This window comes from Corvus moneduloides, chromosome 27, assembly GCF_009650955.1.
Source record: "Corvus moneduloides isolate bCorMon1 chromosome 27, bCorMon1.pri, whole genome shotgun sequence".
Taxonomy (NCBI): Eukaryota; Metazoa; Chordata; class Aves; order Passeriformes; family Corvidae; genus Corvus; species Corvus moneduloides.
Window position 1 is genome coordinate 4,635,609 of NC_045502.1, and position 136,425 is coordinate 4,772,033.

General features: G+C 53.6%; 7 protein-coding genes and 1 long non-coding RNA gene across 23 annotated transcripts; 6 read left to right on the plus strand and 2 right to left on the minus strand.

Annotated features, from left to right (window-relative positions):
* Positions 1-623: 623 nt before the first annotated feature.
* TACC1 (transforming acidic coiled-coil containing protein 1) lies at positions 624-33,115 on the plus strand. Of its 5 annotated transcripts, none has more exons than XM_032092233.1 (16): positions 630-798; positions 11,163-11,275; positions 17,053-18,082; positions 19,139-19,174; positions 20,841-20,901; positions 21,170-21,368; positions 23,080-23,135; positions 24,475-24,597; positions 24,767-24,843; positions 25,288-25,331; positions 25,433-25,593; positions 25,829-25,935; positions 26,512-26,632; positions 27,093-30,849; positions 32,373-32,486; positions 32,782-33,115. In XM_032092233.1, the coding sequence occupies exons 3-14, from the start codon at positions 17,205-17,207 to the stop codon at positions 27,159-27,161; spliced, it is 1,932 nt and encodes a 643-aa protein (XP_031948124.1). In that variant the 5' UTR covers positions 630-798; positions 11,163-11,275; positions 17,053-17,204; the 3' UTR covers positions 27,162-30,849; positions 32,373-32,486; positions 32,782-33,115. The 5 variants fall into 5 exon arrangements, with proteins under 5 accessions (XP_031948125.1, XP_031948124.1, XP_031948121.1 ...); XM_032092230.1 differs by lacking the exon at positions 630-798 and adding an exon at positions 10,344-10,601; XM_032092234.1 differs by lacking the exon at positions 11,163-11,275 and having other exon boundaries at positions 624-798.
* PLEKHA2 (pleckstrin homology domain containing A2) lies at positions 32,399-48,719 on the plus strand. 5 transcript variants are annotated; one of them, XM_032092237.1, is made up of 12 exons: positions 32,399-32,486; positions 38,080-38,243; positions 38,601-38,657; positions 40,129-40,177; positions 40,306-40,403; positions 42,331-42,471; positions 44,346-44,483; positions 44,612-44,680; positions 44,812-44,882; positions 45,441-45,504; positions 45,797-45,874; positions 45,988-48,718. In XM_032092237.1, exons 2-12 carry the CDS (start codon positions 38,103-38,105, stop codon positions 46,312-46,314), a joined length of 1,233 nt encoding a protein of 410 aa, XP_031948128.1. In that variant the 5' UTR covers positions 32,399-32,486; positions 38,080-38,102; the 3' UTR covers positions 46,315-48,718. The 5 variants fall into 5 exon arrangements, with proteins under 5 accessions (XP_031948128.1, XP_031948127.1, XP_031948129.1 ...); XM_032092236.1 differs by lacking the exon at positions 32,399-32,486 and adding an exon at positions 33,222-33,741; XM_032092238.1 differs by lacking the exon at positions 32,399-32,486 and adding an exon at positions 35,049-35,135 and having other exon boundaries at positions 45,988-48,719.
* Positions 48,720-49,493: 774 nt separating this feature from the next.
* Positions 49,494-50,698, minus strand: TM2D2 (TM2 domain containing 2). Of its 2 annotated transcripts, XM_032092241.1 has the most exons (4): positions 50,480-50,698; positions 50,315-50,402; positions 50,119-50,234; positions 49,494-49,997 (listed from the first exon to the last, which is right to left on the minus strand). In XM_032092241.1, the coding sequence occupies exons 1-4, from the start codon at positions 50,665-50,667 to the stop codon at positions 49,784-49,786; spliced, it is 606 nt and encodes a 201-aa protein (XP_031948132.1). In that variant the 5' UTR covers positions 50,668-50,698; the 3' UTR covers positions 49,494-49,783. The 2 variants fall into 2 exon arrangements, with proteins under 2 accessions (XP_031948132.1, XP_031948134.1); XM_032092243.1 differs by lacking the exon at positions 50,119-50,234.
* A 3,035-nt stretch (positions 50,699-53,733) lies between these two features.
* LOC116435502 (disintegrin and metalloproteinase domain-containing protein 9-like) lies at positions 53,734-77,414 on the plus strand. Its single transcript, XM_032091852.1, has 22 exons — positions 53,734-53,839; positions 60,288-60,385; positions 60,704-60,768; positions 61,818-61,896; positions 63,447-63,523; positions 64,257-64,446; positions 65,203-65,268; positions 65,722-65,793; positions 66,336-66,505; positions 67,653-67,734; positions 68,492-68,625; positions 68,837-69,008; positions 69,126-69,218; positions 69,432-69,627; positions 70,136-70,241; positions 70,673-70,856; positions 71,492-71,572; positions 72,053-72,158; positions 73,176-73,314; positions 73,789-73,891; positions 74,477-74,604; positions 75,330-77,414. Exons 1-22 carry the CDS (start codon positions 53,734-53,736, stop codon positions 75,442-75,444), a joined length of 2,562 nt encoding a protein of 853 aa, XP_031947743.1. The 3' UTR covers positions 75,445-77,414.
* A 110-nt stretch (positions 77,415-77,524) lies between these two features.
* Positions 77,525-84,935, plus strand: LOC116435505 (disintegrin and metalloproteinase domain-containing protein 18-like). Its single transcript, XM_032091861.1, has 19 exons — positions 77,525-77,747; positions 77,963-78,024; positions 78,171-78,249; positions 78,387-78,463; positions 78,628-78,820; positions 79,016-79,081; positions 79,348-79,419; positions 80,041-80,207; positions 80,604-80,685; positions 80,856-80,992; positions 81,600-81,777; positions 82,054-82,143; positions 82,451-82,649; positions 83,080-83,188; positions 83,475-83,658; positions 83,985-84,065; positions 84,149-84,266; positions 84,346-84,505; positions 84,712-84,935. Exons 1-19 carry the CDS (start codon positions 77,535-77,537, stop codon positions 84,881-84,883), a joined length of 2,439 nt encoding a protein of 812 aa, XP_031947752.1. The 5' UTR covers positions 77,525-77,534; the 3' UTR covers positions 84,884-84,935.
* An 82-nt stretch (positions 84,936-85,017) lies between these two features.
* IDO2 (indoleamine 2,3-dioxygenase 2) lies at positions 85,018-93,587 on the plus strand. 6 transcript variants are annotated; one of them, XM_032091854.1, is made up of 10 exons: positions 85,912-86,142; positions 86,638-86,733; positions 87,310-87,429; positions 87,636-87,754; positions 88,078-88,092; positions 88,510-88,609; positions 88,799-88,916; positions 89,008-89,059; positions 90,822-90,970; positions 91,622-92,393. In XM_032091854.1, the coding sequence occupies exons 1-10, from the start codon at positions 86,044-86,046 to the stop codon at positions 91,990-91,992; spliced, it is 1,239 nt and encodes a 412-aa protein (XP_031947745.1). In that variant the 5' UTR covers positions 85,912-86,043; the 3' UTR covers positions 91,993-92,393. The 6 variants fall into 6 exon arrangements, with proteins under 6 accessions (XP_031947746.1, XP_031947748.1, XP_031947744.1 ...); XM_032091855.1 differs by lacking the exons at positions 85,912-86,142; positions 90,822-90,970 and adding an exon at positions 85,018-85,196 and having other exon boundaries at positions 91,622-93,587; XM_032091853.1 differs by lacking the exon at positions 90,822-90,970 and having other exon boundaries at positions 85,910-86,142; positions 91,622-93,587.
* A 12,043-nt stretch (positions 93,588-105,630) lies between these two features.
* TCIM (transcriptional and immune response regulator) lies at positions 105,631-107,081 on the plus strand. Its single transcript, XM_032091859.1, has one exon. The coding sequence runs from the start codon at positions 105,715-105,717 to the stop codon at positions 106,033-106,035; it is 321 nt and encodes a 106-aa protein (XP_031947750.1). The 5' UTR covers positions 105,631-105,714; the 3' UTR covers positions 106,036-107,081.
* Positions 107,082-117,431: 10,350 nt separating this feature from the next.
* On the minus strand, positions 117,432-125,829 carry LOC116435506. Of its 2 annotated transcripts, XR_004236792.1 has the most exons (4): positions 125,684-125,829; positions 121,338-122,712; positions 119,874-119,976; positions 117,432-117,955 (listed from the first exon to the last, which is right to left on the minus strand). It is a non-coding gene; the product is annotated as an uncharacterized LOC116435506 (long non-coding RNA). The 2 variants fall into 2 exon arrangements; XR_004236791.1 differs by having other exon boundaries at positions 117,432-119,976; positions 125,684-125,828.
* Between the last annotated feature and the right edge of the window lie 10,596 nt (positions 125,830-136,425).

Genomic DNA, 136,425 nt, shown 5'->3' on the forward strand with positions numbered 1-136,425 from the left:
CGGGGGGACCGGGGGGGCCGGGGTCGCTGCCAGCCCCCGCTCGCAGCCCTCACCAGGCCGGCACTTCTGGCACGAACCCTTCGGGGCGAGGCCGCGGGAATTTAACTGAGTGGCTTGACCCTGATTTCCGTGTGCGTGTCGTGGGCTGAGTCCTGGCCGGAGGGACGTTCGGGGACCAGGCTGAAGTTTGGGCTTAGGCAAACTGGGGGGTGATGGCCTCAGGGCTCCGGGGAAAGCGGAATCCCCGGGCATCAGTCCGCGGCCACATCCACCGCTCCTAGACCTCCTTCCCCAGCCTTGCACAGCTCACGAACAGCTCCCCGTCACCTCTCCCTGCAGCCCCAGGGCCGCAGCTCCCACTGCCTCTGTAAGCGGAGAGGTTCCCTCCCCGTCAGGGACTAGGCTGCCAAATTCCAGCCAAGAGCACATTTTTACGGCATGACACCAGTGGGGCCCCGGCAGGAGCCGGCATGAGATCCAGGCGTTCACCCGAGAGGCGCCGGTACCGGCGCAGCAGCGGCGTGTGGACGGGACGGGTCACCCAGCGCCGCGAGCCCGCTGCTTTCCTCTCTCTGCCCGTGGAAGCGCTCGCCAAATATTACAAAACATCCTCCTTCCTTCCCTCCCGGCTACGGGGTGCAGAGACACCCGCCGCCGCCTGGCCCTCCCCACCCCGTCCGTCCCCTTCCTTCCTCCCTGCTCCTTTCCAGGCAGCTCTTTACGCAAGTGGCTTTCGAAGGAGCCCCGGGACAGGTAGCAGAGAGTGACAGAGCTCGGGACAAGTCTGCGGCTGCAAAGGTAGGAAGGAGAAGGGAGCTGAGGGCTGGGACACTCACCCAGCACTTGGCTACATCAGGCTGGAGGGAGGAGGAGAGCAGAGACCGAGGGCTCCTCGACTGCCCAAGGTGCAGAGCTGTCCCCAGCTCCTCCAGCCCCCTGCGATGGCAGACCCTGGAAGACACCTTTGAACAGCACAACCTCCCGCCGCTTTGCCGTGCCAGAGAGCTCGATCTCATGGCGCTTGCCCAGGCAGGGCAGGGCACCGGCACCTGCCGGGCGGGCAGCCGGGCCGTGTGGTCACTCCGGGCTCTCCTCCAGAGTCTCGTGCTGGCCGGGATAGGATCTGCCGCCAGGCCCCTGTTGTGGCTCTGTTTGGGTTGCTAAGGAGGAGCTGCCAGAGGCAGACGGGATGATGTGTGCTGACACGCTGCTCCACGCCGCCTGCCCTCCCTGGGGACCCTCGGGAAGGGGAGATGCCACCAGAGCTCTGAGCAAGAGCAGGTGGAGAAGGGCTCGGGCACAGCGCTCTCCCTCCGAGGCGCTGCGCTGCTGCTCTGCCAGCACCGGTGGGCAGAGCTGAGGCGTTCCAGGTGCTCCCGGGTACACCGGGCAGCCCCGTGGTGCCGGCTCCGGGCAGCTCCGGAGCTGGTGGCATTTAGATGGGTGGCTCCAAGGACCATGTGATAGACCGGGCTCTTAGTCACAGTCCCTGGAAACAACAGCGAAGCTCTGCCCCGGGCAGCAGAAGGGCTTGGCTGCCTCTTTCCCAGGCACATGGAAATTTCCATGGAATTAGCACAAGGGTAATTATTACCATCTGCCCCCTTGCAGACCACAGTCGTCCCGCCGGCCAGCTCTGGTTCTGCTCGGGGTGCTGGACGAGCCGGGCATGCAGGAGCCCCACCTGAGCTGAGTTCTGCCGGCAAAGAGTAGGATCTCACAGCTGGGGCACATCTGGCTGCTCTGCAGCTTGGCTGCTATGAGACTGGCACCCAGCCCTGTGGGCACTGCCAGCCCTGCCTGCAGGGGACAGCTCCCCGGGCAGGGTTCTGTGGCACTGGCTGCATGTGGCTGTTTCAGGTCTTGTGACACTTGGCACAGCCGGGAAGCAAAGCCTCTCGTGAAGCTCTGCTCACCTCCAGACCCCGAAGTGGGACTGGGGGCTGCTCTGGGACTCCTGGGGGTATGAACAAGACCTGTCACTTCTCTAAGGTCGAGGCTGTGGCTCACAGATGACACTGATTCTTCCAGTTGCTCTGAGGGGCTGGGAAAAGCTTAATCTTTTTTTTTTTGCCGGTTTGTCAGGTCGACGGAGCTCTGGGGAGTGTGGTGAAGGACGTCACCATGGGCCCTCAGAGTTCCTGAGTTTGGAAACTGGTTTTCTCTCCTGGTGTGCTACATAATCGTAGTTTACTTTTGGTGCCCTCCCCCTCCTGACTTTCCCTCAGTATCTGCCCAGAACGCCAGCAGTTTCCCAGCGATCTGTGGGTGTTTACTCCTCACAGGGTGGGGGCCCTGCCAAGGAGGGTGGGGGCTGTGGCCAAAATCGCCGAGTATGGAGCCACAGTGCTGGCACATCACCCGCTGCCTGTCCCTGGCTTGCTTGGCGTCCGACACTGCATCCGCGGGCCCCGCCCAGATCTTTAAATGCTGGTTTCTAATGTGTGTGTGTGCTGGAGCATTGGCTCCTGGTGAGATTCACCCCTCCAGTTTAGATCCCTGCTCCAACCAGATGGACTTCGTAGGAAATGCTGAATTCCTGCCGCTTGGTAGCAGTCCTCAGCTCAGCAAAGCCTCACGGAAGCAGATTTCTGGGATAAGCCGCTGAAGCCTGGATACAGCATCCCAGCCTCGAGTGCAGGCAGGTCCTGGCAGCTCCTGTCCAAGACAGGGAGATGTGTGTATCCCAGCTTTGCCCAGCAATTTCCAATGCACCACTCAGAAATGGCTGGAGGAAATTCCTTTGAAACCAAAGGCACAGGAATGAAAGGGCCAAGCCCTGGGAGCTCTGCCCATGCCAGAGCCTGGCCCCTGGGCATGCTGCTCCACAGAAGGATGCTACACAGGGCCTGCACGGCCGTCCCCACAGCTCACTCCTGCGCCATTCCACAAGCAGGGATGTGCAGAGGCAGAGCTTGTCCTCGGCTACAAGGTGGAGGAGACAGACAGGGACACATGGCACAGCACATAACCTGCAGTGTTTGGCCTTTGTAACACATGCAGGGAGTCAGAGCAGTCCAAAACCCACTCCAAGCTCTGCATCGTGGGCCTGGGAGCCCAAAAGCCATCTCCTCACCTTCTTCACTTGCTGCCACAATCCATCAGAGCCTGGGGCTTCCTGCTCCAGCCTGAGAATCCCCCAGAACTCCCCTCTGGCATGGCCAGATTTTCCAGCAGTGCTCAGCAGGGCAAAGCAGAGGAGCTGGAGCAGGACCCAGCAGGAGCTGCCAGGCTGTGGCATGGATTTGGAGCAGACCTCTCCCTGGGCCATGCCCAGAGCCATTTCCTGATGGGTTTTCCTTCACCCATGTGGCTGTGGTGCAGTGCCAGGAGGCTGCAGCACCCCAGGACAGGTGTCACCAGTGGGGCAGCACCTCCTGTGGGGCCAGCAGTGCCCGGGCTGCACAGTGGGGTGTGGGGTGCTGCCCAGCCCCTGCCTGCCTCGCTGCCAGGGATTATCGGGCCTCATGCAGCAGGCAGGGCCCCACGCCACATCCCACATGGCTGTCACCTGACTCAGCCATGGTGACTGGCCACGGTGACCAGCCGCAGCCTCCGACTTCTCCCCTGGCATGCCGGCAGCAGAGGTAACGCTCCCTCTACCAGGGGCATTTTGGGTTTCTGGGGTGGTCGGGGCCATTGTGGGAGCCCCCGTGCAGGCAGAGGGGGTCCCCATGGCTGTCCGTGGCTGGGGGCATGCCGGGCACGGTCAGCAGTTGAGTCTGGCAGGACATTTCTTCATCCATGGAAAGTTTGGTTGGTTTTTTTGTGTGTGGTTTTTTTTTTTTTTTTTTTTAAGGAAGGTGAGAGCTTTCAAGGGCATTGACACTTTTCTTGCCAAAAAATACTGCAACCCCAGCCAGAACACCCTGACTGACAGAAAAAAAAAAGAGATTGATATTCCGGTTTTCAGTTTCTCAAAAGTAAAAAGCCCCAAATGTTGTCAAAAATGGATACATTCTCAGGCACTTTAATTAAAAGAACTCCAACGAGGATGTTTCCTTAGCAGGGTCACCTCTGAGCTGTTAAAGTGCAGCATTAAATCTTCCTCCCGTGAAGGGGTCTGGCTGCTGCCTGACATCGGGGCTGGCTGTTTGGCTTCCCCTGCAAGGCACGATTTGGGAAGAGGCTGTTCTCAGGGGAGAAATTACACCAGCGCTTTATCAGGGCTTCTTGACAGAGATCAGGTGCCCTAGACAACGGGCTCAGCCCCCAGTTTCTCGTTGCATGTGCAGTGTGAGAGGCTGGTGATTCCTGGTAGATGAGCAAGTTTAGCTCGGGTAACAGGGAAAATTTCTTCATGGAGAGACTTGTCCAGCCCTGGCAGGACGGGCAGCGGCTGCCCGGGGCAGTGGTGAAGTCACTGCGTTTGGAGGGATTTAACAGACGTGTGGCTGTGCAGCCTGGGGACATGGGTCAGTGGTAGCCTCGGCAGTGCTGGGTTGATGTTGGACTCGGTGGTTTCAGAGGGCTTTTCCAACCTAAGCGATCCCGTGGATCTCTTATTCCCACTGTCACCAGAGCAGTCGCCTGTCCCATGCCAGCCCCCGCCCCAGCATCTGCCTGGGCTCTGCCTGGAGCCGCGCTTCTGCCCCGCCAAGAGGGGCCCGGGGGCTCCCCCGACGGGCGCACCCGGCACCCACCGCCCCCCGCCCCCGAGCCCGGCCGAGCCCCCGCCCTCCCTCCCGCCCGCGGAGGAGGGACGCGCCGGGACCGGCGGAGCGGCGGCGGCGAGCCCGGCCATGGGGGCGGCCCAGAGCCGGGAGCCGCGGGACCTCCGGGACCCCCGGGCCCCGCCGCGCCGGTGAGTGCAGGGGGGGGGCGGGTCGCGGTCCCGGGTGGGTCCGGTTCCCCCCGCAGCCCCCGCGTCGGCCCCTTCCCACGCGTGGGACGGGTCTGGGTTCGCTGCTGTGGAGGGGACAAACCAGAGAGTGAAATTTAATTTGCGGGGAGAAAGTTCCTTTCCCCTTTCCCCTTTCCTCTTTCCCCTTCAGCCACACTTAGCTCCCCACCCATGGGTGCCTGAACACCCCATCCCTGGTCTCAGCAGACCAGAGCTTCCAGCTGCAGCTCAGCCCAGGAGGAAAGCTGGGGTGCGTCTGTACCCCCAGTCTTGGGGTGTGGGGTGGGGGCTAGCACTGCCGTTCCCGGACTGGGGTAAGGTGGGAGCTGGTGGGGGTCTGGAGGCTGGGGACAGCTGGGGCTGGGCTGGGGGAGCTGGTCCCCACCAGCTGCTCGGGCACTGGGAACTGAAGGGATCAAAAGGAAAAGTGGAAACATCTTATCTGTAAATCAACCAAAACACTGTAGAGAATAGAAATATTTTCTTTAAGTGGGGACCCTGTAAGTCTGTTTGCAAACGGTGGGCTCAGACAAGGGCGTTCTGCCCTTGTAACTGCTCGGTCCTGCCTTTATTTCCCTGCAGTCATCTCCTACATAGACATTAGAGGTGTTCTCAGGTGGAAAACACATCCTGCGTGTGCCGGAGCTGCTTCTTTCTGCCCCGTTGGACTCAGTTGTTTGTCCTTCCCGCCTGTTTGCTCCACCTTGAGCAAACTTTGTTTTGTTCCTCCCGCCCTTTATCATCTTCCTGGTCCCCATCCCTGTGCTGGCTGTTGTCCACATTCTGCTGCCCCCATTGCTGCTGGGCCCCCAGGTTATGGGTTAAGGTGCTGCCTGCATTTCCCAAAATGATTGAGTCTGGAGTAAACTCAGGGATCTAAGGCCTGACAAACACCTGATAAAAGCATTCCTGCCACATAGCACAGATATTTTTAGCAAACGGAGCAGAGGAATTGAAGGGGGAGTCAATAAGCCGCATGATGAAGGCAGCTGCTTGTGTTCATCGAGCATCAATGTGGAAATGGGGCTGGAGCCTGCTCTTATTGAAATGAGCTCGCACCCACACGAGTGCATCAGCGAGATTAAGCTGTGGTTGGCATTTTTAAAATGCAGGAATAGCAGAGCATTCATTATCCCATCGGTCCTTTTCAGTGCAACCACAAATGTCTGTATTTATCCATTTGCTGGCAGTCTGGTGGGGAAAGGCAGCTGGAGCCCGGGGCTGGCTGCTGGTGTCCAGGCTCGTGTGTGACAGTTGTGTCCTTTATTTCTATTTCTGTAGAGCTGTTTTGATGGAATGTGTAGCGATGGGAACTGTCACATCCCAGGCCGTGAAGGGTCCCGGGGGAGCTGAGCTGCTCGGCAGCACTGTCCCACGCTGGGCATTGCTCTGGAGCCCCCGAGCGCTGCCACAGCGGGTGACACCCTGGTTCCTGCTGTGCTCTAGCGAGCAGATGGCAGAGCCGGAGATGGGAGGAGGTTGGTTTTGTCTGCCTTGAATTCCAGGGCGTTCGGTGTCGTTCTCCTCGGTCCGGGCTGTGCCCAGGAGTGTCCAGGCTGAGGCTCTGCCAAGGTCAGAAGCAAAAGGAACCCTGCGCTCCGGGGCGCGGGGCGCTGCCAGCCCGCGGGCAGCCGCGGAGCCCCTGCCCTGCGCTGCCGAGGCCGGAGAGCTCGGCAGCCCTCGGAAACCCATCCTGGGGAGCCCTCTAGCGAGAGCAGCGTCCGCCCGAGCCCGCCGGGCTCCCGGGGCTGCGCCGGGATGCTGCTGCGCCCGGATGCTGCTGCGCCCGGATGCTGCTGCGCCCGGGAGATGCTCCGTGGGGCTGTCACACCTAGGGATACTCCGGGGTGCTCCCGCACCTGGGGGATGCCCGGGATGGTCCAGATACTGCCGCACGGAGAGGGGATGCTGATCCCTGATCAATAGAATATGTTGGAATAAAACGCAGCAACAGAAAAATGCTCCTGAAACACCTTGGACCTCCTTTCCTGGAGGAGATAAATGCTATGTGGATAAAGTGCTTATTACAAGCTGTGGGGGAAATTTACACAGCAGTGAAATATGGATTAATGTTTTATCTGTGTGCTGATCTCAGGGTTGTCCCCACCATCCCCTGCTGTCCTTGTGCTCCATCCTGGCATTGTGTACAGGGAGCTGGACCCTGGTCCTGGGTGGGGAGCGAAAGGCTCCGCTGCAGAGGAGCAGAGAGGCAGGAGTGGAGAAGAGAAATTAAACCCCACAAAAGATCTGTTTCTAAGCTAGAAATGTCAGCGCTGGCTCCTGTGCTGTGCCCAGAAAAGCTTCACAGCCAGAAATAGATATTCTCCTGCTTAATGAAAGGGCTGAGAAGGGAAATTCCAGGTGCATGCCTTCCTCTGGCCTGGGGCACTGCAGCTCCAAACGCCACAGGTGTGGCTGCGTGATTCCTGTTCCGCAGCATTATTCCCTGCACCCTTCCTGACGACCAAGGTGTGGTGACACTGAGAAGAATCGGGCATGCTGTGTTTTTGGGGCCAGGCAGAAGCACTGCTGCCAGATGGCCAGAAGGAAATTCATCCCCACTGTGAAGGGAAGGTCTCATCTGGATGAGAGCTGTTATCCCTGGATGCAGCTGGCTTCCTGCAAGGATGAACATGAAAACCTAAGCAAGGTTTTGCCTCTTTTTGCAGCTTCTGTGATGCCAGGGCTCTTCTAGCTCCAAAATGTTTGGGTCTTCACCTGTCCTCTGTGCAGCAGGGGCCGCTGCTCTCCCCTCCTGGAAAACCCAGGCAGTGTGTGAACCGTGGGTGGTTTCTAGGCAGTTCAGCGCAGCTGCTGCCAGAGGCATCCATGGGCTGTACATCCCCTGTCCCTGAGCCGCTGCGTGTGTGCAGGGTTTGGCACAGTGAGTCCTGTGACAGCAGCGAGGGAGGTGACAGCAGTGCCAAGGACAGCCCGTCCAGCTGCTGCCTGTGTGGGCTGCATCTCACTGTGTGGATGGAAACTGCTGGCAGGTGTTTTAAACAGGTCAGCATCCTCCCTGCTCTGCAGAGATGTGTTTGCTGACTGTGCCAAGCAGCGTTTGGCAGGCAGAGCCTCCGGTGTGACTGACAAAGTCAGGTTATCTCCTCGGTGGTGATTTGCAGCCGGTGGTGCTGCCAGGCTGGGTCAGGTGCCAAGCTGGAAAATGCCACTCGAGGCATTTTCTTAATTGCTCATCGGGAACAGCAAGTGGAAGCAGGCTCTGCCCCTGCACTGCTCTGGTATCTTCCTGCCCCAGGGCCCTGCCAAGTCAGAAGCTCTGCAGCCAGTATGGTTCAGTCCTGCTGATCCTGTTCCTGTCGGCTCCTTCCCCGGGTGGTGGGTGGGGGGGGGGGGGTCCTCGCTGGGCGCAGTGTGTGTGTGCAGCCTGCACAAGGACAGATCCTGATGATTTCCTGCACTCGAGTGCCCCAGTTCCCCCATCCAACAAGTGGGGTATGTAGGAGTCAGCCTGTCACACACAGCTCCTTCCCCTCTGCAGGGAGGTGGCTCATTCCTGCTGCTGTGCCAGTGCTGCTGCTGCTCCTGCTGCGCTTGGGTCCTGTGAGGTCCCTGGCAGAACTCAGCTGCTCACAACATCATCACTCCTGCTGGTCCTTGGGTTCAGTGGGAGGTGGGAAGGGGAAGTGGGAGCAGGAGGAGGATGAGGTCAGGCTGCAGCGCGTTGCTGCAGCGCGGCTCACACTGAAGATCTTATGTAAAATTCATCTGCAGAAATCAGTTCTGCCGCTTTGGAGCAGGGAAGTGGGCTGTGCTCTGCTCACGGCAGCCATGGGCAACAGGATGTTGAGCTTCTGCTTTTGCTTCAGCCTCATGGGTTTTGGCTAAACTTCAATAAGAGTCATGTAGTCCCCTCTTCATGGCAGCAGGGGAGTGTGCAGGGCCCCTTGTCCCCCAGGCCCTGGGGATGTGGGGGGGCCACACGATGCAGTGGCCGAGGTGTTCCCTAGGGCCCATATGCTTCTCCAGCCACTGACCTATGGTGGGAACCAGCAGCACCTCAGCTTTGGTTCACCCAGAGAAATCTCTGGGGAAGTTTAGAGGTACTGTGGAAGGGGATAGGAGATTTTCTTTTATAGGGGATAGGCAGTAAAAGCATGCAGGAATGACACCTATATCTAATAAGGACACCAAGAGGTGGAAGCTTGGGAGAAAGGATCCCTGCAGGGAGGTTATTCGAGATGCTCAACGGTGAGGAATGAGCCCTTTGAAGCATCCGACAGAGGCTGGTGTCAGAGGCAGCCAGACCAGATGGACGGGTCTGCTCTGCCCCAGAGGCCTCTCTGTCCATGCAGAGGCATTTCCAGCTCACAGAGCTGGCTGATGATTCACAGGAGAGCACCGGCTGTGGGCTCAGCCTGCCATGTGAGGTCTTGGTGTGGTCAGCAAGGGCCAGCAGCTCTTCTCTGCAACAGGCCAGGCTTGCTTCATGGCACGACAGTTGTCTGCCATTTCCAAGGTCATCCCTGGGACCAGTTGCTGGGAGCAGGGTAAACCAGTCAGGGTTCCAGGGAGCTGCCAACTGCCCGGAGCCAGCAATGCTACTGCCCGTGACAGATCTGCTGCCAGAGCCCTGGACATTCCTCACAGTGCTGCGGCCGCTGCACGGTGTCAGTAATTTTATCCTCCTCTCTCTAGCAAGCGTGTGGGAGGTGATGAATTTGGGAGTGGGAGCCCTCGTTAGGGGGAAAGTTCCTGAGGGAAAGTTCCTGAGGGAGGCCAGCAAGGTTGATTTCTGTGGGAACTGCTGGCTGTTATTTTTAAACAACAATAGTTTACTAAATAAATAAATAAACTTGCTGCCACGGAAGGATATAGCATCCGCCAGGGCTGCTGAGGCCGGTGTTTCCTTGGAAAATGGAAAGGACAGGTGTTTCCCTCTCCTCTGCCCCTGCCCCCTGTGTTTGGCTCCTCAGCTCTGGGAAAGCCCTTTCCTTGGGCAAGGCTTCCCGGAGGGCCGAGCCTTCCCGGTGGGACCAAGTCTTCCTGGGCGAAGTGAGGATTCCTGGGAGCTGCTTGCCCCCCAGGGCAGTTCCCCGCCAGCGTGGGGTCTTCTCTGGCACGTCCAGAGTGGAAAGAATCTGTGTCCTGCCGGCTCTGTGACAGCGCAGGTGCAACCAAATAAATGTGGGATAAACTGGCGGGGATCTGGTTTCACAGTCCCCTGCCCTCTCACGTGGGGGTTTCCTGTGGCGAGGGAGGGGAAAGGCAGGGCGTCGCGGAGGGTGACAGCGACGAGCCCCAGCCCCGCCTTTGGGCAGAAATAGGTGAATTTGGGAGTTCGCGTAGGAAAGAAGAGCGGCGGCTGCCACCTCCGGCCGGGAGGGACGGGGAACCTGGGACGCTGCCCCGCATACCCCGCATCCCTCCCCGCGCCGGGGGCTCCGGCGGAGGCAGCGGGGGGCGCCGGGGCCGGCCCCTCCCGGCGGGCGGTGCCGGGGGCGGGCGCTCCCCTCGCCAGTGGCGCGGTGCGGGGGCGGGCGGCCCGAGCGGAGCGGGCGCGATGGGGGCGGCGGCGCGGCCGCAGTGAGCCCGGCGGGGAGCGGAGCGGGGCCGGGCCGATGGCGTTCAGCGCCTGGCAGATCCTCTCGCCGGTGCAGTGGGCCCGCTGGACCTGGTCGGCGGTGCGGGGCGGGGGCAGCCCCGAGGAGGGCGACGGCGGGGCCGGTGCTGCCGAGGAGGAGGATGAGGAGGAGGACCAGGACCCGCCGGCGGGGGGCTCGGCCCTCGGCTTCAGGCAAGTCACCCGCGGCCCCTTCCCCTGCCCGCCCTCCCGCGGCGCCCGCACCCACGCGGGGCTGCGGGCGCGTCCTCCCCGGCCCTCTCCCCATCCGCCCCTCGCTCTCCGCTCGCTGCCTGGCTGCCGGGGATCCCGCACCGCACCGCGCCGGGGGCTGGGGGTGCCGGGGCCGCAGCCGGAGCCGGGCGCTGCTTCCTGGAGGATGCGGGGGAGCACAGGGCCGGAGCAGCCGGGCTCGCTCCCCGCGGCAGCCTCCGGAGCGGCGTGGGAGATGCTGCGGGGCTTCATGTCCTTGGAGGCCCGTGCTGTGTGCTCAGCTCGGAAATGACCTGGCAAAAGCCCTCCCGCAGGGCTGGCGATGCACAGGGGGCTGCTCACGATGATGTTTCACCTGCTGTCCCTTTTCCGTTTGCTAGCATGTCCCGCTGGACAGGAGCGAGTGGCCGCCCCGGATGCCCACGACCAGCCTCTGGCCTGGCTGGACGTGTAGGCGTTGTGGAGGATTTCAGAGGTAGCTTTGAAAGCAGTAATTCCTCACTCTTTTCCCCCCCTCGGCAGCTCGGACTCCACTGATAATTTTGAGACCCCTGAAGCAGAAACACCAACCTGCTCGCCACTCAAGGAGTTCTGCGAGCCACCAGGATCACCGGAGTCTGAGGCCGGGACCCAAGGTAAATTGTGCACCTTCTGCTCTTGGTGCTCTGCTCCATTGTCAGAAAGGCAGGGTGGGGTCAAGGAGTAAAATTCGCTGACTTTGAGTAATGCCTGGCACACTTTTGGTGGTTAATGGCCTGGACAGTTCAAATGCCAGGGCTGGGCTGGGCACTCCACAAAGAGCTGTGATGGGTTGATTGAGAGGAATCTGAGGATGCTGTTGAATTATTTGATCAGTTAAACGTCCCTTTGACACTTCCTCTGCAGCCCGGGGGCTGCCCTGACTGCTGCTGGCTGGTGGGACCTTTCTCATGTGTACCCCATTTGTCACTCACCCCTGGCTCTTGCACAGGAGTGGCAAGATGCCAGGTTTGTGCCCCCCAGGCTGGTCAGTGGTCAGGGGTTTCATTGCACAGGCTGTTTCCCCTGGAGTTAGGTGCCAGGTGTCCTCACTGTGCAGCTGGTGTTAAAGATGCAAAAGATCAGTGCTGCTAAATCCCATTTTTTGGGAAATTGTGGGGGATCTGCTCTAACTGCATGAGGCTTCCTTTGCTGGTGAGTCCTGAGCTGTTTTGTAGGTTTTTCCTTGCGTCCCACACTGCTGCTGCTTCCCTGAGTGTGGCTCCCCATTAGCCCGTGGCCTTCTGAGGACCAGCTCCCTGCTGTCTCCATATCCTCCTCTTCAGGGGTTTGGGCTGGTGTCTATGGCTGACATGGTGGTGTCTATCTCTGTTTTTGTGCTGCTGGGAGGAAGCTTTGAAGCCCTGGCACTGCTGCTACAACCCACTGGAGGTTATCGGGGCAGGGCAGGGAGGAGACCTCCCTTCCATCTGCTCCCAGTGGCTGGGCAGTGTCAGGGTGTTTGTGAGCCCCCGGGGTGGTGTGCAGGAGAGCAGCCTCTCCAAGGCACAGGGCGGTGTGTGCTGGGCCAGGAAGTCCTGGCCAGGCCGCCCTGAGCATTCCCTGCCCTCTCTTGCCCCTCACTGCTGCAGACCCTGGTACGTGATGTGCAGTGTTGTGCTTTCCTTGAGTGCTCACAGCAGCAGCTGGGAACTTTTTGCAGGGCTGGTTTCAGAGCACACGGGCCCGATCCAGACCATGGGTCCTTCTGTGCAGGAGCCCGGGCACTGCTGACTGTGTCAGTAACAGGAAGCCGTGGCCCTGCATCTCCTGTGGTGGTGTTGTGCTGTTGGGGTGGATCTGGGTGCTCATCCATCCCTGTGCAAAACTCATGTTTGTTTGCTGTGATGGGGAGAGCGCTTGGTTCACGCTTTCAATAATCACAGCTCTTGGAATAATCCTTTTAAGAAGGGATGATAGAGACATCTTTACTTCGGGGATAATGTCTGGGGAGGGGGAGAGAGAAATAAAGGCTTTCCTAGCAGGTAGGAGGATCATTTCCAGCAGAGCTTAGGGAAGCGCATTGCTTCAGACTCCAGGGTGTCACTGTTCCCGTGTGTGCCTGTGCCCCTTGTCCTGGGATGAGCAGCTCCTGCTCAGCAGCGAGGGAGTAGCTGCTCTTGCACACAAAGCTCCCAGTGTTCTGGAGACGAGGGCATGATCTCCAGCAAAAGCTGTTTGTCTGTGCTGGCTGGCAGAGAGTGGGATGTTGGGGCCGGCAGAGCCAAACCGCGGTGCCACCACACTTTGCTCCAGCCCTTCTCTGCCCACGTCTCTGGCTGTGTCTTTTCAGTTTGTCTGGAATGGTGGAGGGGAAGGATTGTCCAGGTGCCGATGGGTTTGCAGTGTGCAGAGGCACCCTGGGGTGTTACACCACTGCACCGATGTAATCCATGTGTTCCGGCCTCATCTTGGCGGTGCTGCTCGTGCCCGGGAGCAGCAGTGGGAGCAAATGCCGGCATGGAGACAATCCGGTGTAATGGCTGCTTGTCAGCACCGGGAGAGCTGCTGCCCTGCACGCCCTGGGGAATGGCTGCTGGCTGTGCTGGGGTGTGTGGGGGCAGCGCCAGAGCTGGACCTGAGGGCAGGCACGGCACCCCTGGCCTGGAGGGACAGCAAGGAGCAGGCACTGTCTGCTCTATAGTTGCAGTCTCACCCTGCCTTGGGAATAAATAGGGTGAGGAACGTGTCAGACAGAGGCTGTGACTCCAGGGCTGGCTACTCCATGCACTGCCAAGAGGTGACCTGGGTATGTTAAACCCCGTCCTTGGGGACAAAAATTCAGTCCTGGAGGGGGCTGCAGTGAGGGTTTATGCCCACTCAGGATCACTCCGTTTCCTCTTGTTGTCTCGGATAGTGGGACTAATTCTGTCCCATTCTTGCTCAAGTTATCTCCAGTCATCTGCCAGTAGATATTTTGCACAAGGAAATGAGCAGAAGCAGCAAATCTAGAGCCATCAGTGCTGGGAGCAGGCTCTCGCTGCCGTTACCCTGATGCAGGGCACGTGTTTTCCGGTGCGTTAGCAGCATCGTTTGCCGGTATGCTAATTCTTAACAGAATAGATTTAAAAATAGATCAACGGCTGTTAAACACAAGCGGAAAGCCAAAAGAGGAAAAAAGCCGTTGGCAATGTAGGACTGAGCTGGGTGTACGGGGCAGATATCCTGTGCTGAGATGGGGAAGTGCATGACTCACAGCGAGCCCTGCCCTGAGCTGAGTCCAAGGCCCGGAGAGTGGAGGGGTTGTTCTGGCCCGCGCTTGGCACAGGGGCCACGCAGGGATCGCCGCTGCTTCGCTTGGCGGCTGCCTGTGGGATGGAAAGGGCGCTGAGCCTTTGCCTTCCAGCGCTGCCGCTGCCAAGTGTTCCTGATTCATTTGAGGGATGGCACGCTGGAAAGCTGTTTAAGTCGGTGTTTGTGTTTAATTTCAGCCTGAGGAAGACAAGCGAAGCAATTATAATGCAGAGGCACAAAGTGTCTATTACTGCGGTGCCAGACTGTCCTGTCTGTTTTTCTTTAGAAAGTAAAAAAATCTCTGTTTTCACTTTGTAGCATCCCCTCCAGGTACTCACCTGGATCCGGAGCAGGTTTGCAGCCTGTGCACAGCCGGGACAAGGGGTGTTCATGGGATTCAGCACGTCCTGTGCTGGGTCTGCGTTTGGGACGGATCCTGGAGTCACTTTGTGTGCCATGCTCCTGACAGTGTCCTTTTAGTCATGTTTGGTTTAGTTTAGTCATGCTGGGACTAAACTGTCCCCCCTGCAGGGCACAGTGCCAGAGGTGGAATGGGAGACCTCAGGGTCACCTTTTCAGGATGCTGCTGTGAGGCATCTGCTGGGATGCCTGCGGGAAGGGCTGGTCTGAGGAGCAGAGCTGTGTGTGGTCGGTGGCTGCCAGCCTGCCTCCTCCTGGGGTCCCATAGGGTGTTCAGCACAGCTTTGGCCCAAAAGGAGAATCTGAGCAGTGAGAGGGCTGGGGGAAGCTGCAGGACTGGGGGACAAGCTGGTTTCCCTGGCAGGAGCCATGAGCGAAGGGAGTACGTGCGGAGCCAACACGGCTGCTCACAACGTGACTGCCTGGGGCTGGCGGGAGCTGGGGATGTTGGAGCATTCAGAGGAGGAGCAGGGAGAGCTGCAGGCTGCGAGCCGGGGTTGGGGAGGGCTCTGTGGGGGACAGCCAGTGCTGCACTGAGGTATCGCCGTGCTCATACCCAGCAGTGCTGGGCAGCTGTGGGGGTTGGAGCAGAGAGCTTGGCTCTTTCTGTGCACCCCAGGGCCCTTCAGGCCACTGCTTTCTGCATCCTGTGTAATTGTTCTCCCAGGAACATGCTCTCCCACCATGCTGCATTGAAGGCAGAAGAAATGCAGAGGGGAAGGAACTAGGGGAAACTCCCCCCTGAGCTTGCAGGAGGGACATTTCCACTGCAAAAGATTTCCAAAACCACAGGCGAGCACCTGAGCTGCCCTTTGCCTCTGCCTCTGCCTCTCAATGTATCCCAGTTCCTTAGCTCTCAGACTGGCTGAGCGGGTGGGCTGTGATGTGGGAGGGGCTGAGTAGCTGAGCTCTCTTGGGTGCAGAAAATGAGGGAATCACAAAATTGGAGGACCTGGGTGGGTGGTTCTTCTGATTTTTGTGGGAAAATGATTCTGAGCTATGGCCACATGCGCCACTGCTCCTTTCCTCCCCACCCTGTAGACACCGCAGCATGGGGAGGTGGTTTGTGTGCCGGCTGCTTGTTATTCAAGAAGTAATTACTCACTGCTTGGGTTAGAAACCAGGATGGGCTCATGTCTGTGAGAACGGCGGCTGCCAGACCTTCTGCTGGGAACGCAAAATGCACTTAAATAGTCCTTTTGCCCTGACTTTGAAGTCTGTTCTTCTATTCAGAGCTGTCTCAGGAAGGCTTCAAACAGCTGAGCAACACAGCAAGTGTAATAAAGTTTTCTTTGGGGTCTGTTAAGGAGGTTTTCCTGGTTCCTAATGATGGGAAGGCCTGGCAGGCGCTGCCTCAGACTGTTTCCTGGCTGCACTCCAAGTACTCATCCACTGGATTTGTGTTTACTGATGCATTTTCTGGGGCATCAAGGCAACGTCTACTTGGAGGGAGCTTTTTTTTTGCAGTCAGAGGAAGCGTTTTTGCAGTCTCAGGGAGGACACAGACCCTCATGATTAATTTTCATGGCTTTTAGCATCCTTGGGATCAATTACGCAAACCACAAGCCATCAACTGAGTCAGGATTGTTGGCTCCACATCCTGGATTAGTCCTGGGACCAGATATTTGCCTGATTCACTTTTCCTCTGCCAGCCTGTGACTCGCTCTGTTACCAGCAAACATGAGCCGGTTGCAAATGCCTGGTGATAGGAAAAACCTTTCCTGGATGGGCTCAGGGATAGGGGTCTGTAGGAGCCAGTGGTTGGTGTGGGGGGATGCTCGAGGTGACTCCCCTCTGCAGCTGTCACCTCTGTTCCAGGGCAGGGCTGGGGCAGGGACAGGCGGATTTCCCTGGCACAAGCTCTTCATCACCCAGGCTGCTCTTCCCAGCCAGGTTTCAAACCAGTTTGGTCCTTGGGAGAGCACTGGTTCTGTTCTGCCCTTGGAGGACCTGGCTGGACTGTGTCTCCCCAGAAAGCTGCTGGTGAGGGCTGCAGGTACCACATGCTCCCTGATGGCTGCTGGGCATCCCAGCATCCTGCTTTGCCTTATCCCAGGAGTCTGTGCAGTTGTCCCTGGTTGAGGTGCAGGAGAAAGACCAGATGTTTTCCTCTTGTGCCTTGGCACACCTGCACCACAATCCTGGCTCTGGGTGCTTGGTGGGTGCAGCTTTCAGGATGCCCCAGTAGATGAAGGATCTTCTCCATCCCTTGATAGCAAGGAAAAGATGAAACGGTAAAAGGATTGAGGGGAAAGGACTGGAGTAATGGTGATTAAGTCACGGATCAGGATTTGTCATCAGAAGACACTGACAGCAGTGTGGAATGCCTAGTGCAGGATTTCTGCAGGTGGAGAGTCAGCTTGTGTCAGGCAGCTTCTCCTGCCTGGTGCACATCTGGCTCCACGGCCCCAGCACTGGGACTGACCCCCAGGTCCCTCCTGCAGCCTGTTTCTGCTCCTTCACTGAGCACACCTTCCCATTCCCCTTCTCCCTGGGGCCTGCTTATTCACATTTTGTGGTGTTGTCTCATGTCATGCGTCCCTGAACTTTTGTCACTAATTTTTGACCCTCTGCTCAGGTGAGCAGTGACTCCCTGTCATCTGGCACAGGGAAGCTGAGTTTTGGGTCAGTGGATCCCCCATAAAATCTGACCCTGGAGCAGCTGTGAGGAGGGAACAGGAAGCCCTCTGGAAGGGAGTGTTTAAGGGCAGGGTTTAACCATCTCCTTTTATCTTTTCAGAGCCAGGTGGCCATGGTGACCTGCTGGTAGGGGAAGCCCACTGGGACAGCTCGCCTGGGAAGCACCCCAAAGATGAGGCTCAACCAGAGATTGGAGCCCCTAAAGCCAGTTCGGATGCTAAAGGGGAAACTGACCCTGACCACTCGCCCCTGATGCAAGCCCTGGCTGGGCTGGGCTGTAAGGCTGACCCTGGCCACGCCGCTGTGCCCACTGTGGAGCCAGCCCCCGTGCCCCATGTGGGCACAGCCACCTGCGAGCGGGTCGCGTCAGGAGGGGACTCGGTGGACACGGGGCTGGTGGAGCTGAGGGCTGATGCCCTGGCCCAGGACCAGCTCAGGAAAGGGAAAACACCTTTGCTGGGGAGGAAAACAGATGAAGCCACAGAGGAGACCCAAGCATCCTACCAGCTTGAGCCTGAGCAGCATGACAGGATTGTGAGCCCCTTTGTGGCAGGGGGCTGCCAGCTACAGAGCTCTCCCCTGGCAGTCTCACAACGCCTTCCCCATCCTGGTGAGCTGGGGGGGGACCCAGCTCTGGAGACCACAGGGCAGGTCCTGAAACCTGGGGCTGATTTTACAGAGGTGAGAGAGAGTGTGGAGGCCAAGCCAGCTTCACCCAGGAGGGGCAGCAGGATCCCAGCCAGCAAGCTGACACCGAAGAGACACAGAGAGTCCCCCAAGAAACCAGCTGAGGATGCAGAGAGGGGTCCCACAGAGCCGCCACTGCCTCGAGGCTCCTCCCAACTGGGTCCCACGTGCTGGGACAGCTCCGGTCTCAACTCTCTCAGTGGCAGCTCAGCACTGCAAAATTTGCCTGTTCTCCCCAAGGGCTCTTATCAGTTTGACCCCAATAACTTTGACTCCATGGATCCATTCAAGCCCACCAAGACGCTTGCCAGCACCGACGCTGACTCTTGCTCCACTGCAGATAACAGCCTCAATGAAATCCTCGAATCTCAGACACTGGAGATGCAGGACGATGCCCTGAAAGGCAAAGACTCCCCCAAGAAGCCCAAGTCACGCCTGATAACGTGAGTGCCAGTGTGTGCAGAGCCGGGGCTGCAGCCCCCTCTGTTTTCCCCGCGGGCAGGCAGAGCCGCGCTGGCGGTGGTGATGGAGGTGGTGATGGAGGTGATGGTGGTGGCAGTGGTGCTCCTGCTCTGGTGCCTCCTGTGTGAGCCCAAAATCCCGCCGTGCACCTCAGGTTCTGCTGCTGCCTCAGTTTTACCCGCCTGTTGTCCCAGTGGAGGGGCAGCTCCCCTCTGCCTGTCAGTACCACTGATGGGAGGAGAGGGATGGATGTTCTGGAGCGGTGCCGGTGTCCTGAGTCCCAAGCAGAGCAGGGAAGGCTGGATTGGGACCCGCTTGTAGGATCACCACTTTGGAAACCCCTTGGGGGTGCAGCTGGTGGGTCGAGGTGGAGATTTGTGGTGTCAGAGGAAACCCGTAGTGGAGGCTGGAGCCGATGTGTTTGCTGGACTTGTGCAGGGATGTGCAGGAGCTGGTGGATGCAGGTGTGGTTGGTCAAATGTAGCTGAGACATTTTGCAAGCTGACATTGAATTTCTGTTTTATATCAGAGAAGGAGAACAGGTTGGACAGGTAGACTCTCACTCTGCCATTGGATTCTCCAGTGAGAAAATTAAATAGTGGGTTTTTACAGAGAGAAAGATAAAAACTCACAGGCAAAAATCAGGCTATGCTGGATGTTTTTGTCCAGGAAATACTTTACAGAGAGTAGATACAAATTTTTTAAGAGCTGGTGTTGCCATGTGTGGCTGTGGGTGAGCAGAACCAACGGGGAGGGGAAGCAGCAGGGAATTCTCTGCTCGCTCTCTGTCACCTTGGAGCAGCACAGGCAGGCAGCAGGATGTTGCTCTGGCAGTGAGGTTTGTGTTTGGATCTCACCCCGCTGCTGTGGATAGCAAATGCAGGATCCGAGCATCCCGTGTGTGTGTGCCTTCCCAAAGACCGAGCTAGGCAGCTCACTATGCTTCTCCAGAGCAGAGTTAACATCCAGGTCTTTTCACATGCTCTTCTTCTCTCCATCTGTCTGTCTCTCTCCCTGTCCGTGCTTTGGTGCATCAGGACTACTGAGCAAGTGAAATTTCTCTGTTTTCTGTTGTAAGTACTCTCTCCTGTATTCCTTTTCTTTTCCTTTGCTGTTTTTGTCCTCTCTCTGGGTGTGTGCTGCCCCACTCGTCTCCATGGCATGCCAGCTCCTTCTGCCCTTTGACTTGTGCTCTCTGCTGTCTGGTTTGTGCCCCCGCACCCCTCGGCGGGGTCCCCAGGGTGGCCTGGCCTGGTGAATGCCTGGGAGTGAGGGAGGAGAGGAGAGCTGAGTTGAGCTGAGCTGCACCAGAGGCACACGCCCGTGCTTGTCCTCACAGCATGCCACCTTGCAGCGTCTTCTGATGGTGGACAAGTGCTCAAAACCTTCAGCTAATGGAGGGGAGGAGGTTTTTGTTGCCTTGGTGCTGGGGGGGAGCTCAAACCAGCTGCCAGGTGATGTGATAACCCTGGCACAGGAGAGGGTGCAGAAAAGAGGAGGGAGAGGATGTGGTGAGTTTGACTGCTCGTGGCAGGGCATGAGGGAGAAAACCAGTCCAGAGCGATTCTTCAGTGTGACCGAGGTGTGCATGGCAGCGTGCAAAGAAGCCTCCGTGTGCCGTGCCACGTCGCTCGTTGTGCTCTGCCGCGCATGTGTGCAATGGGGTGGGGAGGCTGGAGAGTGGCAGTAGGTGGGGGCAGTTCCATAAACCTGGGAGCAGCTCACTGCAGTCCTGCTCGAGCCTTTGCTGTGTCCCTGCGGCGGGGAGTGCCGTGTCTGAAGGCTGGCATCCCTCCCGAGGTCCCCGCAGCGGCTGTCACACGAGCTGTTCCAGCTCAGCAGGTGTCTCCTGGGGGTCAGACATGGCCCTGAGCCTGGGAGATCCCTGAGTGTGGAGTGTGAGGGGTTGAGATGCAGGAGAAAAGCTCATGCTCTCCCACCCACATTCCCACTGGGACGGTGCCTCCGCTGCCTTGCACTGTGCTGGTGCCCGGTGTGTCAGGATGCAGCCGTGCCTGCAGCCCTGCGCAGATGGCCTCCGAGATGGGTTGTCTTCAGGAATGTGGGATGAAGTTCCAGGGACAGCTTCCTCACTGGAGGGCAAGGGGACCACCTGCAAGACCTACTTGGGCTAAACTTCCCACCCGAGGGGCCCCTCTCCGTGGGGCAGCATTTGCGTCAGGCGGAGCGTTTGTTCGAGGCACAGCACTCGCCCTGGTGCTCTCCCACTCTGCCCTGGCCGCGCGGGTCTGACTCAACGTGGGAGATGTGGATGCTGTGGAGAAGTCCCAGACAAATCTGCAGCTGCAGGGACAGGGCATGAGACAGCCTGGACATGGTTCTTCCTGCAGAAAGTCGACATGCACTGAAGCCTCGGGTGCCTGGACACGCAGGGCGAGGGCGCAGCGAGGGAGATCCTTCTTTGCCAGCTCCTTGGCGGTTGCCTCTCTCGCCATCAGCCTCTTGGGGTCCTTGCTCCACTCCTTACCTTCCTCAGGAATAAACACCTCACAGACAAACCCAACTGATGTGTAGTCGTGTCTTTTGTTTGCCTGTTCCTTCCGTTCCTTCCAGAACTTGCTCTGCCTCGGTGTTCACTGGTGAGTGGGGTGCTGGCCTGCGGTGGGTGCAACGCTAGAGCTGGGACTGCCTCCCCCTGCTTGGGCTGTCTCGCACGCGCCCCTGCATCCCCCACAGCACCCCTGAACCCCCCTCAGCTGCTGCTTCTCTCTCCTGCAGGAGCGGCTGCAAGGTGAAGCAGCACGAGGCGCAGCCCCTGGTCCTGGACATCAGCACTCAGGTACGTGGGATCTCATCCCCAGAGGTGCGGGCTGGGCACAGGGATGCTGGGATGGTGCTGGGGAGAGCTGGGCTGCCTGAGCTTCACGCTGGCATCTTCCCTGCGGGCAGTTCCTGCTGGGAAGGGAGGGAGGGGGGCTGGTGGGGAGCAGCTTGCCAATGGATTTTAAGCCTTCCATACTTTCCATGAAGTATCCAGCAGCTCACCTGGTGGCCTGATCCCTGCAGATTAACCCGGTCTTGCTTAACTGCATACTTTGGTCCTGCAGGATGAAGGAGTGTTGATCTCAGAAATCCCAGATATTACAAATCGGGATGGACGTGCCACTGATGAGGAGAAGCTGGCCTCCACCACCTCCACGCAGAAAGCAGCCGGGCTGGAGAAGAAGGCTGAGCCAGAAGATGACCTGGAGTACTTTGAGTGCTCGAATGTCCCCGTGTCCACGGTGAAGCACAAACCAGAGGCAGGTAAGGAACATCCTGGTTGCCTTCAGCTCTGGGAATGTGCTGTGACTGCACCCAGGGAGCCTCTGTAGCCTCTAGCAAGGAAATGGTGCTGTTGAGGCAGCGCAGGCTCATCAGAATTTATTTACACTGACAGGGCTAAAGGCTGCTGCAGGTTCTAATGGAACCTCCCATTGCTTTCCTGCACTGTTTCCAGTATGGAAAATGATGGTCCAGGCTGTGTTTATTTAGACTTTGAGTACAGAGCACTCTCCCCACAATGCTGTGGTGGGATGTGGGTCAGGCACGAGGTTCCCTCCCTGTGGTGCTCCCTGCCAGTGCCTCCTGACACCAGTGCTCCCTGCTGAGCTGAGCTGAGCTGAGAGCTGAGCAGGACAATTGTCCATCGCTGGGAGCATCCTGCCCTGGCTCCTGGGCTGCATGGTCCCTGCTTAGAGCCTGTGCCAGGAGCAGAGCTGCCAGGACTTGGTGTCCCAGCACAGGGGCTGTGGTTGATGGAGAGCTCAGTAATGCCACAGAGACCCCCATTATTGCTCCTGGTGGAATTCTGCTGTCAGTCTCCCACGTAATTAGCCTCTCTGACCAAGCCATTACAAAATAATTAAAAGCCAGGCAACGTGACATTTAATCAATAGCCAAGTCCTAGGTGCAAGCAGGAGAGATCACCACGGGGGGGTTGCAGCCCTCCCCTCTGCAGGGACCTATTAATCATTTCTCCCGATGGCTGTGCTGGGCTGCCAGCTCCGGGGAGAGGAGAATGGTCCTTTGTCCTCAGGGGAGGAAAATCTGACAGTCAGGGGAGAGGCTGGGAGGGTTTGTTTATTGCTGCTGGTCTCAGAGGGCCAGGCAGGTGCACGGGCTCGGTGGGAGCTGTGGGTGCAGCTGCTGGCACCGGGATAAATGCAGGGAAACAGTGGGAAGTCTGTGGTCACCAGCGTTACATTGCCTCCTTCCTTTCCAAGCTGAGCTCTCTAAATACACAGTTCTCTGCCTGGTTAACACATGAATCATGTCTGCAGTTGTGTGAGTGTGGTCCATAAATTACCCCTCATGCTGTGTGAGGCAGCGCCGTGCCCACAGGTCAGGGTGTCCCTCCTGCAAGGCAGGGTGTCCTGTGAGGCAGTGTCCCGCAGGTCAGGGTGTCCCACACCTTGCAGATGTGGGGAGATGTTTTTTATCTTCTCTCTGCTGTTAAGAACAGCAGGGGCCATGTGGCAGCTCCTTTGGAGGATGATGGGACTGGCTGGCATGGGCTGGTGCTTGTGCTACTTGGAGTGGTCTGAGCAGCTGGTCTACTCCAGCATCCTGTTGAAGTGCAGAACGTCCTGTGCATCTTCCTCCTCCTCAGCTGCTGTGGTCTCAGGCATGGGTGGCAGCCCTGGGGACATGGACGGGCACAGGCTGAACTGCCACCAGAGGGAAGTGTTGGCTTCCTCTCCAAGGAGTGCAGGAAGGCTGGCAGGGTGCATGTTGTGGCACCTGGGGACAGGGTTTAATGGTGACCTTAGCAGCGCTGGGGACCCGATGGTCTTAGAGGGCTTTTCCAACCAAAATGGTTCCATGCAAGGGCAAGAGCTGGGGGCAAAGATGCCTTTGGGAGGGGAAGCTCAGGGGATGGAGTGGCTCAGAGGTACCCTCCTACGTCTCAGAAAATCTGTGTGTGCTCAGGGTGCTGTTTCCAAGTCAATAAAAGGTTGTGTTTCATTGTCTTTAGGTTTTGAAAAGGAGATCTGCAAGCAGATGGAAAAGGATGGGCCTGGCATCTTCCCTGTGAGTGCCTCTCGCTTTTTCCTTTCTGAAATGAGTTTCTTTGGGAGGTAAAATTCTTGACAAGCCCACACAGGGACTTGATAAAAATAGCAGAGATTTCCCAGCAGGCCTGGAGGAGCCTGGCAGAGACAGATCCCTCCTGGGTGGGCACTGTGGTGTGGGAGGGAGGGAGGAAGGGAGGGATGCTGGAGACAGAGTAGGAGCAGTGCCGAGCCAGGGCTGCACTGGAAAGTGGCTGAAGGACAGGGAGAGGGCAGAGGACACCATGGGGAGGGGACAAGCTGCTGGACACTGGTTGTGTCTCACATGGGGTGACCAGGGCTGGCTCTGATGGCCTGTGGGTGCTGGTGCCTTCTGCAAGGGATCTTCAGCCGCTGCCCTCAGGAAGGGAGCTGACAGCAGAGATGGGGGGAGAGTAAAAAAGCCCTGGCTCTGCAGCCACACTGACCCTGACACCCCAGCAGCAGCACCACTGTGCTGGGACACCCCTGACACGCCCCAGGACCTCTCTGCTGCGGGGGGCACCCTGTGCCAGCTTAGCAGCCCCTGGCCAAAGCTGCTTGAGTTGACAAGCAGATGACAGTGAGATTAGCGACATCAGCAACACCAACTTCTGTGAGACAGATTTAACTGTGCTGAGCCCCACAAGGACGTGAGGCAAAGTGAACCTTTTGTTTGGTGCCCAGGGAGCCTGGGTAGGCTCTGGTCCTGCAAGCAGGCTGGTGTCACCCCAAAGGCACCTGCAGGTGCTCAGGTGTGCACCTGCTTTTCGGAGATACTGTGGGAGGCTGCTGCCAAACCACACTGGGCTGAACCTCCCCAGTGTTGAGGTGTCCGGCCCCAAACCTGCCCCAGGGGCGGCTCCCACCACCGGCCATGGCTGCAGTGGAGCTGAGAGAGCCGTGCAGGGCTCGGGGAGCTTGAACTGAGCAGTAACTGAAGCGCTGGGGAGGAGGGGAGGGGAGAAGTGCTCCAGTGCTCTGGTTTCCAAAACGTGAGGAGCAGGCTGCCTCCTTCCTCCGAGCACTTCTCTATTTATGGCCTGGCAGCCCGTTCCCAAGGAGATGCTGCACGGCTGTCACTCGGCTGGGTGATGAAAGGAGGAACAGGCGGTGGTGTCAGCCTGGCTTGGAGGAATGTTTCTGGAGGCCTATCAGGCTGCAGGACCCCCCAGAGGAAGGGATAGGGTCAAAATCCAGTCAGGAATCAGCACCTGGGCTGTGGGGCTGAGCCTTCCCCACAGTTTGGTCTCTGTGATAAAATAGGGGAGAACACTCTGAACAGGGGAGGTGGGTGAAAAGAAACCCCCCACAAGATCCCAGCTGGGTAATTCCCCCAGGACAATCCTGGGCTGTGCTCCATGGACAAGTGCCCCAGCGTGAGCAGGAGCGAGAGTCCCCTGGCTGGCATCTGCCTCAGCGAGTCCGAGAAGGCGGCCGTGCTCACGCTCATCAGAGAGGAGGTAACGGCCGGTCCCTGTCCCCTGGGGCTGCCCCTCGATGGACCTCACCACGGGGGGAGCAGGGGCCGCTCTGCGCTGCCTGGGAGGGGGGATCTGATCCCCTGCGTGGGTCAGAGAGGGGAAGCCCCTCAGAGCACATCCCAAGGGTCCCCTGTCTGCTGCAACCCAGATAATCACCAAGGAGATCGAGGCCAATGAGTGGAAGAAGAAATACGAGGAGAGCCGGCAGGAGGTGCTGGAGATGAGGTACGAGCTGTCCCTGGCACGGCTCTGCGCCGGCAGCGCCGGGCTCTGCGCGCCCCTGGCAGGAGGAGGCTGAGCGGGGTGGAAGGGGCTGACACAGGTCAGCCTCACCGGGGTGGGGTGTCTTGGGAGAGATGTTCTCTTAGTGCTGGTGCTGTGTCAAGCCTGCTCGTTCCTTTGCTGCAGAAATAAAGCCCCGTTAGCTGTGCCAGCCCCAGCGGCAGAGGGGGGTCTTGGCCTGAAGCAGCACTGATGGGTGCTGCAGCCCCAACATCTGCGTTGCAGCCCCAACATCTGGGCCCTGTGACTGTGCGGCTGCAGGGGTTTGCTGGTGGGGCATGGGCCAGCAGGGCCTCCTGTGGGGCAGATTGTTGTCAGCACAGCTGGAGGTGCATGTCCCCAAAATCAGGGGCCTCTCACCTGTTTTTTTTCCCCTCTTCCTTCTAGGAAAATTGTGGCTGAGTATGAAAAGACCATTGCCCAGATGATAGGTAAGGTGCTGTCACCTGGCCAGGTGTGCGGGGCAGGGAGCTGGCTGCCACAGCCGTCCCCACTTGGTCACTGTGTCCTTGTTGTTTGTTCTCCATCCCAGAGGATGAGCAGAGGACAAACATGACATCTCAGAAGAACCTGCAGCAGCTTACGATGGAAAAGGACCAGGCTCTGGCAGACCTGAACTCGGTGGAGAGGTCCCTGTCAGATCTGTTCAGGAGATATGAAAACCTGAAGGGCGTCCTGGAAGGATTTAAGAAGGTCCTTACCTTGGTTTGCCCTTTCTCCCTGCAGCCCTGGTCCCCGGACACAGGGTTCCTGTGCAGCCACGCTCCATGTTTCTGTGCTGCTGAGCTGGATAAGGGGCTCCAGCATAAAGCAGAAGTTGGTTTTATTTAAAGCATTTGTTTTTACACTCAGAACTGTATCTATCATCCCATCAGAGTAATGACTTTGTGCCCAGTCCCAATGCAGATGGATGTACTTTCTTTTGCAGAATGAAGAAGCTCTGAAGAAATGTGCTCAAGATTATCTAACCCGTGTCAAGCAGGAAGAGCAGCGGTATCAGGCCCTGAAAGTCCACGCAGAAGAAAAATTGGACAAGTAAGGTCATGCATGAGATTGCTGGGTGCTTCAAGACCTTGTAGGGAAGCAGCTCCATTTGCTTTCCAGAGGCTGGAGGGCAGGAGCTGAATGATGTGAAAAGCTGCATTTTACAACCTCGGGCTCAAGTGTCCCTAAGTGAGGCAGAGCAAATCCCTGAACGCATTCTCTGATCTCTACTTATTTATTTTTTAATGGAGAATCTGAGGTTCACGGTCTATTTATGGTCACTTACCAAGTTCCCATCTTTCAGAGGGCTCGTGTTTGTGGCACGTGAAGGGGCTGTGCAGCCCTGGGGCTCAGCTGATGAGCAGGAGCTCACCAGCACATGTAACGCCGAGTGAAGTGGGTGGTGAGGTGGTTTAGCTTGGTTCTGAAAGAGCAGAGTTTCGTACAGGGGCTTGGAGGAGCTGAATTAACCCAGTTTCATCCAGTTCCCATATGGGCAAACCGCCTCTGTTGTATCCAGGCAAGCGGAGCTGGGCTCTGCAGTTGCTGCGTGGCCTCAGGCCGTGCCATGGTGCTCCTGCCTGCACCCAGACCTGGCCACCGGCCCCCTCTGTCCATCCCCCACAGAGCCAACGAGGAGATCGCCCAGGTGCGCACGAAGGCCAAGGCGGAGAGCGCGGCGCTGCACGCTGGGCTGCGCAAGGAGCAGATGAAGGTGGAGTCCCTGGAGAGAACCCTGCAGCAGAAGGTAACACACCTGCCCCACGCCTCTCTGCCAGCCCTGCCAGCAGCTCCTGTTGCTGCCCTGAGCATCCTGCTGATGCCAGAGGTGTCCTCCAGATTTTTGGTCAGAAGGTGGTTTGTGGGTTTGTTTTTTGGGGTATTTTTTTGGTTTGCTTGGGGTTTTTTGTGTTTTATGGGGTTGGTTTGGATTTTTTTGGCAGAATGGGCATTGCAGGCTCTGCCTGCTTGCAGAGATGTGAGCTGGGGCTGGGTTGCTGGAAATCTCTGCAGCTCTGGGGTCTGACTGGGATGAGGAGGGGTGAGCCCAGGGGCCCGCACAGTGCCTGGATGCTCAGAGGAGCTGTTGCAAGGGCAGGTGTAGGAGCGGGCTGCCCCTTCCTACGCAGGCTTGATGGCAGATGGCCCCAGGTTTTATCCCCCACCTGTGCCACCATGGGAGTCCCCAAGGTCTGCTTTTCTTCCAGAACCAGGAGATTGAGGAGCTGACCAAGATCTGCGACGAGCTGATAGCGAAACTGGGAAAGTCAGACTGAGTCTCACCACCCCTCGCCAGCACTCTGCACTTGGCCGCTTTTCTCGTGACGTTGAGCACCTTGCCTTACCCCCGGGCTCCCCGCAGAAAAGCTGCGTGTCCAGCTGCCCCGCTTGGCTGCCGGACCTGTGGCTCCTGAGCAGAGCCACTCTCCTCACTCTCTCTGTCTGCTTCCCACAGCTCCGGGGCTGGGATCCCTGCAGTCAGGCTGGGAATCCTGTGGTCAGCCTGGGCCTGTGTGTCCCTCCCAGGACCTGCCACGCTGTCCGTCTGCACCAATGCCAGCTCTCAGGTGGGAGGTGACAGCCTGGGCTCTGTCCCCCTTGGTTGGGCTGGGTCTGTTTGTGTCCCCACTGTCACTTACTGTCCTCACGTGCTCAGCGGAACAGTTCCAGCCACGTGGTAGGTCCTGCCCTGGGATGTGGGTGATGCCAGGGGTGCTGCTGGCTGGCTCTTGTGCTGGGGAAGGAGACCTGGCACCTGGATGGCTGGTCTCTGGTTCGTGGGTGAAGTCCAGCACAGCATCTCCCTGTCCCTGGCTGTGCCAGCCTCAGAGGAAGGGAGCTGACATCTCTGCATTCGTGCACTTTATGAGCATTTATGGGCACTTGGGGTCTCTGCTCACTCCTTCCAGTCAGGCACGGTGCTGACACAAGGCACGACTTGTTTCCCCCAGGGCACTGAAACAGTCACATAACCTGTAGTAACTTCGGTCCTCTCAAGGGAGAGTCTGGGTGAAGGGAGGCAGGAGGTTGTGGCACCAAGAGGTGCTTGAGAAACAGGGAGATGTTGGTTCTGGAGAGCTGGGACTGCCCTTCCATCCTCCCCTTGGCCACCCTGCCTGCAGCCCTGGCCCCTCCAGTGCCTGGGGGACCTGGTGTTGAACACGTGCAAAGCCAAGGCCATTGCTGGTGACTCCCCGTGCCATGGCCAGATCAAAGCCCCATTTCAGAGGCTGCAGGAGAAAGGAAGTGAACCCTGAGCTGCCTCGTGGCTGCTGCAGTAGCTGCAGTGGTGGAGGATTCTCTGCCTTGAACAGATAGTCCTAAAGTGTGAATTAAGGGAAATATTTGCAGTTTGGACTGTTTCCTGCCCAGCCTGTCAAACACTTTCGCAAACCTTTTTGCTGCTACTTTTTTGTAACAATTGAGCTCTTCTCCTTCTATTTTCTAATTCCCTGTGTTGAGCATGCAGAGCAAACACCTGTTTAAGCCAGAGCCATACACTTGATTATATTTTATTAGTTATATAATGTATAGAGAGAGTTTATTCTACACTTAAGCAAAGGTGTCAGCAGCCTGCCCCAGCACACAGCTTCCCAGCCCAAGCCCCCAGTTATCCCAGTGGTGGACTGGTCAGGGAAGCCAGTGGCTGACACCACTCAAAGCAGTGCACCTGTTGCTTGTGCTGGATATTCACCCTTTGCACAGTTGACAGAAAGGAAAAACCTTTTTTCCCCCTCTCTTTTCAACCCCTTTGATCTCCCCACCTGTCCGCCTCCTGGGCTGGTGAAAAAGCTTCAATCATATGATCAACAAGGACTGTTTCTGTTCCCCTTTGGGAGTCTGTGCAGGTAAAGCAAACCCCTGAGACGCAGAGATTTCTTGGGCAGTTGGCTTTTTCTCTTGAGGAACCAGAGTGCAGCATTGCACAACCTCTCAGAGCTGGTGAAAGGCTGGTTCAGGGCTGGATTTTGGTTTGGTCACTGGTGCACTGCACAAGGTGCCCGTGTGAGGCTGGTGGAGCCCCGGTGTGGGAGGCAGGTCCCAGATGGGACTGTGGCAGCTCTCAGCCTTCTGCCTTGCTCAGGGCCGTGATGCTCGTGTGCTGTCTTGGCTCAAGGTGTCACAGTCTGAGGTCAGTCTCTCCCTGGGGCGTTGCTCTGGCCCTTGGAGCTGATGGGTAATTGCAGAAGTTTAGGTTTCACCACTCAGCACTTCCCCAGACCCCGGACCTGCGCACAGCACAGTCACTGCTGCAACTTTCCCCTCTGGGCTGTCTGCGAAGCATGGCTCCACTGTGATAACGCACGGGGCAGAGTCCTCCATCCCTCCTGTCCCTGCTCCCCAGTGTCACCCGGTCCTGCCGTGCTGCCTCCTCCAGCCGGTGCTGTCGCATTCCCGTGCCTGTCTGCATGCACCCCAGTCTGGGCAAAGAAGATTCCTACGGAATGATTTATTAACTATAATATGGTTATAGTTACATATATATAAATACTTATGTAGTGGGTATAGTTATATAAAGTAGAAGGTGTGTGTTTGCAAACAGGCAGGATGGTTGCACCTCGTGTGCCGCACTCTGACATGCCGAGGTGATGGTGTCCCTGTGACCAGCACAGGGAAAGGCAGGTCCCTGTGCACGGTGTCACAGCCTGGGTGTGTTTGTTGTCTGTTCCTTGCAGTAGACTTTAAATGCCCCTTTCTGGCAGCGTTGGGCGCTGCCCGTGCTGCTGTTGCTGTTTGCAGTGTGTGTTTGCCAGCAGATCTGTCTGTAACCAAGTGCCAACCAGTAACCCCCAACTACTGATCTCTTCCCCCATCCCTCTAGTGTGACCTCCTCCAGGCAGGAACTTCCTCTGCATTGACTCCCATCCCTCTGCTTCCAGCCATGTGTGTAACTGCCATCGCCATCGGTTTTATATGTATGATAATTTCCCTTTTATATGTCAGGTAAATATTTGTAAGAGTTATACTCACACAAATGAGATTATTATAATGATTACTAATATATTTTTTCCATGTTTCATTGCCTGAGTAAAAACTGTGTTTATCACTCTTGAAAGCTTTCTTGGTGTTTGTGAGGTTGGTGAAGAGTTTTTGGAGGAGTTGGCTTTACCTTCGAGAATGGGCTGTGGTCTGCCTTGTCTTTATTAATGTGGTTTACATGGCAGTTGGTTTCAAATAAGCACAGTTATCATCTGTTCCTGAAATCTGCATTCCTGCGCTCTGAAATTCAGACCTGGGATGACTTTTCTGGCCCCCTGACTCCTACCATTCCCACCACACTGTGATGGTGCTGAGCTGTGGTGGTGAGCTCAGACAGCAGGAAGAGCTGAGGCAGCAGCAGGATGTCAGGCAGGAGAATCCTTGGCCTAATCCCTGCGCTGACAACCCTCCGTGGCCTTGGGTAAATCCTTCTGGAAGGATGGAGCCCTGGGGGCTGGGGAGTGCAGGAATTGTTCCACTGGGCTCCCAGCCCTGTAGGGGTTTTCAGTTCTCTTGCACTTCTCTTTTGGTGGGTTGGAAACTCTCGAGGGGTTTTCCCCAACTTGGCTGCTACTCATAACAAGAAAGGGGTTGTTCTCTGGACGGAGCAGGTGGGCTTGATCACGATCTTTGAAAGCCACCACAGGGTTCTGTGTCCAGGGGTGGTTTCCAAAGCAGGCACCAGCAGGATATGGGGCAGAGCCCAGCCCCATCCAGTGGCACCAGTGTGGCTCTGCCCCACTCCCATTCCCCAGGCCGGCCCATGTCCTTGGGGAGCTGTGTCCTGCCCCCCCGGCTAAGATGGCATTATCCAGGGGCTGCAGTGAGGTGTTATCCCAGCCCCCGATACAATCACTCAAGCAGATTAGCTGTAAGACCTTAAGACAAAACAGCAGCTACGCACCCCACACTGCACACTGCTGAGAATGCCTGCCCTGAAGACCCTACTGGCCCTGGCCATCGTCACGTCCCTGGCTGGAGAAAGTAAGTGTCCCTTGGCTCCAGGCAGCACAAGGTCGGGTAAATCGCTGTAGCTGCTCCTGCGCTTGCTCCTGCTCCATCCCTGTCACCTGCCTGTGGGCTGGCACAAGCCCACCGTGCCCCTGTCCCTTGCTGCTCCCACCCCTGCAGGAAAATGATGTTTTTGGGGGGAGGGTGGCTTTCCCCTCTGAATACCACCCAGAGAAGCCTCCTGTCCCTTGCCTCTCTGCCACTGGCACAAAGCCCAGGCATGTGGTGCCCAGCAAGGACCACAGAGCTCTGATGGAGGCTCCTGAGCCAAAACCCTGCAGCCTCTCGTGGCTAGAGCTGTGTTTCCCTGCTAAAACTTGGTTCCTCCAAGGCATAGTCACAAAAAGCCATTGTAAAAGGCAGGAGAGTTGGTGCACTGCTCAGAGCAACGCCATGGAGTAGGGGCAGCTCCAGACAGTTCCAGGATCTTTGGACCAAGGCAAGACAAATGTGACTGTGTTTTTAGCTCGGGGCAGATGAAAGGCTGTGCCACGCTGTGAAGAACAGCAAAGGAGACACAACACAACCCAGCAGCGGAAGCCGGGTCATTGTGGGTTACTGGCAGGAACTTACTGGCATCTGACCCCATGAAATCCCCACTTTCCCCGTTCATGGGTTTTCTCTCCCTGAGATGAAGCTGGGAGCTCTGGGCAGGAGCCGGCCCCGCTGCCACGAGAGGGCTCTGCTCCGTCAGCAAAGCAGAGACGAGTTCCATCTCCAATACCGGCGGTAGTTTATCCATCCCCATCAAAATCAAGGATTCATCATTTCAGGCAGGAGCAGCATCTTCAGGTCTGGGTTTTTCTGGGGTGTGTGTATGCTTTGAGGGGTCACACAGCTCTTGCACCACTGTCGGCTCTGACGCACAGGAGAGAGGGGCTGGCTGCTATCTAACCTGCCTGTGGCCTCCTTTAAGGACGATCTGGAGACGGCTCGTCCCTCCCGACTCACGCATCTGCCTGGCACTTTACTACTGCCTGTCACCGTGCTTGGTCCCAGGCAGCACCCTTGGGCTGAGCTTCCTGAGTACAGTGTAGTTCGTGGGAGGTACTCCCACAGGTTGGACGAATTCTTCCTTCTCCCCCCAAAATTACTTACTAAAGTGAAATCTGGCACAAGAAGACAAAGGTCTAGGATGGTTTTTTAAATATTATGTCTACCGGTTTTTACTGTAAAAGGAATTTCAGGACTCTCAGGAAGTCTTTGCAGGGCAAGGACTCAGCAGAGCTCACCTGCCCAGTTTAGCTCTCATCGTTTTGAGTCACACTTGGAAGAATTTTGCATTAATTTTGTGGACAGGTGAGGCCCCATCCTGCATCCTGCTGCATGCCATGGCAGTGCCTGCTCATGGCTCGGCTGCGAACCCTCGCCTGTGACTCCCCGTCCCTGGGCTGGGGGTCACCAGTGTCCGTGGAGACCCACAGACTCTGGCGGGGCACTGGGGGCTCTGGGATGGTGCTTCGCTGCCACTCTCATTCCTCCTCATCTTCACCCAGGTAAAGCACTGAAATGCCACAAATGCGTCGCATCCAACGAGAACGACTGCAACCAGCAGGGATCCCACAGCTGCCCCCAGTACGCCGATGCCTGCTCCACCATCACCGCACCCAGTAAGTCCCTTGGCTGGAGGGCCGGGGCGCTGGGCGGGACTGGGGGGTTCCAGGGGGAAGGAGGGTGGGACCGTAGGGTCTTAGAGGGGTCCAGAGGGGCTGGGGACCGGAGGGCGAGGAGAAGCAGGGGACCTGCCGAGGCGGAGCAGGAGGCGGCTTCCTCTTGCGGACAGGAGAGGGATCCTTTTATTCCGCATCCGTACCGCCGGGACTCAGGTGTTCTTTCTCCTCTCCCAGTGAAACCCCCGGTTCCCGGGAGTGCCTGACCCCCGTGTCGCATTGCCTTTCCTTGCAGACAGCGTCATTAAGTCCTGCTCCTACAAGTCCTTCTGTGACCAGGCGCGCCGCGGCGGCTCCGGCGGGGCCACCGTGCGATGCTGCTTCAGCGACGACTGCAACGGGCCGGCGCGGGGCTCCCGGAACGGCGTGGGGGTCACCCCGCCGCCCCTGCCCAGCCTGCTGGCCACCGCACTGGCCGGGACGCTGATGCTGGGCTGGTTCTGAGGGGTCCGGCGGGGCGGCCGGCCCCGCGTCGCTGCTCGCTGCTGTAGCCTAGGGACGCGGGCGGGGGGTGCTCGCTGTGGGAGGCGTCCCATCGCCGCCAGTCCAATAAACGCTGCCGTTGGGAACCGTGTTCGCAGCCTCTCATTGACAGGGAAACCACAGCAGCGAGAGGACGTACCGAATCGAACCGGTTTGGCTTCTGGTGCCACGCCGGAGGGCTCTGCCAGGCAGAGCCCGGGATCCCAGCGCAGATTCCCCTCATCCCCGTTGGTCCAACGGAGATGCTTTTGGGCTGCTTTCTGCAACGCGAGTCGCGGCTGTGGAGAGAGGTTTCTGTGGCTGCGAAGACATGGGGGGAGATGTGAGGCTGCTCTGTGGTCTGGGGCTGCAGGTGGTCCCCCAGCTCAAAGCTCTGCTGGAAAGACCCCCAGGAGTGCTCGGTGTGGTTTGGTTTTGTGAGGGAGAATGGTGAAAGTGAGTGAAGAGAGTGAGGAGAACAGAAAGGAGAATGATGAAGGGAGTGAAGGATGGCTGGGACCATGAGAATCTGACCACAAGAACTGTAAATGCAGGGTGAGGAGCAAACAGCAGCCGTCTGCTGGAGTCTGCCCCTGTCAGCACACGAGGAAAAGGGGAACAGGCACTGAAACTGAAAAGAGCAAATTTGAGCAGAAGAAAAGAAGTAATTCAGCCCGTGCGGATCCAGCCGTGGAACTCACAGCTGGAGGATGCTGCTGGAACAGAGACCTCGGTGAGTGCTGGAGGATGAGAGGGTTGGAAGTCCTGCAGAACATGGACACAGTTTTGTGAAGGTTAACATACATATGCCAAGAGGGTCGCTGGGCTGCTTCCACTGGAGGGGAGCATCTGGAAAGCAGATTATTCCCTGTCTGCTGTGGATCCGGCTCCTTCCCCAGGGCACACGGAGGGTGTTCTCCTGCGGGGGGCTCTGTCTGCTGGTGGAACCTCCAAAGGCCCTGGGGCAGAGACGTGCCCTGCCCCGGGACTTCCCTCATAACCCTTCATCTGCTGGTGGGGTGTCTTAGTGACTTCCAGGGGCTGCTTGTCCCCCAGGCAGGTTACATTGGAAAGTCTAGGAGAAATGCCAGGCTCTCCGAACGAAGGGCGAGCAGCAGGGTGACTCGCTGCCGTGTGACGGTGTGCACAACTCGGCGCTGGCCCAGGCTCCGGCGGGTCACAAGGGCTGCAGGAGATGCCTCGGTACAAAAATACTCCGTGGAACAGTTTAGTCTTTGCAAAGGGAGGGAAGGGGGAGAGGGGGAGGCAGCGGTGGCGGGGCAGGGCTCGAGACCTCCAGGATGCCGGGAGCAGGCAGCCAGCAGTGGGAAGGAGCGGACTCGCGTGGGACGGACAGGGGTTGCGGGTTTCCGTGAGCCAGACTCCTGCGCACCCTCGGCGGCGGCAGCGGCAGCACCAGGATCGGTTTCACCCGCGCCGGGAGAAAGTGCTTCGGGGCCAGATGGAGTTTCGGAGAGAAAGTGGGGGCTTCCCCTGGGCGGCACGGGGCGGGCAGCGGGTGTTTCCTGCTCCCCAAATCCACCCCGAGCTCACTCCAGCAGCAGCTTTCCCGAGAGATGCTCCTGCAGGAACCGCGACCCGAACTGGGCGGCTCATCTCCATCAGTGCCAGCCTCAAGCACATCCTGAGCGGTCTTGTGTTGGGTCTGGGGGGATTCACCGGGAAGGCCCCGAGCCTAGGACTGGGCGGCCCTGGGGGACGCAGAGGACCCTCAACAGGCTGGGACCGGCACCGGCACCGGGCTGGCCCCCAGTCCCCCCAGCAGCTTAGCCCTGCGGCGGCCGGCCGGGGCCGCGGCAGGTGCGGAGGGACACGGACGGACGGCGATGGACGGAGGGATGGACACCAACCCCCCGCCCCAGGGAGCCGCCCCGCGCCCCGCACTCACATCCGGGGCCGGGTTTGCTAATGACAGACGTAATTATCCCGGAAAGAAGCGACGGCGGAGTCAGGGGCACACCCCCTCCGCCGCCCGCCCGCCCGCCCGTCCGTCCTCCTCCCACCGCCGCCCGGCGTGCGCAGCGCCCGCAGCCCCGGCTCGGCCCCGCCGCCCCCCGCCCGCTCCGCCGGCCATGCGCGGGGCGCGCAGCCCAGGGACGCCGCGGGGTAAGTGCAGTGCCCGGGGGACACGCGTGTCCTGTAGGCAGCGCTCGCTCTTGGGCGCTTCTCCAGGGACCCGGCGGGGCGGGCTGGGAGCCCTCGCTGTCCCGTCCCCATCCTCCCTCCGGCCCCTTCCCCCGACTCCCCGGGCTTCCCGGGCTGCGGCGTCGGAGCGGCTGGAGGCGTCCGTGCCCCCGCGGCTCCGGGAGCGGTGGGGAGGCGGCCCCAAAGCTGATCCCCCCGTCCCTGGCGGAGACTCGGGTCCCTGCAGCTGGATCGTCGGTGCTCGGGCTGGGGTCGAGCCCTCTCACGGTGCGAGCGGCTTCTGCTCGACGGTTCCTGCAGCGAAGGGTCGGGACAGGGGAGCGGGAGGCAGCGAGGGGGGCTCCGCCGGGAGCGGAGGGGTCCCCGTGGGAGCTCCGGAAGTGCTGCAGGCACCATCCTCGCCCAAAGTCTGTGAGGCTGGGGGCAAGCATGTTTGGGGCATGGGATTTGCAGCTATTCTGTGTGTTCTCCGACTCTTTGCGGCCAGATGAAGAGCTGTATCCAGCCTTCTCCCAACAGGTTGATAGTTTCGTTAAGGCAAGTATCTGGAATTAGAAGGAGCGAGTTGCTGGGCGCTGCCTACCCCGTCTGTCTCGTGGGTCGGGACAGACGTCGCAGCGTGAGCTCTGGGAGCTCCTCTGCAAGAGCAGGTAAGAGGAAGTGGTGCTGCAGCCGCTGCGGCTCAGCCGCGCGGGGCACTGGGCACCGCAGGTCGCAGCGCTTCTGGAACGGGGAGTCGTCCTGCGCCCCAGCCGCCAGCAGGGCAGAGCGGTGTGAAGAGAGGAGGAGGATGCTGTGGCTGCCCACAGGTGCGATGGGTGCTGTGGAGGGAGGTGCCGAGGAGATGCCTCCCGGCCGCACGGCTGCGGTGCTCCAAATGTCGGGTCTCCGGTGCCTCGGGTTTTTCTGCTGCAGTGTTCCTGGGTTGCTCCTGTGGCAGTAGCTCTGCCGGGACAGAGCAGGGCACGGGCCGCTGTGACAAGTGCGGTGGCATCCTGAGGTGCTTCCTGGAAAGTCTGGCTGTGTGGCTGCACACGAGGCCTCTGAGCCACCCGTGGCTGCAGAGGGGACTTGGGTGCTGCATGGACGGTGCCCTGCACCTCCTGCCTCTCCCTGGGAAGCACTTCCCTTTATCTCAGGAGGCAGGCAAGGGGGTGGTTTTGCTGTTAATCTTCTGTAGCCCAATTGCTTGCCATGCCATTCACTGAGTCAGGAAAGGGGTGTCTTTTTTGCTGGGATATTGTGACTGAAAAAGCTGACAAATCAGTTGCTTCAGAGGTAGGAAAGAGTCCTGGAAGTCTCTGATGTGCTTCACTAGAAAATTGAGCATTTTCTGGCCCTCCTGGATTTCCTGAGCAGGGTGGCCCACATGTTGGCACAGATGGAGATGCTACTTTTATCCTTTTCTTATGGAAAAGTGCAGTTCTTGGTGACTCCAAAGAGACAGACCATTTGTGTCCTGTGGGCAGTGGGATGTAAGGGGACAGGAACCCAGCTGACTTTGGTGCAGAGTGTGGGGCAATCCCAATCTCTTCTGCCCAGAGATTTGTGCATATCCAAGTGCAGCCTGAGGTCAGTGTGCACAGAAGGGCTGAGCTGCTTTGTGGTCTCCCAGATGAGCCCATGGTAATGAAGGGTGGTGGTGGTGGGACATAGGGAGTCCCAAGAGGTGTCGCGTGGAGCTGGGGCTCATCTCTGCGCTGCCTGTGGCACACTCTGCTTCTTCCTCATCCATCTCCTAAGCAGAAATCTCTAAACTTTTGTTATCAGCAGAAGGAAGAGTTTATGAGGTTTGGTCTGAACGTGTTGGTATGGTTGAAAGTACCTAGGGATTGGCTTTCCATGTGCTTCCCCACCGCAGAAATAACCCCACAAAAAAGCAGTGAGACTTGAAGTGGCCACAGAAACCCTTGTGCCAGGGCAGCATTGTTGGTCTAAAACAACCTCTCGCCCTGCAGCAGCATGGTTCCCCACGAGCCAAGCCCTGATACCCATCTCTGAAATGTTGGTGATAAGATACTGAGATCCTGACAGCGGGTTGACTTTTTTCTGCCTCTCTACCTTTGCAGCTGCACCCCAGCTCTTGCACAACCCTTGCCTCCCCGGGCCCCACTCCACTGCAGCTCAAAAATAGTATTTCCTCCTTTTCTGCATGAGATCTTTTATTTGTCTAGCTCTGCTTATGGCACCTGCGTGATCACCACTCTCCTGCCAGACAAACCACACTGGGTTCACTCACATCCTTTGGGTAACGGCTGCTCTCATCCCTGCCCTCCATCCTGTGCCGTGGGGAGAGGGCTCTGCCCAGGCAGTGGGACGTGTCCTGCCCACCCGTGCCTCTTGGCGCTGTTTCTGCTCCCCACACAGGGCTGGAAGTGACGACAGCATTCCCACTGCAGCTGAGGGGCCTTGAAGGAGACTCCTGGGTCGGGGGCAGCACTGGGGGGGTCCGTGCCCGTGGCAGACCTGGGGACATGGCGTGGCCCTGCTGTGATGGGTCATCGTTTTCCCTGCTGACTCGACATCCTGGCTGCACAGATTTTCTGCTGGAGTTGCAGATTGTTCCCTGTTTCCTGGGAGTGTGCTCAGGCTCTCTAGCGTGCTGCTTTGGGATTACTTTTCGCCACGGTTCTCAGGGATCTGGTGTCTCATGTTAGACCCTTTGTGTCTGCTTTGTCCTCTCTCGTGGGGTTTGGTGGCTCTTGGGACTGGGAGTGATGGGTTGGTAAGTTGTCCCTTCCGTCTGCCTCTAGAGAGCTCGGATGTGGCTGAGTGACTGCGCTGGCATCCCCGCACACCTGGCTGGGCTGGGTTGGGGTGGCCATGGATGCGGGAGCAGCTCCCTGGGGAGCTGGGGCTGTGTTAGCAGACCACCCACCTCCCCCTGCCTGCCCCCACTCCGCAGGGTGATGCCAGAAGGAGCTCGGCATGCCGTACGTGGATCGACAGAACCGTATCTGCGGGTTCCTGGACATTGAAGAAAATGAGACCTGTGGCAAGTTTCTGCGGAGATATTTCATCCTGGACACCCAGGCCAACCACCTCCTGTGGTACATGGACAATCCTCAGGTAGGCACATGCTGGGCATGTCCGTGAAGTTGTCACTGAGTCTGTAGGCACATCCTGGCCTCCCTGGTGGAGGCTTCTCCTCCGGGTCCCCACAGGTGTGTGCTGTGTCAGAGTGTCTCGTGGCTGAGCATGGCCATGACCAGGCTCCAGCCCTTCTGTGACCTCTGTGGTTTCCAGGACTGTCCCGAGGAGCACAGCAGGGCTGGTCCCACTGCTGAGCTGAACCAGGTTCAGGAAAGGGAAGTGGCTGAGGATGGCAGCTGCTGCCTGACCCCAAGGGCACAAAAGACAGGCTGGATTGCCCCTGCCACCTTCTCCCTGTCATTTACCTCCCATTGCTCATTCTGTGTGTTGCAGAACCTGGCCATTGGAGCAGGTGCTGTCGGATCTCTGCAGCTGACCTATATCTCCAAGGTAGTGTTGGGGTGGGGCAGAGGGAAGGTGAATGCTCCCTGTTTTCCCTTTATCCTTGCGGCATTCCCAGGAGGGGCGATGGCTTTCCCTGGAAGCACCCGAGGCCAGGTCCTGGTTCTGCCTGAGCTCGTGACCATCTCCCTGGGATGAAGCCTGAGTGGGCTGTGGGGAGCAGGGAGGGACCCTACAGCACAGGGATCCTGCTGCTGAGACCGTGTTCACCTTCACCCTGGACTGGCACGGGATGGGGTGCAAGGTCAGGTTGCAGGAGGAAGAGGAGCTGCTCTGCTGTGAGGAAGGACATGGGGTGGCCAGGACTGAGTGGGAACAGGAGCGTGGTATCGGCGTGAGCTGGGCACAGAGCTGGCAATCGGCTGAGCAGTGCTTCAGGAGCTCTCCCCTGTGCCCAGAGGACAGTGCCCTGAAGGATGAGACCTTCTGGAAACTCGCTTTTGTGTGTCTTAAGGGTGTTATCCAGTCTCCATGGGAAGGCAGGAATAGTGCAATAAGCAACAACTGTTGCAGGGCCGGTGACTGAGACAGTGGAGCTGTGGCTGCGTGTGGAGAGTGGAGCTGCCACCATCCTGCTCCTGCAAGTGGCCCCTCAGCTGCTGTGGGGGAGTGGGGGGCTTGTGGCTGCCACGCCACGCTCAGCTCAGCTTTATCCTGGAGCTGGATATAGAATTGGACAGATCTTTCTGTTCCTGCTGAATCATGATTTATAAATTAAGCGCAGATGAAGCAATGCTGGGAGGCTGAGCCTTCCCCATTTTGGAAAGAGCCTCACAAATTATATAGGTTTTAGTTTAAATGAAAATTGCTGCAGGACAGCATTTGGTCACAAATTGTGGGGCTGGGTTCTGTCAGTGGCTGGAACTACCAACAGTAAACATACCAGAAAAATGGAGGTTTGCTTGAGAAAACATATTTAAAGCATTATGGGCTGGCTTTGAAGGAGGAGGACTGTCAGAATAAATACTCCATGAATGCTGTTTGTGGAGCCCCAAGGAATATTATTCTTATATAAATGATTCCTACTTTTCAGGGAAAAACCACCACTACTTTCCCTCAATTTTTTTAATTGCTGGTGAGAGTGACTGTGTTAATCCAGAAGAACTGATGTTTTCAGGTCCTTTGAAAGCTTTCTGTCCTCTGCTGCGCAGCTCAGCCAGTGCCTGAGGGGATGCAGGGGATGAAAGTCCTGGCTCCATGCTGACCTTCCCCAGGGAGCCGGCACCCTCTGCTGCATGTGGTCAGCGTTGCTCTGACACGGGCCAGTTCCCGTCAGCTGGCCCAGCTGTGCTGTAGCTCAAGTTGTCTTCACAGGCGTGGGGTCCTGCTCAGGGGTCCTGCCTGGGGTGGCAGAGCCCAGGCAGGGAGCAAGGTGGGTGGGTGGAAACTTCCAGCTCTTGTGCCCACCATTAGCATGTGCTGTTATGTCTAATTTTTCCCCTGACTTGCTCTGTCACAGGTTAGCATTGCCACCCCGAAACAGAAGCCTAAAACTCCGTTCTGCTTTGGTGAGTGAGTGGGATCTTGGTGGGCTCTGTGGGGGGACACCCTGCCACAGGAGGCCGCAGTGTGGGCACCTGTCCCATTAATCCTTCCGGCTGCTGCCAGCTCTCCTTGTCCTTCCCTTCTCTGGCAGTTATCAACGCTCTGTCCCAGCGCTATTTCTTGCAAGCCAGTGACCAAAAGGACCTGCAGGACTGGGTGGAGGCGCTGAACAGGGCCAGTAAGATTACGGTAGGTTACTTAATGCTCTTCTCAATTGTTCCCTCCACTATCCCCAGGGACCCTTGTGGTTGGGGTTTACTTGTGTATCTTCCTTCGCCCTCCCAGCCCAGCTGTGAGGGAACAGCAGCTGTGCCTCAGGGAGGTCCTGGTGGTGCTGTCCACATCCCCTCCTGCTCCAGGCCCTCCACCTCCTGTTGCTTCTGCTGGCTAGGATCTGGCCCAGCCAGCTCCTCACTGTGGCTGTCAAAGGGTGGCTTTCTTGTGCTTCAATAACTTATTTATTCAATTTTTATTCTTCCCGGAATGCTGGATCTTGTGATGAGGCACAGCGAATGCCCTGCACTGTGGGGCATGGGGAGGCAGGCTGTGCCTGCATCCAGAGGGGTTCATCTGCCATCTCCTCTCATTTACTGGTGTGTTCACAGAGCCGTGAGCTAATGGTCACTGACCCAGTACCTCGCAGAGTCTGTGCTCCGCAGCTGCCCGGAGCTCTGGGCAATGGGGATGTGCTGCGCTCCCTCCCTGTGCAGCACGACCGGGAGCGCTGTCCCCGGGCTGGGGGTGATGCTGAGCTGGCAGTGCCTGCACTGGGGGCTCGGGATGGCTTCTGCCTGGATGGGGGGGGGTCGTCCCTGTGAAAGGGTTGGGGGCTTCTGCTGAACTGCAGTGAGCAGTTTAATGTGAGCAGAATTTTACTAGATCATGCGCTGATGCGTGTTGTTCATGGTATGTAAACTAAATGTAAAGAAAAATCATGTAAACAGTTTAGGATTGAGGGCTATCAATGAGATTTTTCTTTAAAATCCCTGGAGTGCCATGTTGTAGTCTCTGTGGGAAACTCATCTGCAAGACCAGACCTAGCTTGTATGTTCTTTTTTTCTCTGCAAATACATTAAGTGTGACAACGTTTGTGCCTGCAGCCACCAGACTGCTCTGGCTCGTGCCTTCTCTTTCTAGGTCCAGCTAATATTGGCCACAGACTCCACCTCCAGAGCTGGGCAGAGCTGTAGCTGCAGCCTGCCTGGGCTCTGTGTCTGGGTGAACTGTCAGCAGTTTCCTCCAGGGCAGCCTGTGGGGCAGGGGGAGTCTGGTGAGCTGGTGGAGGTGGGAGCTGGGGTGACAGGAGAATGAGACGAATCTTCTGCTTCTGCAAGAAACCGTGGTGATTTCCATACCCTGATTTTGGCCAGCCCTTCCCCACTCTGGCTGTGTCGCAGCTGGCCGACCGGCTCATCCAGCCCTTCAGGGAGGAGCTGTCACAGGCTGGCTGGGAAACCCGGGGCTAACCGGGGTGTGGGTGATGCTGCCACTCTGCCCTGCTCTGTGGGGAAGGCAGGAGCGGGGGTTGGCATTAGGGGAGTTGAAGTGCAGGCTTGGGAAGGGACTCTTGGAAACTCACCTCTCTGTCCAGAGCCAGGTGCCAGAGGGAGGGAGCTGGGAAGGGAAAGGGGATGATGACAGTGCTGGGGGCCGTGTTGCTGCAGCACAGCCTCTGCCCAGGGGTGCGGGGCCGCTCGCATCGGGGCCGCAGCCAGCGCTGGGGTCACAGCAGTGCCTGGCTGTCACTGCAGCCACGCCGCTCGGCCTCGTTAGCCAGACCCAGCTCCTCATTAAGGCTGGCTGTAAGTGGAGCGGGGACAATTAAAGGAGCAAGTGTCCCACAAACTCACTGAGCTGCAGAGGCAAATCACAGGCGCCTGTGAAGGGACGCTTAATCACTGAGCACCTCTCATCTCTCCTCTGGGTGTCTCCTGCCCCCCAGGGGGTTCCACACCCTCCCTAACTGGGGTGCTTGTTAAAGAGCTGTTTTTTAAAGGGATGTTGCTGCATTAGACATAGATGGGGTGCCCAGTGCAGGTGTGGGGGTGCCCAGTGCAGGTGTGGGGCTGCCCAGCATGGTCACCCTGTGCCCCTCATCCTTTCCTTTCTCCCGCAGGTGCCCAAGGGCGGCAGCGTCCCACCGGCCACGGAAATCACAAAGCCTCCGGTGGTGGCCCAGGACAGGAAGCCCCAGGTGGCCTACAAAACCGAGATTGTTGGGGGGGTCGTGGTCCACACACCCATCTCCATCAACCAGGTGAGCTGGTTTGCACTTTCATTTCTGGAAACAGCGTGCCTGCAAACCCTTCCCCTGCAGGTATAAATGGCAGCTCTGAGCGCCCTGAACACCTCTGCTTTGTCTCACTCTGAAGTGTGATGAGATGAGGGGTGTGAGGAGGAGGAGGTCATGAATCTGCTCAGCTTCCTGGCCATTGCCATCCACCCACATGTCCTGGGTCCAAATCTCCTCCTGAGGTACCCAGGGCAGAGGAAGCCTGTGTCTGGTGCCCCCACCACAGCAGCCGCAGGGACTGTCCTGGGGGTGGTGGCTGGCACCACTTTCCGTGGTTCTGCATCCCCTGCTGTGGCACGCAGCTGGGTGTGCATGTGGCCATCAGCGTCTTCCACCTTTGGGCACTTGTCCAGCTCTGGGTCTCACTTCAGCTCTTATCAGTGGCAGCACTAAAAATAGAGCAGAGAATTAGATCATTGCAGCAGTTTCTGCTGGCAGATGCTTTTAATGCTTCCCTGGCTGCAGGGCTTGGCAGGATGCAGCGGTGTACGGAGGTTTGTGGGGTGCAGAGGGGTTTTTTGGAGGTGGTGCATCAGCTGCCAGAATATTTCCGTGCTCTTGCTGCTTCCCCCGTGTGAAATGGCCATTCTCCTGCTGCAGCTTCCTGGGCGTGTCTGTGGTTTCCTGGCTGTGCCCCAGCCGCTGCTCCGGGACTGAGTGGGGAGTCCCACGCTCTGGCCGCACCCCCAGACGGGCCAGCAGCATCACCCCAGCTCCTGGGCATGTGACACTCCCTGCTGCAGGAGTGTCCTCACCTCTGGCTTTGGACACCACATCTGTAATGCCTGGCACAGCTGGTGCAGCCCTGGGCAGGGGGCGTGGGTGGCATCCCCATCCTGGCCATGCTGCAGCTGTGCTTCACTGCTCTCCGGAGGGGCTGGGCAGCACTTAGAGGCCAGACAAAAAGCTGTTTGTCCGTCCTGGGGACACTGAAGCAGCTCTGGAAGGTGCAGGGCGGGCAGGTTTGGCAGTGGCACTGCACGGGGCCATATAAGGCTGGCAGTGGCCAGGGCCACCCTGCTGCCATGGCAATGCTCAAACCTCAGCTGAGTGGGAGGAAGGGGTTGGAGGGATGGGGAAGAAGCTGAGTGCAGAAGATGTTTCGTCTCAACCATCCTCTGCACTGCTGGGGGAAGGGAGGGCCCTGCTGGGATGATGCTGGAGGCGGGGCAGGGTCTCGCCCTTGGGGTGCACTGGGATGTGCTCGGGGGAGCCAGGGGTGGGTGCTGGGCACACAGTCATGACCACAGCCCCTCTGCTCACAGCAGTGAGCGCTGCACTTGGGGAGGGAGAGCTTGAGGCCGGAGGAGGCACAGCTTCTCTTCCTGAACTCCAAACACCCAAGTATCTTTGGGAGAACTTTGCTCTGAAGATGCGAACCAGAGACTTTATTGCCTTCTCCCACTGGAAAGCATTCCTTTCTAACTTGTGTTTGTCTGGTGGTTCTTGTTCTCCTCATACCTTCAGTGGTGCAGTCGAGTCACCTCTTGGTGCATGACGAGCCAGGCAGATGAGCTCTATTAACTCCCTGCTGCAGGGGATTATCTTCAGCCCTCAAATTGCTTTTCTGCAGCCTTTCTGATTTCTTGTTTTTAACACATGGTTGCCAAAAGGGTGAATAGTACCAAGGCAGCAGCCTGGAAAGCTACACATGATGAGAGAACATCAGCTCTGGACGCTGGCTCGTTCCCCTGCCCATGTTCAGCACTGCAGTTAGCCCTTGGCTCACACTTCACGCGGGGCTTGTGTCAGGTGGCTTTTCCTTGCAACTGGGTGTCCTGCCTTCCATCAGGGAATTGCCCTCCTGCTCACGGTGACTCTGTTCTCTCTGGTGGCAGGACAGCGGCGAGGGCAGCGAGGTGGCCGCCCACCCTCTGCTGCGGCGCTCGCAGAGCTACATCCCCCCCTCGGCCGCCAAGCCGCCCGCCGGGCCACCCCCGCTCAAGAGCGGCTTCTGCGTCAAACAGGGGAACGTGGTGAGTGCCGGGGAGCGGCCCGGGGCTGGCGCTCCCCGTGGGCTGGGGGTGCTCCAAGGATGCTCTGGGTGCAGGACCTCGACAGAGAGTGGCAGAGCTGAGCACCGAGCAATTTCCTTCTCTTCCAGAGGAAGAGCTGGAAGCGGCGGTACTTCGTTCTGGATGAGTTTTCCATCAGTTACTACAAGTGTGAGCAGGTGAGCAGCTCCCCGGGGACCCCGGGCAGGGCTCTGGCACCGCTGCTGCGCTGGTGCAGGGACCTCTGGGGGAGGCACATCCCAGCCCCGGGGCCAGCCAAGCCCATCGCCGTCTCCTCTCGCCTCTGCAGGACAAGGAGCCTTTGCGTTCGATTCTCTTGAAAGATGTTTGCAAGACCCACGAGTGCCTGGTCAAGTCTGGGTAATGCTCCCACCCGTGTTTCCCTGCCATGGCCCCAGGCTGTGTCAGGCCAGAGCAGCCAGTGGGAGCTTGGGCTGCTCCAGCTGCTCATGGGAAGCGGCTCTCGAGGTGTTTGCTTTAAACTAGCCCAGGCGGCTGCAGTGTCTCGGGAACAAGATATTGCAGCAAACACTGATAAAATCAAAGTAACCTAAAGACTTGCAATGAAAAATAACCTGAGAAAACAAACCTCTTCAGCTGAACTAAAGATATAATGCATTAATGTATCTCTCAACTGTTTATTCCTAATAAGTAATAGCAAGCTGATATTTAAAACGAGCTGGGAATGCAGTGGATTATGGCAGGGGAGGGCAGGGGTTTGCCAGCTGATGGTAGAGCTGGGAGGTTTCTGGCTGAAGCTCTCTGGGGATCTCGACTCTTCTCAAAATCCCAATGAGATCCAAGGTTTGCCTTCAATATGTTCCTCCCTAGCACACTCCAGAGACGCTGATAAATACAGGGCTTTTTCTGTCCACAATGGCAGCTGGGGTGTGACTGTCTCTTTCTCACTGTTTCTAGTGACCTCCTGATGCGGGACAACCTCTTTGAAATCATAACGAGCTCCAGGACCTTCTACATCCAGGTGAGCAGCTGAGGCCAGGATAATTTTTGGGGCAGAAAGTTCATCTCTCAAGAAATGGGCTGTTCCCTACAGTCCTTCACCAGCGAACATGAGCTGATGGGGTTGTAACACATGGGTGTGAGGGAGAACTTCAGGGGGATTCACTTCTCCCTTGGGATTATTTATAGTAGGGGCTGTTTGAGAAAGCAGGAAAAGGCAGAGCAGAGCCTTGGGAATGCCAGGACAGCTGGTGCCTCTGTGTGTCCGTCACAGGGCAGGAGGCAGAGCCTCACTGGGGCTGGTGTGTTTGCAGGCAGACAGCCCCGAGGACATGCACAGCTGGATCCGGGCAATCACAGGGGCAGTCCAGGCCCTGAAAACCCGCCCCAGGGTAGGTCATATACTTTCTGTTTCATACTTAGTGTCAAATGGAGATTGTGCCAATGTACAAGCTATTTATTTAGTGGATTGTCTAACTGGCCTGACTCTGCTCTGTCCTTGCAGGAGATGTCCTTTGTGAGATGCACCTCCATGGCCAGGCCCGGGGGCTCCTCGGCCCCCTCCCAGCCACGGCCGGCAGCGGAGGAGCGGAGAGCTTCGTTCAAGGCCCCCTCCACCTCCTCCTGGCAGCCCTGGACGCCGGTGCCGCAGGCGGAGGGGCAGCGGCCGGCGCCGCTCAGAGACTCGGTGTCGGTGTCGGCGCTGGCGGAGCGCGATGGCAGAGCCGTGCCCGGCACGCGGCTGCGGCACCACTCAGAGCCGCAGCATCCCAAGGAGAAGCCGTTCGCCTTTGACCTGGATGATGAAAGTATCCGGACCTCGGACGTCTGACCAGGCACCGAGCCAGCCCCGGCTCCACGTGCCGCCTCCCTGGCTGCCGGGGATCCCTGTGGGGTGGTTTGGGGTATGCGAGGTGGTCCCTTCCCTCCACCACAGCCCTTCCCTGCAATGCAGGATCCGTCTGGACCCACGTCCTGGTGCCCTGCTCTGCAGGGAGCGGGATCCCTGGCTGCCCCTGCCCAGCTTGGCCCCAGTGGTTCCATGTCTCGGAAGGTGCTTCCAGGCACTGCCAGCATTCACTGTGCAGGGCAGATGCTGGGGACCTGTATGAGGGGACATCTTCTGCAACTGCATAATTTCCCCCCCAAACCAGGTCTGGAGGAAGTGGCAGGAGGTCTTAGGAGGTGTGAGGGGGAGCGTGGCCTTTCTTGTGTTTGAAAAACGTTTCTCTCCCCTTAGATGCTGCTCAGACTCCCCAGGGCAGAGTGGGAGACACCAGCCTGCAGCTGCTCACACAGGGGACTCACTGCAGCTCCCCCTTACAGTGACTTATTCCCTCAGAGACTGGCTCTTCTCGCTGCCCACACAAGGGTTTTCAGCAATCTGCTGGCTTTTAATTATGTCTTTTTATACCTGTGGCTCCTGTTGAACTCCAGCCTGGGCAGGTGCTCAGCCCCTCCAAAGGCTTTTTGGTGCTTCCTGAGCCATGGCAGGCAGCCGGAGTGACGGTGGCTCCCAGGTGGGAGCATCCTCAGGTATGATGTCAGTTTTGCACTGCACACACCTGGGCACAGGGAGCCATACCAGATGGTGAAGGGCTTTTAGCAAAAAGCACCCAACACCGAGCACCTGATGGAACTGGGCAGACTTGTCTGGCCAACTCACCCGCTGCCTGCCCGAGATGGAAACCAGCAGGAGTTTCTAGAGCAATGTGAATCGTCATTTCCATAACCAAATGAGCTCCTGTAGGTGTGATAAATAGTGTGTAGAAAATCCAGGTGTTCCCTTGGCAGAGAGATCGTGTGATACCTTCGCCCCACAAGTGTGTGCAATCCCCGGGTGCCGAGTGAGAACTCGGCTTCCCTTTCACTTCCCTGGCCATGACACGTCCCCTGCTCTGCAAACTCAGCCCAGTGTGTTCCCCAGGAGCAGAACATCTGGTTTGTCACAGCCCTTTTGGGGCCTCCTGCTGTTTGACAGCTGTGCCTCAGCCTCAGCCTGAGGTCCAGCTCTGAGCCTTGATTAGCCTGACTGACCTTAACGCAATTCAAGTTGTACCTTCCTGCCTCAGTCCCCTGTGGGACCAGTGGGGCTGCTTCGGGGTGGGCACAGTAGAGGTGCCTTCGTGCAGTTGGGGGAGGCAGGAATGGGGTCCCCCCAAGTTCAGGGGCAAGAGGGCCTCAAAAGGGACTGTGTGGAGGTGCTGGAGAACACAGAGACCATGAAAATGAGTGGGAATCGATGCAAACAGTACAGGGCGAGTGTTAATATTATTTAATTTTAGCAACCTAGATCCTGCTGTTTTTCTGCTTTTGCTTTATTTGCACTAGAGTTTGAAACGTTTCATTTTTTTAGGCTGACTTGCTGTTTGGCTCCTAACACTGTTTCAAGAATGTTTTAGTAGTTTGGTAAGCCCATCCGTCAGAGAGTCACAGCATTCGGTAACAGCTCTGACCTCAGTTCTGGAGAGCAGGGAATGCAGAGGGATGATGGTTCCTTTGTGCAAGGCCTTGGAACCACAGAGTCCTGAGTATTCCTGGTGCTTTATAATTGCACAGTTTCTTCAGGCCTGGGATGGTAAAGCAGAGGCTTGTTGCACAATTAAGGTTAATTATCCAGGAGCAGAAACTACCAGTGGCTCCAGCACTCTTGCAACATTCCTCTTGCTCATTCCCACCCTCCCGCATCCCCAGGACAGCATAAAGGCTGAAGGTGAGGTTCAAACAAGTGTGGAGCTCAGCTGGACTCCAGAGCTATCCATAATGCCAGTGGTGTTGGGAGGGAGGGATTTCCCTCCCATTCCAAAGGACAGGGTGGATGCAGCCAGACCTCGACAGAGCTTTGTCTTATTTTAAAGCAGACTGGTTTCCCCTCAGCACTGCATTCGTTCCTGGCTCGGGTGTGGGATGGACACATCCCCCCGGAGCTGCTCCCTCCTGAAGCGTGTGCTGTGAGGCTTTGCTGGGGGTGCCGCAGATCTGGGGTGCCTTGCGGGGGCAGAGTGGTGGGAGAGAGGGGTTTGCTCTGTTCTCATGGACATTCCCATCTGGTTCCAGATGTTTCTGAAAGTGCTGGCTGGGGATTTCAAGTGCTCTTAGGGCTGGGGCCCCCGCATGGGCAATGCTCCGTGACTCCTGGGGTGGGGGCTACCTGCTTCCCACCCCTCGCTTGTAAATGCTGGAATGCCCTTTCTCCCCTGTGTTTTCAAATAAAGGAGGAAATCCCAATTACTTTCCCAGGCTGTCCATTTGCACTGTGTATTTTGGGTAGGGATTGCCGGGGGGGTTGAATGCTGTCCCCACCAGGGAGTGTGTGTTTGCTGTTTTATCTCAAGTGTGACTGGACATTTGCATACACAGATTTTGTGTCTGGCTCTGGCTGGGACTTGCTGCAGCTTCCTTTTCCCATTTTATTCAGCTTGGTAAGTTTTTAACCTGCAGCTGGTGGGGCTTCCTCTTTTGGGTGTGAAGTTCTTGCACCCTTTGGGTGCTGCAGGTGCCCTGTGCTGGGGCTGGAGCCAGAGGAGTGCCTGGCACACAGACAGGAGCTGCCCCTTGGAAACTCTGGCCCTTTCCCAGCTCTCTGACTGCTCCCAGATGTTCTCAGCAGCTCTGGGTAGAAATGAACCCTGTCATGAATGAGTCACAAGTGCTGCTTTAGAGAGGTCTGAGTTCCCCACCTGCAAGAGTGGGGAGAGTAATGTTCTCCAGAAGGTGCAGGTTTTATCAAATCTAACCCATATTCCCCTGAAGGAGTGAACAGGGGGTAAATAATGCAGAATTAGAGCTCATGGCTTTGCCACCCAGTCCCTGTAAAAGGGGTTACTCAGCCTGAAAGGCTCTGGCCTTGGGCCCTGAGTTTGCGGGCCAGGTGGCCCATGACCCCAGGGTAACCAGGGCTCAGGACTCTGGATTAATGGGCTGGCTGGGGGGGGCTCAGGGCTAGACCATGACTCCATGGCCTTCATCTCCATATGGCAATGACTCTACTAATCCCCAAAGTACATGGAGTCAGCTTCTTCCAGATTTTATTAATGTTTGTTTGACCCCCTGTGTTTGTAAGCTCTGATTTCTTAAGCTGTCACTATTTGCAGCAGGAAGCCAGATTATTTTAAACAAGCAAAATATATCCTGAACAACTTTGTGTCCAAGGCTGGTACAGAGTCATTATCAAGAGTGACTGTTCTGCACGCTGAGTTACAGTTCTGTAAGTCCACGTTGTGCCAGGCAGAGCCGGGGCTGTTGCTTGGAGCGAGCAGAGGCATCCACGGGCTGCAGCTGGGGCCAGCCCTGCCCCTCCCTCAGTACACGGTGCACCAGTTGCTGCCATCGCTGGGCATCAGCCCACCGGTGATCAGCAGAATCAGATCCACAAACCACCAGATGCCCAGGCCCCCCAGGGTCAGCAGCTTCCCCACGGCGGTGCCGGTGTGGCCCAGGCAGAACCGATCCACTCCGAAGCAGCCCAGGAAGAAGGAGTAGAGCAGAGTGGTGATGAAGTAGTGTCCCGTGTACCTGCGAGGGAAGAGGCGGCGGTGTCAGGGAGTGTCAGCCTTCCCCGCCGGACCAGCCCTGCTCCTGCTGGGGGGGGGGGGCTCCGTCCAGTGGGTGCGCGGGGGGACAGGGACTCTCCTACTTGACACAGGGCCGGCTGCCCCGCAGGAAGCTCCGCGGCTCGGCGCACTCGATGCCGTCCAGCGCTCGGCACTGCACCCGGGTGTGATCCACCTCGCCGTGGGCCTGTCCGCCGAACTGCGGCGGGGGCAGCGCTCAGCGCTCGGCGAGGCCCGGGGGGCGCCGGCAGTGGGGCCGCCCCCCCGCCCCGCCCTCACCTTCACGCAGCCGTGGCCCAGCTCCTGCTGTGCCGTGGCGTTCCCGCCGTGGTCCACCGGCTCCTCGCACTCCACGAACTCATCGGGGCTGCGGGGAAGGAGCGGGTGGTGAGGGCGGCCGGGTGGCCGCGCTCCCCCGCCCCACCGCCCCGGCCCGGCGCTCACAGGTAGGTGCATAGGACGAGCGGCGCCCGCGGATCGCTGTAGGCCCAGGCGGCGGCGGGCGGCCCCGGCGGCAGGTCCCGGGGCTCGGTGTCGTTGCCCGGGAGGCCGCGGCCGTGCAGCAGCAGCAGGTTCCCGAGCAGCAGCACGGCCTGGCCGCACAGCAGCGCGTACCCCACGGGCGGCGCCATGGCGGCAACGCCGCCCCGCCCGGCCTCGGGCCGCGCCTCCCGCAGCCAATGGGCGCCCGCCGCTGCGCCGCCGGGGGCGGGGGGAGCCGCTCGCAGCCAATGGGCGTCCGCCGCCGCGCCGCCGGGGGCGGGGGGAGCCGCTCGCAGCCAATGGGCGTCCGCCGCTGTGCCGCCGGGGGCGGGGGGAGCCGCTCGCAGCCAATGGGCGTCCGCCGCCGCGCCGCCGGGGGCGGGGGGAGCCGCTCGCAGCCAATGGGCGTCCGCCGCTGCGCCGCCGGGGGCGGGGGGAGCCGCTCGCAGCCAATGGGCGTCCGCCGCCGCGCCGCCGGGGGCGGGGGGAGCCGCTCGCAGCCAATGGGCGTCCGCCGCTGTGCCGCCGGGGGCGGGGGGAGCCGCTCGCAGCCAATGGGCGTCCGCCGCCGCGCCGCCGGGGGCGGGGGGAGCCGCTCGCAGCCAATGGGCGTCCGCCGCCGCGCCGCCGGGGGCGGGGGGAGCCGCTCGCAGCCAATGGGCGTCTGCCTCCGCGCCGCCGGGGGCGGGGGGAGCCGCTCGCAGCCAATGGGCGCCCGCCGCCGCGCCGCCGGGGGCGGGGGGAGCCGCTCGCAGCCAATGGGCGTCCGCCGCCGCGCCGCCGGGGGCGGGGGGAGCCGCTCGCAGCCAATGGGCGCCCGCCGCCGCGCCGCCGGGGGCGGGGGGAGCCGCTCGCAGCCAATGGGCGCCCGCCGCTGTGCCGCCGGGGGCGGGGGGAGCCGGTCGCAGCCAATGGGCGTCCGCCGCCGCGCCGCCGGGGGCGGGGGGAGCCGCTCGCAGCCAATGGGCGCCCGCCGCTGTGCCGCCGGGGGCGGGGGGAGCCGGTCGCAGCCAATGGGCGCCCGCCGCCGCGCCGCCGGGGGCGGGGGGAGCCGGTCGCAGCCAATGGGCGCCCGCCGCTGTGCCGCCGGGGGCGGGGGCAGCCGCTCGCAGCCAATGGGCGCGAAGGCGGAAGCAGCCGCGGAAGCGGCAGCGAAGGGGCGCGGTGGCGGGAGGGCGCGGCAGACGAGGAGACGATTGGCTGTCGGGGAGGGCTGCCGGCCAATGGGCGAAGGCGAGGGGCGGGGCGGGGCGGGGCGCGCGAGCTGTTGGGCGTGCGCCGCCCTCCGGCCCCGCCGCGCGCGGTGCTCCCGCGGCGCTCCCGGGGCTGCCCTGCCCCAAACGGAGCCCCTCTGCCCCAAACGGGGCCCCTCTGCCCCAAACGGGGCCCAGCCGGGGCTCGGGCACCCCTCCCTCGGGTGGGCACCCTCCGCGCCCCCGGAAAGCGGACACCCTTCGCACCGGAGAAAGGCTCTCAGGGGTCTGTGTTGCCAGTAACGGGCAGCGGCGCGGCTCAGCGGCCACATCAGTGACTGATTCCATCCGGGCTGGCCGTTGTGCTGCGTGGCTCCTCCCAGTGTCACCTCGCCCTGTGGGAATGGGAGGCAACCCAGGTTCCGGTGCATCTGTGCTCTTTTCCGTAGTAAATTGACTCCACTGAGCCAGTCTCCGTGTTTGCCCTATCTGAGCCATAGGAGGGACAAAACGTCTCTACTTGGATGTCAGGAAATCTCACTGCAATGGGTTTTCTCACTGTGCTTTATTCTAGTCACAAAGTCCGCGCTGGAGCCAGCGAACAGCCCTAATCCAGTGCTCGGCTCCGAGGTCTCATTTGTGGCTTCAGACACTGCAGACCTCCAGGATCTTTGGTTGGTTTTACCTGGTTCCTCTCCCAGAGCACCTTCCACTGTGCCTGCTGATGTGGGTGTCCCAAGTGTGCTCCCCCTGGCTGAGCAGATGAGCAGGGATTTGATTTGACCCGAACGGTGTGCTCAGAAGCTGACCCAGCTGTCCCAGTGGTGGCGTGTCTGGAGCCTAGAGGTGTGTTTACAGTCCCTTGTATCGCAGGGCTGCAGTAGTGGTGCTGAGTGACAGGAGAAGCCAAAGGACATGGATGTGGCTCTTGTTTGAACCCGGGAATCTCATGCCCCTCAGGCAGGAACCACAGGATGATTCATGTTTTCATCATTTGTACAGTGCACAGAGGTATCTGTATGTGATCCATGCTATTATCATAATCCATAAGGAGCCTTCTGTATCTTGAGTAATGCCCAAACACTGACTGGGCATTCCCAAGCTCTTTATTCTCTGACTCAAGAGCTGTGTGCAGCTTCTGTAGGGGATGGAGATGGATTCCTTCAATATTGTGTTTGTCTGGGCTCTTTTAGGCTGCATATTGTGCTACCTTGCCATTACTTGCTTGTAATGTGATGGGTCTGTCATGTGTTTGTTCCTGATTTTTCTGGAGGATGAGACAGAGCTCCAAAGATGCCCTGACAGGTTGTCCATGGGCCACTAGTGGAGCAGGGCAATATGCCTGGTGCTTGTAGCGGGGGGCAAAGCCTGTGATGCCTTCTCATTCTGGGGAGTTTCCCGTGCTCACCTGTACCTGTGGTATTGCCCAGCCAGGGGCTGACATGATGAGTTCTCATGTGCTTCCAACATATTATGAAAAGGTTCTTCCCCCAGAGGGTGGTGGGGCACTGAACAGGCTCCCGAGGGAAAGATCACAGCCCCAAGGCTACCAGAGCTCCAGGAGGGTTTGGACAACGCTCCCAGGGATGCACAGGGTGGGATTGTTGGGGTGTCTGTGCAGGGCCGGGAGCTGGCCTCGATGACTCCCGTGGGCCCTTTCCAGCTCAGGATGTTCTATGATTCTTTGCTTCCAATGTGGAGTGCAGTTTTTTGGCAAGAAAGGCCAGCAGAGCCGTGGTGGCCGCAGTCTGCGCTGACACCAGCTCCCCTTGTGGGCGTTTCCTTCGGGACCCCATCGCTTTTGGTACCTGGTAGCTTTTAGTCCAAAAAAGCACTGGAAAGGTTGAGGGCCTTCCCGCCCCGTCCGGGTGTCCCTGGGGCGGTGCCGCTGCCCACGGTCCGTGCCGGGCCCGGAGCGGGCGGGCGGACGGCTCCGCCCCGGGGCGGTGCAGCGCAGGCCCCGGCCCGGCTCCATAAGGCCGCGGGGCCGCCGGCCGGACCCAGCGCCCCACGGGAGGGGTGATGTGGGCAGGGATTGTCATGGCCCGGGCCTGGAGCTGCCTCTGCCGCTTCCTCATCTTCCTCATCTTCCTCCTGCCGCCGCCGGCCGCGCCCGGGCCGCCCGCGGGTGAGTGCGCGGGGCCGGGCCGGGCCTGCCGCCCGCACCCCCCTCGGCCCCTAATTCCCTTTCCCGGACAGCGCCGTTCCCCCTTCCCCGTCCCCTCCGGAGGGTCGGGCCCTCCCTTGTCACCCCTCCCCAGGACCATCTGGGGAGGGTCTGGCAGCCGCTGCCCCTCCCCTGCCCTCGAAGCGTGGCAGGTGGGGCAGAGACCGCCCTGTAGCTTGGCCAGAGCGGCAGGTCCTGCCCGCTGTCCCCGTAAGCCCCGCGGTGGCTCCGCGGGCAGGGGGCGGTGGTCCCCGGGGGTCGCCGGTGGCAGCAGGAGGGTCTGTGGGTGGCAGCCCCACCTGTGCCCTGCCCAGCATCGTCTGTGCCGACGTGCTCCTGGTCAGGGGTGCTGCGGAGGGCCCGGCGGGACAGCGGGATGGATCCTTTCTCTGGACCCTGGAACTCCAGACGAGGAGGTGATCCCGGTAGTGACCTCGGGCCCCCGCACACCTGCCCGAGTTCCCCGGTGTCCCGTGAGCACTGTCTCTGCTCCTCAGTCCTCCCGTGCCGGGAGCTCTGCCAGGCTCTCACGGAGCAGGAGGCAAAGCACCCTGGCAAAGCCCGCAGAGACGCAGGGCTGCTCTGTCAGTGCAGGTGGCCTCGGCCATCGAGGAGCTCGGGTACCTGAGCCGGGCGTGGGGCAGGACCGCGCAGCCTGCTGTCCCCAGGGAGGTAGGGCAGGACTCAGTGCCATCGTTCTGCGTGGCTTTTAAGGAGTTGGTCCTGTGCTGTCCTTAGGGACTGTTCATGAATTGAGATGGTTCTGTTTATGGACTCTTATGGCTCTGATTCAAGGCTATACATACATGGCAGAAATGTCTCCTCTGTCATTGTTTCCCCCTCCTGACACGTGCACTGTGTAAAACTTTTGTGTTTGTCACTACTGCATGTTTTTATAGTCAGGTCTTCCCAGCTGAGGAATATGCAACTTGATACTGGTGCTTTATGCTGAGGACAGTGCTTATGTGGTGTGTGTCTCTCCCTGAGGGATTCTGTGCTGGAATCTCTTCCTCTCACTTGCTTTGTCGTTGCTGGAGGGTGTGTGAGCTGTGTGAGGTGAAAGCCGACTTTGAGAGGTGGCTGGTGGTGGATGTAGCACAGCAAGTTGGGAGCTCTGCCTGGAGGCCGAGGAGTGAAGTCTGAAATTATGCATCTCTGAGATATCAGGTGCTTGTGCTTCCAGTGGAGTGGTTGGTGTTTTGAGGAATAAAATTTTAGTTCCTGCCTGTAGGAAATAAACACTGGTGCTAGTTCCTGATGGTGGATGGTGGTGTTCCTCTCTGCCTTTGGAAGTCTCTGTCCCAGCTCTTAATGCCAAACCTGCCATGAAATAGAATGCACCTTCTTGGCCTGAGGTATGAGCATGAAGGAGAGGGTAGAAACCTCCAACTTTTGGGTTATAATGTAAGCACTTTTGACACACATAGGGACGTAAGGCAGAAGTGGAGTGTTACCAGAAGCCATTAATTGAAAATTCCTGAATGACCATAATCACGTGGTGATGTGTAGCCTTGAGGGGTTTTTGTGTGTGGCTTTTCCTCTCCTGCTTGTGTCCATAGGAGCCTTCAAGGTTTGACTGTATGAATTCAGAAAAATTCACAGGCAGAGACTGTTTTGTGCTACTTCATCTCTTTCTAGATACTTGGTGTCATACACATACCAGGATGTTCCAGCCAGGCTTGGCCACAATTCTTGAAGTGTCTAAATGCTCGGGTTTAAATTTCTGGGGAGATAGGGTGTTTGGTTGAAATAATTCTTTTGTTCAGATCACAGAAAACACAGCACTACCTCACCCATATTGCAACAAATCTGGGACAGTCATTCAGCAAAGAGGGGGTTTGTGGTTATTTCCTCCATGTGGAAAGGAAAGAGAGGAAAGGCAAAGAAAGGAAAGTGTACCAAACGTTGCTTCTTTAGTGCCTTGCTTTTGGGAAAAGGAAGTTTGAACCATGACGTTGGAAATTCTACATGTCTTGATCGTTATTATTTCTCAAGCTAAAATTAAAAAAAAGATAAGAATGTGCATTTCACAGTTCCCTTTGGTGGCCAAATGTAAAGCCAGCGATGTCTCCAAAGAGAAGGTTCCCACGGACTCAGCTGGGTAAGCAGAGCTGACCTTCACAGCTGGTAAGATGGGGAGGAAGTGAGTGGGCTCGGCGTGCTCAGCTCTGTCTGTGGGCACGCTGTCATGTATGGAAGGGAGGGCCTCCAGGGCCAGTGACCCACAGGAAGGGTGTCCTGGTGAGATTGCTCATCTTGCTCCAGAGGACAGCACAGCTTTACCCTGCTTCTCCTTGTGAGAAGGTGCCGAGGTGCAGAGGATGTTGTGACAGTGCCAGTGGACGCGCATGACAGTCCTTTTTGTGGAACAAGGGGAGCTGTTGTCTTGCAGACAAATTAGGCTTTAGGAAGGGCAGAAGGAATAGGGAGAGTCTAGACAGGAAACACTTACAGCACAGGTCTGGATTTCAGCAAGGGGGAGTAAGAATTTTCTAGGAAATATTTCTGTGGAAGAGCTCCGTAACCTGATCAACGTCCAACATCCCTGGTGAAATACTGAAAAAAACTTCATGAACTGTTCTGGCCAGGTTTAATGTTATGCAAATATTCCAGGTGAGCAATACATCGAGTAGATGAATTTGCTTCCCTTGCCATGATGGTTGGTCATCTCTTCCTGCCTTCTAAAGGGCACCAGCATAGCAGGAGACCCAGCAGGTCTGAAGACTGAGAGCAGGGGAGGGAGAGATGGAAAGAAAAGTCCCAAGGAGTGGTGCCCTGTAGAACAGCTGGCCAGATGTTCCCAGGTGTTTTGAAGATGAAGCACCACTGAGGCACTCTTTAGCCTTTGGGCTCTGGGAGGAGCTGAAACTGCTGGCTCCACAGAAAACATTCCTACATTTAGCAGAAGACTTGTTATCTTTGTGTTGTGTATAAACCTCTAAACATTTTTAAGTGGACTTGGATAATATTTGCATAGTGAAAGTGAAGGAGGTTTTTGCTTGCAGTAGTCCAAAGAGTAAATCCTACTAACAACTGTAACCTTAGTGCAAAAGTTAAGCACACCAAAAAAATGCTTTTCCTGGTGTGTCATTGCTTGGAGAAATCCACCAGCAGTGGTGGTTTTGTTGTTTTGAAGGACATAGGTAAGCAAGCCAGGTCATGGAAGTTTCTCCTCAGACACTGCTTGGCAAACTCCTGTATGATTCTGAAAATAGGATATGGAGAATGCAGATTGAGCTGGCAGTTGGTACCTCCCAGTCAGATGGGATTCAGGCTCCTTAAAGACAGGGATAACAATCCCAATGTTTTGAGCACTAGAGAAGTATCTGTCAGAAAGAAGGCTTTGAAAGGATGGTGCAAAGTGTTCTGCTGGGGTGGAAATAATTGTCTGTACTAGTATGAAAGGGTGAAAAATGGGGAGCAGGAGCATGTTGGCAGGGAAGGAAATAAGTGTAAGAGTAAGTTAAATGACAAGTGAATCAGACACGTGCTGTCTGTTCTGAAGGTGAGATTAACCTGTGGAGATCCATAAACACACAAAGCACGTGTGCCTTGGGATGCATGAGGCCTCACTGGGCTGTTGTGTCCTGTTCCAGGTGCTTCTGTGGGATAGGTCTGTCTCTGACTGGAGAGGGCAGCCACAACAGCCCGATATGAACAGGCAGAGGTGTAAGGAAATTCTGAATATTGATGTTTCTTAGTTGCAGGAAAGAAGAGGGATGTGTGACAGCACACTGGAAATCTAAAGATTTGGAGGCAGAGAGAAGGGAGTGAATGGTTCACGTCCTTTGGGGGTCAGAGGTACAGCTTGAAGCACATGAGCTGATCTGTTGAAGATCGGGGATGCTCGGTGGAGATGCTCCATGTGGCACTGGTCCTTCCCAGGTCCCTGATGGGCTGGATGGCTGTGTAATGCTTTTGGCATTTCTGGTGAGCAATCCCCTGCCAAAGTGTGGAATGACTGGTGCAGCTGACCTCAGCTATTAATTGTAATCAATTGATGATAACCACAGTTAACTTAATGAGTTTTGGTATTAGCTGCTGACACCTGCTCACATGCTGATGAATTCATTTTTATGAAAATAGCTTGTTTTGTGGTGTCATAGGCCACAGTCTGAACTTCCTCTTTTTAGTTTTTTTTTTTTCTTCTGTTGAAGAGTGTATCTTTTGACCTTCCTTTGCTAGGCTTGGGAAGGAGTCACAGCTCAGGAAGGATGATAATTGAGGGGAAGTGTGAGTGTAGGTGGATGTAGCTGTGTGCTGTGATTCTGTAACTGAGCCAATGACCCATGGGCATGCCAAGGTCTAGCAAGACAGGGGATGCAGTTTGACCTTTGCTGAATACAGATCTTACCTGTCAGGCACCCCCAGAACACTTTCCTGAGCACCCCCAGATCTTCCCCCAGTGTCTGGAGAGCCGTTATGGCTGTGATGTGTTCCAATGGTTTTCAAGCTCCCACATGCCACGGAGCATGCATGGAATTCCTATGGTGGATTTGGGGTGGGGAGGGGAAGGTGATTCACATCTTCCTAGTTGTCTCCAATGCTTAGTAATTAATGGCAGCCTTTAATGAGATGAGATAAATATGGTCATGGATGCAATTGCATTTTTCTGTTCAGAAACAAAATCTCAGTTCGGAAATGGGTCATCAGCATGTGTCATGTTCTCAGCAGTGACGTGGTACAGCTCCAACAGCTGCCTTGGCCAGTGGCAGAAAGCACCTGAGGACTAAAAGTCCTGTAACTGGCTGAAAAATTGATTGCAAACTGTACCTGGCCTTTTTAGGGGGAAAATGTGGGAGCAGGGTTGGCTTTCTGCTTGGCTGCACTTGTCTCTTTGGTTGGTTTTTTATTGAAATACTCTGTGCCCTCTTTGAGGGTTGCTGGTGGTATGTGAAATGCTGCACAGGGCACATGGCATGGAACAGGTAAAGAGTGGGAAGGAGAGCAGAAAGTGGGGAGAGAAATGTTGGAGCATTCAGAAAGTTGAAAATTGGCCTTTTAGTGCCGTTGCTCTAAGAGGATCCTCTTGGAATTGTACTCTTCCCAGAAATCCCTCCCAGTTCTGCTTTGTGTGATGATTCACTTATTTGTCTTCTGCTTCCAAGCTGCTCTTGAGCAAATGAGTTGTATTCCAAGCACTGCAAAGGTCGGCTGTGTGCTGCTGTTTGTGTAACCTGTGCCTCGAGAGCCTCCAGAACCTGGCCCAAGTGTCCCATCCCCACTACTGCGGGCATGTGGGAATGGCAGTGGGGAAGGAGCAAGTGCTGAGCAGTGACCTGCAGGAGCTCGGAGCTGGGTATGAGTGTGTGGTTGGAAATGACAAATGTAGAGAAGTGATTCCTGCAGTATGTGCTTTTGGTGCGCTCTGAGGGGCTGGTTTTAGCTGGATGCAGCATCTCAGTCCCATTTGAGAGATTTTGGAGGATCTTGGACACCAAACACTTGCTCACCTGCCCCAGATGTGGTGATGATTTCTGGAGACAGACAGTGAGGATAACTGCTCCCTTCCCCCTACCTTTGGTGGGAAGCTCAGACTCCTCTGATGAGCTCATTGTTTCCCTTGCCATGAGCCAGGAAAACCATTTCTCTGGATACTGCCTGTGATCCAGGTTGACCAACCTCCTGCTTCCTGGGTGAGCGGCTCCGAGCCAGGCACCAGCAGATGCCACCGCTGATGGGAGAAGTAATTTGCATGCACAATTTATTGTTGTTTACACAGTTAATATAAAACAGTTGCTTGCAAAAACTGATGAAGGGAGCTTGGACCGTGGACTTGTTAGGTTCAAGGGATCTGTCTGATGTTGCATAGGCAAATAATAAATAAAGGGATCTGTGACAGCTGCTTTGTTACGGGGATTTGTCTCACCTCAGTTGTTTTGCTGAGGCCCTTGAGGGCTCTCTAAGAGCATAATGAACAGTAGCACCAGCCTCAGGTCAGGAGTTTGGCTGTGCTGCGCAGGGCGAGGGTGAGAGGCTGAGCTGTGCCATGGGGAAGAGCAGGAGCTGCTGGAGCTCCTTGAGAGAGGCTGCACGGGGCAGTTCTGCAGCTTTGCAGCACAGGACACCTGGTTTCACACTGGGTGTCCTTGAGCGAGTTCTTGCTGTGCTGACCTGCTTTAAATGCTGATTCCTGCTGATGAAGAGCAGTGGTGTATGAGATGGGTATTGGTAAGACAGTGATTGGAAAGTGAAGATTTCAATTGGAAGCTTTCTGGACAAATTGGTGTCTTCTCTGCTGTTTGTGTTGTTTTCTCTGGCCCCTTGCAAGGCAATCAAAGTGTGCTTTGCTCTGAGGTTTGCTCTGTGCTCTTCTGCGTGTGGACTCTTCCTGAAGTGTTTTTTTCCTTGTGCCTTATCCTCTTGATTGCTTTGTTCCTTTACCCAGTGTTTCTGTTCTGCTTTCCAGGTTTCCAGGAGATTTCCCTGCTCACTTCCTATGAAGTTGTAACTCCACAGAGATTGGGAAGAGAACGGCGAGAGGCTTCCAACAGCTCCTCAATACAGGTACTGGGCACTTGCCTGCCCCAAGGCTGGGGAGGTGCTGGCTCACTGTAAATGTTCAGTAAAAAATCTGTGCTGTCCTCTTCTGGCTCTGACTCATAACTTTTCTGTGGAAGTTTTAGAAGGAAGGAATAAGAAAACCACAGTTCTATTTTGAAACCATTTCTTTCATGTGACTTTTCCCCAGTCACACAGGTAGGGATGCTAGGTTCTGGCAACAGGGACAATTATAAAATAAATTTCAGGCTCATCCGCCTTTCTTGGTTTCAAAGAATGTTTTATTCATTAACATGAGTAAAATGCACTTTTCTTTATATTCAGGACAAGGTGTCATATGCTGTTGAGATTGAGGGAAAAGAATACACGATTCATCTAGAAAAGAACAAGTAAGTAATGAATTTCTTTGAATTATTAGATTATTCAAACTGTTGTGTCCAGATGACAAGCTGGCAGATAGCACATGAATTTTGAATCCTGGGCTTCTGTGTGGAAAGTTCAGGTACATCCCAGCTCTGCAAAATGGGAAGAGATTGAGTCTTAGTGTCCTGGCCATCAGCCAGAGATGTTTTTCGATTCCTGCAGCCCTGGGGAACCCCCTTCAGAGCAGGAAGCTGCAGATTACCCTGAAGAGACCCAGGGAATCTACGACTCTTTCCATTCACAGCTAAAAATAAACAAGCTGAGCTGTATTTCAAGTAAATATTTTCACTTTTGTCTGGATTTTATTTATTGTTTTAGTTTTGTGGTTTTTCCAGTCTCAGTAGCACAAGGATGCTAATAAATGAGGAAACTCACTTTCTATCCAAGGTCTGAATACGGAGAACTCACAGCTGATATAGATGCTGTCTGTCTGGAGTTGAAGGGCCACTTGCAGCACCAGCACGTGGTCATTTACTGGGCTGCTGCTGCTCCAAACTGCCGTTGTGATAGAGACAACTCTGCAAGCCCTTGGGAAGCTCCAGCTGCTGCTTTCCAAGGCCCTGACCCTCAGAAACATGGGAATTTAGCTGCACCACATCAATGGAATTACCAGGATGGTGCAGCAGTCTTAGTTGTGGGAGACTTTCCCAATGCACTTCCTCCCTTATCTCGGGAAGAGAAGGCATGTGCAACAGATTGAGGGCTAGATTTTTTTTTTCCTGTTTGGAAACAGGCTTTTTACACAATTTAGTGGGTTTTGCTGCTTTTCCTGTCTCTGAGGTGAGGTGGTTGGTTTGAACATTAGCAGTTCTACCATTCTGGTCTCTTGAATTTTGCTGTGAAAATATACAATTTCTTTGTTAGTTTTGAAGGGTTTTCCTTTTTAATGTTTCCTTATTTAATTGCAATTTACCTATTTGTCACACTTCTGATTAGGACCATCTTACTGTTCTGCTCCAATGTCACAGTCATTTCGTGAAATTCCTCTTGTATTCCTTCTCTCCTTTCATTGCAGAGAACTGCTGCCCAAAGATTTCACAGTTTATACCTATAACAAGGAGGGAAAGTTGCAACTGGAATATCCAGATGTCCAGGTAGGATTTCTTTCTATTCATACCCTCACTGAAGGTGACTGGAACGCTGAGCATCTGTGGGATGAGGGAGTTGGGATTACAAAAGGATAGTTGTATTTTCTCCTGGGCCACCTTCAGAACCAACCGCCCTCTTCCTGGAGAGAATCCTTAATTTTGGATGAGGATCTAACCTGTAAGAGACCTGTGTTTTCTGATGTGGGGCTGGTTGCTGTCTCATTGAAAGCTGCTCTTCTCTAAAAGGCAGTGCTGCCGTCCGCTGTTGGTATCTCATTGTTGGAGTGGTCCTGTCCTTGTCTCACAGCCCGGTGCGGGGCTGATGTCGCTTCTGGCCTCTGCTGCCTTCCTCCAAGGGCTGGAGCCCGCAGGGCAGCGCTGGCTGCTCCGGGGACTGAACAGGCAGCTTTGTTTTTGCTTTTACACACAATGAGCTTCCAGACTGGTCCTTGAGCCACAGTGAACTGTCAGCCACTGGCCCGTCCGTTCAGCAGGGCTGGCTGTTAGGAGCTAACAGCTTCTGAGGGTGGGCAGGCGGTCTGTTAGTGCTGGCATTGGGGACCTGCTGGACAGGATGGATGACATCAAGTCTGAAGGACCTTTGAGAGGGATGTGATCTGTGTAGTGTTGGGGTTATTCCACGGAAAGCAAGTTTGCAGCCCTCTTTCTGTACAAGCAGGCTGCCTGACATGTTGCCTTTAAAAATGTAGAATTAAAAGCAAGTTGTGTGATACAAAATGCATGAGTGCTTTTCTAATGGCTTCACTCTTAAGGATCAGTGTTGTTCCTTTGAAAGGGGAAGTATTAGTCATACATGATTCATAGGATCTTGTTCTTGAAAATAGAGCACCTGAGTCAAATGACTATTTTGCTTCCCAGTTAAAAGGGATTGGTTAGAGGAAAAATGCTTTTTCTGCATTTTCTTCTGACGGGAAAAATGCTTTTTCTGCATGAGGTCACAGAAGTCACACTGGCCCCGAAGGATTAGCACATCCCCTCCTTTCTTTCTGCATTCCTTGCTGAGCAACAGATGATAGAATATGTATTATAGACCCCTATATCAATGTCCAAAAAACCTATGCCAGAGAAAATAGAGTGTATTTGCCCCATGCTACCCCTTGGCTATTTTCCAAAATACGTATATACAGAGTACACAGTGGAAGTACTCCATCTGTCAGGGCTGATGAGGGCTGCATTGTGCAGCCAGAAAGCTCTGGCAGCGCAGCACTGGCTGGTGTGGACAGCAGGTGTTGTCCCTCCTCCTGCTACAGAGAGGTGACAGACAAGCCAGAACTTTTTGCCAGAAGACTGAAGAGTAATTTGACCCAACTTTGTAGGGAGGGGCTGGCCTTGAAATATTTGAGGCAGGGTGGAGGACAGAACAGGAGAGGGATAGCCTAGGTCAAGTTAAGAAACCCAGCTGTGGTAAACTTGACTTAATACATTCTGTGTTCTTGAGTTGTAATCACTGCTGGTCAGTGGCAGAGCAGAGATTGCCCTGGGTGTGCAGGAATGCCTGAAACATGTATGTAATGCACCCTTGTTTTCCCATCCAGGATCACTGCCATTATCAGGGATACGTGGAGGGGACCCTGGATTCCCTGGTGGCTGTCAGCACTTGCTCAGGGCTCAGGTAGCACAACTCCTCCTTTGTGTCCCGGCTGTCCCACTGGGGCTGCTGAACCTGAAACCCAATTCTGCTGTTTTTAACTGTGCCTCAGCCAGTCAGGGAGTCACTGGCTGCACTGAGCTGCCTTGGTGCTGTTGTCCTGTGCCATCTTTTATTCAAGGAGTTCATGGATATTTGAAGTACCATCAAATAAGTTATTAATGCAGTTTGTTATCAGAGTACAGTAAGTTGGTTTTGGCACACATTTGGCTTATTTTCTAACTTGCAGAGATGGTCATGGCAGCTGTACCTAGTGCAGAAATGGAAAGTTGAACACTAGTCTCCAAATTTCACAAAATTTGCCCTAAACCTTGTGCACCTCAAGTCTGATGGAATTTTTTCTGCTTTGGGCTAATTGCCTTATATTCTGTTCCACTGATTTTTTTTTTTTGCAGGGTTGTGCCAGGCACCAGGGTGGCAATAGTGTATTTGAACTAAAGCATTTCTGCTTAAGACCTGTGATGTAATTCCTGGGGCATTGCAGAGCCTTACAGAAGTATTTAATTTACTGCATTTGTAAGGCCCTACTCAGTGAAAGGCTATTGCCAGGCCTGAAGTGGTGTGCTGCTTCACAGGAGCTGAAGTATAGGCAGGCTTTGGTTATCCAAGAATAACTGTTCCTTTGTTTAGCTGTAAAAATTGTGGGTACTGTCCTCTGTGCTTAGTGCTGGATTTCTCACACACTGCCATATTTTAGGGGTTTGGTGACAATAGGGAACGTCACCTATGGGATTGAGCCCATGGATTCCTCTTCTGGCTCTAAACACATTTTATATCGACTGGAGAACGTGAAGAAAGAGCCCACAACGTGTGGAGTAACCGCTGAAGGCCAGGAAGGGGAACATGCAGAGGGAAATCTCCATCCCAGTATGACCCAGCTGCTGCGGGTAAGTCCTCCCCAGTCCCGCATAATGGAGTTTGTGAGTTCATTTAAGAGTATGGAAGCAGCTTATCAGATTTCCTGGGACTTAGCACATACCTAAAGGTTTATGATTTGGGGGTTTCTGCACTACTGGAAAACTCAGTTCCTTCTGCAAAAGCAGCCAGAGTTTTCTCCTGCTTCTGCACATGGCAGTGAGGATGGGGCAGCTGGCTGGAATATTCCTAGGCTTTTTTTGGTGACTTTTAAGGGCAGGAACGTGACCCTCATGGAGATGCTTGTTAACAAAGTGCTGCATCAGGAGCCAGGAGAATATTGTTGTGTTTATTCCATCCTCCTCACCATCACAGTAGCAGTTTGGTTTGAAGGTCCCCCTTGTCCTTCAAGGACTGCCTGTACAGGAACAAGACTGAAATGAAAGCAGGAGAATGAAGTGTTGTGTTTCGCTTAAAGATCATTGGTATTTGCTTGTAGAATCTTTCTGCTCCTTTATAAAAGTGTGTATTGACTTTCCAAAGCAACCTGGGCACAGGTCCCTTGCTTTTGAAGCAAGGGAAATCTTTGTGCAGCTGAATTTTAGTGTAAAACACAGAGGCTGTCATTGCATTGGATTACACTGCTTGGGTTTGGCACTGTGTGCTTTGGGTGTGACTCAAACCACTGGTGGCATCAAGTGAAATCTGACAATGTCATGAGGGGTTTTTGTTAACACTTGAATTAATTAATCTGAAGTTGTCTAAAACCTTTTTTTTTTTTTCCCCAGAGGAAGAGGGCGGTCCTGCACCAGACAAGATACGTGGAGCTGTTCATAGTTGTGGATACAGAAAAGGTGGGAGTTGTGTGTGGCTTTCCCCCTTTTTTTTTTTTTTTTTTTTTTTTTTTTTTTTCCCCCTCAGGAGAGGGCCTGGAAAGCCCTCAGGCTTCATTACTCCCAAAAAGGATTCTTGAAAAACACTCGACACTTTACCCAAGTTGTGCAAATATGCTACCCTAGAAGTGGATAAAACATGTGCTATGCAGTCCTCCTCAGAAAAGGAGTAAGCCATCAGACAGGGAGAGGTTCTGTCAGCAAGGAATCCCGTAGTGTAAGGAAAGCACACAGTAAAAACTGCCTTTGCTGTTGTCTTTGGAATATTGAGCTGCTGAGTAATAGCAGTGAAGATGTTGTTTCTTGGTTAGCATCTTCTGGGAGGTTTGGAGCCAGGCAAAAATGTTCTGTTCCTTTTGCTAAGTGTTGTCTTTATCTCTTCTCTTTGTGATACTAAGTTTCTTTGTCTTGTAGTTTGAAGATTTTGGGAAGAGTGAAACAGAAGTAAGAGAACACATGGTGCAGCTGGCAAACTTCCTTGACAGTGTGAGTAGGAGGGATGCTGTGTGCTGCAGCCCTGCTGCCTTTTGTAAATGTCCACCTTGGGGTCTGTTCTGGTACCACTTTGGGGAATGCATCACCATGGAAGCTTTTCCACCTCTAAATTCATCTGCACTTATCCACCTTGAGAATTCGTTTAGGGAACTTTTCCAACCAGTGCTACATCCAGTGAGTGACAGGACAGATGGTTGCAATTATTGCAATTCTTTTTTCTGTGTAAAGATTAGAGAAAAAGTATAACTCTACTATTTCACATGATACTTGTCAGAATTGAGATTTCTTTTTATCTCTGTTTTGTATGGTCTTACAATGTAGCCAGTGTGGCATTTAAGCATTGATCCTGTAGCTGATGAAGGTCTAAATCACAGAGAAAATCCATTCTGATGGTTCTGGTTGTGTGCTAGCTGTGAAAAAAGAGTCAAACCTGCACAGAAAAGATGGATACTTGCAGTAAGATCTATAACACCAGGACACTTGTTTTTGTCTGAAGATATTTATTAATATTTCTCCTCTTTTGTTCTCCCCAGATGTATGTTATGTTGAACATCCGCATTGTGCTGGTTGGTTTGGAGATCTGGAAGCATGAAAACATCATCAGCACAGATGGTGGGGCTGGGGATGTGCTGGCGAATTTTGTGCAGTGGCGAGAGAAAAACCTCGTTTTGCGGCGGAGACACGACAGTGCCCAGTTTGTCCTGTGAGTAGCAGCTCCTTCCCTTCAACCCCAAGAAGCTTATTCTGTTCCTGCCCAGCTGTAGTGCCAGAAGCAGCTGCTGTATTTCAGAGAGTCCTAGGCACTCTGCTGTGGTTTATGTCTTGTGAAAACATTCTGGGTCAAGTTAAGCATTTTTAAGAAGGTTTCTGTGCTCTTTAATTTCAGTGTCCTCTGACAGATGTATTGCTAAATAACACTTTTTTTTCCTCATCCCACAATGTTCTACGTTGCATGGTATAAAGCTTCGGCTCAGATAGTCCTTTGTCACATTGTAACAGGTTGGGCTTGTGATCCAAGGGGATCCAAGGGCCTTTTCCACTTGAAAATGAGCACAAACCTGTTGCAGAATGTTGCATTTTAGTGGAGACAAAGTTGTTTCTGCAGTTGGCTTCCAGAAGCTGGTGACCTGGTTTGAGTTTGCCATGGGATGTTAATCTGTCTGGCCCTGCTCCCTCAAGCAAGCCCAGAGGTTCCTGAGCTGTTCCCTGCCCCATTCCAGTGCCCCAGTGCACTTTCTGCTCCTGCAGATAGTGCAGGCCCAAAGCAGGGAAAGGGCAGAGGTGCGAGCACAGCAAAGTCTGCCCTCCCCTTCCTCTGGGAGCTGGGAGCCTCCTCTCCCAGCACAGCAGCATGCAGGTGATGGAGGCAAATGTCTGAGGAAATACTAATTTTAGAAGTTCTTTTATGTGCAGTAAAATGTGGTGTATTTTGCTGTGGCACTTAACCTCTAAGAACAAAATAGAGAGCAATGAGAAGGAAGTTGAAAAAGGAAGAATCCATGGAGTTGTTCATACCAGAAAGGCAGATGACAGCCAATTAAACCAAATGATTTTAAGGGTGGACCATTGAGCTCTTTATATGCAGAGGGATGATATGGAAGAGGCTGACTTTGTCTGTAAACGCTTGTCTTAAATTAACAGAATAAAGGCATCTTGAGCAGAAAGCAAAAGCTTAACTGGTGCATTTGTGCCTGCAATCAGTAGCAGTGCTCCTGGTAGTGCTCCTGTGTCAGCCTTGGAAAGCTGGAGCAGCAGGATTTGTGCCCCACAGGCAGGAGTGGTGTGCTGATATGGGCTGTGTGTGTCTGTACAGACAGATGATGGCCTCTTGTTTCTCTCCATGACTGTAGGAAGAAGGGTTTTGGTGGCACAGCTGGAATGGCCTATGTGGGAACAGTGTGCTCCAAGAGCCATGCAGGAGGCATTAACGTGGTGAGATTTCTTTAGTGATCTCTGAATGTCATTGAGATCAGAGTTTGCACTCTGGAAGTCTTCCTGGAAGCACAGAGTCTTTCTTAACAAAGCTGAAGTATCTTAGTGGGGCTCTTATGTTGTCCCCAACAGTTTCTGACACTTCCAGGATATCTGGATCACAACTTCTCTGTAGTCTTCTGCTCAGCTTCCCCTCTGCTCAGTGTGCAGCACTCATGCAAAAGGATTTCTCAGAATTTCTTTGTGTCGTTTTAAGCATCTCTGCCTCAAAAGTTTGTGGGAGCTTTGGGTGTTCTCAAATCTGTTCTGTACTGGCTGACCTGCAGCTGTGACCTCCCTGAGCAGTGCTGCTTCACTGCATGTTTTATATGGAATTGCAGAGCCTTAATGAACCAAGCTGCTGGTCTCAGATAACCGGCAATCCCAGAAATCTGGTTTCTTTGGACCAGTGACAGAAGTGCTGGAATTTGTGCATTTCAGGAGAACTGGGCTGGTGTGGAGAGTTCTAGTTTTTGTGTTAATGTTGCAGCTGCTCTGGAAAGTGGAGGTCGTTGGGTAGTGTCCCAGAGAGGTTTCTCTGAGGGCTCTTATTGCTAAGCAAATTCCACACACTTGGTTGGAAATCTGGCACTGTTGATCTGAGAATCCTGATAATGTAGAGACAGAATGGCAAAAGTGTCTCCTTGGCACATAAGTAAACACTGACTTTGTCAATATAAGCTCTCTTCTGACTGCCTTCTGTGTCGCTTCTGTGCAGTTCGGAAGGATCAGTATCCAGATGTTTGCATCCATCATGGCTCACGAGCTCGGCCATAACCTGGGGATGAACCATGATGATGAACGAGTCTGTCACTGTGGGGCAAGCAGCTGCATTATGAGCTCTGGAGCATCGTAAGTAGCTGACCAAGGGGATGAAAAGAAGGCTCAAAATGCCCCATCCACGTGCTTTGTTTTTATGGATTACTTTCACCTTCAAATTCCCCTTGCAAAGAGCCATGTTATGCTTGTAATGGGGAAAGCAAACGTTTCCTTTGTTCTGCAAACACAGGGAATGCTGGTGGGTTGGCTTAGTGTAAAGTTCAGCCCATTTTCTCCACTGCAGGGGATCGAGGAACTTCAGCAGTTGCAGTGCAGAAGACTTTGAGAAGCTGACACTCAACAAAGGTGGGAGCTGCCTGCTCAACGTTCCAAAGCCTGATGAGACCTACAGCATCCCGTACTGCGGGAACAAGCTGGTGGATGCTGGGGAGGAATGTGACTGTGGCTCACCAAAGGTTCGTAGCTGTGTGTTTTCCCAGTGCTGCCAGGGCAGCCTCGTGCCTCTCACTCAGAGGGGACTGTATGTGACAGAGGGGGAGATCTTGTGACATTCACAGCACTTCTGTCCTCAGGAGTGTGAAAGCGATCCGTGCTGCGAGACAGGAACTTGCAGGCTCCGAGCCAGTGCTGAATGTGCTTATGGTGACTGCTGCAAAAACTGCCAGGTAGGAGACTTTGGTGTCGTTTGGAAGTTGAGAAAAGGAGAGCATTGGCTTAGTCAGTGCATCTGTGAGAGTGAGTTGTCCTGCATGCCCACAGCCCCACGAGGGCTTCAGATCAGTCCCTTGTTTGGAGCATATATTGGGCCAGGTGCAGTGTCTGTCTCTGCTGGGAGGTTCCTGCTTTCTGATGCAGTTTTCCCTCCCCTCTCTCTTCAGCTCCTTCCTGGAGGCACTGAGTGTCGGGCAAGTACCAACGAGTGTGACCTCCCGGAGTACTGCAATGGCACATCACAGTTCTGCCAGCCGGACTTCACCGTGCAGAACGGGCACCCCTGCCACAACCAGGAGGCCTATTGCTACAACGGTGTGTGCCAGTACCACGACGCACAGTGCCAGGATATCTTTGGCTCCAGTAAGGAAGGGCACAGTGTTACAATCTTTCTAAGAGATGTAACTAAAGAATACACTAAGTTCATTTAATATACTTACTTGCTTTTCTGTAACAAAGACCAGCTGGCTTTGGCAGAGGACTTGAAGCAGTGGTGGTAATGGCTTAGCATAATGGTCATGCATTCTTCCTGTGTTACACTTAGTGCTGTGCTGGGGATTTAAGTAATAATTTTGTTGCACTTATCATTTTTGGTACAGTGGGGTTTTTGCTGTATAGGGCTGTAAAGAAATATCAAATGCTAGAACTGACTCAGGTTAAGTAACTGTTTTTCTCCGTTTTTAAACTTGGAACCTTGTAATTCTGACGTTGTAACCTCTTTAGTGTTTTGATCAAGTTCCTAAGCTTGCTGCTGCATGGCAAATACTTGGTGTAGCAGGGTAGTTGCTCTGGGTACAGGACATACTGTGTGAGATGTTTCTGTGCCTGGGTAACGTGGCTCCTCTCTCTGGGGATGGGCTGTTGTTTGCAGAAGCCAAAGCAGCCCCCAGCAGTTGCTTTACTGAAGTGAATTCCAAGGGGGACAGATTTGGCAACTGTGGTTTCCATGGCCATGACTACAAGAAATGTTCCAGCTGGTGAGTTGAGCCCAGTGCATTGGGAAGTTCTGAAATGTATCATTGGGGATCTGTATTTGGGTGCTGTAGTGTCAGTTTGGGATGATGTAGCAGGGGCACAGGGAAGGGATGCAGGGCTGTGGTGAGGAGAGCGTGTTCCACGTCTCCCATCAAGGATTGTGCTTTTCCTAAGTGTTCACATATGGGAAGATGACAAGCAAATCATCATGTTTTCCTTAATGTAGAGATTCCAACAGCTTATAGAAAGAAGGGATAAACTTCTCTTGCAGCACTGGAATGAAGCCCAGTTCAGTTTTATTTGTCGAGTTGCCTCAATTTTGTTTTCAAGTAGTATCTTCCAGTAGAAAGGAAAGATCGTATCAAACACATGGTAGTCTCCTCCTCAGAATAAATTCAAGTGTCACTACAGTGTTCCTATGTTGCTGTTGTAGGAATGCCATGTGTGGGAAGCTGCAGTGTGAAAATGTGAAAGCCATGCCTGTGTTTGGAATCAAGCCTGCTATTATCCAAACTCCCATCAAAGGCTCTCTATGCTGGGGGGTGGATTTCCAGCTGGGCTCTGATGTCCCGGACCCAGGGATGGTGAATGAAGGCACCAAGTGTGGTAATGGAAAGGTAATTAAAAAATGATATCCTAATGTAATAATTCGGGGTATTCATGGGAATAAAATTTTCAGCTGCATTGTTTCGTGAATAGTTATGACCATTATTTTTTGATGCCTGTAGTTAATGTAAAAGTAAAGGAATCCATTGGTTCCCCCCACAGGCCAGTACTGCACTGCATGTGCATCAAACATTTAATGGGCCTTTCATTTGTAGGTGAAGCGAAAGAAATTGAGTTTGTTGAGAGCCAGAATCTTTGCTTTGTGAATGAGCAGGAGGAGCCAGGCCCACACAAATGCCTTGAAGACAACTTTCAATTAAAATCCAACTAAACTAAAGAGTGCAGAGGCTTAGCCCTAGTGGAGGAATGTGCATTCCACATGTCCTTACTGGGCACAATTTAATTGCTGTTCCTTTACATTCAGACTGGAGACAAAAGGCTCCAGTGCCAGCTCAGCCCCATGCTGAGAGGCCTTTTGTGGAACAGAGTTTCTGCAGAGTTTGGAATTATCAGTGAGAGTGTGTGAGGCTTTGTGGCAGGAAGCACAGCATGGCTGTGGAGCCCCGAGCTAGGAGCAGGGATCTGGGGAGGCAAGGGGGCACTGAAATGCCATCATCCCTCATCTGTGTGCATCTCTGTTCCCCAGATCTGCAGGCACTTCCAGTGTGTGAGTGCCTCTGTCCTGAACTATGACTGTGACGTGGAGAAGCAGTGCCATGGGCATGGGGTAAGCAGGGAAGAGAGGCAGCAAGTTTTGAAGTGGTGATTAGTAACTTTATTTTTCTGTTTTGTTGAACTGTAAAGCACTCTATAAAATGCCTCTTGACAAGAGGACCTGTAGTAGTGTCAAAAAAATCTTTAACAAAACTCTCTGCCAGGCAAGAATTCCCAGTTCCAGTATTACTAATGAAATTTGACTCTGCATCTCACAAAGAAAAAAAAAAAACCAAAACAACAAGCAAAGCCATGGCGTGTAAGCCGTTGGGATAGCTAATCCTTGGAAGCTCTTCCTGAACAATGCTGTGTGTGCTCAGTCATGTGAAATCTTGGGATGCCTGGCCAAGGACTGTTTGGAATTGATTTGGGAGTTACTGGGTAGAGTTCTCCAGGCTGAGCAATACGAGGGACAGAACAGGTCGTGGCTGCTGCACGCAGATTTAAATGCATAGAGATGGAAGTTACTGAGTATTTGTGTTTTGGAATACAGGTGTGCAACAACAACAGGAACTGCCACTGTGAAGCAGGATGGGCCCCCCCTTACTGTGACTCCAAAGGCTACGGGGGCAGTGTGGACAGTGGCCCTCCCTACAACGGCAAGTGGCTGTGAGGGCTGGGGCTGGGTGTGCCAGGGCAGCCGATGTGTTGGTGAACTTTGGGGGATGGCTCTGCACGAGGTTTCACTGGCAAAGAATTCTTGCAGAGGTTTTCTGCTCAAGGTGTTGCCCTTCTCTCTCGGGATGCTGGGGTAGGGATCTGTAAGGATCTGGACTGGTTTAGTTCAGGTGATTTCTGCTACCTTGGAGCAAAGATCCTCTTGGATTTCTCTGTGTCCCGGCTGGGAAGGGGAGCCCCAGTGAAGGGAAGCATGATTTCTGCATGCCAGAAAGCAAACTGACAGAGCTGGGGTGCTTGCTTTGCTCACTGAGGGTTTGAAGGTGAAATAGGAAGCCAGAGCCAAGCTCTAATTTGGAGAAAACTTAATGCTGTGTCCATGTGGAGTATACAAAGATGGGATTGGTGTAACTTCTGTAGGCTGCAAGAATGATCTTTTCATAAGCTGGTGTGGGTTTGGGAAAGCTAGGCACTGTGATGCAGTAACAGGCTGGAGGAACACATCGGAGCTTGGGCAGATCCCTCAAATCATCAGACAAAAAATGGAAAGGCTGTTTTCGTACAGCCTGCAGGGGAGAAATTGCTGCATATAAAGATGTCAAGATTAAGAACCCAAGTTTTTTGTCTACAGCAAACAGTGATTGGAGAAGAGGGAGATTTAATAGCAGACCAAAAGGCAGAAGCTCTGTTGTCCTCTCTTGAAAGAGCTTTAGTAATGAAGCATTACAGTAATGAAAAATGAGGATTGATCTCCTAATTTAATGTGCTGTTGCAGCCCAGGGTATCATGATAGGTACGGCTCTAAAAGATAAACAAAACAGAAAGGATCTATTTGGGCATATATCTTGCAGTCTTACTGGATTCTTTTGGGGTTTTTTTCTATGAAAAATGGAAAACAGTTATAGAACCATTCCTACCAAATATTTGCCGCTATTATGAGTCAGATGGTGGTAACACCATGTAAAACTTATTTCTTCTCCGTGGTTTTGTCCCCTCAGACAAAGACACCTCGCTGCGCAATGGGCTGCTGGTGTTCTTTTTTCTGGTCCTCCCACTCCTCGTAGCTGCTGCTCTGGCCTTTGCAAAGAGAGACAGGCTGAAGCGATGCTTCAGGAGGCTGATGTCCCGCTGCCATTCGTGAGTGCCTTCTCCTTTCTGCCTTCTCCTCTGCCCTTTGAACAGTCCATGGATGTTTGTTTACACGAGCCAGTGCCAAAGTGTGGAGACATATCTCAGTCCCAGGATGTCAGGTAAAGGCCCCTGCATCCAGTGGCACATGTAGCTTGCCTCTGGCAATGACAGAAAAGATAAATTCATCCCAAATCAAGAGAGCAGAGAATTTTCTCTTTACTGTTACGTTTGTTCTTGTGCATTTGTGATAGGGGTTTATATTTTTGGGTCTCATCTATTTATAAAAGGGCAAAAGGAAGCTGCCAGAGTCCTGAACAGAAAAGGGTTGTTGTTTATTAGATTTGTGGTAAATATTATCTTTCTCACACTTGATATGTGCTAAGATAGTATAAATCCAGCTGTCAGGTTCACAGTGCCTGGGTTCATGGCCTGCACAGTCTGGGTTATGTGCTCACACAGTCCATATCCATTGGATTTCAGGTCACTTCAGTCACCTCCTCCCCAGCCAGACACCGAACCCAGGGACTACCAGCAGAGAGGCTTCTCCCGTGGCATGCCTTATGCTCCAAGAGCTGTACCCATGGTAGGAATCACGTACTTTCCTTTAGCCTGTTTGTTACTCTCAAGTAAAGAGATGAAGGCAGTTTATATCATTTTTGCTCTATTAAAAGCTTCAAAGTTACTTCTTCATTTCTCAAAATTGTGTTTCTCCTTGATGAAAAGCAGGGAGAATATTTGTTTCCTAAGGGTTGTGTGGGGGGCTCCTCAGTTTCCCAGTTTAAGCTTTGGCCCAGGCTGTGCTTGCCTTGACAAGCAGTTTACCTGCTTTTTCCTCATGACAGAACACCCACCCCACATGAGAAGGGTGTCTGCCAGCTCCCCAGCCCCTTTCCTTGTCAGAGCAGTTGTCCTCTGAAAGCCACAGCCACCCAGAGCACACTCCCAGAGCAAACCAAGTGCTGTTGTGATTAGCCCTTAGGTGTTTTTCAAAATCCAGCACTTTCCAGACTGCTGTTGCTTCTTCCTACTGAGTTTCTCAGAGGAAAGAACAACTCTGACATTGCCAGGCTGGTTTGCAAGTGGTCTTGAATGCCACTTGTTTAGTGACGCAAATACTTGGATTCCTTCTGTGCAATTTGTGAACATTCTCTTTGTATTTTCTTTCTAGGATATGCATCCAAATACCTTTCCTGTCCCGGCTTACCCAGTTAACCAGCACCCTCAGCAGGCTTTCCACCAGCCCTACTACTCCCCGCCGCAGTACCCGGTGCAGCAGCCACACAGGGCGCCCAGCAGGTCAGTGGAGTTACTGTAAATGCCCCTTGGCAGTGGCACTGATGGGTTTTCTTGTCCTGTCCTTCACTGCCGGGAGCCCTGGGGTGTTCCATCACGTGTTGTGTGCAAGCAGGGCTGACTTTTCACTGGCAGAAGTTTCTCCTTCACTTCACCCTGAAAGGCAGCGCATTCATCCTGCGCTGTCATGGCTGTGTGGTGATGAATGAGGCTCACAGCACTGCTGTGGGGGAAGATTAGCCCAGCAGGTGGATGAAAGGCCTGTTAAAATAGTCAGTTTAAAAGCAAATTACTCAAAAATCTGTCGTTTTGCTGATTTGTGAATGTTATGGCCAAGTGCAAAACCATTTCTCTTAACTTTGAACAGAAAGTTTTCCTTTATTTTTCATCTTTTTAATCGTGCTTGTAAAATGCAATCGTGTGCCATGGCACACACAGACCCAGGAAGTGCCAGGTACTGAGTGGGAGCACCCCAGTGTAGTTCATGTTGGTGGGGCACTTGGGCGGGGGGGTCTTTAAAGGATTTTGGGAGAAAAGGTGAGTTTTAACAAATGGAGGTTCCCTGAGAATTTCAGGCAGTTTAAGGCCCAGTGTGCCCGTGGCATGTTCCAAATGAGTCTTGGTGTGGGAGCAGTGGTGTGGTGGCTGGGGATGCTGGCTGTGGGCGTGGGAGGGCTGTGGGTGGTGGGTGCTGCAGGACTGACCGCGCCTCCTCTGTCCCCTTGCAGGCCCCCGCCCCCGCAGCAGAAGGTTGTACCTCAGGGACTGCCGCCACCACAGCAGAAATGTTTACCTCAGGGACAGTATTTCCCTTCCCGACCGGCACCTTTGCCTCCCAAATAGCTTTTGGCTTCCTCGGGGCCTTCACATGAGCTGACCTGTTCACTGCGACGGCTGAAATTGCAGTTCCCCTTCTGGCATCCCGCAGCAGTGCCCTCCCTGCTGCAGCCTGGGACAGGGCAAGCGAGAGATCCAAACCAGGAATGTAGAACTTTACACTAAATAAATACCTCGACCAAAGCTCCAGGGACTGAAACACCCAGCCCCTTCCTCGCTCTGTCCAAGCTTTGCTGCTGCAGCCAGGCTGGCAGCAGGAGTGCAGCAGCCTGCAGGGAAATAATCCTGAAATCCAGCACGTGGATTTGGGCTTCCCCATTTCTGCCATGAGCCCTGGTAAGGAAATTGTCCAATTTGTTGTTGTCTCTCTGACTGTGAGCAATTGGAGTAACCTGTTCGCAAATCGAGGAGATCCGGTCAGTTAATTTACAGTTACTCTGCATGGACTGGAAAGTGTTTCCTGTGTACACCTCGATGGCATAAATGGAGTGAGGTCTCAGAGGACTTTTTCAGAGGAAGAGAGAGATTTTAAACATGTTTATGCATGTATATTATGTTTATAGATGCATAATAATGCACTTAAATTCTTAACTCCATGCTGACTGACACTAAGCTGTGCTATAGGAGCACTGAGTTTAATGCTTTTTAATTGGAGTGGCTAAATGAGACTCCTGTACTAATTCCCACTAATACATGGATGGGCAGTGGCCATAAAGGTACGAGAAGACATGGCCATATTCTGGTTTTAAAAAATGGGGTGCTGTTAGGTTTTGATTCAAGTCTAAAGACAGAACAGCAGTCCCTGCAGAACACTGGGATGTGGGAAGTGTCTCTGCCTGGACCACCAGAGCTTCTCTGAGCACTTTAAATGGGAACCTGGTGACTGATGCACCCCTTCTTTTAATACCCAAACCTTTGTAGTGTCAGTCAGGATGCCTCTGGGCTACTGTGTGTCAGACTAGACTGCCTTCTGCTCCCACACCATGGGCTAGACTGGATTTTGGAGCTCCTCCTGAGCAGAGGTGCTCAGCATCCACTGTGCTAGGAGAGGGAGCTGTGGATCCTGATCCCGTGATGCCGTGGGTAGAAGCTGGATGTCATGGTCACAAGTAGGAATCTATTGCACAACTTGCTAAAAGTGAGGTTCTATTGCACAAACTTGCTAAAAGTGAGGGAAGTGCTGAAGAGAGTGCTGGGCTGTTTCACTCTGTGCTCGCCACAAGCACAGCTCGATCTGTAAAATCCCCCTAATATTGCCAAAAAATAATCTTTTCCTCTGTATATACATACATAAATATATATATAGTGTGTGCAGTAATAAAATACTTGAACTCCTGTGGTTTCCCATAAACTTAGACTAAGATTTATAACACAATTAAAATCTGTAAAATGTCACCTAGAATTTTACCAACTGTACTGGTGGGGGGGTCTCCTTTTTGTTCCAAGATAATCAATTACTTCCTAATGTTGCTGTGTCCCGCTCTGCCTGCCTGTCTGTCTGTTACAATGAGCTCTGCAGCTGGATGCAGCCCATCTCCAGCCCTGGTCAGAGGGTGGGGAGAGAGGAGGGGATCCAGGGAATGAAGTCATCCAGAGAGATGTACTTAGCTGTGTGTGACACGCTGTGTGTGTGAACTAAACTATGCTGAAAATGGTGCCTTTACAAGACAAAGAGTTTTTGTACTCCCAGCGTGCACATTGGAATAGCCACAGTTGCGGAGGGCAGGGACGTGTGGTTTTAGAAGCTATCCCAGGGACAGGAAATAGCTCCAGTTTTTGGTGTCAAATACTGAAGATGACTACTGACTTTCTTTTGTAAAGGATACCTGTCCCTGGGCAGGTCTGGAGCTGGCGCGGCCGTGGTCGACACCCACGTTCACCTCCGCAGCCGGCCCCACGCTGGTCTCTGGCCAAAGGGCTGTTCCCAACCCCTTTGTACAGACCCAACAAGCAATAAAGATGCCAGTTTTGTACAAGTCTCTGCCTCAGCCTCTGCTTTAGGGGAGGGAGGGGCTGGTGCTGGTGGGGCTGTTACTTGTGGGGCCGTTACTGGTGGGCTGTGGGGCCGTTACTGGTGGGGCTGTTACCGGCCGGCCATGGGGCCACTTTGTGCAATGCCACCGCTGCTGCTCCTGCTGCTCCTGGAGCTGCTGCATGAGGCTGGACAGGGTCCCCCTGAGCCCCCCACCCGCCAGGACTGGGCTCAGCCATGGGGGTCTCTGTCCCCTGTGAGTGGGCAGGTTTGGTCCCAGGTCACAATCCCGCAGCAGCTGGGGATGAACGCAACAGGAGCAGCGGGGCTGAAGCAGGCACGGTGCTGGGGGGGCTCTGGGGCGGTTGGGAGAAGGGAGGTCTTCAGTTGCAGAGGAGGGCTGGGAGAGTACAGATGTGGTGGCAGCTGTTACAGTGTCACCACAGCACCCACTCTCTGCTCCCCCTTGGTGTTCGGAGCAGGCCTTGAATCGTGCTGTTTCCAGTCCCCTTTTCCTAATTCTCCCCTTCTCTGCTTTTCTGTATGCACAAGGATGCAGTGTCCTACATCCTGAGGATTGAGGGGAGGCCGTACACTATCCACCTGCAGCAGCAGTGAGTTGGCCCTGACATTGCCCTCACTGACAGTAGCTGTCTTGTTCCCCTTGTTCTCTGGTGGCTGCAGGACCTGCAAGAAGCTTGAGAAGTTCTGGGTAATGGATGCTGTTGTAAGTGCTTCACTTTGGACCTTTTTCTTCTAGTGCCTTTTTATCTGATGACTTCCAGACTTATACATCCAGCAAGCAGGGATCTTTGCACTCTGATTCTGCCCACACTGAGGTAACCTGGCCTCGCTTTGGGCTGTTTGTGCTCTGAGTGTCTCTGTCCAAGGCAGCCAGTCCAGCGGTCTGGGTGGTGGGTAAAGGGATCACCTTCCCAGCCACGGAAGGGACTCCCTGTCCTCTCTTGTGTCATAGGGAGGCTGCCACTACTGGGGGTACATTGATGGCTTCCCCAGCTCGGCAGTGACCCTCAACACCTGCTCAGGGCTCAGGTACTGTACCAGCACTGTCCCTGTGCTGCCCTCCCCGTGGGCACTTGCCAGGACTTTGCCATGGGAGGCCAGGGATACCCTGGCAGCCTGGCCTGGAGGCAGCTGGTGCTGGGGCAGCTGTCCCAGTGCCCAGGGGTAAAGGGCTGGTGCTGGTGCCTTGGCAGGGGTTTGCTGCAGTTTGAGAATGTGAGCTACGGGATCGAGCCCCTGGGCTACTCCCCTGCGTTCCAGCACATGTTGTACCGAGTGAGTGAGGAGCACGTGGCAGAGGCCCTCCCGGCCCACAGCCCCCCTGAGGCAGGGCTCGGCGGGCTGGCAGCCAGGGAGATGTTGGACAAGGCCCATGGGGATGATGAGGTGAGCGGTGCCTGTTCTCACAGTGCTGCTGGTGTCCCTGTCCTGTGAGGAGGGGTCTGACCCTGCTGGAAGCTTTGGCCAGACACTTGGACACAAACCTTGAAGGGACACTTCAAAGAGAAGCACAGCCAACAGCAGCAGTGAGGTGACCAGAGAATGCAGAATCTGTGCTTTGGAGCCCATTTTCTCTTTCAGCCCCTCTCGGCTGCTGCACAATCTCCCAAATACCTCACAGTGTACGTGGTTTTGGACAAGGCTTTGGTAAGTCCATGCCAGCCACTTTTTCCTTGTGTTTGCCTGACTTCTGTGAGCATGGAAATGGTAACATTTCCCAGCTTTTGCACAGATCTGTTTTCCCTTTTGAAAAATTACGTGTACTATGGATTTTGTAGGAAAGAAGGAACATGAATTTGTAGCTCGTGTCTCCGTGGCTCGGTGTTGGGAATCATTTCAGTGTTCCAACATTGTCATGCTTCACCCTGGTAAGCACCTTGTCTGCCTTTGTGTCCTCTTGGGTTGTTTTTCAGTACAACTATATGGGATCAGACCCGAATGCTGCGACGCAGAAGATAATCCAGGCCTTCAATTTAATCAACAATGTGAGTTCTTAAGTCTGGGTTATACTGCAGTGAGATGGGGGATGACAGGGGTGTTGATGTTAGCAGTGGCCACCTCTTTCCTAGCTGCTTTCAGGTTTAGGAGGATATTATGCAAAATTTCCATGTTTCATGAGAAGGTTTTTCATCTGGATGTGTCAGTCTGCCACGAAAGAACATCTTTCCCTATGTGATGGCCATGTCTCCTGCAGAAACTTGCCTGCAGTTTGCCTTAGGGCGGCCAAACCCCAGCTGGACTCCTGGGTTGCTTCCCTCTCTGTGCAGCAGATCCCTGATCTCACTGATCCACTTAACCTGCTTACTCTCAGGTGCTTGTAACCAACTTCCAATCCTGTTCTTTACTCCACTGGTGGTCTTATGGTTCACTTGTGTAATGAGAAGTTACTCCCCAAACCCCTAACATTTGTGAAGTTACTGGACTTTGGCTCAGGCCTCTTGCTGTATCTCTTTGTTCTTCAGGTGTGTTCATTATTTTTGGCTACAGGTGTCATTGAGGCACTGACAGCAGCAATTTGCTTTTCCCATGTGTTTACTGTGTGCAGAGCAGTGACTCTGCATGAAGGGAAGGTGTGAGAGCAGATGTTTCCTCTCTTATACTTTCAGATGTTTAATCCCCTTAACATCACCATTGTGCTGTCCTCCCTGGAGCTGTGGGAAGAGAGGGATAAAGTATCGACAGCAGGGGACACAGATGACCTTCTACAGCGATTTTTGCAGTGGAAACAGTTGTCTCTGGAGCCACAGGTGCACAACATTGCTTCTCTCTTAGGGTAAGATAAAGGTTCATTAGTGTTAAAGGTTACCTGAGAGCAATCAGTCAAACCAATGTAAGTTGAAATATAAAGGATTCCTTTGACAAACGCTTTTTTAAAAATCCGTATTTCCTAAATCCTTAATGTTCTTGAAGTATTTCTTCCAAGACTTTCCTCCTAGTGATGCAGCAGCTGCAATGGTGCCGTCCATCCCTTCCCACCCACCCAGGCTGAGGAGATGGGGACGGTGGCAGCCCCCAGTCCCTGCCCAGCACCAGACACCAGGCTCCCACCACACAGATCCCACCCCAGCTCCCCATGGGGACAGTAGAACAGTCGGGGGCACCAAGGGGACTTGGGCTGTACAGACCCGAGATCCCTCACTTACCCACAGTGACCATGCCTCTGTTCCAGGTACAGGGACCAAGGAGCGTTCATGGGCACAGCGGCTCCGGGAGCGGCATGTCAGAGAGATGCTGCTGCCACAGTGGCCCTGGTATGGTCCCACCTTTCCTCTGCCTGTCTCTCACCAGCCCACATGGCTGTGAACTCAGCCATGGGCACCAGGAACAGGGGTGATGGAAGCATGTGGAGTATCTGCGCCTGGAGCAGGGATCTCTGCAAGGAACACTCCGCTGTGGCAACTCATCTCTCTCCTCCCTCTAGTACCACGGGAACGTGACGCTGGAGTCCTTCTCGGTGCTCCTGGCGCAGGTGCTGGGCCACAGCCTGGGCATGAGCTCCGACAGCTCCCGAGGCTGCGGCTGCCCCGGGCGCGTCTGCGTCATGAGCCCTGAGGCGCTGTGAGTTTGCTGCTCCTGCCCGTGGGGCTGCAGGAGCTGGGGCAAATGAGGTGGGGGACAGGGATGGTTGCCTTGTCAGAGGCGTCTTCTGCAAGTGTCATTCCATTGCAAAAACCACAACAAATTAGAATCACAGACTCATGGAATCACTTAGGTTGGAAAAGGTCTCCAAGACCATCGAGTCCAACCTCTGACCAATCACCACCTTGTCAACTAGACCAGAGCACTGAGTGCCATGTCAGTCATTTCTTGAGCACCTCCAGGGACCGGGACTCCACCACCTCCCTGGGCAGCAATTCCAATGCCTGACCACTATTTCAGTGAAGAAATACCGGCTTTTATTCCTTTAAGAAGAAAAAAAGAATTGATTAAGTAGCAATTTAGTGCTTAATTTGGCAAAAGAGATCTTTGCTCTCTAAATTAAGGTACTTCAGAATGTTTTTCAATCTCTGTTAATGATGAGCTGTAGGTCAGGTGAATTAATAGACCCCTGGGGCCGTCGTACCCTGTGCCAGTGTCTGGGCGAGCCCTTGACTTGCGCAGAGCTTTGGAGAGAGTGAGGGGCAGTGAATGCGTAACATATGCGCTGATAATTGCTTTATTTTAGCCATTTCAGTGGAGCAAAAGCCTTTAGTAACTGCAGCATCAGGGACTTTGAGACCTTCCTGAAGCAGGGCAGAGGCGCGTGCCTTTTCGACAGACCCCGCCTGTCCCGCCGGAGCGGGGCCGTGTGCGGCAACGGCGTGGTGGAGCCGGGCGAGCAGTGCGACTGCGGCACAGCCCAGGTGGGGCCGTGGGAGTCATGGCTGAACCCCTGCAGCTGTGCTGTGAGCACGTGTGGAGTAACAAACCCTTGAGACCGGGAGCCCCACTGCAGTGGGGAGCAGCCCAGGAAGGGTTCTGTTGGGTTTGAGATTGTTTCTGTGTGGCACCGATCTGGTGGCTGCTTTGCCCATTTGTTTTGCTGGATATTGCCCAAGTAATATGGGGAGAAGGAGAAGGAGGAGAACCTCGGGGGTACAAAAACGTAAAAATAACATGGGTTTGCCATGTGTCCCCAGCAATGCCTGAAGGACAAGTGCTGCACTAGAACATGCACATTTAAGCCGAAAGCAAAATGTTCCTCTGGATTGTGTTGTAGAAGTTGTCAGGTAAGGCACATTTTTATAATTATCACAAAATCATTCTTTCTTTTTGGAGAAATAATATATTCCCATGCTAAGGGATAGAGCCAAAACTTCCTGCTGTGCAATGGGAAAGGTTCCTGGAGTTGGGCTTCCCATCTCAGCTCTTGGAAACTCCTGTGGGAGAATATTACTGGGAGACTGTCCTGGGCAGTGTCACACAGGTGTGGTCACCTGAGTGCCTCAAAGGGGACCCCGAGGCCATCATCAGGAGGGGTTGTGTGGGCTCAGGCTGGCAGGCGTGGGAGGCTGCAGAGCTCTTCCTCCTCTCCAGTTCAAGAGGAGGAACTCGCTGTGCCGCCCGGCCGCCGATTTCCAGTGTGATCTGCCCGAGTTCTGCAGCGGCTCCTCCGCCTCCTGCCCCCCCGACCTGTACGTGCAGGATGGGCACGACTGCGGGCGTGGCACTGGCTACTGCTACCAGGGACGCTGCCAGTCCTTAGACCTGCAGTGCAAGCGGCTCTACGGGAGAGGTAACAGGCTGTGCTGGTGGCACTGGCACTGCCCAGGGGCAGGGGTGGCCGCAGCATCATGATGCTCAGTTTGTACCTGTACTCTTCAATGCACCAATCTCGGGTGAGAGTGGGGCACCTGGAGGGAAGGCACAGCTTTAGGAAAGCATTTCAAGCTCTGTTTTGGCTCTGGTTAACAGAGTCCCCCAGTGCTTCACAGATAACAATGGAAAGAACAGAAAGCAAATTATTTTCTGTGGGCAAACTCAATCAGAGAACTTCCCCATTTGCTACTCCCGTGGTGATTTCTGAGGTCCAGGACTGTTGGGGGTTTGGGCGGGGATAGGTATGCTTTCTCTAATTAAATCACAGAAAATGAAGTTATTAGATACCATAATATGTTCCTTTGTGTTCCTTTTAACTGTAACAAATATTTTTGCTAAACTTGTAGATTCAAAGAATGCTCCTGTGGTCTGTTATGAGGAGATTAACAGCCAGCGGGACAGGTTTGGGCACTGCGGGTTCAAGAACAGACACGGGTACCGGCCCTGTGCTTGGAGGTACGCTGGGCAGGGGGCACTGGCTCCGCTAAAATGCATGTTTAATTGGGATTGGACAGTCAAGAGAAGTGTCAAGACTCCAGTTTATGGTGAGATTTGTGAAGCAATAAATAGCTCTGTGTGTGTTCTCCTCATTATGGTGTCTCTCCTTATGTCACAGACCCCTCCTTGGACTTCCCAGTCCTGCTGATGTTTTCTCTCCAGACTGTGCTGTTTAATGTTTCAGTGTCCATCAGGCAGTATCTGTGTGTGTTTGATACACATCGTGTGCAAATTGGCTTTCCAGGGACCTCAGGTGTGGGAAGTTAATCTGCACGTACCCATCCCAGCAGCCCTTCCCATCGGCTGCTGCCGCTGTGATTTACGCCCGAGTGCGGCATCATTTGTGTGTGTCTCTGAACTACCTGAATGTATCAGCACCGCTGGATCAGCTTCTGGTTCCTCCAGGGACAAAGTGCGGCTCTGGAAGGGTAAGGAAATATTTTGTAATCATCTGAAATGGCAAATATAAACTGTAGATATTGACACGATTGTAGAAACACTTGTTCCTTGCAGCAGTGTGCTTGGTATTTAAAAACAATGTAAAAGCATGCAAACGTTGCATTAAAGGTTTGGTGGGGTGTGAGCACCAAACATGACCTGGCCCCAGGGCAGAACTGTGGCTTCTTTGTCTTTTTGGTTTTTTTTTTTTTTTTAAATAGTGTGTTTTCCTTCCCCTTTGGGCCATAGCCTGAGGTGCTGAGCACTGTATAGGTGAGGCAGTGCTGGGCTGGAGATGCCATGGTTTTTTTCCCAGGTGTGTATAAACAACACATGTCACCCACACTCGGTGCTGGGGTATAGCTGTGACAGCGAAGCAAAGTGCCACGGCCATGGCGTGAGTCCCACGGGGTGCTGGGGCTGGGGGGCAGACTGTATGTGTTCCCTGCACACCCGTACCCCCTCCCCTGGGCCTTCCAGGTGTGCAACAATAAGGGCAATTGCCACTGCCACCCGGGCTGGCAGCCTCCTGACTGCCGGAGGAGGGGGTCCCGCCTGGGGGGGAGCACGGACAGCGGCCTCCAGCTGACAGAGGGAGGTGAGTGTGGGCAGCCGGGGCGGGACGGCGTGGGCAGGGCTGGCCGTGCCCTGTGCCCAGCTGGGCTGTCTCCTGCCAGGCCGGCCCCTGCAGCGAGCACTGGAGGATGGGGAGATGGCCTGGCTGGTGCTGGGCTCCAGCCTCGTTCTGCTCGTCCTCACCGCGGCCCTCGGCCTCGGCCTGTGGCGGCAGCAGGTGCTGGGCCAGTGCCGCGGGCAGCGGCCACCGGGCACGGAGGGGTGAGTGGGGCCCCGCCTGCTGCAGGATCCTTGGGGGGATGGAAGCTGTGGGAGGGCACCGCAGTATCCCCCAAGAGGGCTGAGGGGATCCCTGGAGAGGGGAGGGAAGGGGATGAGGTGATTCCCTTGGGGTGTACAGGGTGATTCCCAGGGGGACATGAGGACATTCCCCAGGGCTGAGGTGACCATTGTAGGTCCCCCCACAGCACCAGCCGGGACAGGGAGCTGGAGCCAGACCTGGAGCTAAATCTGGAGCCAGACCCAGAGCTGGCCCCAGAGCTGCAGACAGACCTAAAGCCAGAGCCAGACCTGGAGCTGAAGACAGACACGGACCCAACACCGGAGCCAGCGCTGGGCAGCACAATGGGCACTAATTAAAGGTGTTGGGCAAAGCTGGTGTCATGGCCAGTGCCCCGTGGTTTTATGCTTACACCGTTTGTGTTTTTTGCAGAGTTAACCTTGGTCTCGGGGCTGAGGGGCCACAGCTGCTGAGATCATCCCCTTTTCTCTGTGGGCACATGGTGATGGTTGGAATTTGCCCATCTGTGAGGGCTGTGAAGCTGCCTGATGCTGGGGACTGTCCAGCAGGGACAGATTAGGTGCTGTGGCTGCCTCTGAAGTGGACCTCTCCTGCATGGCTTTGGATGTGTGGGGCTCATGGCCCCCCTCCTCAGCAGAGCTGGGGACCATGGTAGGCCACTGGCTGATGTGGTGGACGCGGTGCTGACTGTGAGGGTGTCACCTCTGTTTTGTGTGTGAACAGTCTGTTTCCTGCAGTGCCCTTGGACCTGCATCCCCCAGAGATGTCAATCCTGCTGTTTGTACCCCTGGCCCTTCCCTTCCCTTGCACTCACAAGTACCTCCAGCCCCAGCCCCTGTCTGCACAGGCAGCACTCACAGGGCAGATTTCCCCCCAGAAAGCTGCTGTTTGGGAAGGCCCTGCTCGGAGCATCCTGCTGAACCCCCCTCAGGTGGTGGGACCCCACCGGCAGCCCCAGTGACCCCCAGCACCATGGGGAAAACAGCAGCATCCCCTGTGTTTCATGCATCTCTGGCCAGGTGGCAGCATGAGCTTCCCAGCATCGACCAGCCCAGGCTGGGGGTTGGCTCCTGCCTGTCACCATTAGGTCAGCAGCCCACTGCACACAGGTTTGACATTGCTGGGATCGTGGGGATCCCCAGCTGCAGAAGCAGTGTCCCCGAGCTGCTGCCTCAGGCCACCTCCCATCCCATGGGAGCCTCAGGGTGGTCCTGGGGGCAGCCAGCTCACAGCCCCTGCTTCCCCTGAGACAGGTCCCCCAAGGCTTTCCCATGGCCAGGTGCCCATGGGGACAGAGTTTAATGTTTGCTCCACGACAAGGCCTTATCAGCAACCTTTACCCGTGTTTGCTCAGGCCCTCTGGCCATTGGGCAGCCAGGCCCGAGTCCCCCCAGGACAAGGTGCGCTCCTGCGCCGCGCTCGCAGTGCTGGCTCAGCGCATACTGGCAGCGGGTGGCCAGGCCAGAGCACATCCTGACACCACAGCCAGTGTCCAGCAATGGAGGCCAGCGATGACACGGAGGAACCCCCACTGCTTCTGGCACTGACCAGGTTTCAGGTCTCTGAGGAGTTTGGTTTCCTGCTTCCCGATCCTCTGGTAGGAGCTGGCTGTGCCTCCCCATCTGCATGCCACAGGAGGCAGACAGGAAAATAGAGGGGCTGGTGAGCAGTTTTCTGGGGGAGCTTTGATGTAGCATTTTGCTATAACACTTTACAATGAGCAGTGAGGAAGACAGGTGCTATTTTGGCACCCAAGGCAGTTTCATAGGACAAACTCCTGCCCTTTAAAAGGATGCAAGCAGCACAGAGGAGAGGTGAAGGAGCTCTGCCATTTACACACTGGCCTTGGCTCTACAGGATTTTGGGGAGCACCAGCAGAGGAGGTCTGGGCTATTTATTACTGGCCTGGCTCCACAGTGGGAGTGCGTGGGGACAGACAGATCGTGTTCACCATCCATTAATTTGTGACCACCCAGGCTCATCTTAATGGAGAGGGAACCAGACACGAGCCGTCAGCAGTGGTGTGTGAGGCTGGGTGGGTGCTGGGAGCCCGGGCACATTCACAGCCCTCCCTCTGCCTCTCTCCACCAAGACAGAGCTGCCGGCACCCTACGGCCCCTGGATGGACATCGCTCGTGAACTGCCCCAGCTGATCATGAGCCATCAGCTCCGCTCACACGTTCACCAGGTATGGTGTTCTCCTTCCTGCCTCTGGAGCTCTCTCAAACCTTGGTCTGACACAGCAGTGTCTGTAAAACATATGGAAAAGCAGCCTGGCAGCACAGATGCGTGCTGAGCCGTGGCTGACACCAAGCGACAGCAAAGTCTTAACATCGGCACAGAAATAACTCTCGCATCAGATCCAAGCGCTCAGCAGCCAGCAAGGGCTGGAGCAGGGTCCCTCTAGGTGTCACAAGAACCACGTCTCATCCCAGCCATGCTCCCTGCCAAAGGAGCACAGATGCTCTATGAGCTTATGGCCAGGCTCGACCCTTCTGGCACACAGGGATTAGCTGCTCCCATGGGCATCCCAGCACCAGGGAGAGGGACTCCTTTTTGAGGAAAATCCCACAGATTACTGTCCCTGCTCACAAACCAGTAACAGTTCAGCAGGAGCAAATCCTGCAGAGTGGGTGGGAAGGGAGGCTTAAAGGCGGGGGAGAAGCACTAGGAGGGTTCTCCCTGGCTGGCAGGGCAGCCCCTCCACCACAGGGGCCTTGGCATTGCTGGCTCTGCTCCTTGCTCCCAAGGGTTTCCCTGGCAGATGCCACAGCTGAGCACCCAGCACCTCCGAGGACGTGAGGAGCTGCACTTGGCACACCTGGTGCTCAGCTGCATCACCATGGGCTACGTCTGGCAGGAGGGCGAGGAGGGCACCGTGCAGGTAAAGGCAAGGTAGAGGAGGTTCACCTGCTCCTTGGGGTCTGGGAGCTGATGCTGCTCCCTTAGAACTTATCCCATGGGAGCAAAGCCCCTTCCCTGCGGCTGTGGCAGGAGCGTGTCTCCTCCTGCCTGGCTGCTGCCTGCAGACAGGCACCTTTCAGCAGCCCGACAACATCCCCATCTTCCCCTGTGCTTTGTGCCACTCAGGTCCTGCCCCGAAATCTCGCCGTCCCCTACTGGGAGGTCTCGCAGGCCCTGGGCCTCCCGCCCATCCTCAGCCACGCAGACTTTGTGTTGGCCAACTGGAGGAGGAAGGACCCCAACGGGTAAACAGGCAAATGGCAGTGGGTGAAGCGCGGTTCTTCCTGCGGTTGAGCAGCAGTGATGAGCAGGGGTTGGGGACAGACTGTTCCCAAACTGCTCCTGTTCTGCCAAACCCCTTTGAATCCCACCTTTGCTGGGGTCGGCCTCATGGGTGTGGACACAGGAACTCTGTGGGAATATGGGTATCTCTGGGAGCAGGCCCTGGGGACGGCTCCTCTGTTCCCTGCAGAGCACAGCCCATCACTAGAACCATTTATAATCTCTCTCTCCCTCTCTCTCCCCCCTTTTCTTGTGCATTTGTTGGCCATGACTGAAATGCCTTCAGGCCTCTGGAAATCGAGTAAGTAGTTAATGCTCGTTTATTTTCTAATGGTGTTGGTTTTGTTTGGATTGACTCAGCTCTCCAGCACTGCTTGGGCTGAACCTGTTTTGATGTGTGCACACAAGAACAGTGTTTGTCACCAAAGTGCCACTGCCACGACAGCAAAGGGACCGTGGCAGAGCCACTGGCTGCTCTGGCTGCACAGATCCAGTGGCCACGGGCCATGGGGAGGGCACAGTGAGGATGGTAGGTCCCCCTAAACCAGAGCAGTCCTGCTGCCCTTTCACTGTCTGTCAGCCCTCTCTACATAGGGTGCAGATATGAGGCTCTGGAGTCTGGGACAGTTTTGTTCCCAGGGCTCAGTGGGTCCCACAGTGTGTAGGGAAATCCTGAGCCACCACCCCCCTAATCCCTCTCGTCGGCCCGTTTGTGAAGGAACCTGGACACCATCATCACACTGCCTGGGGGAGAGAGCCTGCGGGGCTTCATCCTTGTCACCCTGCTTGTTGAGAAGGCAGCTGTGCCTGGCATTAAGGTGGGTACTGCTCTGTCCCAGGGCTCTTTGCTTACCTGTAAAGTGCCTGAGGTGCACCCACAAGGTGTTCCTGCCCCCGAACCTGGGCTGGGGAAGGGGCAGAGCTGGCATGGCTGGCAGAAAATGTCCAGAGCCACTGGACTTCCTACCCCTTTGTCACTTGGTGCTCTCCCTCCCCTCTTCTCACAGGCAATCATCGGCGCCCTTCGTGCCATCCTGCAGTGTGATGAGGAGACCCTGCACAGAGCCCTGCAGGAGCTGGCAGGGGCCATCGAGGCCATGAGTGAGGCGCTGAGGCGGATGCACGGTGAGAACAGCTGGTGCCTGCGTGTGCTGCAGCTCATCACACATGCTGGTGTAACCGCCCACCACCTCTGATCTGATTGACTTCCTCCTAGACTATGTGGATCCAGAAGTATTCTACACTGTGATCCGGATCTTCCTCTCTGGGTAAGTGCTGCCTGTTTCCCTCCAGAGCCACTGTGCTGGCAGCTCCCAGGGCTGGGGGGAGCTGAGAATGTGCAGGGAGGGGCAGATGGGATATGGGGTCCCCCAGGGCAGGAAAGGGACCAGCACTGTGTCTGGCAGTGATGCTCCCAAGAGCATCATGATCCTGTCCCCCAGGAACTCCTAGGCACTGAATCAGTTGGGATGGACTGTGGCCAAGGGCTGGGGTCTGCCTCCCTCCAGCTTCTCTGCATCCCACGCTTCAGCTCAGCCCTGACAGCCCCAACAGCCAGAATTGTGCACAAATGAATCGTTCTTGCTCTTGGCCGAACAGTTTTGACAGGAGAAGAGGAATTTCTCTTTACTTCCACACTGTGTACACAAAGGTGCAAAGCTGAGCAGGAGCTCTTCCCACTGCGTGTTAAGGAAACATCCATAACAAGCCTCTTGCTGCTGCTCTGTTACTATCCTGTCAGTTGAAAAAAACAAAATCTACCCCCCCTCCCCCCCCAAATACTGAAAATGCCATTTGGGCAAGGCAGAACCACGGCCCCAAGAGCCCAGCACAGCGTATTTGCCATCCCTCAGCATCCCTGTGGGGCTGCAGTGTCTGCAGACGCTCAGTCCCAGGCCTCTCAGGGGGGATTCTATTTTTATTTCTCTCCATCATATCTCAGCATTCCCGAGTAAAAGGCTCCATGCATCATGATTAGGTTTCTCTCCTTTTTTATCCAAGCTGACCTTGTCTGGATGGTCATCAGCCTGGGAAAACATGCCTTTTAAATTCCCTTCTGCTTATAAGAACTTCCCACTAGTAGCGGTTACTATAAATACAATCCTGGGAGAACTAAAAATATTCTGGTATTTGATAATGAATCTATTTTCTCTGCAGTTTGTGTAAAATCTGTTCCTGTAGCCCAACAGACACTGCAGCCAGCACCGAAAGCCTCACAGAATGGTGCATTCTGCTAAAGGTCAACAGATATTTTTGTGCCAGGCACTTTATCTCCCTGAAGTCGTAACTTCTGTCTCCATTTGGGTGCGAGTGCTTCTCCGTTTTCGCACAAGGGGGGCTGACAGGGTCTGAGTTCAGGGTGTGTGTGGGAGGCACCAGCAGTGCTGACTCCTGACCTGCCCAGGACCAGCAGCTTCAGAGGGAGGAAACCCCATCCCTGCCTTGTTATCTGCAGAGATAAATAGAGGCAGGCAGGCCTGGCCTCTATTTATCTTTTAAATGCCTCCAAAGACATCACCTTGAGTAACAAGAAAAAAGGAAAATCCAAACCTCAGGGGCTCAGAGGAGTGTTTGGGTGACTACCTGTTTCTTCAAATAGCTGCTGGTGTTCAAGGAATTGATGTAAAGTGCCACTATTGCCCAGACAAGTGCCCCCTCCCCTCTCGCACACCTCTGCTTGCAGAAACCTTACTGAACTGGAGCAGGAGGCGCAGCCAGGCAGGGCAATGTGTCCCAGCACCATGCCACAGGGTGCTCACCAGGGCATGGAGATCCCAGAGAACACTCTTCTGGCAAAGGAAAATTAAGGATTTCTCCTTACTCCCATGGCCTCATCCTGTGCCTTGGCACAGTATTTGATTTCCAAGTCTATCTCCTGTTTGAGGAGGGCTGACATGGCTGAGCTGGAGGAGGAGATCCATGGGCTGGACCAGGAAAGTTTTGCTCAGTCTTGCCAGCCCAGGGTCCCTTCTGACAGGCCCTTGTCCCCAGCCCCATGGCCGCTGCCTGACTGCCGTGTCTCCCGCTCAGCTGGAAGGACAACCCTGCCATGCCGCACGGGCTCATCTATGAGGGGGTGTCCCAGGAGCCCATGGCGTACTCGGGAGGCAGCGCGGCGCAGAGCACGGTCCTGCACGCCTTCGATGAGCTCCTGGGCATCTGCCACCATGAGGACAGTGGTGAGCCATGAGCTTTTCCTTTTCCAAAGCAAATAAGGGGCAGGAGAAGAGATGAGCCAGAGCAATTCACACGACTGTGCCAGCTCTATCAAGCAGGAGGACATGAGCCCATCTCATCCTTGCAGAGTCTGGCTGGGACCAGGCTCTGCCCAGTTCCAGGGAGAAAGGTTATAAATGTGCCTCTGGCAGGTGCTTCCTCAACATGGTAAATTCACAAAAGAACCCACTTGGCTTCTTGCATGTCAGCTTTTTGCTGAGGTTCTCTATGGGCCCAGAGATGAGGGAGCAGAGCGTGCAGGCATCCTGCCAGTGATTTACCTCATCCATTCATAGAGCTCCACATTAGTCCAGCCCACAACACAAATATTTACCAGAAATTAGCAAAACCACTTTACCAGCAAAAAAACCCCAAACCAAAGGGCTAGGAGGAGGGCTAAACCCTGCCCTTTAGGACTAGCACCAGCCCTAATGGAGCACTGACCTAATATGGGTTTTCTTTCTCACTCAGTTGGAGGCAGAGCAGAGGAGGCTGTGCAGGCTGTCAGTGGTCCCTGCAAACTGTGCCAGCTCCAGGCTAGCTTCTCTCTTAGAGGGTCAGGCCTTTAATCCATTTACCCACAACTTATTCCTTCCTCTGCTGGTGTCTTGCAGCTGCCTTCCTGCACAGGATGAGGGACTACATGCCCCCACCCCACAGAGCCTTTGTGGAGGAGATCCAGCGGGCCGTGTCCCTGAAGCAGCACGTGCTCTCCTCGGGGGACGCGCGGCTCCGCGCCGCGTTCAATCGCTGCGTGTCTGCACTGACAGACTTCAGGTCCTACCACATCACCATCGTCACCAAGTACATCACCATTGCGGCGGCCAAAGCCAAGGCCGGCCGGGCAGAGCCGAATTCCAGGGCTGGCCCCTCTGGGGGAAAGCCCCCTTCTGCCCTGGAGGCCAAAGGAACCGGTGGGTCCCACATCTTCAGCTTCCTGAAGAGCATCAGGAACACCACCAGGGAGGGGATGATAAGTGCCTGACCTACCTGAGGGTTGCCCAAAGTGGGTGCAGGAGGCCAAGGGGCTTCGGTATCTGTCTGCCATTCACAAGCCAAGATCCAAAACCTCCCCTCAGCAGCAGCCTTCCCACCTGTGCACGTCTGGGACGGGAGGAGCATGTTCGGTGCTGTTGAGAGAGAACAGTGCTGCTGCTGCTGCCTCCCCCCAGAAGGCACACAGCGAGCTCAGCGTCCTCCCCTGGCACAGGGACGGGCACACGGTCCTCCCCTGGCACCGACGTCAGCACATCACCCCCGGCCCCAGGGACGAGCCGTGTCCCTCCAAGCCCCCCTTCTTCCCGGCTCCGCCCCGGGCGTGGAGGCTGCAGCTCGGATAGACACGGGTGGGTTACACGGGCGAATAAAGCAGCGATTCCCGATCCAGCGGCGAGGCCGGGCCCTGTGTCCATCGCGGCGCTGCTCCAGCAGCAGGTGGCGGCAGAAAGCCGCGCTGGGCTGCGGCCGAGCCGCTCCCGGAGCAGGGGAGCAGAGGGGCAGCAGGGATGGGTGGGGAGGTGGACACCAGCGGCGACTGCGGGGTGAACGGGTGCAAGGGACAGCGAAGGGCAAGAAAGAACTTCCCGCTGTGACCCCCAGCCTCTGACACCTGGACACGGCTCCTCTCCCTCCACACCTGCAAAGGGACCATGATTGCTCCGCAGGGAAAGTCCAACAACCGCCAACTCTCCCGTCATGGGAGTGACGCTGAAGCCACTCAAACCCAGCCGCGAGAGGAGTGTGGATGAGAGGAGAGAGCCAGGCTGTGGGATAAATGCGGGGTGTCCAGGAAGCTGGTGTTCGCGGGAAGAGGCTGTACCGAGGCACAGGGGTTCCTCTCCGTGGCCAACTCCATTGCCCCTCCTGGTTCATTAAGGGCTCGGGATGTCACAGGGGCGAAGCTGCAACTCTGGGGGTCACACGGGCTTCACTTTAAGTCTCAGTGATAATCCTGTGCTGTAGTAGGGGACGTGGGGACCCATGGCTTCCTCAAGGGGCCGGCATGGGAAAAATACTCCCGACAAGCCCATGATCCTCACTCGGTACCGGCAGCAGAAGAACACGCAGCCTGGTGCCAGGGTCAGCCCAGTCTAGAGGCTCCGGTGATACAGACCCGCTGCAGGTGAAGCGAGACCTGCGAGCAGTCCCTGTGCTGGCCGTGGCTGCTCCCGGGTGTTGCTGCCTGGCCCAAGGCTGCAGAACGGGCTCACCTCACACTACTGAGCTGGGCTGAGTGGGCAGAGCCTTGCTCCAAGAGTGGTGCTAAAGCTTTTTTTATAATGGCAGGTGCTCACATTGCCCTTTTCTAGCAAGTCAGCACGCCCAGATTCCTTGGAATTTGCATCTTTAGGGAAATCAGGCCATATGGCTCTGTTTTGCCTCCCCAGGTTTTGCTGGCACAGCCACCAGAGGTAGGATTCACACCCAATCAGTGTCTTGGTGCAAAAATAGCCCTGGCAGTGCCCCTTCTGCACTACTAGAAGAGAGTCAAGGTCCTTTGAAATGAGATGTTGTTCCCATAAGGGCAGAAAGAAGCTCAGCACACTGTAGCTTGAATTATTAAACTCTTGCTAAACTGTATTTTATGCTCTTTTTTTGAATGCAGGCCTAAAACTGAGGCTTCAGAGATTACTTCAGTAAACAACCCACGGGAACGTGTCAGCACCTTTAAATCTTTGCCTGGCAGCGCTCCTTCCACTTGATCTTCATTTCTGAATAGCTGCTGCATATTTCATGTAGGAGATATTTCATCCTGATGATTGTCTTGGTCTATTACATTTCAGACCATTTCAGGAAAACAGCAAACTTGGACCAGGGGAAAATTCACTCCATCTAAATGAGAAACGCAGCCAGGACCGGAGGGAGCTGGGGCAGGCTGGCCCTACGGGGGACGGGGGCTCCACACATGCTGCAAATGCCCAAACCCTGCTGGGCAGCAGCAGTGCCAGGAAGGGCGACAAGACCCCCAGCAGGTGGGTTTTCTTACTTCTGCAAACTCCCTTCCCTGGACATGCTGCCCCTGCCCCACGCCACTGGGGTCAGGAGCAGGTCCTTAGGAGCAAGGAGGATGGATTTGTGTCACCTCAGAAAAGAAAAGGGGAGATGGGAAATCAGGGAGGTGTTGGAGGGCTCTGGAGACCCAAGGGGTTTCCCTGCACTGGAGGGCACACTCACCTTCTTCTGGTGAACAAGGAAGGTGCCTAAGAAACTACAGAGCAGGAGTCAGCCCTGGCGGTCCCAGGCCAGCAAACTACAGAACAGAGGCTCCTCATGCCTGAGTTCACACTACCAAGTGCTCTGTCACAGCCAGCTCACAATCAATCAGCTGCAGCTCCTTTGGAACTGAATTCCATAAGGATCCTGCCACTCTGGAAGTACCCAGGTAGTGAGCCACAGTAAGGCACAGACCTTTCCTGTGTGCTCTCCTAGCAGGCTGGGACAGCTGCTCCAAGAGAGCTTTGATTTCTCTCAGTTTTCAAACCACTGCTGTCTAACACTGATCACAAGACACAGATATCTAAGGTCTCAGGTGCATTCTGACTGGAAGCACGTGGCATTTAAATAATTTATGCCTGTGCCTAAAGATGGCACAATGTGTTTCAGGATAACCATGTGCTCGGCATCCATGCTGCATCCCACCAGTGGGAACCGTGCTGCCACAGGCTGCCAACCTGAGGCCCCGCTCTGTCCTGAAGGGTTTCTTTTGGCAGGCACTGGGGGAGCCCAGAGTGTGTGGAATGAGCCCAGCCACAGCTACCCATCACCTCTCCTGAGCAGCAATGTCCAGGCTCTGCTGTTCTCTCAGTCAGACCCCATCTGGGACAACCTGAGCACAGGAGACACCCAAGATCCCCTGCACTGCAACAGGCAGGGTTAAGACCTTTTCTGGAGCTCTGTAATAGAATTAATGTTATTTCAGCAAGGGAAAAGCAGCAAAAGAGCAGACTCCCCTCCCCCTTTCAGAGGTGCTGCCCCTCAGACCTCAGCTCAGGTACATCTCTCAGTGAGGTTGGGATGCACAGGCTGCCCAGGATCCACATGACTGAGAATCGGATTTTGCACCGTCTCCCTGAGCCCAGCAATATCTGCTGGGTCAGCTGGGACTGACGCCTGCCAGGGAGTGGATGGAAAAACAGAAGAGATGTCACAGCCCTCGTCCACATCCAGAGCAGCAGCACCAGCCCCAAATCAGTGCCACCCACACAGAAATCTCCCTTATCTCTGGATAAGGCCCTTTCCCTGCAGCTCTGAGGCACATATTTCCGTTGTGGAGCTACAGCTCAGAGCTGCCCAGCAGCTCTTCCAGCCACATTTTGGAGTGTCCACCTGACTCCTTGCTTTTGTTAAGCAGAGATTTCCCCTCAGTATCTGGTGGCCAGACCTGTGCGATGGAGAAGGAAGCCTGGTGCACACCCAAGGTGGCAGGAGGAGACCTCGCCTGGGCACACCTTCGATGTACCAAACCTCAGAGAGCCTCACCAGCCCTGGGACCAGCCCTCAGGAGGTGGCCAGCCCTGCCTGCCAGGCTCCCTCCACTCCCAGGCCATGCCCAGCCCGTCATCCCACCCACACTGTTTGCTCATACTTTCCATCGTTCTCAATTGCTTTGGCCTCTCGTTCCCTCCTTGCCATGCCTGGGTCTCACCCAGGTCACCTTCCACTGAGACAAAGCTGTGCAAAAGTTCCTGAGCTGCCCCTGGGCCTGGCAGCCCTTTCCTGGCACTGGGCTGCCGGCCCCCTCCACAGGAATTCCCGCAGCCCCCAGGCAGATTCAGCCAAGTGCTTTGCTGCTTTTGTCCCTGTGAATATTTGAAATCGAACAGGAATCCAAACATTTGGATTCTAGACACTTCCCAATTCTGGCCTTATTTATCATACTTGGCTCTGCTCCTGGAGCTGGGGCCAGAAGAGCCTCTGAATGATTTAAGTGATTTAACATGCTGTGCATAGATCAATCTCACTCTCCCCTCCAGCCACAGGTTTCCCTTTGTGGTTTGCTGCACACTTATTAGATCCATCAATATCTAAGTAATTAAAATCCCCCATTATCTGCGTCCTGGCTGCCTTACAAACTCCTCATAAGCTATAAACTCTTTCATGATCAACCTCCCTAAAGAGTTTGCAGCCCCATCTCAGGGTCCCCAGGCTGTTGTTACATCGTGAAGGTCTCACTGGAGCCATGACCAGTTCTAGCCCGAGCCACGGTTGCTACTCCTCTCCCTGCGTCCCTGGTCTGTGACAGGATTGCTCATTTCTATCCCCATCTTTCTCCATTCACTGGTGAGTTTATCTCAGAGCAGCTCCCCCAACTCCTGCTTCACTTGTGCTACTGGAGCAGAGCTTCGGACCTGCTGCCTTCCCGGGAGCACCCAGGGGCTGCCAGGCTCCGAATGCCACGTCCCAAATTTTGCCCTGCTGCAGAACCATTTGCTGTACCTTGGAAAGGCAGCAAGCCCCCAACGCTGTCACACCTGTGGCCCAAATGTCCCTGCGCCGTGATCAGGGACCATCCCAGGGCTCTTCTGTGGGGACACTTCCTCGCCACCTGGTCGGGCTCCTTTCCTGCACACCTCAGCCACAGGTCTCTAAGCAATTTATTAATAACAACCAACTTTGCCTTGTAATTCCCCCTTGGGAGGGATGTGAGAGCACAGAAGACAATTGCCTTCACCTCTTTCTGGTGCTGCCACTTGCCCCAGTCCTGCTGGTTCATCAGTGCGTGCCTGGAGTACCGTGTGCCTCGGAACACTCAGCTTGGCACAAGCAGAGGCTTATCTGTACCTGGGGAAGGGCTCACCCCTGCAGAGTGACTGCAGGCCAGATGTGATTACAGGCCAAAAAGTGCTAATTACAGCATGGAGGAGGAGAGAGGAGCTACTAAATTACACCTAATATGGAGGGGGATTGGGGAACAGATTGAGAAGCCACCATTGCTAAGAGGATGACACAGGGCTGTTCTAGCCCAGAGACACCAGCACAGCTGTGCTGGGACACTGACACAGCTCCCTGAGACAGCAGGGACCTCTTGCCAACATTGGGGTTTTTTGCCATTTGTAGCATCCCATATTACTTGCTCAGGTACTTGCTCCTGAAGGCTCTTTGCTCGTGTGTCGCTGGGGCAGTCCGTGCAGCAGTCTGTGGGCAAGCCTCAGAGGGACCCTCGGACAGGAAGGAGTGGGTTTATTCATGCTCTCTGTGTGACCTCCAGGAAATCTCTGTTTTGTTGTGTTTTATCTTCCCTGCCTTACCAGACAGGTGAGTGTCTCTACCCCGTCTGCCTCCCCTGCTTCACTCCATCCAGTGCTTTCCTCTCTTTCCAAAGGATGGCATGGCCAGAGTCAGTGTTTTCCCATGGGTTGCTGGTGCTGAGAAATGGTAAAGTCCTCATTATCAGATAAAGGATGCCCAGAGGGACCTTTGGGAAGTGGTTTTATTTCCCTAAAATCCTTGGTGTCTGGCCAGCGTATGTAAACCATTGCACTATTACAGCTCTTGGTAAATAAAGAAGCCAGAGACCCAAACATTGGCACTAGAGTAAAAATAGCTTAGTGTTGGGCAAACAAAGGGTGGGAACAAGACACAGGCAGGTCCTGACAAAGGTGTCATCATTTCTCTGGTGCCCGGGGTGCCCGGTCACGCTGGGAGCAGGGTTTAACCAGTGCCTGCAGGGTGGCACGTCACTGGTGCCACACGGAGGATGCATGCGCCGTGGCCTCCCAAACGCCTGTTTGCCGAGTTAGTCACCACAGCCCACAGCTGCTAGACCTGGTAAACAAGGGCAAACACAGATACTGGAGTCGCAGGAGGCACGGTGAACCCCATGAGGCAATCACTACCCGGCATCCTAGGAGCTCTAGTCAATCCCATTTCTTAGAAAAGAGAAAAAAAAAGGAAAAGAAACAAGGCACTGCTATTATTGCAGTAAGAGGCTGTGTCATGCTGGGCTCTGCAGCTAAATATATTCGGTGTTTACTGTAAGCAAGGACAGTGGGAAGCCTTCCGAAACAGCACGGGGGCTGCTCCCATTTTTTTCAGCTATCAATCACGCCTGCCTTGAGCCATTTTTATCCTGACACAAACGGAAAATATTTCCCCGGTTTAATTTCTACTGATCAAAGACACTTTCTCAACAGAGAGGAGCCCCACAGCCCGGGGGGGAGAGAAGTCCCTGAGGAAACGATTTGCCTGAGGGGATATGGGACACAGCTCACGTGCAGTGGGACTCCCCACGAGCAGATGAGGCACATCAGGACACCATCTCTGAGGGTTAGGACACAGTCCCACAAGTCAGGACACCATCCCACCAGCCCAGGGGTAGTTGGCCAGGCTATTAATCCTTTTTCTTCCCCAAATAATTTGTCAAACAAGAAACTTGGTGTTTACCACGTGCCTGCCAAACAGTTCTGGGAGCACCTTGACACTGCCCCAAGGTGTGCGGATCCCCTCTGCTGCACCAGCAGTCTCTACCCCAGCTGCTGCTGTGATGAGAGAAGCCTGCAGAGGGGTAGGGTTTTGGGGTCAGGTATCTGTTTACTTTTTCCATAAGATTTCCCTAAACAGCATTGGAAAATGCTCCTTCCACAAAGCTCATCGTGGCCGGAACTGACTCAGCTTTCTGCACAGAGGGTCCTGGAGATGAGCTCACTGGCCTCAATAACTTGACGTCACACTCGGCACTGTTTACTGACGGAAAACATATTTTATTTCTATTTGTGCCCATCAGAGTGGTGAGATCAGGGCTCCCGATGTGTCCCCTGACCCACAACCCCCCGGCTCCCTCAGTCTCACGCAGACCCTTGTGATGGGCAGATTCTTTCCACAAGGCAGACACAAAGTCAAATCTGATTTACTTCTCCCAGGCAGATGCCAACAACTCCAGAGCACAAACTGCTGGGCTTCTGGTCCGACCCCGAGCCACTGAGGACTCAGAGCCACTCTGAGAGCTGCCACAGCCCAGGCTCTCTTTGCTGCTCAGCCAGACCCTGCCAGAGGGACTGCAAAGCACTGCTTGCCATACACACAGCATCACCCCTCTCGCCTTCCCTCCCCTCCCACACAGAACTAAAATCTACTGGCAGCTCTAAACTGGTTCTTTTTTGTCTGAACTGCTGCATAAATAACCCAACAGAGAGCCTGAAGCCCCCGCACACTGACACCTGACAGCAAGTCAAGGGCAGATCTCGAGAACAAAGACAAGGCTCCCATGTAAACAAGGCATCAGCCACTGAGACTGTAACTGATTGTGGGGAAACATCTAGAAGGCATTGCTGTGAGAGTTAAACACATCTGGGAGCAGGAGCTGTCAGTAGGCTGCTACTCCATATCAAGGTCACAGCACTTGGGCTGCCAGGTCTGACTGGGGCCACTCTGTGTCTGTACAGAGCAGGTCTGTACCCCACAAATGATTCACGGTTCGTGGGAGCTTCCCTGCTCCGGTTCTGCCCAGCTCAGACCTGTGGCAGGCAACAGTGGTTTGGTGCCTGAAACTGCCAACCTTGCCTGTCCCAGAGATAGGCTTTACAGCCCTGCTGCTGCTCTTTGAGCAGGGCTGACGTGTGCAGCTCATGGCAGTTTTCTGGGGAAAACAACCACTGGCAGAAGTTCAGTCGCCTGCCGTAACCTGCGAGCAGTCGCGGTGGTCCTGGGGACAGCCAGAGCCCAGGCACAAACCTGCATGACACCCATGGAGCAGCTCCCTTTCCCCTACAGCAGCCAGCTGAACCTGGGGACGATCTGCAGCAGGGCCTCAGCACACAAAAAATACCCCCCAAAATCCTGGATGCAGCCAGCAGCCCCTGTGGCTCAGGCACGGCCACAGGGATGGGAAGGGGATCACAGAAATTGCTTTTCTAGCAGCTACAAAGGGAAGTTGCTGGGCCACCAGAGACGGTGGTAGGAGCCAAACACCATCTGTTCTCTCCCAGGAACTCTTTTGTTAGTGGAGAAATGAGCTACGAGGCTGATAACTCCACAATGCCAAGCTCATCTCCCAGACGATTGACGCAGCAGTTGACTGATAAATCTCCACAGCCACAGCTTCGGTGCTTCCCTCCTTCCCTTCCTGGTTTTCTTCTCCCAGTGTTACTCAACTACACATCCCCAAACCTCAGCCTGTCCCCCTGCCCAGCCCAGCATCTCCTCTGCACCGCCACAGCTGACCCCAGGTACCCCAGATCACCCTTAACGCTCCCCTAGACCCCCACGCTGCCTCACTGCTGGCATTGCCACCATCCCGCCTCCACCCTCAGCTCTGGAGCACAGCCACAGAGGCTTTGGGAGCAGTGGGGGCACTGCAGACCCCAGAAGCCAGAGCAGCACAAAGGCACAAAGGCACATCCTGTCTGCCACCTCTCCTGCAGCAGAGGAAGCGGCTCCAGAGAGATTAGAGCCCTGAGGAGCGGGGCACTGGGGGCCTGTACGTGTGTTGGCTACTGTCGCCCGTGAGCCGGGCTGTGACAATGACCCGAGCCAGCCCCTTGGCCCAGCCCCACAGCAGGATTTCCCGTGAGCCCGTCCCCTCGGCAGCAGACAATGAACTGTCTGACAGCTGGAGACAGCTCTGCCTTCGCCCCTCTCCAGCGACAGGTCCTCAGGACCTTCAGGAAGATGAAACAGGAAATTGGGCAGAGAAAGAAAAAAGTTGTTCGTGCTCGGAAGTCCAAACTTCCATTGCTGACCTGGGAGGAAGATGCTGAAGTCAGGGTATTCAAATACTGTCTCTGGCTCCCATGGGAATAGCAGGGCACGGTGAGCGGGGCTGCACGAGTGATGGGTTGGTGCCAGCTCAGCGTGCTGGTCGTGCTCCCACCTGATGGAGTCATCCCACTTGAACTCCTACCCTGCCCCACGCCCCGACGGCACCGCTCGCCTGCATCCCCGCAGACATGGCTGCTCTTCTTGTGACAATGCTCTGGCTGGAAACCTGACACTGTATTTCAGGAATGATCTCCCACGACACGTGGGGAGCACAGCAGCAGAGCTTCTCCTTGCAAGATGGATTTTGGAAGTCTCAAGCACCGAGAGAATGCACCCATGGCTTCCTTACACAGTGAGCCCTCACCTCCCCAGACGCTCCTGTCTCCTGTGGCAGCAAGCATCCACACCAGATGTGTCCTCAGCTCTGCTTTGCTGCGTGCAGGGCTTCTTCCAAGGGGTTCTGCCTGGTAAAAGTGCCAGAAGTTTCTGTTTCTTTTCTGTTTCTTACCAGACATGATTTACTTACTGTAACTGGCTATCCGTTATGTCCTGCACTGCATTATTAACTTGGTGATCGTACATTTAGCAGAGAATTTATGAGAAATGAGGAGACATTCATTATCAGTAACACCACAGACTTTACTCTTATATGGTCTCCCTGCATGGAGCAATGCTGGCTCAGCCAGCACTCACCCAGCTCCAGCCATTCCTTGGGCCAGAGCAGGACAGGGCTGCTCTGCGCAGTTCTGGGGCTGCATTCCCCTCACTTAGGCCGGTCCTTATTTTTTTCCCCTATTAAAATATTCTCTGATGGAATTTACTAGCTTATTTGTACAATCATGCCTTCTGTTGTTTGAAAAGCAGTATGTTTTTCCTGTTTTCGGGCAGGGAGCTGTGTGAGGATTTTCTGAGACATACCTGTGCTTTCCAGCAACTGAACTGCAACAGAAGTGCCCCTAAAATACCCTCCTTATCCTGAACCTCTGACCCTCCCTTCCTGTACCTCTGAAGAGGGACCAAGTACCTCCCCTGTCCTGCATCTCCGAACCGGAGACCACAGGAGGAGTCACAAGGAACACAGATGGCGAAGTTAAGCTCCTGGTTTTGTGAGCAAAGGGTACAATGTCCTGCCGTGAGATTTGCACAAGTGTTCCCAGATGTTCTATTAAAGAAACAACAACCACAGAAAAACCCAAGCAACAGCCAAACAAACAGACATCTCAGGTGGAGTCCCAGAGGCAGACAAGTCCCAGTGGAAAGAGGCTGTAGGCAGGTTGGAGCCAGGGCAGGCACTGCCATTTGCACGACCTGCATGTCTGACAACCTCCCAGGAATTTGGATTCCAAGAGCAACACAATGAACTGGTTCCTCCTTGACCTTAGGGCCATGCCACAGCTGTCTCTGCAGAGCCTTGGAAACCTTTCCATCTCGGAAACCTTTCCCAGCGGAGAGGGGCATTTCTGGCTCCTGAGAAGGGCTGAGGTTCCACAGCTGCAGGCTGGTGGCAGCTGTGAAGGCTGTGAGGAGTCAGAGTTCCAGACCACGTAAACCAGGGAAAGGATGGGAAGAGCAGAGATTGGCTGGAGGCTCCTGAACATTTCCCATTCTTAGGTTTTCACTGAATGATCTCAAGACAAAGCAAATATATCCATATCCATATCTCTTACATCTCACAGGTATGACAGGATATTCTGAGCCCGAAGGGACCCACAAGGATCATCAAGTTATACTCTTAAGTGACTGCCCCCCCCCCCCCCCCCCCCATATTTTAAGCCAATAATTTAACTTTCCTCTGCTGTTCCAAAGCCTCCCTGACCTCTTCCAGAGCCTCAGTTTCTGAATGTCCCATGTCTGGCTGGGAAGGTCTGGGCAGCACCGATGCTCCATGGGGGCTGCTGCATCCTCTGATCCCAAATGGTTGTTACAGACCGTGCAGGCTTTGGCAGCCGATAGTGAAGGGAAAGCTATGCAAAACATGCCCCAGGGAACTGCCATGCATCCCGGATTGCCTTCTTTGGAGTGGTTTTGGAGGTTAGATTAAGGCAAAGCAAGTTCTCTGCAAGAGTTTGTGAGACAGGCACTGGCTGCCCCAGCTGCCCCTGCACCCAGGGCAGCCCCAGCCTCCCTCCCCCTTCTGCCCTGCCAGGCCGGGGGCTTTCCTGGCAGCAGAGCCCCTCGTGCCCGGAGTGCCCCGAGCCCGTCACATCGGGACAAGCAGAGCACGATTAGAGATGTGTCTGCGCCCCTCTGCAGACGATGGGGATGGGAATTAATCCTCCCATTAACGGGTGAAATGGAGCGTTTGTGTCTCACAAAGCAATTACACAATAATAGCAGGAGGACGATGATAGAAATCACATCTTCTCTGAAGTTGCTCTCCAATCCAACACATGAATAATTCCTCCTAAGCATTACTGGGAAAGCAGTATTAAAAGACTGATATAAACAAAAATTACTGGAGAAAAACCAGACGAGGCATGCTTCATCGCTCTGTCAGAGCCAAGCACAACTAAATTTATACAAAGTGGGCAGAGAAGCTTGAAGGGGCAAAGACATTTGTTACTGCTCTGTGCGAGATGAGCTCACAAGGAACGCGTGCTTGATCTTGGCAGCTTTCTGATGTCTTACTCCTAAAGCATCAGCTTTAGTCTCGGTTTCCATGGCAGATACTTTTCTGAGCTTGTATCTTCCACAGATATTGCTAATTTATGCTGTCAGCCACATCTCTGCAAATACCTGCAGAGCGATTCCATGTGCGGTGGGAGTGGTGAAAACAAGGTGCACGTGAATCTGCCTCAGCTCTTGTTTTTGACCAGGGGACACAAAAGGGTTTGTTTTCTTCAGCCACAAGATCTTGGCTGATCTTCTGGCACTGAATTTTGCCCTAAGTACCCTGGCACTGTGTTATCTGTCCTGTGAAGCAAAGCACTTCCAGCATTTCCAATTCCATCTGGACATGTATTTTGGGTAGGTTTTCCCCCAGTGCTCGGGGCAGCTCTGAGCAGGAAGGGTTGGGCAGCACATGTGGCCCTGCTTCCTTCTGCTCCCCCATCGCATTTCATGTTAGTGGAGTCTATAAACCATGAGATCTTTCCCAGGCAGAGAACCAGCCACACCAAAACTGTCCTGTTTTCAGGGTGGATTTATCAGCCCTGCAAATGTTGAACAAGCAGCTGATGAATTGGTCTCATCAATTTGGCAAGGCCATGACAAGGTGAGAGGCCGCATGTCTGGCTGGTGAAAGAAGAATCCCAGGGATTTGCAAAGCTGATGTTTATACACTGAAGCACAGAACATCCAGTATATACAAAAGAAATTGGGAAAAACTTGTAAAAAGTAACTCACACAATGACAAAACCACAAGAAGCAATGGCACGTGCAGAGAGAGCTTGTGCTGGAGCAAAGTCCTGGCAGCAGTGGGGAAACCCATGTCCTGGCAGGATATGGTGACTGCGGGGTGCAGGGCTGTTTCAGGATGTGCCCAGCAGCACCAAGGGATGAGTCTCAAGTCCCAGGTAGGAAAGTGGCCAGACTGAAATGAGACCACTCCCTCTCTTAAGGATAAAAGCCGGGCAAGCCCTGGCCAGCTAGAAGTCGGTCTGAGCCCAGATGGTACTGGACATATCCCCTCCCTCTATCCAAACTAACTGAACTTTTAAAGGAAATGTGGAATAAAAAGAATCTGGGTGATGTTTCTTTGGATCTGTTCTTCAATATGGTCAGAGGTAATTTCCGCAGCTCTCTGGTAAATAAGGGAAACCCCTGGTCCAAGTGGGATGAGGACAGAGGCTGTTCCTGGAGTCTTTCAGCAAGGGTGAGTAACAAGGTCAGCGACAACAGTAAACAAGCTTCTAGTTTTCCAAACAGAGCCTCTGCAGCATCCGGCTGCTTTAAAACATTAACCAAAATACACTTATCTCTGGCTCCTGGCCTTAAGTGACTTTTGAGCCCACAGCTATTCTGGGACAGATTTGGTTGTGCTCAGTAACTCCAGGTGTCCAAGCGCAGCAGGAGCTCCGGTGGTCAGAGCCAGCCCCTTGCTGGCAGCCATGCCCTGTCCACAGTGTATCTTGAGTGAGAAAGGACCCATAAGGATCATGAGTTCAACTCCCTGCTCCTCACAGGAGCCAAAACCAACCCGTATGACTAAGAGAGAGTCCTCCCAGCCCAAGGGCTTGTCATTGGTCAAGGGTGGTGTGGAGAGAACTGACTCTTTTGGAGCAGAGGTGAGTTTTCTTTCCAGCACCAATGAGCATGACATTTAAGCAAAAGGACACTGGAGGCAGGAGCAGAGCAGCAAAATGAGTTTTCTTGCTCCCCCGAGACCACTGCCATGTGCAGCTGGGCAGCCCAGGGTGTGGCACCCAGGGAAGTCACTTCAAAGGATGTTATGGATCACCTGCCTTTGGGACAGCACTTGTCAATTAGAAACTGCAGCTCTGTGTGCACTAAAGATGGGTTGCGTCTGCTGGGAATGGAAAGGAACAGAAAGGAACAGAAAGGAACAGCAGAAAGGAACCTGTGTCCAGACAGGAGCAGGTTTGCAGTGTTGCTGATGGAGACAGAGCCAAGTTCTTGGCTGTTTGCACAGGCTCCAGCCTCTTGCTAGCATTGCAACAGTTCTCACCTGGAGTTTTACCTGTTTATGGTGTGATACATTCTGCACGCAGTGCTTTTCACATGCAACAAGGGCAGGAGTGGAGTTTGGGCTGTGCTGGCTCAGTCCCACAGGGATGGTTGAAGCCCGTTTGTTCTGTGATGGGTCAAAAAAAGCCATTTCCGTTGCAGAAGCAGAGAGAACTTTTCATCTCGTCCGCAGGACAGGAAAGTTGGCAACTTAACTGTTAAACTCGCCTGTGACTGTTGGGTGTTGACATCATCGTGATCTCACCACTGTAACCGGAGCCCTCCGGCTTTTCCTCCAGCCTGCCTTTAAATTCCAGTCCTGGAGCCAGCACAGCATCCATTCCTCCGACTGGAGCCCAGGGCAGACCCGGCAGCACCCACATAGATGAAAGCAAAGACAAGCTCCAGCGCTCCAGCCATGTCCACGTCACTGAGAGTGAGCCCCTCGGTCCACGGCTACCGCTTCGACACGGCCCTGCGCAAGAAAGCCGCGGCCAACATCTTCGAAAGCATCAACGAGGAGTCCCTACAAAAACTCTTCAGAAACTCCGGAGACAAGAAGGCAGAGGAAAGAGCCAAGATAATCCTCGCCACCGACCAGGACATGGAGGAAAAAACGAGAGCACTAATGGCATTAAAGCAGAGGAGAAAAGACAAACTGCTCCAGTTCCTGACATTTCGGAAATACTCCATTAAAGTTCGCTGAACTGGCGGAGGGAGCAGAAATGGAGAACATTTTGTGACGGGACTGTTTGTGACCTCCTACCACACTCAGCATGCTCCGCTGCCCCGTGGCATCGGGGACTGGACAGACCACCCACAGGGCTTCAGCCCCACCGCAAACTGCGAGCTGACCGCGGCATCGCTGCGGACAGCAGCATCAGTGCCCGCAGCAGCATCGGTGCCCACGGCAGCATCGCTGTGAACAGCAGCATCGGTGCCCACGGCACATCGGTGCCCACGGCAGCATCCGTGCCCACCGTAGCACTGGTGTGGACAGCAGCACTGGTGTGGACACCAGGATCAGTGTCTGCGGCAGCATCACTGCCCATGACAGCATCGGTGCCCAAGGCACATTGGTGCCCACGGCAGCATCAGTGTGGACAGCAGTTTGGTGGCCAGAGGCTCACAGAGAGGGAGCAGCTCCACCGGGAGGCAAAAAAGCTCCTCCGGGCAGCCATGGGACTGAACTGGGGGGAAAACCACACGCCCGGGTGTGATACGGGACCTTCTGATGGACTTGGTGTAACTGACTTGAGCCGTGTGCTTTGCTTTTTCAGACTTGTTTCCTTAAAGCCTGAGCCCGTGCAGAGCCCTGGTGCTGTGGCTGGCAGGAGGCTCTGGAGACCGACCAGCTGCTGATCACGGTCACTTCACATTTGTTAAATGCACCCAAATGCAGCCGTCCAGGAACACATTTGCTCCAGAGACACTCTGCGCCACTGTACCCTTCCTTCCCAAGCTGTGTGTGTGCAGTAAAAGTCGTTTGCACAAAAGCAATAATAATGACAGATTTCCCTGAATTTACTGTGAAGTTCCCTAATATTGCGCTCACTTACCATTAACACTAAAAATCTAAATATAATAACTACAGTTCTTCTCTGTGTAGGTTACAGTAACTATTAGATGAGTACTTACTTCATGGCAATATTTTATGACAATGTTATTATTATATTGACTATAATTTATTGCATACAGTGATGTGAAAATTAATAAATTATTAAATAAACACAAATTATCTTGTCTGAAATGCTCAGTTCTCCTGGGGTTAGACTTTTTTTGTCAATTCATAGAGACCCAGTTTAAGAGCAGACTACCTGCACCTCTCCTTCATTCCCCAGGTGTGGCTTTGGCAGCCCATCCTCAGGATATGGAGCAGTCCCTGGCTCCCCCATGGCCCCACTATCCCACCCGGCAGCACCAGTTTAGCCCACAGTTGCTATGGCAACCATGTCATTTCCCAGAAAGGTCTCACCAAATTTATTGTTAATCAACTCCAATATTAGTTTGCTCTCCAATAATAGTTTCCTATTACAAAGGAGAACGACATCTTCTGCAATGAGGAAAGAAAGGGGTAGAAAATGATGGTTCGGGGCCAGGGTGGGCAGCATGGCTCGTCAGCCTTTGACATCTCTGCAGAGCAGAGAAGGAACCTGGACTTGGCTCCTCATCACCCAAAGAAACAGAAGTAAGTTATGAAGCTTTGGCAGCAGAACTGGACTGTTTTTCTGCAGGTTGTGCTGTAGTATCATGATAGACAATGCTGAAAGTACTTAAAAATAGCAAAGACTGGTTATTTATAAGTCTGTCCTCTAATAACCTGATGGTTTAGATAAAAATGTTCCCATGACTCTGCTTAGAGCAACAAAGATAAAGCAGCTTGGAAGAGTGATAGCCCAGCTACAGTTTTTTTGCCTACAGTAAGAACTCCAAATTGCCAATAAGTCAGGGAGACTGGAAATAATCTTTTAAGTCACCTAATAGAATGGGCAATTATAATTATTTATAGCTGGAGTGGGATGCATGGTGATTTCCCCTCCCAGGAAGACCAGAGAGTAAACTGTTTTGGGATGAGCCTGTTTGAAAGAGCTTCCAAAGGCTTTTCAGAACTGCCCTTGCTCAGAAAAATCTGTCTCAGGGCAGGTTTGCTCCAGAGGAAGTTGCCAAATTTCCAGCATTCGACCCCTTCCAGAGCAGTGTCCCACACTCGCTGGAGCTGTTGCACCCATTGGTGACACATCCCCACAAACCCCCTATCCACAGTGACAAAAACTGGGCCTGTTTCCAAAAAAGGCCAAACAGGGCCATTCACTGCCTGCCCACAGCCCAGCTCTGCTCCACCCAGCCCTGGGATGGGACGCAGTTCCTCCCTTTGGTGGGTGTTCCCATCGGAGCAGCTTCTTGTGCGACAAACACTCACAACAGAAGCCAGCAGGGCAAGGACCCCCAGGCCCACCTGCCTCTGGGGTGTGTTACCTGCCAGGACCCAACGAGCCTGCTGCTGAGGATGCTCTGAGAACACCCCACAGGGACCAGATCAGCTCCTCACCGTCCTGCTGCTTCCCAGGGGCCTCGCTCTGCTGCTGGGGCTTTGCTCCCTGCTCCCCTGCTTTGGACCCTTGAGGTGTCCTCAATGCACCGCCTGTGCCAGGGCCAGTGCTGGATTTGGCAGAGCCTTGTCACTCTCTGGGTCCCCAAAACCAAACCCAGCTCCCCAGTGCTACCGATGACCTGGGCAGCCTGGGCTATCATTTGCCAACAGCCTTTCCTTGAAAGGAAGCAAATCTGGCAGAAGCCATGATCATGGCAGACTGAACTCAACACCCACTGAAGTGGTTGCTGCTGGCATGTCCTAGGATTGCCCAGACAATCCTGTTCACAACATTTGCATAACATGACTGATAAGATACTCTGACTTGGGGATTTTATAGTCCCTCTTGTCTCATTACATTGAAATTATTAGCCCAAGTGGCATCCCTGACAAATAAAGGCCACTTACTAAGAAGTTATGTGATTATTGGATATTTACAGTGAAAAAAGTAAATTTTCCTTGTTTGCAGCCTGTCTGTTGCTTTGGCAGGTTTGTGCTCCAGGAATGTGTCTTACAGTGGGCTCAGCAAAAACTGCAATGAATTCTCATGGACCACTGGCCAACAAGAGTTTGACATACGAATGTCCAACCATCCCAGGGCCCTTGCCCACATTGTGCTGCTGCTCTGCTTATCTCCAGGGCTGCACCAGGAGGGCTCAGAGCACCCGGGCTCATCCCCGGTGATTCGGTGTTTGTGGCAGCCCGTGTGCCAGGGAGGGCAAACCAAGCACTGCCAATCCGGGTGCCCAGGCTGTGCTGTGCTCTGTGGTCCCGCCGCGGTGTGTGCAGAGAGGTGTGGGCAGGGCAGGTCACCCGGCTGTGCTGGCACCCGTCAGTGCCGTCACGGGCGGTGCCGGGCCCTTCCTGAGCGCCCGGTGCCGCAGACTCGGCGTCTGTGGCCGGCGCACGCTGCGCTGCGAGCCAGCCTGGCCGTGCTCCGGCCAGACGCAGGGCCCATTGTCAGCCTCCCCACACAACAAACAGAGGAAAAGGCCGTTCAAGGAATTTCCTCCCTCCAGGAGCCGGGCGTTTCCATTAATTCTTCTCCATGAGTCAAACTGGCTGTACTGGGTGTCCCCCGTCCCAGCATCCTGAGGAATATGCATCTGAACAGCTAATTTTATCCAGCTTGTCTAACGTCCTGCTTAGCAGCCGTGCTGGGAGTGTGCTGGTGGTTCCCCACTACCACTGCTGGCTGGGGAGAAGCCACAGAAAGGCAAGACAGAAACTAAGGACAAGACTTTTGGCAGAAGCTCTGGCTTAACAGACTGGGGAAGATGGGGAGCAACTCACAAGGTGCTGGAAAGAGAGAGCCCAGAGCAAAGGGGGTGTCAGTGACCCTCCTGTCCATGAAAAGATGGGGTTGGAACAAGTCAGTGGCCCAACTCAGCCTGACCACAGTGTTCAGGAGGAGATGGGGATGTTCCCCAGTATCTGAACACCCAGTACTGTGACCTTCAGTTTCTGGTGAAATCCAGCACACAAGGCATGAGCAGAGTCCAAAGAGGAGCTGCGCCAGCCCTCGCCCAGCCGTGTTTGTGTGTGGGGAGACAGGGTGCCCTGGTCAACAGCAACACCTCCCTGGCAAGCTTCCCTTCCACACCATGGAGCAACAGGCAAGTTAAAAATTAACTGTTGAGCTGAGCTTCTGCTCTGCTTTGCCCAGAGGGACAGACTCTGCTTTGCAAACCAGTGGAGCAACAGCCTGGGTGTCCCTGGCAGCCCTGGCTCACAATGGCATAGGGGGTGCCTTGTGCTTGTGAAAACAGTCACAGATGAAGCATATTTCATCTGCAGCTGCCGAGGGAAACCTCTGCTCTAAAGCAGGTTAAATGTGAGTGACAAGCTGTAAAGCATGAGATTTGTGGATGTGTTAGTGTGGGTTTCACAGAAAAGAGCTGGTCTGGGCTTTAAAAGCACAAATGCCACACACACAGCAAAATGATGCTCCAGTGTCACTTTGAAGGGATAGACAAGGCTATTTATGAGAAGAAAAGCCTCTAAAATACTGCAGGCAATGGGAGATAGCACAGTTACCATTTATCTTTGCTAAAAAACAAAACTCGGGCCATGACCAGAATCTTAATACACAACCCTGAAAAAACCCCTTATTCCCACTGAGCTGCACCCTGAACTGGTGCCTGTGGCATGGCACGAGCATGCTCTGCCGTGGGAAGCAGTGACATTTTCTGGTTCATGGCTCCCAGCTGGGGAGGCTGGACAGTGAATCAGAGCTCAGCCAGCCGGCACCTCCCGGCCCGCGGCTCCCCGGTGCGCCCACGCAAAGGGAGCATCATCGGGACAATCATCAGGAGAATCATCGGGAGAATCATCCGAGCGAGCGCAGGCAGCTGCTGGGGCTCAGCACCGCGTTCTGCATCCTCCTCCGTGGAAAACCCGCTTCTTCCAATGACTGAGCACTGCCCCGGGTCTGGGGCGGGTCACTGATTCATTCCACAGCCGTCAGTTCCCAAAACACCCGTCTGGAAACGCCGTGGAGCAGTTCCTCGGTGCTGCACACCAGGCAGCTGTGCTGTTCCCTGCTTGCTCCCTGCCGTCCCCCCGCAATCACACTGCCGCACCGCGCTGGAGGTGGCCCTGGGGGCCGGGACCCATCACTCCGGGGGAAGGGATTCCCAGTGCTGGCAGGCAGCTGTGTGAAAGCTGCTGCTCTCCCACATCGTTGGAAAATTCCATTTTTAAAACACTCATGCACGTGAAAAAGTGGATTTCCACTGTCTTTGCAAAGCAGAGATGCTTTAATGCCTCAAGGAATTAGGCAAAATCTGACACAACACCTGACACAACTCAAAGTACTTTCTCTGCCTGCTGCTGTTTCTGCTTGGACCATAATGGAAAGGGAAGAGAAAAATGCCATATTGTGCTTCCCAGACTGGCCATATTCCAGCTGGGTTCTGTTTAAAATTCACCTGCCATCCCAAATGCTGAAAATATTCCAATCCAGACACAGTTTTTTCTCCCCCTCTTCCTGAATGGTAAAGTACGAGACACAATTTTTCATTTAGAAATATGCTTGGGAGCCATCAGACCCTTTCCCTCCACCAGACTTTCTGGGAGGCTCTGATTTGCACCCTCACCCTGGTGCCATTTTCTGAGCCAGTTTGCAGGATGGCAGCACAGGGCTGCCAGAGAGGACAAGGACAAATATACAACTCTAAGGCAAATTGAAACCTTGAGCGGAGTGCAGTCCATGGAAAAATTCCAGGTGACTTGAAGGATTCTATACAGAAGTAAAAAACCTTTAATATATTATGCAGAAAGTGCTGCCAAACACATGCTGGTTTCATCCTGATTCAAACAATAAACTTCTTCCTAAACACTGAATGGTTTAGCTACAGTAAAAGTATGCAAAAAACATGTTATGAGGTTGGAGAGACATTCATCAAAGTCAAGGACCAGGCAGACCCGAGCCCACGCCAAGGGGCTGCCTGAGGGGCTGCCCCAGGGTCTCTGTGACAAGGACACCCCGGGTTTAAAGTGGCCAATCCCTGCCTGTGTCCACTTGGACCGAGGCTCAGCAAACTCCCCCCCCAAAGCACTGCCAGGCACATCCCCTGACTCCCAGGAGAGCTTGTGACAGAAACCCTTACACACTTGATTGCAGAGCTTACAGTTTGCCATAAGCAAATAAATTAGCTATAATTTAATATTTGATTGTAAGATTTACTGTTCTACCCTTTACAGCTTCACAGGTGGATACCCAGTAATTGAGCGAAAGGAAGAGCCCCATTAATTCCCCGCAGTGGGGACGGGCTGTGGCAGCACTACTGGGGAAACCTTCTACCACCTCTTTCCCTGCAGGGAAAGATGAGGAAGCTCCTCCTGGCTTTAGGGGGGCAATTACTGCTCTTTGCCTGTAGTTGATGCCTGGAGCCACACACACCCACTCCGTCATGGGGCAGAGCAGAGTTCAGAGTCTCCTTACAGAACCCGGCTTGGTTTGGCACAAAACCCATCACTGACCTGAGGCTGCTATTACAGAGTGAAATTCAGCTTTGCTGTGACTTTGAAACCCTTTGATTTTGAATAATGTAACCTAATTTTTGTAAGATATTAAAGCTCAGTCAGAACCCAAACTTGAAGCAGTGCCCCAGTATATTTTAGCAATGGAAGTTGCTAAATTGCTAGATTGCATCACACACTTCAAAAGTTGGAGGCTGGGGCTCACCTCCCTTCTTAATTTCAGCTATGTAGAGAAGGTGCTCCCTACCATAACATTAAAAAAATCATACCTGCGTGTACTGTTTTAGATCAAGTGCTCCTCAAAGTTCTCTAATCGTGTTGTCTGTTGTAACACTGTTCTCTGCAATCTGTAGTTTGGTCAGCATGTTTGGGTCCTTCTCCAGGATGGGTTGAAACACAGTCTGATTCCTCAAAGTCCCATCCTGTGGGAACTACATGTGCAGTGTGAGCTCTTCCCACACAGCTGCAGATAAAAGTCTGCAGGTGTCAGTGCCAGGGAAAAGCTAATAAAAGAATTCCATTTTGGACTCTTTTTTCAGGGTTTGGCTAGTTCAGGTATTGAGTCCCAAATGCTGCCCCTTGTCACTTCGTGCCAATTCTTAGTTTAACCTCGAGCAGTTGCAGGGATCTTTCTCAGAAACATCTCTCTTCAACCAACGAAAGAAGCCTTTTTGGAAGGCAATACCCTTACCCTGCTGCAGGCTGAGCCCTGAGCAGGCAAATCCACATTATCTTCAGCCGCAGAAAACATCACCGAGGCTGGCCTGGCCTCAGCCTCACGCACCCCTCCGACAGCCAAATCCCATTCACCGGAACGGGACTTCAGGTTAAACATCAGCCGCGTGCTGCAGAGCATGGCAGAGTATTGCCAGCAATTCCACATTTCAACATCATTTATATAACTTTTTCTTTACTTAGTAAAGCAGGAGATCGAGCAGCAGCGTTAAGCCCAGCCCCGGTGGCTTCTCTGCGCCTCCAGGCGCTTCGGCAGCTTGTGGTGCCGCCGCCCTCCTGTGGCTGGAGAACCACTCGAGCTGGAACAACACCAGCTTCAGAATCTGATGGAACATCACTGAGCCACCAAAGCAGTAACACCGGGTAACACCAGAGTAAGGTGGGCATGAAGAGCCTGGACACACTAACTGGTCCCAGGAACTCCCACCGAGGGCTATTGGCTCTGTAAAGTTCATGCATGCCAAAAGTTTTCCAAGACAGGAGGTTTGGGATAAATGCTTCACCCCAGTGACTCACCAGCTTCCACCCCACGTTCCAGGTTTCCTATTTGTGCTATAGCAACAGTAAATGCAACGCATTTTGTGGGGTGTTTCCTATGCTAATCTCCCTTTGCTGAAGCAACACTGAGGAGACCAGGAAAGACCATCAGCACCCGAGCCCAACACTCAGCTCCGGCAGCGGGCTCAGAGTGATGCATGGCCACATCAGACACTGTGCAAGGACGCCAGCAGGGTGCAAGTGCTGCTGCCACACCCCGGACGTGGGGCCAAGGCCACGGCGCTGGTGACGCAGCTCTCGGCTGCAGAAGGGGAAGGGCAGGTGGAGGCCAGAGGGAAGAACAAGTGACATCAGTGCCAGGGCAGGAGGAGGCTGTGAGACCACGATGGGGAGCGCTGCTGCAAGCCCCCCCACCACCTGCCCCCTCACCGTGCCAGGGCCCTGCAATCACTGCACCAGCATCTGTGGAGCAAAACCCATGTGCCTCAGAACCTGTGTGTCACAGATTCAGCTCCTCTGTGTCTCAGCCAAAAATTGCACTGCAGGAAAGCAGTGACTGACGAGGGCAGTGACGCAGGTGTATTGTGACTCTAAAAATCCAAAAGATATAGGAAACTGCTCAATCAATCAACAACCCAGCACAAGAGTTCTCTCTCTGCATTCCTGGGGAAAGTCCAGAGCCAGCATTCTGACAAGGAGCCGTTCGTTGTCAACATGCTGCATCAACCTCGGCAGCCCACACTGCTGGGAGCAGCAAAATCACACCAACAACTGCCCAAAAATGTGCATGCTTCCAAGTGTTATAAACTGCAAGGGACTCCCGCTGCACCAACAAAGCCCTGGGCGAATTCAGAATTAAAGCACCCTTAATTCACTTAAAGGGATATGTCAAAGCCTCCCTTAATTGTGATAAATCCCATTCCTTCATCTGAGAAGGTGACATTTCATGGCAAATAGTCCCAAGAAATTGAGTGGAACAAGGAAGAGTTTCCTGTTTTATAAGTGATTTCCTGTGATGACCAGGATGGGAGCAGTTGGCTGCATGGCTGGTGCTCAGGTTTTTTAGGTCTTTGGTGTTCCCAGGCAGACAGATGGAATTTGTCACAAGAAACTAATCAGGGACACTGAGACCTAGTTGCATTTACAGGGATAAAATCTCAGTTTGAGGAGTCATTAGAAACCTGCCCCTCACAAGCACGCTGCCTGCTAAGTCACAGACCATTTCCCAGGCAAACCATTTCTTTAGAGCCTGGCAGAATGACCGGGAGGAGAGCAGTGGGAGTCATGCACGGCATCATTAACCCAAGTCTGTCCTTTCTCCCACAGTGCAGAGGAGCTCATCACTTCAGCAGTCAGAGGGGTGTGGGATTTGGGAGAGGGCCAAAAGGAGCAGTCAAGTAACTTGGCCTTTAAACCATGCACTTGGTGTCCCTCTGGGGCAGACAGGTCCCCAGCTCCTCCAGTTTGGAGGTCAGGTTGAAAATCCCCTTTCTTCCCTAGAGAGGGGACAAAGCATCCAGGACCCCCACAAGCACCCAGCAACACCAGCAGCCAAAATGAACTTCCAAGCCAGCCCACCCTTCTGGTGCCTTCACCTCTGTTCCAAGGCTGCTCCACCAGGATGCACACTGGGAGCCCTGCTGCCTTCCCAAAAGGTGGAGGAGAGATGCCCCTGCACGCTCCAGTTGAGGGGCTGCCAGGTGTCAGGGGCTGCTGGGTATCGAGGGCTGTAGGAGGTTGCCAGTCCAGCACCCAGTTGCCTTCAGGGAGCATTTTCTGAGCTCTGGTAGGTGGAATTGCAAACAGGAAAGTGCTGAGCCGGCTGGGAGCAAGCTGTTCGCCTGCCCCTGAGTGTCTCTCTCCCAGCAATATTTTAATTCCAGCTCAAACTGCCAAGAAAAGGAGCTCCTTAATCAGCAAAGCCGAGAGGAAGGGCAGCTCCCGTTCCTGCATGCCGTGGCAGGGTGTCCCTGTGGCTGTACTATCTCTGGCCACCACCCTTCCTTCCCCTGCAGCTGTCAGGCTTGTGGCCATGCTCGTGCCAACCGTGCAAAAATCCCTTCCCAAGTCCTCATGAAGACCAGCACACACCAAATCTGCCAGATCCTGCTGCAGCTCTTGGTCTCCCCGGAAAGAGGGGCTGCTTTGGTGGACCAGCGAACATCCCACCAGAAATGCAAATTTCCTTGATTTATGCTTTTCCAGAAAACTTGGCCTTCATGGTTTATCAAACCTGGTGCATTCCAGACAGAGGGAACAGCTGTTCTTTGCCATTTCTCTGATATTTCCATTATCGCCGCTGCAGCACCCAGCAAATTCTGCCTTGTACCAAAAGCCATTTCTGACAAATTAGGTTAAAAGGAAGTAGTGAAAAACTAAAAGCTCTTCATCTAATCCTGCCACCTGGAAAATCAGCAGAGAAATATAATTTTGTAGTCTTTCAAATTAAATCAGATTCTAGGCACTCTGTTGTTGAGTGCCTAGAATAGCTCTGCTCAACCATGACTAGGTTTAGGCACGTTCAATTCATGGCAAAGCAGTCCCAGTTCAGAGATGCTGCTTTTAATTTTATCCTCACACTATTTTTTAAGATTTTATAGTTTGCCTCAGCCATTCCCCATTAATGAGGTCTCAGCAGGAGGTGGCCTTTAATGGCAGAGCAGCTCAACCACAGAGTGGAGGTTGGGGACCTGCACATGGGTCACAATATCTGTCTGTGTTTTGTGTAGCCTTTCCCTTCCCTGGAGCCTGGGGCTCCCATCACCACCGCTGAACCCACAACAGATCCAGCACCAAGGGCTCCCACCAACCCTTCAGCCTGGGGGCTCCCACCTCATGAACAGCTCTGCTCCCTGGCACTGCTCATGTTTCACACTCACACCGAGGGCATGTGAATGTTCTTGCTGCTTTTGCCGGGTTCCCTGGGTGGCTGTGCTCTGAACTCTCTTCTGGCTGCTGCTCTCCAGTGCCAGCCATGCCCAGGAGCAGTCACTCCCACCTGTCTTTGATGTTTTGTATAAAACTGACCTGCACATGATTTTGTGTCTTTCTATTCTCCTTTCAGCATATAAAATACATCCACGAGTCCCTCTGTGCTTTGCTTTATTCTATTTTTTTCCCTGATTGCTTTTCACATGCAAAGTCCGGAATGTCACATCTGGTCTTCTGTCATTTTCCTACAGGTTTTCTGGGGAAGCTTAGACCGGTTGCATTAGAAGCAGCAGAAACGATTGAAAGTATGATGGTGCTGAGCAGTCACCTGGGGCCCCATCTTCCTGAAGCCTCAGGCTTTGAAGTTGGAGCTGTTTGGGAGCTTGAGCTCCGTGCAGCACTTGGCTCCTGCAGCCAGCTACAGCAGCGTGTCACCACAGCTGGGTGATGGTGCTGCCAACACTCACCTCCTCTTTTTTCAGGCCTTCTTTGCATATTCCCCTATAACCGTTCCAAAAGGGCAAACACCTGCAATTCTTTCCTTTCATTGTGAGCCTGAGTGCTCTCCAGTGAACTTCTGCTGTTTCCTGAGGAATTATGGACTGGAATTCAGTAATTATGGGCCTGGATTCATCCCTCCTTAACTAGCTTTCTCTGCAGAGAAATAACAAAGCTGGCTGAAGAAAACTTACCTGGGGCTGCTGAGATTTCAGTGTGAGACTTTCAAAGTTTTACATATAACAGGTTTAAGGATCATGAAACGTTTCTCTTCTTTTCCTGGCCTTGGAAGGAGCAGGGCTGCTCACGTTCCTCCGGGGCTCCGGCTCTGCTGACCTCTGCAGGCAGTGAGGCAAGGCTACAAAGGTGACATCAATGACAACAGCTATTTTTATAGAAAAACAGAAATGAGATCTTTCTCATTTCTTCAAATGAAAAACCCCAAACAAACAAGAGTAAACCTGAATGAGGTGGTTCATTCTGAGAAGCTTTTCTGGTATCAAGAGATATGATCTTACACAATATGGTGTTTTGGTTTGGTTTCTCTCTTGTTTTCCTAATTTACAATGTGTTTTAGCATCTCTGCAAAATATCCCTCAGGCTGCCAATGGCAACAGGACCTAGAGTGGTGATTTAACATGAGAGAATATGTTCTCTTACACCATTTTCTCACACTCTTCCCTTTGTGCTGTGATGTCATTAAACCACTTAAAACCAGGTGCAGATGCTGCACCTCCATCCTCTCCCTCTGCTGGTGGCCGTGAGTTGTCGTTCTGTCACAGAACAATGCTGTCCTTCAGCAGCATCTGCCTCTTCTCTACCACCTGGCACCTCACTGAGATCCAGTCCCTCCTGGGCATGTGGCTGTGAGTGATGCCAGGAGCTGGCCCTGCGAAGAGGAGGAGGAGGATGATGAGGAGGAGGAGGTTGTCTCCCTGGGAAGCATTGCCCTGCGACAAGTCCTATGCTCACCTGAAGGCATTTTGCATTTGAGGACAGTGACATTCACTGAGTCAGGCTGCACATGTCAGCATGGGCACACTGATATCACCCAAGTGGACACTCATTGCTGCTCCAGAGATTTAACAACCATTATCATAATGAGTCTAAAGCAAAGGCTGTGGAAAAGCCAGCAGCAATTCCTGCCAACCAGCACAGCTGTACGGGCATGAGGGAGCAGAGCTGCTGGGAGAGCAGCTGGGCTCAAATGGATCACGGTAGGAGGGGAAAGAGTAGCTGAAAGCCGCTCCTTTGACCCAAATCTGGCTCTTTTCCATGTGCAGGGAAGGCAGTTTGCACTGCTGCTCCAGAAGAAGATTAATTTACTGCTCCTCTCTGGGCAGGTGTTGATGGATTGTGTGTGGAACAGCAGAATTTCCCCAGACCTGAGATGAAATCAAATCTCCAGGAAATGTTTCACTCCTCATATACAGGGCTATCTAGAAAAGGCAGCTCCTCAGGAGTATGGCTTTACCTGCAATCATCTGCAGCAGTTTGTTTTGTTTCCTTTAAGGAGACTCGAGGGTGCAGTAAGAGGCCATTTCAAGGATCTGAAGGAGAGGTCAGGGTTTGATCTCTCTCCATGGCCTTGTAAGTAATTACTGGCAGGAGGGAAGGAGGCAATACAGGTACAAAGACTCAGAGAGGTCACAAGAAGTTATCCAAAGCCAGCAGACAGAAACCCATCTCTGCCTGGATTTGGGGGAGACATGGGAACTGCCACTCTTGGAGCAGGACCGAGGCCACTCACCCACCACCCACTGCTGGGGCACAGCTGGAGGATTAGCTCCATCCATGACCTGCTTTTAGTTTTCTCCATCCCTCTCCCATCCCCACAGGCAGACAGCTGAGCACTGGGCAGCCTGGGCGCATGGAGCAGCTCTTGGCAATATCAAGCTCACCTGTCTTTAACTCCACAGTTTGAAAGCCCAAATCCTCAACACTGCCACTTGGAGAATTTCTTACATGCCATCTAGTTTTAGTGCTATTCTATTTCATTTGCTACCTTACCTTAATAATTTTTTAGCACTCATTCAGTTTGCATTTCTCTCTCTTTTCATTTTCATCTGTTCCTGATATTTTATTTTTCCAATAAACCAAGTAATTTAATGGCCCTAATCCCAAGCCTCCTATTTGGAGCATGGATGTGGAGGCTGCAGAAAGAAGCCTCAATTTAAATCTGTCAGTCAAACATAACTTAATCTATAATCTTCTTTATATATAAAACTGCTCCATGGGAAGGAAACCATGACTGGGATTCAGTTTAACTTTAAAATACCCAGCTTTACACCTTTCTAATGCTCGCTCCTCTTATGTACAGGCTGTTAGAAAAAGGCAAAGTTATACAGGCCTTGGACAACACAAAGTCGCAACAGTTTAAGTAAAGAGGTGATTGCAGAGGCTTTGAAGGGCCCGAGGCCACATCCCCGGTGCCATCACCGTGGCACAGGCACTGAGATGCAGCTCTGATGTTTTTCTATTGTTTTTCCATTTCTGGACCTCTAAAAAAAGTGAAGGGAATCAAAGACACTGAAGATAATTGCTTCTTTTTGTTACCATTCCTGCCTGCTGTCAGACAGTCCACAGATTTGCCAGAGGCTACGGCTCAGGGCCGAAGCACAGTCCCAGGCAGCTGTAGGTTGGACAGAGCCAAGGAGCTCTGGAGTGAGGACACTGAACAGGGAATGTTCCTCCCTGCACTCCCTGTGGCTCCATCTCCTTTGCTGGTTCTGTACTGGACAATGTTCAGCCCCAGGACATGTGCAGCACCTGAGATCCCCCCCGAGCACAGCAGGAAGGCACCTCACCAACAGCCGCAGCCGCTGGTTCATCACCCGCCCTGCTCGGGGCAGTGGTATCAGGCAGAAGCAGAAAATGTTCAACAAGACTGGCAGCACGAGAAAAGAGCTCCTGAAATCAATCATGCAAGACAGCAGCTAATTACCAGACATCATGCCTTCCCAATCCCTGCTCCCATGGCCCCGGGTGTTACAGACACGGGAAGGGTTTTTTTCAGTGGCTTGAGCCCCTTGGGGCAACAGGCTGCTGCATGCTTCCAGCATGGCCAAGACTCCTCTACAACGTTTGGTTTTGGCACTTCAGTCTGGTTTACATTCTCTCCAGTTCACTGGAATCAGGACCTGTACAAACAAATCCTTGTGTCTTCTTCCACAGGTGGGATCAGAGGCTGGGGAGAAGCTTGTGGTGTGAGAACTCACTGCCCTGAAGCATCAAGTGCTAAACAACTGCGCTCTCACAGTGTAATGAGTTGTGTTAATTTGACGCCATTCTTCATCAATCATTAAGGAACTTTCATCAAAGTTTCACCACCAGCTGGATGCTGAGCGGGTGGCTGAGGGGTCCCTGCACCTCCAAAGCTGCAGCAGAGCAGTGCAGGGCACATTCACAAAGACACTGAGTGCCAGAGCTCCAGAGCCTCAGAACTTGGGACGTCTGTCACACACCTCTGCTCGTCTGGGTGTATCTTGGGGTAAATCTGCAACACTGAACCAAGCGATTTCTCCTCTAGAAAGTTCTCATGGGCTGTTTGTTTATTTTTGTCTAGTCCATCACTGATGGCTCTGTGGCAGAAGCTCAGCCTCAGCTCTGTCAAAGTCCAGAGAAATCACTGTGCAATTCTGCCCTGAGTTGGAGCATCCAAAAGCTGCCACAGTCAATATAATCTGGGCTGCAGCAAACAGCCTGACAGCTGGGTGCAATAACCATTTAGCAGATAACCACATTTTATTCTGACCCTTATTTCATCCTGCAGCAATTAGCCAGGAAAAAAGGGCCTCATGACACTGTCATTTCAGCCTTGTGTTGCAGCATGTTTAGGTAGGCAGAACCTAGACATACCTTCTGGATCCTGAGTAAAAACACCATTCATGGCTGCTAGTTCACATCAGTTTTCACAACTACAGTGTGAGGGAAAAGCTACTGCTGGGTTTAACCACCTCAGAGGACAACTTTGAACAAACCTGAAGCAACCCAGTGAGCACTGTGAGGAGGCAGCTGCACTCTCGGCAGTGCAGCCACCCGGGCTGGGAATGAGCCCCCCCACCAGCACTCAGACATTTATTCCATGTTAGGTCCTTCCCTTTGCTCCACTTTAAAATAAAAACATGAATTTGATGTCCATATTCTAGTCTTCTGAAATGACATCTTCCCCATAAATATCTTCTCAGTAGTCCCAACCCCAAGCCCAGCTCTAATAAAAGTGCTCTTTATGGTTACTAGACAAGTGAGATGTCACTGGACTGAACAATTACCTTCAAATATCTGCCCAGAACTGGCTGGGAGTGGAAATCAGCTTCTTCCTCCCCAGGTACAAATCCATAATGAGGATTTATTTCCGAGGCAGTGGAAATGAGGTAATCCCTCTCCTTCTTGAGGTGGGATAAGGAGAAAGAAAAAAAAAAAGCCAACAGAAATAGTACAAGTTAATAGTGAAGCATCTGGAAAAGCAAATGATTTGCAGGAGGCAGGGGCAGGAGGTCAGTAGCATAGAACAGCTTTGAGAAATAAGGGGAAAGTTATGAGTTTGCCTAATGCTGACCTGTGCGGGGGCACGGGCAGGAGGCTGGCACAGGCACGTGGCCCTTCCTTGGGTTCAGCCTCCTCAGGGATCCTGCAGCACCTGAGAGCAGACACCAGCCCTTGGGACAGCCAGCTCCCAGTTACTATCAGTCTCTCAGTTATTCTTGATTGCTCTAACATCCACCAAAAATAAATGTAATATTGAAATCACCTGAGGAAGCACCGAGGAGCAATGTGCTGTTCCTGCCAGCTGACAGACAAACGCTCAGGACAGACAGACACTGATGGGCCTGGAACAAGCTGGGGTTACTCTGGCACAGGGTAAATCTTCACTTGTGGGGATGGCCCTTTTCTGCCTGTTTTGTTTCAGTAAATTCATTACTATAACAACCCTATTTCTGTAAAGAATATAAAATTGCCGTGAAATGAAGCAGATGAGGAGAAATTGTATCATTGGGGAAACCAAACTGATGCCCAATCTCTGCTTCAGCAAAGCCACAGTGGATTTGTATTGCCCTGTGCGAATGTAGTGACTTGAGAAACTGTGTAAATTAGGATAAAGGTGTGTATTTATGGGAAGAAATTGAGGAAAACCATCTCATCTCTCTCCTGGGATTCATACCCCAGGTTTGCTATTGGCTTTGCTCTCTGCTGAGCCCCAGCAGCTCAGAGGCAGAATCTGTTGATGCTACAGAAAGCAAAGTCGTGCAGAGCAGTCAATGGGAAATAATAGATATCAATTACACAGCTTGAACTGCCGACTGGATCAGGTTTTATAACTCTTTACTCTTGTGGTCTTCTTAATAAATCCATTGGGAGAGATGTCATATCCTTTATAGCAATATGTTTCAATGTTTTATTTCCTATGGAGGAGCAACTGGCCACTTTACAAAATGCTCCTTGGAGTCTCCCACAGCCTCATCAAGGAATCAAAATTGGTGTGAGATGAACATGAGCTGTTTGTTCTCTCATACAGGGACCAGTTTGCCATAACATTTGGATATTGCTGCTGGAAATCAGATGGATTCCTTCTCTTCTGCTTTACGACACGGGCAGCTTCTGAGGAGTGTGGGAGCCTTCCAGTGAGGTGCTCAAAGTTCAGGTCACCTAAAAGAAAATCACACATTGGGGAGAACCTGCATTTTTGTGGCAGGCAGAAAACAGCATCACTCTGCAGGGGTGTGAGATTTTCCAGCCCTGCAAGTGCAAGGAAAGAGCAGACACATCCCTCAAATGAAGGTAAAAAATTATATTGAACAGGGGTAAAAAAACCCCTTGTTCTTGTCTATCACTTGCAGCCTTTTATCTGCATTTTTATTTAAACCATCTCAAGCACTGGAAGCAGAAATGCAGCCTTCTTCTGTGGCACCTTCCCTATGGTAAATCTAATTAAACAGCCATTAAAATATGTCTTAGCTTGATTGTATCAAGGTGACCTGGAGCTCCTGCTAAACGTTAGCAACAGCATTCCCCACAAACTGGCATCCAAGAGGGAACAGGCAGTACTGTTTCTCCTGATGTGGCCTTTAGATGAATGTGGTTATTAAAGTGCTTTGTGTACCACAGATTTCCAAATAAATGAATCTAATTTTCTGGCAGCTGAAGCGCTCTGTGTGCCACTCCAGTGCTCCCAGCCAAGGCTGGCATCCCAGTGAGCATCCCGGCTGGGCTCTGGTTCTGCAGCACTCCAAGCAGGATGCCAGCAGCCATGGGGGCTGGCACACGTGGACAAAAATGCCAGGCAGCATTGCCAAAAGCCTGGCCAGAAGAAAAGTGCTAAAATATCAGAAAGGAGAGGAAAGAGGATAGAGTTTTACCTGCAACAGCCAGAGCAGCTTCCACCTCTGTGGAAGGTCCCTCCACCTGCAGACAACAAGGCTGATTGTTTCCTAGCCCAAGTAAACACCTGGCTGGGAGTTTAAATATCTTTAAATCCCTAAGTCTCGATTCAGATTAAAATCTGGAAATATTTCCTTGATTTACACTGGCCTGACCTCCAGTGTCAGAACCACACACAATTCATACTCATGATGCAAAACTCTGTAGACCAAATTCCACATCCCTCCTCACAACTAGACCTGCTAATGCCCAACAAACAAATATCTGTTTTATAAGCAATTTATCATGCTCAGGTTAATGACAGCAAAATGCTGCTGATGAGATTGAAAACTGGGAACAGTGTCTGTTCATTACTGCAGGTTTTTTCATGCACCCTAAGAAGGATCATTATGCTAAAGAAAATGTTCACCAGGTACTAAATCAGACAGATCTGCAGCTAAAAAACTACTTCCTTTGGTTGTTACCTTACGTTTGACTTCACAAATTTATTCCTTAAACTGCAGCTACAGTTAAAAATAGGAAATATCCCACCAAGCCGCAAACTAGCTGAACAGGTGGGAAATGTCTCACTTCCCCCTTGCACATGTCAGCAGCCACAATTTGGGCACTGGGGCTACACGACTGTAGAAATCTCCCCCTACGCTGTGTGCAGGGGGCTGGAGAAGCTGGAGACACATGAATGATGAATTCCCAGGTGCAGTGATAGAGGAATGAACTAAGTTTAAAAACAAAATAGAACAAGGAGAGATGGAGCCAGGTGGTAGCACAGAGCTCCTGTTCCCCAGGCTTTGGCAGCCCTGGAAAGCCTTGGAAAGGCAAACACCCTTCCTGTACAGCCCACACAGGTTTGCTCTGGGCACCTTGACAGCGGCCACATATTAAACTCTGGGCTCAGCCCAGAGTATGACAAACATGCTTCAATGAATGACAGTGTGCACCAAGATCACCATAATTTGGGACCAGCTTTACACAGTCACTGAGCCTATGGAGAAGCCTGGCCAATGCCCTTCCCAACATCACCACGTCCCCAGAGGATTAACTGTGCAATCCAGCATTAGCTGGGTCAGACCTGGGGCTTCTGGCTCACAAGAGCAGCTCACAGGTTTGCTTCTAACAGCAGCACCATGTGCCTGTGGCACTGAGTTTCATAGGGGCAGTTTTTAAAATTCTGGTTTTATTTTCAGATCTTTGTTGTTCTGTCTCGGTTTGCATTTGAATTTCTGATTAAAACATGTTTTTTTATGAATCCTTCAGCTATTATGATACATCTCTGCCGAGTAGGGAAGGCACAGTAAAACTAATTAAATGCTATCCAAGAACTTCACTCTGCCATTTACAGAAACACATTAAACTGTGAGGAACGGCTCCTTCAGAATCATTGCAAGGGGTGCACAGCCGGCTGAATTTTCCCATGGTGGACAGTCTGGTACCAGGGCAGTCAGCAGGGAGCAGGCTCACGGGCAAAGACCAGCACAGCACGGTACCCTGCTTGGCAGGTGGGAGACGACACGTATCTGCAAGTGCTGGTTTTGAGCAAAGATGCAGTGAGGGAAGGGGATGACAAACACAGCAGAGAAAGGGGGTGATGTACACAGCGAGGGAAGGGGATGACGTGCACGATCCAGAGTCACCATCTGCTCAGCTCCAGCACAGGGCACACGCAGTGTGGGGTTCACAGCCTGTCCCTGCAGGGCCAGGACCCGATGCTGAGATGGGCACAGCACTGCTCTACCCACACCCTTCACCTGGGGCAGAGCATGGCCCAGGCTGCTCCCACCTGCTCCCACCAAACCACTTTGTCACTGTCACCAGGAACACTGAGAGGAATAAGAGCAAAAGCAAGTGAAGGGCCAACATGGAGGATCACTCTAGGAAGGGACATGGGGACATAAAGGAGCAGTTCTATGCAGAAATCTACTGTCACAGGGGCTAATGAATTAAATGAAGTGGAAAGCATGGCATGAATGGGAGATTTGTTGTAGTGACTAATGTAATTAACCTCTACTGAAATAATTAAGCCTCCTAATTTGTGCTGCATGAGCAGTACAACTGCAAGGGCAGGTGTGGGCAGCCCTGCACTGACTGTGGGCAGCACCCACCGTGCCGAGGGGCTCTGGATCTCCTCTGCTCTGTGGAGCTCCTTGGCTTGTGCTGCGAATAAACCCCACAGGTTTAGGAAGAAAAAGTTCTGATCACAAATATCCAACAAAATGCTATGGTCCATTCCTCTTGGACTTACCTGCCTCCTCATAAACGGTGACATTTTTTCTTCCTTCAGCACAGGACTGCTTTATGCCAGTCAGAGAAACAGGGTTTGTTGTCTCTAGTTATTAATTTACTTTTATTGACTGCAGTGCCTTTCCTCGTTTTATTACCCAATAGCTCACACCAGCAGAACAGCTTTTCTTTTAGGTTACACATAAACGTTTGACTTTCCCAAGCGGGCACCAAGGAGAGGCAAAACCACTGCGGCTCCTGCTGGGTGCATCTGCTGCCCTGGCCCCTGCTGACCCCAGGGACACTTTCTGCCAGACCATGTCTCTCACAGCCCCATCCAACCAGCAAAAATGCTGATCCCTTTTCCCCACTTTTCACTGCTCAAGGCATATGATGAAAAAGCATAAGATTTAGATTGGGGTTTTTTTCTGTCCTAAAAATATGCTCTGAAATGCTTCCATTGTCCGTGTGCTGCTCCCTGTGATAAGACACATTTTCCCTCTATAGCAATTATTTTGAACACCACTATTAGACTGGCTGTGAAAACCCAAGAGCACCACAGAAGGTTCTGGGGATATTAAACCACCAGGTTCCCTGCTGCTGATGGACACGTCCCGCTGCGGTGCCGCGCTCCGGCCGGCGTCCTGCTGCAGCCGGGACAGCAGGGAGCTGGAGAGATTTTTTTTTTTTTTTTTGAGAAAACAGACAGCTGAAATGAGTCCTCTACTAAAACAACTATTTGTGCTACAGCTAAAAAACAAAAAGAAAAGTAGCTCAGGTTCTTGGCTGACTTTGAAGCCCAACAGAAGAAATTCCCTGCTTTCCTGTCAGGAATGGGCAATGCAAGGTGATGGCTCAGAAGAGCATGGCAGCCCAGCAGGGACAAGATGCCTAGAAGCTCTGTCCCACTTCCCACCACATTTAGGGTTGTGCAGGACCCAGCTGGGAGCAGCAGCTCTGGAGCAGAGGATTAACAGTGGGCCAGTGCCAGGGTGAGGGGCAGAGCAGACCCTGGGGATGGCCCAGTGCTGCTGCTGGTGTGTGGAGCTGGGTGAGCACATCCCCACTGGGGCCATCAGGCTGCTGCTGGATTAACGAGAGGCAGCATCAATTCTAATTCACTGCATCCCTGTCAGCAGTGCTGAGTAACACAGCTGCTCTCTAAATTTGATTATAGCTATATCACCGCTGCAGATAATTGGGGGACATGTCATCAGTCTTACATGAAGTACAGCGTGTATTTTGTCTTTCAGTCGTATTTACTTTAACTTCACGAAAGGATTAAATGAAGTTTACAGTGATATGCAACAACTGTTGTGAGAAGGTGAGGATTCAACTGAGAAAAAGAAAGAAAAATCCCCCACAAATAGGAAAAAATGAGCTCAGCACTGTCTTATCCTCCCTTCCTCACTCTGCTGTAGATGATTTTCCCAATTCTGCTCACGACCCCAGAGGAATTCCTGAGAAGAAATTTAGGAGCAATACCTCCAGAAGTGCCCTGGTCCATGTGTAGGAACCAGAAGAGGCACTGCAGCCCTTGGCACACATGACTTGGAGACACAGGGGCACAGGGCACTGTCCTGCTCCCACACTGCCAGAAACCCACCACTGCCCAGCCCCTGCTGTGGTGCAGGAGCTGACCAGGGCCCAGGTGGGTTCCTCCACGTCTCAGCGCCGTTTGCACGTGCCTGGCTTCCAACACTTATGGGTAGTCAGGTGCTATTTTTAGGAGAAAACCTCTCCTGTGGAGGAGATGCTCACCTTTGGGACAGCCATCCATTGCTCAGTCGTGCATGCAGCATCTTCCCCCACCCCTTTTTGGTTCTTCTTTTTTTTCAGATTCTGAAGCTGGGACAACTATTTTGCATCAGGCAGTCTGTGTTTTGACAAGTAAAGGACCACAGCAGAGAGATCCAGGTACAGCAAAGCACTGGCCAGCAGTTCTTCGTCCTGTACCTCCAGCAGCTGCTGAAGGACAAAGCAGGGGCATGAGGAATTCCTGGTGGGTGTAGCTGAGTGCCAAGCCCAGCATCTCCATCTGCTGGCATTCAAAGCCCAGGACATGTTCTGATCAGTAAATTTGTGTGTCTGTGCTGCGGCACGAAGGTGTGCACAGCAGAAGGTGTGAGGAGTTCTCCCTCAGCCCTCCAGACTAACAGGTACAGCACCTCCCCTGGAAATAAGCAGGCACAGAGAGACTCTTGGATGCTTCTCCAGAGCCCCCAGCTCTGCTCTTGAAAGAGGCAGAGCTGAAGATATTAAAGGTTTGTTCATTTGTTTGGGGGTTCATTTCCCTGGAAGACTGACAGGCTCCCACAGAGTGTTTGTATGAATCCATTGAGTCTCTACATTTAATTACACTTGACTGAGTACATTAACACAACCATGAATTTTTAAAAGCTATCAGTTTTATTCTGTTTGACTCCAAACCTGACAGTGTGAGTTGCTTTCCAGCATATCCTTTCCTCCAAGCCCTTTTCCCAGAGGTCTGCAGCTGAGCTCTGGCAGCTTCTGAACCTGAGGAGACAACCCCCATACCCCCCTCCAGCAAAGCTACACCACCAGCAGGAAAACACCAATTCCAGCCCATAGGCCCTGTAGGGGATAATACAGGTGCCCTGAATCATGACAGGAAAGGCTAATTATGAGGGAAGAAATACATTAACAAGTCTGAACTGGCTGAAAGATGAGCCCCATGCACTGGGTCAGCAGCATTTCCCTCTCTAAACCACTGGCTCCATTAGAAATGGCCTTTATTCAGGAATAAATGAATTATGGCATCAAAGTTTGGCTATGAAAAAGTTGACCGACCGTGTCTGTGCCACTAGCAGCAGCAGGTGTTAAAATCTTTGGCAGTGATACTTAAACCTGCTCTCTGTGGCCTCCAATTGATACTGTACAAACATGGCAGCAAGAGACTTGAAAAAGCAAGCAGCAGATTCCAGATTTTGGGACAGAAAAGCACAGTTCAGCCAAAAGGGGTTGCAAGAGAGATTTGTAATCAGGACCTGTGGCATTAGGAAGGTTATTTGCATTTACTCCAGACAAGAAAATACCACCACCTTGCAGGGTAAGTGTGGGTCCCTGAAGGTTTTCATTTAGGTCTTAAAGAACCCCCCACAGAAGGCAGCACACTTTCAACTTAAATGCATCTCTTTTGAGATAATTTTGTTTACTACACAAAAATATAAACTATCCCAGAAAGCTGCCCTGGATTACTTTTACGGGTTTTTTACATCTAAAGCAGGTTTCTTGGAAGGATTTCACTATGTGGATGAAAGACTCTTTCAGCCACCTATTATTTGGAACTTATCCCTGTGCTTGCCCCATGGAGAACTAGCAGATTTCCAAAAGTGAATGGCTTAAATGCTACTGACAACACACACAAACACAAGATTTTAATTTCAATAAGCTGCCAATATAAAAAATGAAGTGGCATGAAGTACAGCAGGAGGGGAGTCTGGCATCAGCAGGGTGGACAGGGAGATTTTCCCGTTAACTGGAATCCTTCCCACAGCCTGGAAAGAGGCGGCATCTTGTGTTATTTTTAATCTGCTCAAACACATTATTTAAATGCTGTGAACTTTAAGTAAAACAGGAACATCTTATAAACATTAGAAAAACATGCAAAAGGCAGCTGCTGCAGGCAGATTAAACCATATTCTGGAGATTAACAGCACCTGAACTTTTGAAAAGCTGCAGTCAGAATGGCCATCGAGCAGTTGTTCCAGGCTGTACTGCCTTGTACCTTGTTTTCTGCAGCCTGAGCAGCCAAGTCAGGCTTTAAATAGGTGTTTAATCGGTTGGTAAATGGGGCAGTTTATTACCTTCCTGCAATTCTACCTTTCACCTGTACTGCAGCAAAGCAGCAGCACTGCTGTAGCACAGACCCTCTGCACCTGCACTTACAGACCCCTCCTGGAGCAATTCCCAGGAGAATGGGGCAGGTGAGGAGCCACCCTGGACACCTTCAGAAACAGCTACACTGGGTGGTGGCTTGAATGGTCTCAAGGTCTTACAGCTAAAAAAGCTTTCATGACCGTAAAAGCTCTCGGTAGCTGCCCTTAAATCCTTTCACAACTTAATGGCATTAGAAGGTGGCTGAGTTATCACAGAATCCCAAAATTATTTGGGTTGGAAGGGACCTCAAAGCTCATCTAATTCCACCCCCCAGCCACGGGCAGGGACACCTTCCACTAGAGCAGTCACTGGCAGGGATCTCGGGCACGGAACAGGGGCCATGTGTTGGTGAGGCTCCTCTGCGCTGCCTCGGGGCTGCAGGTGGAAGTGTGACCCACCCCAGAAAGCATCCCCAGCCTGGACTGCATCACCTGGCTGCCACCACGCTGTCCCTGGCATGTCTCTCCAGCCCCAACAGTGAGAGATTTCCATCTGTTCCTTGGGCACTGCACCAGCTCTTGCCTTGCATGTGACACTAATTATCAGCATGGACTGATAAGCATCATTAGAACACGGGAAGTAACAAGGTATCACAAGTGACTCCTTATTAAATTAGTACAGTTCTTAACCTTTGATGTGGACAGTTTTCTAGAATTGGTAATTGACTTTGTCTAAACATGTCAGAATTTGACCAGCCAGCACTACACCTCTGGAAATTATCAGGAGCAGTCCCCACTGGACATGCACATCCTGGTCTCCTCACCCATAAGGTATGAGCAGGAAAGACAAATGATGGACAAAATAGCTCTTTGACTCCCTGTTTTGTGCTTCTCCATAGTCCAGAGACATCTCCCCAGGGAACAAACTCACTTGCAAGCAGATGAGAGCAATGGGGAGACATACAGGGCTGCAGGAGTCTGTCCCTGAAGAGGTTTTGCAGCTGAAGGAAATTAAAGCAGGGGAAAAGTTGCAGCTAATAAAAGAGCTGAAGCTCCCAGTGTCAAAATCCCACAACCATACAGCTGAGTGACAGGCAGTGTTCATCCTATTTAGGAGAACCACAGACAAATTTGTTTTCCTGCCTTAAAGTATATTGACTTTACAAAAACACTTTTCCTTTTAGTAACTACAGGGGTGTTAAATTCAGTGAAGTAGAAGGTGAGGAGGGCTCAGGCAGCAGCAGGACACCAGCAGAGCAATCACATCAGGCTGGAGGGCACAGCTGAACTCCATTTTCCATTCTGTATGTGTCCAGTTTTTGTCAAGTTTGAGGGCTTGCACCCTCCTGCTGAGCCCCTGAATGCCAAATGAGATACAGAGAAGCTGGGTCTCTGGTTTTAGTCCTGTCAGGCCCATCCAGAGTCCTGACTACCACAAGGAAGTTTCCCAAGAGATCCTGGATATTCTGCCGAGGAAGGGCTCAATGCAGTAACTTAAATGGATGCTCTTTTCCCAGCACTTGCTGAGATTTTATTCCTCAATAACTATTTTTTAATAACAATTTCACACTTCTCCATGGAAAATGCACCATTTCAGTGAAGGAGCCATACCTTCCTAACTGTCTGCAACAACCAGCCTGAGTCATCACGATGTAGTTCGTGGGATAAATCACTAATGCAGTAGATGATCTTATGGAATAATTTTGGAGCAGGCACTCTGAGGTTACCAAGCCCAAGATGTGATCAGCAACACTGACATGTGGCCCATTTTTCACATGGCAGAAATATAACATTTGGTGTAAACCAGGAGGAGGTGAGCGATAACAGACGAGTGCAGCCTTCAGCAGCGGCCCCTGTGTGAGGCAGGGCATCGACTCCAACACGATGAGAAAATGAAGAAGGATGACACCTCTTTGTCATCGATCCTATCTATCAGCAATAGCTGCAGGTCACTCCATCCTCCCCAGCTGCCACCTCGCTCATGGCATGGGCTCACAGGGTCTGCACAGGAGGGGATCAGCAGCCTCAGGGAGGTGCATCCTACAGCCACACACTTATGGCCACAAGGGACATTTGAGGTGGGGATAACACATTTACCTTTATAACCCCAGGTGCAAGGGGAGCAGCTCCACATTCACACAGAGCTGGGCTTCCTGCCAAAACACCCCATGACACCAGGAGTGATCCTGAGTGCTGCCTTGTCATCCAATTCCAACTCCGGAATTCAGTTGGATAACTGGAGTCTGGAGCTCCTTCATGAACACACTCAATTCACTTCACCCCAAATCCTCTGTGACCTGCTCTCACTTGGTCTGACCACATGAACTGAAACCTGGACTTGTGATGGAGCCCAGATTAGAAAGCCAGTCCTTTGTGAGATAGAAGGTGGTGTTTGGGGTTTTTTTAAAATCTATTTCAAGTTACAGTTCATGCACTGTGGTTTAATTGCATTTGCCCTCCAGCCTTCCCATTAAAAATAAAACAGAAACCAGCACTTCCAGGATGGAAATGAGAATGAGAAAAAGCCCTTTTAGAGAGGGAAATGCTGTGTTTGGAGAGGAAGAATTATTATTGCCACAGGTATAATAAAGAGGGAAGGAGTCTGTGTCATATCCAGAGGCCAAATCCAAGTTACTCAGACCTTTCAAAACGAGGTCACACTGTTGCTGGAGGCAAAATGAGAACTGCAGGTTATGGCAGAGCTCAAAGATTGATCTGTTTTACCTGAAATTCTGAGATGCAATGGTAAAAGCCCTGAGCTGGAAAGAATTCAATTAATGATTTTAGGGAACTTCCCCTGAAATTCTGTTCCATGACATCACTGACACTAAACAAGGGCAGTCATCAGGAACGCTCAGGGAAAGCTGGACCCCAAGGCAAGAGCCACAGGGGGACTTCAGGAGGATACAACAGGGAAACTTTCATCCCAGCACCCTCCCCAGGCTCCAGAAGGAGGAGGAACAAGGAAGCTCAGACCTGCCCAGAGGTTTTCCAGCTCAAATGGCCAAGCCTCATCACCTCTCCATCAGCAAGCCCAGGGCAGGAGGGACACTTCCCAGCCCAGCTGGGGTGCCTTGGGGCAGCCAGGAGCTGTCCTGCCACTCTTCACTCAGGGCTAGTTCTCTTGCCTCATACACTAAGAAATAGTTGTGACTCAAAATCTTGGAGGCTTATGGCCCTGAATATTAACCACTACATTCCCTGCTGACTGGAATATTAAAAAAATTCTGATTGTACCTTCAGAAAATTACATCACACTTTCTGCAGTGCTATGAACAGAAGATATTTTCATAAGAAAACCAGGAGGGAAGACACCCATTCTTGCTATATGAATAATATGTATCACCCCAAACCCAGACCTTGGCAGAGAGAAGTAAGTCACCCTGCACAGACTCAGAATAGTCTCATACAAATGACCTTCTCATCACTCTCAGTCTTTTGCTCTATATCCAGTTGTTCTCTCATTAACTTGGGACTTCTCTGCGCTGCTGTGGCAATCACCCAGAGGGACGTCCCATCCCACCACAGGGCTCTTCCCACGCTCCAGTTTGGCTGATCCACAGAGGACCCCCCAGCTCCTCTGGGAGAAGGTCTCCAAAGCAAAGGGAAGGCTCCCAAACCTCCACGTCCCACCACAGTGGGACATAGCTACATCCTCCCACCCAGGCCTTCCTCGCTGCTGCGTGATGACAAGGGCATTGGCAGTGCCTGGAGAACAGACAGCTGCTCCCCAAACTGGATTCTCATCAGCAAAGTGTGCTTAATTAACAGAGGAGGTTTAATTAGCTGATATTTCTAAGGAGCTCTGAGAGCCTGAGGTGAAAGACTCCAGATAACTGAAAAATGTTCTTGTGCTTCACCAGCAGAGGTTCATCACCATCAGCTCTCCACGCTGCTCTCCCCTCCCCATGTTATGACATCTCTCTAATGCAGAGATCTCCCCTCCCACTCTCCTGCTCAGCCTCAGCTCCTTCTCCAAAAGCCATCTTCCTGCAGGGATGGTGCCTGGTGCTGACACAGCCCTACAGAGGGCAGGGGACAGGGCTGGGGCTTCTGTGGAGGACCAGGCTGTGTGGCTCAGCGATGAGGGAGCTCCCTGGGTGCTGGGGGGCTCAACGAGCACCACAGCAAGGACACACTGACACGTGTCACCAGGTTTTGCACTCTGGTAACAGATCTCCAGGCTGGTTTGGTTTTGGGTTGGATTTTCGTGCTGCCACTAATATGTGCTGAAGTCACGGGGAGCTTTTAAGGCAAACTCACCAAGTTTATCTCATGATGTGAAGCATTTGTTCCTCCCACACTTCCCCTCACTCCCAGCTCCCGCCCAGATGGGCTTTGCCTCAGCCCACTTGTCTGTTAAGGAGGCACCAGGCTTGGCAGGAGGAACAAAACACAGCAGCTTTCCACACAGCAGGATAGAGGCATTTGGAAGCAAGGGGGAACAGGGAGCATGAGTTTTAATGGATTGAAGAGGCACAGAGCAAACCAGGGTGCAGAAACTCATTTTCCTGCGTGGACAAGTTTTAGACTGTAGATTTACAAACTTTGATGCCTAAAAACTAGTAAGCATTAATGTTGCTTTCTCACACCCCAGCTCACCTCAGTGAAAAAGCAGCAGCTACTTTTTTTTGAGTAGAGGCTTTCCTGCCTCTACTCAAGCACTATCCCAAGTCCACACACAGCAGAGACATGACCCATGGGCAGGGAATATTGCTGGGAACCCACCTGAGTAAAAACCAAAACATCACTGAAATAAACATGCCAAAAGCAGGACCCTGCTGCTGTGGAGCAGTAAGCAGTATGTGTTGGCAAACAGATATGGTCAGACGGAAAACAAACAAGATAATTTACTAAACATTAAAGACATCTCAGCAAAGCACTTCCACCAGAAGGAGACAGACACAGAGAACCAGCTGTAAGGACAGTCTGAAACCTGCAGGTTTGCCGTTTAAGGTACTTCTCCTGCAAAATGCATGTGCAGACATACCTGGACCTTTTCAGCTCATCACGTCACCTGCCTGTCGCGCCAGGGAGCACAGCAATACCTGTGACAGTTACTGCCACTGCAACCTCGATAAATCTGCTGCATCACTCTCACCTGACTTGTCACACAAGTAGGTCAATTTACTGCAAGTGATTAACAACAGGGAACCGGGCTGCAAGGTAGCGTGGATTGCTCCAGCACACCAGTCCCCCATCTTACAGTCTGGAGACAAGCGCTGCTCCAGTCAGAGCAGGAGGCCAGCTCGCTCCACAGGTTACACACGAGTCACCCACAGAACAGACCAACCTGCAGGAGCTGGGAGAGATGAGAGGGGACCTGATCTTCTGCTTCTGCTGCAGTAGGATTTCCCTAGCCATCCCCTAACTCTGCCTTAATTAACTCCAGGTGTTGCCAGCGGTGCTCTCCTGACTGAGCCAGAGTGCCTGGCTGCAGTTCTGTGGCAGTGACTTACGGTGAGGACAGACAAGAAATACTCCACACAGGAGTTTCCAGAGGGCTGATCCAGTGTCTTTCCAGCAAAAGCCCAGCAGAATTGCCTGTGCCAACTGGAGCCTCCAAGTGCCTGGCAGACATTCTGCTGCCTGTTCAGGGGGATAAGCCAGTTAATGAGCATTTCTTTGTACAGCCGTGACCAACGTGGCAACCCCTGCGAGTGCTGTGTTCTCACTCCTGAGTGAAAGCAGAGACTGACTTTACAAGGCCACCACTCACAACAGTTCTGGCAGAGATTTTGGCTGATTGGGATTGTAAATACCATTGCAGCTATTACAGCAGTGTTAAACATGCAAAACAATTTTCATAGTTTTAAAGCAAAAGCTGCTGAGGTGGCTCGTATGAGTGGTTTGTGCATGGTGCCTGCACGCCGAAGTCATTTGGGCTTTGTGATCTCACTGGTCCAGCCTGGGGCACTCTGTGGTAGGTGCACTCACACAAATGGTGCACTCCCACCCAGCACAGCTGTGTGCAGAGCAAGGAAACGCCCCCCAAGAGGCAGGGAGAGGACCCCTGCTCTGCCTGTACATCTACTGCAGGTGGCAGAAACTGCTCTGAAGCTCAGCCAGTCTCTGCTAGACAATAGGAACAGGAATGTTACGAGCTCATGAGCAGGGAACTACTAAGTATCCCCAAAGTCTGCTATTTTTGGTTGAGGCATGGTTAAACGCTAGCACAGACAGCACATAAAAACCAGCACATTTTGCACTCTGGATTCATTCTCTGGCTGATGTTTTCTTTACACAAGTCACCCAAGCTAGTATGCAGGAGGCATAAAAGCACTGTTTCTTCTTTGCTGATTATCAAATGGAATTGGAGAGGCCAGGGACACTCTGGGTACACGCTGAGGTGGAGAAGCCAGAGCAGTGAATCTGCATCCTGCAGGAAACAAATGAGTTCAACAGTTCTGCAGCAGATCAGGCAAAGAGCCACCCCTGTCAGCCCCGCTGGGTCAGTATCACCCTGCCCAGTGCCAGTCTGGGTCAAAGTTTCAGGGACTGTGTCCTCCAGCATCTGTGTTGCCTGTATGACAGCACTAGCAACAATACGTTGAATTGCCACAGAGTCTTTCACGACCAAGCCAACCGCCCTGCAGACACCCAGGTGTGGCATTTGCTGCTCTCTGGAAGTCAGCAAGTGAAAAAACGTGCAAAGTACAAATGCAACCGTGGGGGGAACTGCCTGGCCAAGAAAACTGAGGAAAAGTTTGAGGGGAGAACACCCGGGAGATACTTAATGACCCAGACTGACAGTCTGATACAGCACCAGAGATAACGGCACCTCCAGCCCCCAGGGGTGGCCTGCTGGGGTGTGAAGCTCAGCAATGGCACAGGCAGAGCCATGTCATCTGTGCTCTGTCACAGGAATAAATCTTCCCAAGGGGCCAAATGACTTAATAAGCCTTGGGTCCTTCTCAGCAGCAAA

Coding starts and splice junctions, on each gene's coding strand:
- PLEKHA2 (XM_032092237.1), top strand. CDS start 38,103: ATGCCGTACGTGGATCGACAGAACCGTATCTGCGGGTTCCTGGACATT. Junction 40,404..42,330: donor ACAGGGCCAGTAAGATTACG/GTAGGTTACTTA, acceptor TTTCTCCCGCAG/GTGCCCAAGGGCGGCAGCGT. Junction 44,681..44,811: donor GTTACTACAAGTGTGAGCAG/GTGAGCAGCTCC, acceptor TCGCCTCTGCAG/GACAAGGAGCCTTTGCGTTC.
- TM2D2 (XM_032092241.1), bottom strand. CDS start 50,667: ATGGCGCCGCCCGTGGGGTACGCGCTGCTGTGCGGCCAGGCCGTGCTG. Junction 50,403..50,479: donor CTCGTCCTATGCACCTACCT/GTGAGCGCCGGG, acceptor CCTTCCCCGCAG/CCCCGATGAGTTCGTGGAGT. Junction 49,998..50,118: donor GGCAGCCGGCCCTGTGTCAA/GTAGGAGAGTCC, acceptor CTTCCCTCGCAG/GTACACGGGACACTACTTCA.
- TACC1 (XM_032092230.1), top strand. CDS start 10,426: ATGGCGTTCAGCGCCTGGCAGATCCTCTCGCCGGTGCAGTGGGCCCGC. Junction 11,276..17,052: donor GTCTGAGGCCGGGACCCAAG/GTAAATTGTGCA, acceptor TTATCTTTTCAG/AGCCAGGTGGCCATGGTGAC. Junction 19,175..20,840: donor AAATTTCTCTGTTTTCTGTT/GTAAGTACTCTC, acceptor TCTCTCCTGCAG/GAGCGGCTGCAAGGTGAAGC.
- LOC116435505 (XM_032091861.1), top strand. CDS start 77,535: ATGGGGCCACTTTGTGCAATGCCACCGCTGCTGCTCCTGCTGCTCCTG. Junction 78,464..78,627: donor AACACCTGCTCAGGGCTCAG/GTACTGTACCAG, acceptor GTGCCTTGGCAG/GGGTTTGCTGCAGTTTGAGA. Junction 80,208..80,603: donor AACATTGCTTCTCTCTTAGG/GTAAGATAAAGG, acceptor CCTCTGTTCCAG/GTACAGGGACCAAGGAGCGT.
- TCIM (XM_032091859.1), top strand. CDS start 105,715: ATGAAAGCAAAGACAAGCTCCAGCGCTCCAGCCATGTCCACGTCACTG.
- IDO2 (XM_032091853.1), top strand. CDS start 86,044: ATGGAGGCCAGCGATGACACGGAGGAACCCCCACTGCTTCTGGCACTG. Junction 88,917..89,007: donor GGCGCTGAGGCGGATGCACG/GTGAGAACAGCT, acceptor ACTTCCTCCTAG/ACTATGTGGATCCAGAAGTA. Junction 89,060..91,621: donor ATCCGGATCTTCCTCTCTGG/GTAAGTGCTGCC, acceptor GGTGTCTTGCAG/CTGCCTTCCTGCACAGGATG.
- LOC116435502 (XM_032091852.1), top strand. CDS start 53,734: ATGTGGGCAGGGATTGTCATGGCCCGGGCCTGGAGCTGCCTCTGCCGC. Junction 68,626..68,836: donor ATTATGAGCTCTGGAGCATC/GTAAGTAGCTGA, acceptor TCTCCACTGCAG/GGGATCGAGGAACTTCAGCA. Junction 71,573..72,052: donor AGCAGTGCCATGGGCATGGG/GTAAGCAGGGAA, acceptor TTTGGAATACAG/GTGTGCAACAACAACAGGAA.